Source organism: Gracilinanus agilis, chromosome 5, assembly GCF_016433145.1.
Source record: "Gracilinanus agilis isolate LMUSP501 chromosome 5, AgileGrace, whole genome shotgun sequence".
Lineage (NCBI taxonomy): Eukaryota > Metazoa > Chordata > Mammalia > Didelphimorphia > Didelphidae > Gracilinanus > Gracilinanus agilis.
The window spans coordinates 159435258-159579436 of record NC_058134.1 but is presented as its reverse complement, the minus strand read 5'-3'; the positions used below and the strand labels follow the sequence as shown (position 1 = coordinate 159579436).

At 34.7% G+C, this 144179-nt stretch overlaps 1 protein-coding gene across 1 annotated transcript; it reads right to left on the bottom strand.

The window, feature by feature from the left end:
• Positions 1–34763: 34763 nt before the first annotated feature.
• Positions 34764–117426, bottom strand: GNAI1 (G protein subunit alpha i1). The gene is made up of 8 exons (XM_044679561.1): positions 117006–117426; positions 72480–72522; positions 72250–72391; positions 65146–65303; positions 55115–55243; positions 40812–40941; positions 39700–39853; positions 34764–36850 (listed from the first exon to the last, which is right to left on the bottom strand). The coding sequence occupies exons 1-8, from the start codon at positions 117121–117123 to the stop codon at positions 36660–36662; spliced, it is 1065 nt and encodes a 354-aa protein (XP_044535496.1). The 5' UTR covers positions 117124–117426; the 3' UTR covers positions 34764–36659.
• Between the last annotated feature and the right edge of the window lie 26753 nt (positions 117427–144179).

The following is a 144179-nucleotide window of genomic DNA, read 5'->3' as shown; positions in this document are numbered from 1 at the left end:
AAATAAAACAAGGATGTGAATAGAATTTTAGAAAAATTTAAAGTGACAGACTTTTGGTAATTATAGAATGGAAAAAGAAGGGCAAACACACATTTCTAAGCTATGAATGAAACTTCACCTTGATCATGCCTTAAGTCATTAAGAACCTCATAAATATAGAAAAACATGAATATGATACATATCCTTTAATGACAATGTAAAGTACATTAAAACAAAATGATATTATAGAGGTGCTGAAAAAAATTAAAAGTCAATTGGAAACTAAATAACAATTTTAAAAACCAGTAAGTCAAAGAATAAATCTTAGAAATGATAGACAATTTCATTAAAGACAATGAAGACAATTCAAACAAATCAGTCCTTCAGGGAAATTTATATCTCTAAATACTTTTGTGAACAACAAGAAGCAACAAATAAATTAATCGAGAATTCAAAAAGAAACATTTAGAAAACAAACAAAATTTTAAAATTCTACTCATTTACAAAATAGAAATTTTGAAAGCGAAAAGAAATGATCAATTTTTTTTTTAAAAAACCATATTGGGCCCAGCTGTGTGACACTGGGCAAGTCACTTATTCCCCATTGCCCACCTTACCACTCTTCCACCTAGGAGCCAAAACACAGAAGTTAAGGGTTTAAAAAAACTTATTGGGTTGATAAAAAAAAAAACTAAGAGCTCATTTTAAAAAGGAAAAACAACAAAATGAGTAAACCATTAGATAATTTGACTAACAAGAAAGAGCAGATAAAAATTTGAGCACACAAAGTTATAGGAATTCAAAACAAAAAAATAAAGACTATTATTAGAAATTATTTTCCCCAGTCATATGCCAATAAGACCAACAACTTCAAAAAAAGCAAGTAAATGTTAACAAAAGTGAAAGTAAGCAAATTAAGCAACAAGAAATAAAGAATTTAAACAACTTAATTTCAGAGGCAGAAATTGAACATATATTTTAAGTTAGTTACTCATGATCACACATAAAATAAATGTGTGAGGATGGATTTGAACCCAGGTCTTCCTAACTTCCCTTCTAATTCTCTATTCTCTGTGCCACCTACTTCAACATAAGCTGAAAAAACAATTTATACTATAATTTCAGTTTTTAAAAAAATGAACTATTTGTTGTATAGTTCTTTCAATTATATCAAACTCTTTGTGTGCCCATTTTGGGGTTTTCTTGGCAAAGATACTAGAGTGGTTTGCCATTTTCTTTTCCAGCTCATTTTCCAAATGAGGAAACTAAGACAAATAGAGTTCTTACTTGCCAAGAGTGATAACACTAAGTAGCTGAGGTCAGATTTGAACTCTTGTCAATGAGTCTTCCTGACTCCAGGCCTAGCACTATATCACCTAGCTTGCAAAATAAATATTACTAAGTATTTATTTACTAATGAAAAATTAAGCAAGTAGAACAAGAAGTTAAATTTATTCAATAACAAGAATACTGTGAGGCCAAACAACATTGTAAGTTATAAGAGCTTTGATAAATATATTGACCATCCATGATCACAGGGGACTGATGATAAAAACTATCATTATTCACCTCCTAAGAGAAGAGTTATAGATTTAGGGTACAAAATGGGAAATAGTTTTTATATGTGGTGAATTAGAAAATTTGTTTTGTATAAGTATACTTATTTGTTAGAAAGAATTTGTTTTCTCTCTCCCTCCCTAACCCCCACTAATGGAGTAGAGAGGTGGAGATAGCAGAATACATTTCCATTCATTTTTATAAAAATACTAAGAAATTGAGAGTAATGAGGTGCTATGGATGTGGAAATGTTCTTGCACTTTCAGAGTTATTATTTTTACTCAACTTTTACTTTTTTAGGAGACATTTCTTATGGAGTGTGAGAAGGGGTAATTGGTTCATATTAGTAATGTAAAAACAAAACACATCAAAAAAATTTTCAAAAAATATAATCATTGAAAATGTTAATTCAAATAGTTTTAAGAGCCAGACACAAGCACAACCTTCAACTTCTCTCTAAACATTCTTTCCTCATAGGTAATGAATTAACGACAAGGAAAAGGCAATGCCATCAATAATGGTCATGGTTCAACAAAGCCAAACCATTGGCCTTCAGGGCTCAGTCTGAGATCCATCTGTTGAGGCAGACTTTTGCCAAGAGAATCAGCTTTTTTTTTTATTTCAAGATGACAACTATTTTGTTTTCAACCAATATTTTATTCATTTGTAGTCAAAAGATGGTAGGATAGATGCATTTTTTGGTTTAGAAGAATTTTAATAAAAAATAAATGTCTATAACAAAAAATTATTGAATAGTTTTCTTCATTTTGCTATTAACAGGAAATTTCTTAGTATGAACAAAAAATAGTAATTAATTTAAAATGTGTCACTTGTCATAAATTCTTCAATATGAAAATTAGTTTATGCCTATCCTACTTACACTGATGGGGGGGGGCGGAATAGAAATAATAGCATACTGCTAATGTACCAAGCAGGAAAGTAAATTTTAAATAAGCTTTTTGAGATTGTGAGTTTCTGGTTTTCAATTTTCCAAAGAATTGAAATAGCACATTTTAAAGCTATTATCCTTAAATTCTGTAAATTGTTTTAGGTTTTTATTAATCAAACAAAAATCCATATGTACTAACAAATCTTGAAATGTGTGAATATTTTGCACTTCTTCCTATGTTATCTATATAATAATGGTTAGTTTTTTCTTGACAATTTCTAGACTAAAGAATCAGAAAGCAATGGGTGCCAAGGTATCTCAATCAATGAAAGAGGTTTCAGATTCATATATTTCTTATTCTTTAGCCTAGAAATATATATTTTATGAAATAGGAATTTAATATAGGATGATTAGCTAAAAAATACATCTACTTCTATAGCTGTCAAAGGTGTTACAGTAAAGGAAAAATGAGCTGTCAGTCCCAATTATTATTTCATTTTACTAGATTTTTATAATACTTAGTAGAATTCCTAGATGATGAGACAGATATATCTCTGGTGAACATTCAGGGGAAATTGTTTCTTCCCCTAAAACACGAACAATTCCAACCAGACAAATCTTACCATGTTATCTCATAATTTGATATGCATGATTTTGGTGGGGTGAAACATTTCTTCCCTCCTTCCTATAGCTAAGTAGAACAAATTCAAATTATTGATCAAATGATCTATCAATTTTTCATTAGGAGGATGTAAATAATTCTGGGTTCTCAAAGCTATGTCATTGACAAGTAAGCTCTTGAAAACTGCTCCATAATAGACAACCTTCCAAAACAATCCCCACCTAAAACAATGCATTATTTTCTGAAGATCAGACTAATTATTCAAGAAGAGCCTTATTACCAGCAAGAAGGCCATAAGGAAATGGATGAATTATTTCACCACAATAACCCATGAAACAAAAAAGTATATAAAATGTCCCCTAGTCCTGTTCCGTTCCCTTTCACTACTACAATGATGTAAAATGGAATCAGGCATACTAATGTCACAGTATTGAGACCTTCTATAAGTAGTAACCTAACTATTGGTAATCCAAATAAAAGATCCTTTTCCATTGTACAGTAAATTGACCTGTTAATGAAAGAAGCCTAAATGAAACCAGATGATATAAGGAAGTTGTGACTAAAAGAGCTAGAGGAATCTATTTTATTATATAGCCAAAAACAAAACAAAACAAAACAAAACAAAACAAAAATCATTGCATTGCCAACCTTATGATCTTGCATTGCAGTGCTCATGATAAAAATAAACAAAATGCAAAAACAAAAATAATTACTGCTGATGCAGCAGCATTTTGTTGCAAGCAATGAAGAGGCATAAAAATGCTATCAAGAATTCCATATCATACCAGTTCAAGAGAACCAGCTATTAAATTTTTAGTGTGAGCATTTATTTGTACCTCAAAAGCTAGCAAAGTTACAAGTCATGGATTAATTTATTGGGTTATCATCATCATCATCATCATATAATCAATCACAAGATGCTGATAAAGAAAATTTTAATAGTGTAAATTAAATTTAAATATGTGTTGTACATTTTCAGAAAGGTACTTATTAAAAATTTACCATTATATCATTGGATAAGACCATTTTAATGAAATCAAAATATGTTTTCATACTTGGTGATTTCAATGCAACAGTAGATAGAATGGACACTAGTGAAAAACAGGCTAAAAAATATGCCTCAGGATACTTCTTTTTAGTTAAAGGGCTTATAGTCTATATAGAAGATCCATGTCTATGTTGCATGAATATTGTCTTCAAGAAAGGTTGAAAGTATCATTCATAGAAAGCACCAAATGATGTTTAAAAACATCTATTAAGTCTTATTATTTAGGAAATCTTGGTTACCATTTCAGAAATCATTTTTGAACCAAGTGCATATAAATAGACAAAACATCAATTTCTTTAAACCAAAATAAAAGTCAATACCAAGATTAGGAGAAGGAATAAAAAGCAAATGATATTGGATGCAGTTAAAATAGCTCCAATTAAGTTTCAATCTGATTCATTTAAACAGAATTTAGGAAAGGAAATGGAAAATGAATAACGGAGTTGACATATCTTATCACCTTTTTCTAAAGAAGTTATGTAAAAACAAAAACTAGATTGATGAGGCCACAAGAACCTAGAAATTCCCTCAGTTAGTAACTGTTAGCCAGACAACAGTGGTTTATAACATAAACTTAGTGACAAAATCTTACAGAAAAGAATGATATGATATCAAGGTTATCCAATTTTGAAAAGCAGAGGAAAAAAGTTTACCAAAAGCTTGGTTTGAGACCCAATAAAGCTGCATCATCCCAAGAACATTTAAAGATGAAGACAGGAGGAAGAGGGCAATGAATCTGGACCACTTGTATAGGCATCCCATGTGGGTCTGAGGAGTATTAAATATGGAGATGATCAATTTTCCCTATCCATCTCAATTCCTATACTTCTTAGTAAAGTCTTCTTTAAATGAATGATAGTGCAATAACTTGGGATGATAAAATTATATCTTGTTTTAGTCCCCCTGCAGCCCAACCACACTTCTAGTTGGAGTATAATACAAATTTTATCATATATTAACCAAAAATCACATCTTGGTGATATGAATTGCATTAGGAAAAAACAATTTAATATTTTCCTTAAAATTACCCCATAATATATAAATCTCAGAGAAGTTTCAGGCATCTGCAATAAGATCAGCAGAACATCAAAGGTTTCTCATGACTCTGAGATGATGTGGATCTGTTAACTTTTATGTTTTATCACCAACTTTGAGATAATTTGGATATAATGAACACATTAAAGAGTTAGTCTTTTCCCCTCAAAACTATGAAAATGAGATCTCAAACTCTTGTCCCCTAAGCACTCCTCCATCTCCATCTGGGCCCATGCTGTTGTGGGCTCCCAACTCTAATCCATGGTTGTGTAAGTGATTCTTTCTGCCTCTCCCCTTCCCTAGGCTCTTCCCCATATTGCTTCTCTACCTTCATGACTCCATCACCTGTACCCATTCCACTTGCCTTCATGCCCCTTTGCTCTACTACTTGCCTCTGCAGTTTCTGTGCCATTTTCCTTAACGTCCTTTGTGCCTTATAAAAATGTAATTGCACTCTCACTCTCTGCTGCCATGTCTTTCCCAAAAGAATTGGGAGTGCCTGCTTCATTTCCTAATTTCCTAAATTATCATTTTACCCAGCTTCTAAACTAGAGAGAAGAAAAAGGGAAAATTATGGATAAGACATATGTCCAAAGGAGACTTATTAGAAGACATTCTTTATAGATAACTGGAGCTTGAAGTAAGGTGTTATATATAGTGCTCAATATCTATATCCATACTGCAACAGTAATAGGACGACTTCCTCAAAAATTACTGCTCAGATTTTCCCTTTCATTGAGAGAAAATTCTATGCCTAGCGTGTGTTAGAGTTGCTCTCCCCTTTTCAGGGATTCTAGGATATTGATTGTTGAGGAACAGTTTTATCTCTTACCTTCTAATTTTCCTAAATAATAAAATGTATTTGATGAGTTTTTTTTGTAACATTCCTCAGTTAACAAAGAGTTTAGCTAATAAAGGGATGCAGAGGTCTTGTCTTTGATCTTAGATGCTACAGGGCTATTTGGACCTAAATGGACATATCTATTAAAAAATGACCAAGGAAAAGAGAAGTCTTGCTTAGCTAGCCTCAGAGTCAAAAACAAAAGGAAACAAGTAGCAATTTAAAAAGCAGAAGTATTCAAAATGAGCCAATTAATGCATACACAAGTCCAGGAAATTCTGCCTTTACATTATTTGTCCATTTCCAGGAAGATGACCTTTGATTATCTGATCAAATAAGGATCAAATTCCCTCTCACAGATGATTTTAGTTTTTTCTTTGGGATTTTATATTTGATTACTAAGATGATATGGGAAATAACTAATATATTTCTAATACACAAAGGCCCTAAAATGAGAGAAGCTTTAATATAACTATATATGCATATAATGTGGATACATACTATATATGCATATATACATATTTTATTTATGCATTGCATAGCAAGTAATATTAATTAATTTGGATTTCTCAAAGGAAGATGAAACCTGTGATTGCAAAGTTCTAAGAAATAAATATAACTTCATACATGTCATAAAAAAGATCATAGAAACCATAAACTGGACATGTCAGATGAATTATAAACATTTAAGAGCAAATAACAGGCAGGTAAAAAATGGACAATATGTCATAATTTCTACCAAGAGTTAACAAGTTATTTCATCCATCAATAGCACAGGAGACATCCTATTTGCACTCTAAAATCATTGTTTGCAGTGGTCATGGAGTACCGCAATGTCAAAGAGATATAAAATTGAAGGTCAACCAAAGAACAAAGGAGACATATGTAATGGTCATGAATAAGCTGTAACATATTACCAATAAAGCAGTGTGCAGGACTAGAGGCACAAAATATAGCATCAGAGAGCTATATGACTGGAAAATGAGTTAGTAGTCACATAGTGAAAGCAAGAGATAGGACTGCTGGAACACCCCCATGCATGGAGCATTGGTATTCAAATAATGTAAAACACCTAGAGAAAGGGGCTTTTTTGGCTGGATTCTCATGTAAGCTTTATGCAATGATTTAGATATAGGTTATTTAGGATGAGGAGGCATGGTTAGTTTTCAGTCTTCATCAATGGAGTGAATTCCCAACTTGATGAAATGGTATATCCATCTGTTTTGCACATAGAAGATACTTTAAAAGATTGTAAGAAAGCAGCTAGGTGGCTCAGTAGATAGAGAGCCAGGCCTGAGGTTTCAGGTCCTGAGTTCAAATGTGACCTCAGATACTTCCTAGCTGTATGACCCTGGGTAATTCACTTAACCCCTATTGCCTAGTCCTCACCTCTCTTCTGCCTTGGAAGCAATGCACAGTATTGATTCTAAGATGGAAAGGAAGCATTTTTTTAAAAATAGACCGTAAAATGGAAATATACTACCTATCTCAAAGGATAATTTTAAGGGAGGTACTTTGTAAAGGTTATTGTTATGTAAATGTGAGTTATAAGTAAAATGTAAAACTTTGTGATGAAGAAAAGGAATTCTATAGCACAGAGAAAAGGGAGGTCAGAAAAGGATGGAAGGGGTAGAGGAAAGTTCTAAATCAGGAATTCTTTTTATTTTTTATTTTTAAATTTAAAATATTTTTCCATGGTTATGTGATTCATGTTCTTTCCTTTCCCTCCCCACTCCCAAGGCTGATAAGCAGTTCCAATGGGTTATACATGTATCAGTGTTCAAAACCTATTTCCATGTTATTCATACTTGCAGTAGAGTGATCTTGTAATGCCAAAACCCCAATCACATCCCCACTGAACCATGTGATCAATCATATGTTTTTCTTCTGCATTTCTACTCCCACAGTTCTTTCTCTGGATGTGGATAGCATTCTTTCTAATAAGTTCCTCTGGGTTGTTCTGGATCATTGTATTGCTGCTAGGAGAAAAGTCTATTATATTCTATTGTACCACAGTGTATCAGTCTCTGTGTACAATGTTCTCCTAGTTCTACTCCTTTCACTCTGTATCAGTTCCTGGAGGTCTTTCCAGTTCACATGGAATTCCTCCAGTTCATTATTTCTTTCAGCACAATAGTATTCCATCACCAATAGATACCACAATTTGTTCAGCCATTCACCAATTGAGGGACACCTGCTCATGTTCCAATTATTTGCCACCACAAAGAGCACTGCTATAAATATTTGTGTAAAAGTCTTTTTCCTTATTATCTCTTTGGGGTACAAACCCAGCAGTGGTATGGCTGGCTCAAAGGGCAGGTAGTCTTTTAAAGCCCCTTGGGCATAATTCCAAATTGCCCAGTTCAGAATGGGTAGACCAATTCACAACTCCACCAGCAGTGTATTAGTGTCCCAATTTTGTCATATCCCCTCCAACATTTATCACTTTCCTTTGCTGCAACATTGGCCAGTCTGCTAGGTATAAGGTGGTATCTCAGAGTTGTTTTTGTTTGCATTTCTCTAATCAGGAGATATTTAGAACACTTTTTCATGTGATTATTGATAGTTTTGATTTCTTCATGTGAAAACTGCCTATTCATGTCCCTTGACCATTTGTTGATTGGGAAACAGCTTGATTTTTTTAAATTTGTAAGTCAGGAATGCTTAACTGTGTGCAAAATTATTTTTAGTTTGACAGTTGCATTTAAATATAATTGGAGTTTTTTAATCCTAAATATTATAATATATTGATTTGAAATTATTATTCTGAGAATAGACTTCATAGACTTCACCAGGTTGCCAAAGGAGTTCATGACACACACAAAAATGTTAAGAATCCCTATTCTAAATCTATAATCATGTAACCATAAGTGAGACCAGAGGGACACGAATTTAGGATAATTACTAAGATAAGAATAATCATATTCAGAGGAAGAGCACCAAAGAGAGGAGAATAAATATAGCATATTAATAGGAAAAAAAGTGGACTAATCTTCTTAAAGGATATTTGTTATAGAATATTGGTAAATTTCTAGCAGCTAGGTGGTACAGTGTCTATAATTACAGGTTTAGAGCCAGGAAAACTCATCTTTCTAAGTGCAAATCTGGCCTCAGACACCTAGTACCTGTGTGACCCAGGAAAAGTCACTTAATGTTGTTTGCCTCAGTTTCCTCATCTCTAAAATGAGCTAAAATACCAATACTGATATTACTAATACTAGTATTACTAATATTAATAATAAAATACTAATACTAATACTCCAGTATTTGTGCCAAGAAATTATGAACACGAGACAAAACTCAAAACAACTGAACAACAGCAATTTTGGTAAGTATAGGAAAATGTATAGATTCTTTGGTACCACACTATGAATTTAGCTAGTGAAATGGGTTTAGTCTAAAGAAAAAAAGTTTTATAGAGGAAAGAACACTGAAATTTGGAGTTGAGGGCTTTAGGGAAAATCCTGGTTCTGCAAATTATCTTAAGCAGATCACTTTGTTGGGCCTCAGTTTCTTCTATGAAATGAGAATATTGGACTAGATGACCTATAAGATTTATCCCACTTTTAAATCCATATGCTCAGGAATAAGGCATTGCCAAAACAATGTTTAAAGAAAAATAATTTGGCATTGGTATGCACAACAGAATAAGTAGAAGAAAGCCTGGATTTAGGGAAGCCAGTTACAAGTCTGTTGAAGTATTTTAAGTGTCGGGTGATTAATATCCAGAATAGAATTGTTATAAGCATTTCAAAGGGAAAATCAACAGGATTTGGAGACTAACTGAATGGTTGCCTTATGGCTTTATAAAAATACACATTTGGAAAATCAATTCCACTCAACACATGCATAAGGACAGGTCATTTCTAAAATAACTTACTGACAAATGACTAAAATTAGAATTCCTTCTTCCTATATTCACCACCATGAAAACTGACTCAGGCTTTCTGCACCTCAGGAAAGGTCTAAATAAGTAGGTCATTTTTGTTCTCTACTAATGCAACTGAGAATTCCAGAGTCAAAGATTTTTCCCTTTCTAGAGTATGCTTTTCACTAAAAAGGAAATAACCAAAGAGGACCTAAAACCTAAAATTTTATGTTGTTTTATTCATTGATCACTTCCACTAAAATCAGAGAATTTCTTCAAGACTGCTTAGATGTTTGAAAAATCAGTCACTTCCTTCACCACAGGTTGTGTTCCCTCTCTACCTTACTAAGTAGAATTAGTGAGTCCTACAGGTAAAAATATTAATCACCTGGTTTTCAACCATGCAAAAATGATTCCCTTTTGAACATAGCTGGGTTGAGACAACAAAAATATATTCCATTATATGGGTACAAGTTTTGGAATCAGAGTATCTACATTTACATACAAGCTACATGACCTTGTCTAAATCCCTAAGTTACTTGAGGTCTTAAGTTTCCTCAGTTTTAAAATAAATCCATTTATCTCGAAAGGTCTCTTCCATGTCTAAATCTATTACTCTAAGTTGGTAGGTCTTTGAAAGTCATCAAAAACCTAAGAAAACATCCCCAAAATAAGTAAAGGTAAAATAATGCTAATTCAGACGCTGCTACTAATCAGCAATGTCATAAAAAAGTTAATTTCTTAAGTTAATATTATTTTATTATATTATATATTGTAACTATGTTATAATTATAAGTTAATTAAAATTTAACCTCTGAATCTCAGATTCATAGTCTAAAATGAGGAGAGTAGACTAAATTTTCACCATCCCCTGTCCAATTCTAAAATCTGATCATTTTATGAGCTCAATTGGTTATTTTCCCCTTCATATTAGCATTTCTTCATGTAATTTGTTGTTAAAAGATCATTTACATAAGAATCTCCTCACTGGTTTAGATAGCTTATTCAGTGCTCCACTCCTCGGTGAGCAGGGGAATTGGGAAGAGTTCAAAAGCAAAGAGAGATCCGGATCTTTTGGCGTTTAGCTTGGAGAAGGAAATCATGTCATTTCAGATTTTCATCATGTTTCTGAATAGAATCTAGAATCATGCTGTAGGTTGTGCTAGATATGAACAACAGAGATAGAGTTCTTCACAAACAGACTTGATCATATATAAACATCATAATAACTAACAACTAGTTTTATTTTTCTTTGTAAATAGTGAATTTGTAACAATAAGGATCATTATTTAACAGCTTAAGAAATAGCAGCAGGAACAGTTAGAGAAGAAATCCAAGGCATAATCATAGGCAAAGAAGAAACAAAGCTATCCCTATTTGTTGATGACATGATGGTTGACTTAGAAAACCATTGAAAATCATCGAAGATATTAAGTCCAACTCTCTACTTTGCTACTTAGCTACCTCTGAGTCAGCTCTTTTCTCTAGAATTCATGTTCCACATTGGAAAAATTGGAGGGGGTTTGATTAGATGACCTCTAAAGTAAGATAAGGGGGTGCATAGAATGCTGGGCTCAGAATCAGGGAGGCTTGAGTTCAAATCTAGACTCAGAAAATTCCTAGTTGTATGACCTTGGGCAAGTCACTTAAGCTCTGCCTACAGATCAGTGATCCCCTGGAGAAGGAAATTGCAAATCAGTCCATTATTTTTGCCAAGAAAACCCCATGGAACTCTGTTCATGAAGAGTTGGGCATGATTGCATGGCTGAACAAGTTATCTTCCACATTTATCATTCTGTATTTCAGTGCTCAAAGAAATAAATTTCAGATACATTTCATTTCCTAAAGGTGCTGGATAATTGAGGCATTACTATCTGTATAATACTGAATTATTTTTACAATCACGTCATACTATATTGATCTTTATTAATGTGAAGTTATATGAGTAGACATTATTCGAATCTGAATCTTGAAGTAAAGTTCAATAAGTCTAAAATATGTTTTAGGCACTTCTATTTTTCTCTATTTCTACCTGTCATGAAAAATCAGTCGAATCTTAAATTCAGGTGTAGCTGTTACTTAATGCTAGGGAATCACAGAGTGCCTTCATGAAGTTTTCTGCATAGTGAGTGCTTAAGTGTTATATTTTCCTGTTAGTGCACAGGAAATAACTTGATATATCACTTTGCTGGAATAATTATTAAAATTTGATGTGAAACAATAAAATATTTATCATTCCAAACTGCTGAAATTGCCTTGGGTTTGGATTTCATAATATCATCATGGCACTTTTCCCCTTACTCTTTTTCATCTCCTGCACTGCTCTCTATAATAATGTTATTGCTCTCATTTCCAGTTTGGCTGGAATTTATAACATTGCAGATATTTTGTTTGCCTCTAAGCATTAACTCCAAATCGCATTTCAAGTATGTAAAAATGTATAATGAAATAATCATCACTTTCAATCTAAAAAAGTGCTATGAATTTTTTTTCCCTGAAGGTGGTTTTCACATTGTCATTTTTGTAATAATTATATTAACTCAACTGCAAAAAATACACTTGCCCTTAGACTTAAATGGTCATCCAGGCCAGATAAACAATGCATTTTAAGATCTTCTAGAGCAAGTATTTCTCCTTAAATAATGGGGGGAAGGAATATTTAGTATCACATTAAACCAATACAAGTTTTCTTCGAATTTACATCACTGGTCCTGAAGGCAGCTATAAACATTTAGAATTTTAAAATGCACGACTATTGTATTTTCTCCCTTACTTTTCTCAAGCCAACCAGATGAGGGAAATGTCTTGGGATTTTATGATATCATGTCTTATCTAGAGTTATCACAGTATAAAGGAAGCAGCAGCAAGTTTGAAATGGAGGACTGGAAGGTTGGAGTTCTGACTTTATACTATTGTGTACATGACTGCCCAGACAACTGCAACTTTTCTTGGGAACATCGTTTCTCCCCACAGAAGAGGCATTCATATTTTATAGCAAGAGCCCTTTACCACTGTCATGACCTTGAAAAAGTCACTTACATTCTTTACATTTCAGGATTCTCATCTGCAAAATGAGAATGATAAAGACACAGCTATTCTCTCCCAGGTAATTATAAAACTCAGTACAGTGCTGGCACATAGTTGGTACTCTATAAATGCTTATTCTCTTTTCTTCACCTACTCTTCAGAGCCTTTCTTTATAAGGAAAGTTTCCTATAAATTGTGAAGAAACATAAATCGAATATTTATAAAATATACACATGTAATGATGTATATATTACATGTAATGAAATATATATTTATATATCATATATATAATGAATTTATTTTATACATATGTAGAATGGATATGCCATGGAGCTATAGATAGATAGATTTGGATATGGACATGGAAATTGAAAGAGGAAGGATGAGGTAGCGGATAGAGAGCTATTCTCAGACTCCAGAAGACCTGGGTTCGAGTCCATGACACATTTTTTATTGGATGATGGACAAATCACTTAAACTCTTAATATACCAGGTAGTCTGCTAGGGTTATATGTTAGAAGAGAGTTGCTGATAAAATTTAACTTCCTTAAGGATGGCAACTTTTATTTTTGTGCACAGTGCCTGGAAAATAGAAATTATTTAATAAATGTTTATTGACTGACTGGTTGAAGCATATTAGAAGAAATGCATATCCTCAGATCTCATCAGAAAAAAAAATTTCACCATTTACTATTCTGCCCATATTTCTATGGGGAAGTTCCAGAAAAAATGGACTCCACTGCAAACATCAAGGTTGCCAAACCCAAATCAAAGTGGGAATTGATTTGGGGAAAAAGTGGTTACTGGCAAGGACATTTGCATTTTAAGGTGGCTTCCTGATTAGAAGCCTGACCACAGTTTCTATAATGAGGAGGCAACTCTGTCCTTGACAAGGCATAAAGGGCTGAGTTGATGAGAAAAAGGATTTAACATAAGGCCATTTAGATATAGGGCCAGAATTCCATTAGAAAATTTAGAACATTCATGGATCCTTGGGTCAATTCTTTTTCCAAGATAGTAACTGGACATGTTAAGAAATCACTGAGCTACAGTAGTTGGAGCTGACAGGCATAAGGTGAAGGGTTTGCTGACTTACTGAAGTGGTTAGTAAAAACCCCAAACCTCCTACTGTAAATGAAAGCCCTGGGCCCAAAACAGGGGGTTTTAGGCTGGAGACCATGAACATTTTTAAAATCTTTTATTAACTATACACACATATATGTGTGGATATATATATGGTGTTATCCTCTTTTATTTATTTGTTTGTTTTTATTTAGAATATTTTCCTGAGTTACATGATTCATGATTTATCCCCCTCTTTTCCTCCCCCCTCCCAGAGCTGACAAGCAATTCCACTGGGAACATTTATCATTGTTCAAAACCTATTTCTGTGTTATTCATATTTGCGATAAAGTGATCTTTTAACATCAAAATTCTAATCATGTCCGCATTTCTGGTCCCACAGTTCTTTCTCTCGGTGTGGATAATGTTCTTTCCCATAAGTTCCTCTGGATTGTCCTGAGTCATTGCATTGCTGGTAGTAGAAAAGTCTATCATATTTGATTGTGCCATAATATATCTGTATTTGTGTACAGTGTTCTCCTGGTTATGCTCCTTTTGCTCAGCATCAATTCCTGGATGTTGTTCCAGTTCACATGGAATTCCTCCAGCCCATTATTCCTTTCAGCAGAATAGTATTACATCACCAACAGATACCACAATTTGTTCAGTCATTCCTCAATTAATGGACATCCCCTCACTTGCCAAATTTTTTGCCACCACAAAGAACATGGCTATAAATATTTTTTATGAGTCTTTTCCCTTATTATTTCTTTGGGATACAAACCCAGCAGTGGCATGGCTGGATCAAAGAGCAAGCATTCTTTTAAAGCTAAACCAATTCACAATTCCACCAACAATGTATTAGTCTTCCAATTTTGCCACATCCCCTTCAACATTTATCACTTTCCTTTGCTGCCATATTGGCCAGTCTGCTAGGTGTAAGATAGTACCTCAGGGTTGTGTTTATTTGTATTTCTCTAATCAGGAGGTATTTAGAACACTTTTTCATGTGCTATTGATAGTTTTGATTTCTTCATGTGAAAACTGCCTCTTCATATCCCTGTCTATTGCGGAATGGCTTGATTTTTTGTAAATTTGACTTAGTTCCTCATATATTTGAGAAATGAAACATTTGTCGGAGAGTTTTGTTATACAAATTTTTTCCCAGTTTGTTGCTTTCCTTCTAATTTTGGTTGCATTGGTTTTGTTTGCACAAAACCTTTTTAATTTGATATAATCGAAGTCATTCATTTTACATTTCAAAATGTTCTCTGTCTTTTGCTTAGTCTTAAATTCCTTCCTTTCCCATTGATCTGATAGGTATACTATTCTATGTTCACCTAACTTATTTATGATTTCACTTTTTATACTTAAGTCATTTACCCATTTTGAACTCATCTCAGGATAGGGTGTAAGATGTTGATCTAAATCTAATTTTTCCCATACTGTTTTCTAATTTTCCCAGCAGTTTTTGTCAATTAGTGAGTTCTTGTCCCAATATTAAATATATTTTAATGTAATTGATATATTTAATTTTCTGCATGTAATTAATTTAACATGGAAATAGATACATAGAATTCACCAAGTTGCCAAAGCAGCCCATGACAAGAAAAAAGTAAACAACCCTTGGTCTAAAAAAAAATCAGGATGATTCCATAAGAAATTAGCCAAAATAAATATATCCTAGGTTTTAGTCTGTTTGATCATGGGAATCTAATTCCAAGGAGACTATCCATGTAGAAGAGTAATAACCCCTCATGGACCACTTCCCCAAGAAGTACTTTATCTCAAAGTATGGGCTTCCCAGAGGACAATTATTACTCTCACTTCTCATATAATTTAGATAGGTCACACAAGGAAATTTATTGGGCAGGTAAGTTTGACTTCCCAACGAGTGTGGCTGCCTAAATATTGTAATAAATATTAATGTAATATTATTAGGGTCATAAATATTTGGGTGAGTTTCCAATTATAATAAATGCATTTTGCCAAGCCTGCTCCTCTAATGCACTCCTAGGGGCTGACCCAGATAAAGGTATACTATGTATTAAGGTGACTCACTTTAGTTCTAAGCAGAAGTTGTTTAGGACTGGAGGATGAAATATCTCTGGTTATCACATGGCAAAGAATCTGGGTTAACTTGCAAATGGAGTCCTGAAAATTATCCTGTTCTGGAGCCTTCATGAAGATCTCCTTTGGTAGAGCTGTCCACTTGGCAGGCTTGATATGTTGTTAGCTTGGGCTGGACCAATCTGTTGTTGGGTTAGGCTGCTCAGCTTCTGTCCTATACTCTTCTAGACTTTGCTAAACTTACATTATCATACCTATGTGTCACTTCCTGACTCCTACTAACTCTTACCAACTCCACCACTGACTCTAACTCTTGGCAAATGTGGTGCCTTAGATACATTCTCAGCATCTTCCAGACTCCTGTGATTATCTCTCAGTAGTAGGGAGAGGAGAGAGAAAGAAATTCCTCCCAAAAGATCAACCAGAAATTCTGAACTCTCCCCTCAGGACTAGGAAACTGTTGAAATTCTACAAGTATTTATATCTCACAGAGTCATAGTTTTTCTGTTTTGGTTAGCCAATTAAATTTCATTTCTCTTGGACCCAGCAGATTCATACCATTTTTGTTCTCTTTGCCAACTTGCAGAGGGAAGTAAAGGCTCAGAGTTGTTTTAATTTGTATTTATCTTACCACTGGTGATTTGAAATATGTTCTCTAATGGCTATGTACAGTTCTTTTTAAAACTGTTTGCTCATACTTGTTAACCATTTATATATCGAAGATTGGCTCTTAGTCCTACACATTTATGTCAGTAAATGGCTTTTACAGGGAATGTGGGCCAAGAGGTACCCTGGATACATCTAGGCACTTAAAGGACATAATTACTTACTCCTTGGATAATTGAGGGGCACAAAACTTCTTGGCTCCTGCACTTTTTGTGGTGGCAAAAAACTGGAAAATGAGGGCATGCTCTTCAATTGGGGAATGGCTGAACAAACTGGGTATATGTTGGTGATGGAATGCCATTGTGCTCAAAGGAATAATAAATTGGAGGAATTCCATGTAAACTGGAAACACCTCCAGGAATTGATGCAGAGCGAAAGGAGCAGAGCCAGAAGAACATTATACACAGAGACTGATATACTATGGTAAAATCAAATGTAATGGACTTCTGTACTAGCAGCAATGCAATGACCCAGGACAATTCTGAGGGATTTATGGTAAAGATGCTACCCACATTCAGAGGAAGAACTGCAGGAGAGGAAACACAGAAGAAAAACAACTGCTTAAACACATGGGTTGATGCAGATATGATTGGGAATGTAGACTCAAAAAGGACCACACCAATGCAACTATCAATAATATGTAAATAACACATGTTAAAACCAGTGAAAATGTGCATTGGATATGAGGGGGGTAAAGAGGGGTGAAGGGGAAAGTAAAAACATGAATCATGTAAACATGGAAAATTTTTCTAAAAATTAAAATATTTAAATCAAAAAATAATAATAAAGTGATTGTCTCAAAAACAAAAAAACCAACTTCCTGGTTCATTCTTCCTGAAACTTCCTGGCTCCTTCTTGCCAAGTAGTTGACCAGTGACGAGAAGGCAAAGCATTTTAAGATATAATGTGCCAAGTGCTGATTGGTCCAGCATCAAGGATATGAATGCTATATCTGTTTAAAAAAAAAAAAGAAAACTTCCTGATGATCCTATTGGCTACAACAAAGGATTTTCTTAGCCTCTCTCAAGCTGGAATAAGGGTAATACTCCTTCCCCCCGACTCCTAAGATGGGGAGCATGGACTCGGACAGATAACATAGGACTAAGTCTTTGATTATTCATTCTACTTTATAATTTCTTTTTTGAGTAGATGAATGACCACCATTCTCAGTTTCTGTGATAGATGATCTTCTAAACCTAAGAGATTCAGCTGGTTGGAATAATGTAAGGAAGAGTTGATTTTAACATATTTTCAGTAGTTGATTATTCAAATTGCTGAGCACAAAGTTCAGAGGAGGTTCAAGGATGGAATGAAGATTGAAGAAATAACAGCCCAAATGTATAAATCCTATTTAGCTATCCTACACAATGCATTATATTCTAATGGGTTTGAATATCATTCTCCTAGAGCAGATGACAAAAGTTATATTACTGAACCCTATTTTAAATTTATACAAAGGCTCACTTTGGACTGTCATATTTAAATTTTCATTTATATTTAAGAATAAATCCAGTTTCAGGACTGATTGATATTAGATATTAAATATCTTTTTAATCTCACTTTTTTGGGAAGACTCTACACATTAGCCATACGACATTATCCTTGTAATCCATCATGGGGTATTTAATCAATCACTGAGTATGATAACAAGTAGCCTAACATCTCTCAATATAGGCAAACTTCCATTTACTTAACCCATTCCTAACACACTCGGGCATAAAAAATGATTAGACACAGTATGACCAGACCCTATGGTGGCACAGTACTGGTACCTAAAAGACAGAAATATTTATCTTCATTAGCAAATATTTTTGTCATATTCGATGTAAATATTTTCCCCACTGGACAGCTTGCTTTATTATTCTACATTGATTTTATTCAAGTATAATCTTGGGAATTTTATGAATGTCTAATTGTCTGTTGGTCTTTTATTATCTCCTTCTGGCTGCTGTTTTGTTAATTCTGATCCTGGTTAAGGTAAAAAAAAAAAAGTGCTTTTTTTAAATTATTTTTTTAATGAAGTGACCTTTTTTTTTTTAGGTCAAGTGTCCATTTGGAGCTCATTTTAGTAAATGAGGTTAGATGTTAGTCTAAATTTAATTTCTCCCAAATTGCTTTCTAATTTCCCAAGCATTTATGATCAAATAGTTTTCCCTCTTGATTTATCGTCTCAAGTTAACAAACATGGAGCTTCTGTTTTAAATGGTTCTTGGTTCTTATCTAATCTGATCTGTTTTTCTACTTTTAAACAATCCTTTCAGTGATTACTTTTTTATAATACATTTGGTTTGTCTTAGCTAGATCTTTATAATAATCCCTTGATGAATTGATAGCCAAAATCTGTAAATTAATTTAAACAGTATTGTCATTTTATTATATTAGTATTTTCATACCATAAGCTCCAATAGCTCTCTAATTATTGTGATCTTCATTTATTTTTAAAAGCTAATTTCTTGTAGAGTTGAATATGTCCAGGAAAATTAACTTGGTGATATTTCTAATTACTTTCTAAGGAATATAACTTCCTATTCCTCATAGGCTACACGTGAGGCTCACTGGAAAAGAGCCATTCAAAATAAAACTTTAATACTTTTGGGGTTTAATCATGTCAGTCATGTCTAAGTCTTCATAAGTCAATTTAAGGTTTTTTTGGCAAAGATATTGGAGAAGTTTGCCATTTCTTTCTCCAACACATTTTACAAATGAGGAAACTAAGGCAAACAGGGTTAAATGATTTGCCCGAGGTCACACAACAAATAAGTGTCTGAGGCTGGATTTTAACTCAGGTGTTTCTGACTCCAGGCCCTGTGCTTATTCCACTGTACCATCTAATTGTTTTAATCTTTACATTGATTTTATAAACATCTTTCCTTTTATCATGTGCATTAAATATATGTTGAAAAAGCTTAACAAATTGAAATTTGTTAATGAACAAATTATGATTTTAAAACACCCTAAATCCCATCTATTAAGCCATCTATCCAGCATATTATTCATTTGTTCATCAAAACAATCTAAGATCTTGAGTTATCTGGAATCTACTCCCTTTTAAGTCCTGCAGAAAAAAAATCAAATTCCTATCCTCCTCCATAGTTTCAGAGAGCTGCTCTAAGTTGGGAACTTTTCTTAATACAATATTGTGCTCAGTTTAGTCCTGTGGGAGGTGTGGAGGAAGACAGGAATTTGGCCAGTGAAATTGAAACACATAAAAACAAATCTTGTGATATGACTTAAGAACACTGGAGAAAAAAAATAGGTTTGTAAACCAGGGCTCAGAAATGTTCCAGTAACATCCTGATGAGTCCATACCTACTATCTGAATATGATCAAAAGATACAGATCTTGTTCATGTCAAAATTGAATTGAGGAATTAGAATTTGGAAATATGTTACACTTTTCTGTTGATATGCTAGAACTGAAAATGAATTATTTTCCCCCAGAAGTAGCCTTGGAATGAATATCATAAATAATACAGGGGAGTAAAGGTTTTGGAGCATCTCACAGATACGTCATGAAAGAATTGTTTTGGGGAAAACACACTTTTTCCAAATATAGTTGAGATGTTTTAGGTGACAAGATTTGAACCAAAATGAATCTGAATGATTGTAAGATTGAGTTATATTACAATGGAATTTCAACCACAGTAATAAAAGTATCTTCTGAGACAAAATAGAAACAGTGAGGTCTAGGGAATATTGGACTATCTACCTTTGGTGTCAGGAAGACCTAAGCTCTAGTCCTATCTCTGGTACATACTATATTTTATATTCATGAAACTCCACTGAACTTTTCAGGGCTCCATGCAACTACTTATAAGGTATAGATGAGTCATAATCTTCTTCACCACTATAAGTAATTTACATGACTGGAGTCCCTATTCTGATGAATTTTTTAAAATTTAGACATGATTTTCCCCTTTCTGCCCCTCTCCACTAACCCAAAATGACTAATGTACTTTCTAGATTAGAAGAAAAGTTCATATTTATTTGAGGTAAATTAGCTTCTTCTGAAGAATAGACTTCTGGATAAAGTGGTCATTAGTTTGGAAGAGGCAATTATTTTCCAATGAGAAGAAATTAAGTGAGAAATCATCTCTGATTATTATATTTTCTGGTTTGACATCAAATATTTTAAAATAGTTGGGTATCAAAATATAATATTCTAAGTACTGTTTAAAATAGATTCAAAATAGATCCAGCAAGATGCTCTACTATTTTTACATAAATGTTAGCAACAAAGAAAAAAATTAGAACGTGATTAAGATGAAGGAGGGACAGCAAGAAAGTAAGACATTTGGAAAATTCAACAAAACTGATCCTTTTTTATTGAAATGTTTTATTGAAAATTTTTAGAGTCTGAATAATCTTTTCAAAACTAAAAACTAGTCTTCCAAAGTTTTAGGAAAACTTGACAATGGCTTATAGGAAAAGAAAATAAAGACCTAAGTGAATATTAGTATTGAGGAGCCAATGTGTCAAGGGCATTCATAGAAAGTTATTTTGAAGATTAGATTGGGCTTACATGAAATGTAATGTCAGTCTTTAAACTGGAAAAGGAGACATTTTCTTCCTGAGAAGCAAAGATTTGTAATACAGAAGACTGACTCAGAGAATATAACCTTAGTAAAATAGAGAATGAATCAGAAAAAAATAAAAACTTTTCTTAAATGGAATTACTTGTAAGAACCCTTCATACACATTGCTCTTATAAGGTCTTTAACAGTAATTTAAGTATATTTCAAGATAGTAACATCCTTATTTCTATTAAAGGTATTATTATTTTCAGTCACAAGGATTCACAACCTAGAATCCAACCTCTACTGTTCATTCTATGGTTCTTTCCAGCTTTAAATCTAAGTTTTTCTTGGTTTTACTTCCTCAATATCTATAGCATCTTCACCATTTTTGTACTCACATCACAAGAATCAAGAGCAGTCTCTTAAAGTTTTTCTCCTTGGATCTAGTCTCTTTATTTTCCCAAACTATCCTCTGTTTAGCTATTAAATTTATATTACTAAAATTTAGTCTGACCATAAGTAGGCCTGGTTCTAATCAGGATTATCTCCACATAATGATGAGGTACCAAAGTAGGACTACATCAGAAGATTATCTTATTAAACTTAAAGAATAGCACTTTATTATAATTATATATATATATATACATATAAATGTGTACACAGCTCAAACTTTTATATTAGTATACAAAAATTATTAAGTAGTTGAATGAGAAAGAAACACTTGATTTCATATACTAATATAAAAGGAAACCTTCATGGTGTTAGAATTCTTAGAATAATAAATTTAGAAATAGAAAGGATTTAAGAGGATTTCTAGTCTAATCTTCTAATTTTATTAATTATTGTTTTATAATTAGCAATCACTGATTTTCCCTCCCTTCAACCTCCTACACTCTCTCCCATCCCTTGTATCACAAATGCATACTCAATCAAAACAAATTCCAACAGCTGTCAAAAAATGTGTCTCATTCTGTATATTTAGTCCTTTACCTCTCTGTCAAGAAATGGGTAGCATTCTTTATTCTTGTTCATTTATTAGCAGAGTACATAGAATTTTTCATTCTTTCACAATTGTTCATTTTTACATTGCATTTATGATATAAATTCTTCTTGTTGTTCTGCTTACTACCCTTTGCATCAGTTTGCATCAGATTTCTCTAAAACTAGCCCTTTTAACATTTCTTGTAGAATAATGATATTTCATTATGCTCATTATTTATAAGTCTCCAATTAATGGGAATACCCATAATCTTTATTTTTGCCATAACCAAAGAAGCTACTATAAATATTTTTATTCATATATGGCACCTTTTTTTCTTTCTTTGATCTCTTTGGGATGTAGACCTTTTAACAATATTGTTGGATCAAAAGGTATACCCAATCTAGTTACTTTTTGGAAGTAGTTCCAGATTGCTATCCAGAATGACTACAAACCCTTTGTTTTACAGATGGGGAACAAAGGCCCAAGAAGGTCAACTGAAGAATGTTATACAGGTAGTAAGCAGTACAGGAAGGGTTTGATGAAGTCTGGAACTCTCACTGTATCATAACATCAGGTGGTACAAGACACAATTTATTTGATGGTGAGATATAAAGATAATAATACATCATATATGTAGAAAACTTTATAATTTACAAAGAATTTATTTTCCTGTTCAGCATCTTATCTCATTTTCATCAAGACTCATTAGATGGGTCTTGATAATATAAGATCTATATTACTATCTCCAGTTTACAGACAAGAAAACTAAGACTCAGAAAATTTAAACAATACACTTCAAGTTATATGACTCCAAAAAGGCAGAATTGATACAATACTGCAGTGAATGACTGTACATATCTTATCTATGAAATACCAAGTTCATCTGTATAATTCTAGAATTTAATCACTGTACAACTTTTAAAGCCAAACTCTGGTTGGCTTCTATAAGGAATTATAAACAAAGTAAAAAGTTACTTTTCGAGGGACAAATACCTATGAACCAGACTGAGCGATTTTGTTCTGTAACATGCCCTCCTGGAATTAATTAAATATGGCTTTATTAATAGTCAACTAATCAAATAAAACATAGATTTGGAAAATGTTTACCAACTTAAAAATAATATAGCTAAGTTTTAAACTATGGATAGTTCAGTATAGCTGTCTTAAAATAAAAAGAGCAAAATAAAATAGTTCAAACAAGTTTTTTCTCCCTAAAACTATAAAGATATAATCTATAAAAGTATCACTTTATTGAAATGGCATGAATAGAACATAACTAGATAAACTTAAGAACAGGAATTTTTTGTCTTTGTATTTTAGTGCTTGGCATAGTTCCTGACACATAGTTGGTACTCAATAAATGACTTTTGTTGGATGGGGAGGTATCCTGATATTTACATATATGTTGCATGTAGCATAATTGGTTCAGATATCATTGGTCTGAGAATCATGGAAGAGATGGCTGTATATCATTATGAATTCATTTGTTTAATATTAATAAAATAATGAAATATCCAAGGCACCCTGGGGGCATAAAGATGAACAAAACCCAGGCTTTGTTCTTAAGGTGTTTTATACACAGGATGTACAATAGGCATGATGTTGGATTTGATGGCCTCTAAGGTGAAGCTTTTCTTTCCAGTTCTAAATTTAAGATCCTATCATATCTAAGATTTATTATGCACTGTAAGGTTTACAAAGCATTTTACATATCACATTCGTTAGGCACAGCAGATCTGTGAGTAGGTGCTCTCGTATCCATTTTATAGATAAGGAGACCAAGGGAAAAAAAGTCTGTGACTCGTCTAGTCTGTCACTAGGGTCACATAGCTAGTCCATGCCTACAGCAGAATTAGAACTCAAGTCTTAGGCTTTATCAACTGATCCACCTAAAATCTAAATAACATTTTATAAAGAAAATTAATAAAGAAGAAAACCCATTCAGCAGGAGAAAACACAGAAAGCTCCATAGAAAAGTTGATGGCTTAGCTGAAGGAAGAGTTTTCCAGATGGTGATGAGGAGGTCAGAGTGTCCCAATGGGGTGGATGTCCTACCTTAATTTATAGAGATAGAAATCAGCAGAATTAAAAATTATAATAATTTTATAGATTACTTTGAGGTTTGCAAAGCATTTTTATGAATATTTTTCATTGTTCTTCAGCTGCTTCAATCATGCCCAACTCTTTGTACCCGATTATAGGATTTACTTGGCAAAGATACTGGAGTTGTTTGCCATTTTCTTCTTCACCTCATTTTATAGAAAAGGAAATGGAAGCAAACAGGTATTAGCAACTTACCCGGCATCACAGCTAGTGTCTGAGGCTGGATTTGAACTCATGAAGATGAGTTTTCCTGACTTGTCCCAATGATCTATCTACTGCATCACCTAGCTGCCTCTGAAAAATACCTTTTTTTTCCCCCTTCAATACCTCTAGGATAGAGGTGCAATTATTACCCCTATTTTTCAGATAGGGAAATTGAAGCAGAGAAAGATGACATGGGTCAATCAGCCATTACATGTCTGAGTCTGATTACATGTTAAGTTCTTCCTTACTTTAAGCCCAAAGAGCAAGTGACTTTACTAATGGCAAATGAGATTAGATGGATGGGATTTGGGGTAGAAGACTAGTTTATCTGGAGAATGCCATTGTCGTTGTTCAGTTATTTCAGTTGGGTCTCACTCTTCATGACCCTATTTGGGGTTTTCTTGGCAAGGATATTGTAGTGGTTTGCCATTTCCTTCTCCTGCTCATTTTACAGATGAAAAAATTGAGGCAAACAGAGTTAAATGACTTGTCCAGGGTCCCAGAATTAGAGTCAGAGGCCAGATTTGAATTCAGGAAGACTCCAGGCCTGACTCTCTATCTACTGCTCAACCTTGCTACTCTCTGATTATAATAGCCATGTACTATCTTGCCTCCTCGGAAGGTGAGTCTGTCGTGATGGACTCTTCTTTGTCTTCACTGAAGATGACTGTGATCCTGCCTCCACAAATGACTACATTTCTAAATTTGAAACCTTATAAGCCATAAAGGAGATTTTGGTGAATAATGTCAATGACCCTAGAAATCCACATTCCATACGTCACTCCGAATAATTATTTCCAGAGGTCTTGAACCAAGAAGTCCACAGTTCTTTAAGATCTGAGTAAGGAAATCAAATTATTCATCTTTGCAATGTTTTTATTCTTAAACTTTGCCTATGTGGCTATTTCAAAGGTTATAAAATCATCTTCTCAGTAACTTAAAATGTTTGACTATACGGTATGTTAAATATATTGATAATTAGAGTCAGCATTTTTCAAGTGTCTGCATCACTATGAACAAAATATATTTTTCACCCCTCTACCTGGTTGTTGTAAGTCTGAGATAAACATCAGAATTTTGAAGTTGTTTTTGCTGGATCTTTCCCTATGTTTTTATAAAAAAAAATATTGCCCACAGAGTTCTTTCTCTTCTAAGAATCTCTTTGGTTTTCATCTTGTAATTAAAAAAAAAATCAAAGAATATAAGCTCAAAAAAATGAGGTCAGTTATTATGGTTGTTATTAATCATATTACTTTTGTCTATAGGCAAATTGACAAAATTAGGAAATAAAAATTCACATTGGAAATCCTGCCCTTGTTGAGATTTGCAGAGGAGTAGAAAGAGGCAGCAATGGGTAACATGTGCTAGGTATTTTCCTTATAGTAAATGCAAATGAATTGCTAAGGAGATGTCTCCATTTGTGTATGTGTTGCATGGATCCTTACTAAATGCTAATCAAAGAATGGCTTGATTTTTGGTAACAGAACAGAGAAAAAAAGAATTCAAAATACTCATTAAGAATCTCCATTAGGTTTTAAAGATAAAACGTTTTTAACATTCATTAAAAAAATGAGTTCCAAATGAGTTTTACTCCTTGAGAAGGCAAGCAATTTTATATAGATTACATATATACAAAAAAAGAAAAATAAATTTAAAAAATCTGCTTTGATCTTCATTCAGACACCCTAACTTCTTTCTCAGGGGGTGGATAGCATTTTTCATCATAAATCCTTCAGAATTTCCATCATTCACAGTTGATCATACAATATTATTGTTACTGTGTACAATATTCTCCTGGTTGTTTCCTTCAAATAAATTTTTCTATTTTTTTTCTGAAAGCATCCTACTCATCACTTCTTATAGCATACTAGTATGCCATCACAATCATGTATTACAATCTATTTAGCTATTCTCCAACCGATAGGCATCCACTCAAATTTCAATCCTTTGCCACCACAACATGCTATAAACAAAGATTTTTGTTCATAAAGTTTCTTTTCCTTCTAGTTTGGTTTTGTTTTTATCTCTTTGGGATACAAACATAGTAGTGTATTACTGCATCAAAGGGTATGTAGCATTTTGTAGCCCTTTGGCATCAATAAGTACTTAGAACAAATGTTGATTAATTTTAGTGTAATTTTTCTCAAAAAATTAATGATGGTATGTTATAACTTCTTCACATTCAACTTTCAATACCAAAAATGTCATTGTTAAAATATATGTATTTTTTAAATTTCATCAATTTACCAAGACCCTCTCTTAATTCTTTCATATTCAAATTATTGCTATGAAAAAACCTAACAATTGACTCATAGAAAAGGTTGCCTCCATGGGCAGAAATAGATACTAGAATTAAGAGGGAAAGTATAATTCATTGGAGACTAAATAAGTTAATTAATTAATACCTTCATATTTATTTCCCTTCTTACTTTATGTTAAAGAAACACACTTTTAAAATCAATCTGCCCCTCCCTAATACCCCATTTTGGTGAATAAAACGAAGGCACAAAACTATAGTTGTAGTCTTCTAAAACAAATTCCCACATTCGTCACATCAAAAAACCTATTTCTTTCTGTATTTCATGTTCATTATATCCATCAAGTGTTGAGTTCTCCTAAAAGACCATAGATTAAGATTTTTAGTATCAGTTTTAAAGATATATATTGCTATTGACCTGGACCAAGAAAACATCTTCTGGAAAAAGTTCTGTAAGGACCATGATGATTCCAGATGGACTAAAAAGATGACAGCAATAGAAAATATCCCCATTAGATCCTAAGTGAGCCTTTGGACATACTGAACTGAAGTGTGAGGGTTGGGTCTTCCATCCCCTTCTGTCCTCATCATGTCCTGATATTTTATTTTGATGGTAAAACCCTTGCCAAGAAAAGGGGGAGAATGGCCCTTGTTGATGCATCACTCATTTTTAATATCATAAAAAACGCCCAAATAGCGTTAGACCCTCTATGAAATGTATAACACCTTTGGGTCCTTATGTATCTTGGTGACACAATCCTAAAGTATATAGATATATGGAATGATTCAGTGGGGACGTGAAATCTAACACTAGCCTCTACCTTTTCTTTGGTACATCAAGATTAACTTTGGATTTTAAAAAGGGAGAGTAGTTTTGATATTAAGCATGAAACACCCCACTTTCTGATTGAATTAAGTTGCAACTTTTCCAACCCTCTGATTGAATTAAGTGGATAAAGGAAAGGTAGTGGACCCTTGGAAGCTATTCTAAAGGTCTTGTGACTCCTGGCATCCAGAAAGCCATTGCCTCTTGCCCCACCCGACTTCCTAGTGTCTGGAAGAAGGAGCTCTTGCCCTGGGTGAGGTTGGAATCCTCCAATTGGAGAGTCTGGGGAAAGGGATGTCACTAGGAACATAAATTTTGAGTTGGGAAAGGAAGGGCTTTTTCTGGGGAATCCAAAGAGGGTATGTGTGGGTCTACCTTCCAGCTCTCAGTTTGGCTCTTGGAGGGGGCTTGTTAAGGGAATGGTCAGTTCTATGCTCCTAGAGGACTTTTCTTTCTCTGGACCACATTTTATTATTTAATAAACACTTATCAATTAAGATATAGTCTCTAGAAAATGTTTATCTTAACACAGGTAAGCAGGGCTCATCTACGTTCTTTTTCATTCATTATTTATTATTATATAGGTCAGTTATAAAATTTTTCAAAACTATTTTTCTCTATAACATTACCATTGGATAAACTGATCTAATTTTGCTCACTTTGCCCTGCATCTATTCATAAAGAACTTTCCAGTTTCTTCTGATACCATTTTATCATTTCTTATGGAGCAAATATTCCATTACATTCGTATACTACACCCATTTCCCAAATGGCTTCCAAATTTTGGTTACCTAAAACATTTTCTTAAAAAAGGAAAAGAAAAAAGCAAACCCTGCAATATTTTGTATATATAGATCTGTTTCCTTCTTTGATTTCTAGGGGTTTAGATAAAGATGGATCTGTACAGTGTGATAACTTTCTGGAAATAATTCCAAATTGCTTTCCAGAATTGGTGTACTATTTTCAAGCTCCAGCAACATTGTATTAGTATACAAATTTTCTTAGTCCTTCCAACATTTGTCATTTTCTGCTTTTGTCCTCTTTGCCAGACTAGTATGTGTGAAGTTGAATGTTAAAGTAGCTTTAACTTGTATTTATTTGTGACAGAATTTTTTATCTGACTGTTGATAACTCAAATTTCTTCCTTTGAAAAATGCCTACTCATATCTTTTGACCATTTTTCTATTGGAGAATGGTTGTCATAAATTTGAATGAACCTGCCATTTCTCCTTTTATATGTTGTTTCCTTAGCTATAAATTTACTCAATTTGAATTTGTTCATATTACATTTTAAACAGCTTAATATAGCATAATTCATGTAGGCTATCTCTCCAAAAATAATAAATTCGTCAATAAGAGGGAGCAGTTCTTTAGCTCAAATTGAGTCTGGTTTCCTAGCAACAACAATAACAGATAACATGTAAATAATGTCCAGCACTTTGCTAAGCACTTTACAAGTATTTCATTTGATCCTTACTAGATCCCTGAAAGGTGGATGCTTTTATCCCCATTTTATAGTTGAGGAAATTGAGGTAGAGGTTAAATCAGTGTTTCCCAAACTTTTTTGGCCTACTGCCCCCTTTCCGGAAAAAATATTACTTAGCCACCTGGAAATTAATTTTTAAAAATTTTAATAGCAATTAATAGGAAAGATAAATGCACCTGCGGCCACTCCCCTGGATTGCTGCAGCACCCACCAGGGGGCAATAGTGCCCACTTTGGGAATCACTGGGTTAAATAATTCATCCAGGGTCAGATGGCTAATTGGCATCTGAGGTCACATTTGAACTTAGGTCTTCCTAACTCCAGGACCAATGTTCTAGTCACAATGACATGTAGCTAGCAAATCACTACATCACTTCCAGTATTTCATCATAAGCCTTACCATTTGCCAGAATTTTAATGCTTTCTGAGTCATCAAAAATATTTGTCATCACAGTATACAGTTTGTTTTCACTTCATTCTGAGTACTCTGCATCATAAATATTTTCAATGTGCCGTTATCTTCCATAATAATCTTAGATATTTAAAAGGAGAAGAGTATCCCCATGATATAGAGGACAAGTCTTGAAGAAAGGAAGACCTATGGCACCTGTTAGATCTGTTTTCAAGAATTCACTTGAGCTTTAGCAACACTTTACTCTCTAAAGTAAGGATAAGTTGCTGATTTGAATGGAAAATCTTTGCACTGACAAAACTGCAATTCTGGATATCACTCAACTATACCACCACCTCCACAAAAAAAAAAAAAAAAAAAAAAAAAAACCAAAAAACAACACAACAACCTAAAGTTAACAATCTTAAGAATCTGGTAAAATAATAATTTTAGAACATCTGGATTACACAACCAGAATTCCTCCTCCCTGAATATTTTATTTTCCAGAATTTTTCCTCCTTTTGGGTATAGTTACAAACTAATTTTATTCATTTTTCATATACTTGAGTCACTTGCATATACATATCATTAAATCAGTCAAAATCTGAATGATCAATAATTTAGATGATGTGCTGGTCAACCTTTGGTTTATCTGACAATATTTATTTATCATTATTTATTTAGTTAGTTTTTAAATTTCTTACCTTCTGTCTTGGAGTCAGTACTGTGTATTGGCTCCTTGGTGGAAGAGTGGTAAGGGTAGGCAATGGGGGTCAAGTGACTTACCCAGGGTTACACAGCTGGGAAGTGTCTGAGGCCAGTCTTGAACCTAGGACCTCCCGTCTCTAGGCCTGGCTCTCAATCCACTGAGCTACCCAGCTGCCCCCATCTGACAATATTTAGAGAAGCAGGGATGTTGAAAAAAAGTATGCCATGGGCAAGAACATTTACTGGCTTAAATTATTATAAATTTGGAACTAAAAGGAATCTTGGAGGAAATCAACTCCAACTACCTCATTTGAGGGAACTGAAGTGTCAGCGGCAGCCACATAGGGAGTGTCAGAGACAGAATTTGAAACCATATTTTTAACATTACATGAAAAATCCTGTCTACTGTACCATGCTGCCTCTTTAAAGAAAAAAACCTCAAGATGGGAAAAATTCAATGCCTCCTACTAAGGCAACTAAAGAGATAATGAGCATATACAATTTGACTATAATATAGAGGCATCAAATATGAGGACACAAAGATAGAACAAGTAGGTTTTCATAAATTTTAGAACAGAAACTATCTTTAGTCATAAAGAGGTATAAAGATAATAAGATAATGTTTTTTGCATTTTAAATAACAAAGATAATATGATTATAATACCTCTCCAAGAACAAATTATCTTGGAAAGAGGTAGATAATTTTGTGCAATGACCTATTGAGTATTAAAATCAACCAAGGCATACAAAATATGCTCACCTTCTCTAGTATCAAGAAAGATTTCCTGAAAGAATGTGAACAGAAGAATCAATAAATCTCCACGTACCAATTTAGATATGATAATATACTAATTTTATAGCATACCACAACACCACAATCCTTCCTTAGTGGAGAATGAGAAAGTAGTTAACCATACATTCTAGAAACAAAAAATGAGTCAAAAATCCTTGAACCAGATCTTGACTTATAGTAGACAGACCATCCACTGAGTCTGTCTTTAGGATTTATAAAATACTTTTGTCACATTAAATCTAATGTGATAGAGTTTAAGTATTATAATTCCTCTTTGACATATATGGAACCTGAAATTCTAAGAGACTAAGTGACTTGCCAACATAACTTGTTATTAACAAATAATTATTGAATAAATTCTTTGTGCTGAGCTTTAGGGAATAGTGACAAAAACTAGTCTCTTCACTCAAGTAGCTTACATTAAAAAGAGAAAAACAAAGAACAAAAGATTATAAAATATAAGTATATTCCAGGAGGGTGATTCTGTGTGTGTGTGTGTGTGTGTGTGTGGTGAGTTGGAGGGAAGTGAAGCCCACTAGCAGTTGGGAAGATCACAAGGTCATAGATTTTAGAGTTGTAGGCTAAGTTCAACTCTCTCATTTAATGATTCAGGTGTGAGATAGTTAACAAATACCAGAGATATGTTTTGATTTCAGGGCCAGTGTTCTAACAACCACACTTCCTTTTTGGAAGGCTAAGGTACTTGAAGATGTTATGTGAACTAACTTTGAAGGAAACTAGGGATTTTTTTAAAAATCCTTTTTTCCCTATTATGCATATACATAAACATGAATTTCTCTCCTTATAAAAAAAGAACAGGAAGAAGATTATATAAGCACTGTAAAACTTTTATATGTAGCTTTTCCATGTATACATTAAAGTTGAGGTATTTCCAACATTGATTGCCCTTTCTGAACTTCCTTTCACTATTCTGTACATTTTTTGTGTTATCTTTATGCCTAAAAGTAGTATTTGTATGTATGTGCAATGAGGCTAGAAATTTGAGTTTGGGCCAGATTGTGAAGAGCTTTAAAAACCAAACAGAATAATTCATACTTTATTCTAGTGGCCACTGAAGTTTAATGGGGAGATACTTGAGACAGAGAGATCAATTTGGAAGCCAAAGCAAGAATAAAAGTATTAACTAAGATTGGAGCTGTTGAGAAAAATGATATATAGGTCTATATTTATAGCTCCACTTTATTTCATTATTATTTCTATGCTGAGGATTCTGGTAAAGTCATACACTAAGAGTGTAGCTACTGAGAAAGAGAATACACACATACCCACACATGTATAATGGGGTCTCTGAAGAGAATGAGAATCCTTAATATGTGATTCTTTTTAAATAAGACCCAATTTATCACAATTAATCAGTATTTAGCCACAATAAATGATTAATCAGGGACAATGTTTAGTGATTAAAAGAATTACAGTAAGATTCCTAGAAATCCTGTAATTATATGTTATAAGGGAAAAGTCCGTGTTATAAATCTAGCTCTTTCCTCCTTCCAACCAGAACTCAATAAGTAATTAAGACACCTTCTCAATAAGTTAGCATCCAACCACTGATAAGGAAACAGAAATACCATCTCTTGTCCAAGAGCAGAAGGTTTGCCTATATTTGGCACACAAGAGATATTCTGGGAAGATACCAAGGGCAGAATGACGACTTGGAGAAATCTCTCATCAACAACTATCCTTGGATTGGTGGTTGACTTTTGGAGTGGGATCTTGAATTATGTAATATTATGGTATAAAAAGGAGAGAAAACTTAAGTGTCTTAGATTGTAAAGAAAATCTAATCATCCAGTTTTATTTAGAGACATTTTTCCCCAATAAACCTGTTATTGGATTGGGGCTTTGTCTTTTTGTTTTATGTTAGATTGGCTGAAAAATATTTGATTCATTCCCAACAGCATATATAGAGAATAGGGGACCTGAAAGGGAGAGGAAGAGAGAGAACAGTCAGTTAAGGGAAAGATCCGGATGATATACTAGTAAATTAGATTGAAGAGTGGTTAGGTAGGAAAAACAAACAAGAGTGCCATAAAGGTTCAGAGAGAAAAGATCATCTAAGAAGAGAGAGGTTAGTTGATCAACAGTATAAAATGTAGTAAATAGTTCAATAAAGTTGAGCACAGAAAAAAAAAAAGATTTAGCCAAAAAAAAAAACAGATTAGTAATTTTGGAGATTATAGTTTCAATGAAGTGTTGAGAACAAAAGACAGATTGTAAAGGATTGAAGATTGATTGTTGAGGAGAGGATTAGTAGAGGTTGAGTGTAGACAATTTTTTTTTCTCTAGGAAGTTTGCCTAGAAAGGTTATATATAGGGAAAAAGCTTAAAGGCATGGGAGATCTAATAAAGGTTTTGTTTTGTTTCTTAGGATGGGGAGGCAGGCATAGTTGAAGGAAGTAGGGAAAGAACCACTAAATGGAAAAGTTAAAGATTTGAAAGAGGAAAGTAAGGAAATGGTCAAGGTTGCAATCTTGCTGGAAAAAGATGGGAGGGGAAGGAAAAATGGGATTAAGTGCATATGTAGAGAGAATGGTCATGGCAGAAAGAGTCACTGTATTTTCAGGTAATGAAAGAGAAAAGAAGAAAATGGGAGATGATGTGAAAAAACTTTCTGAGATAAAGAGAAAGAAGGAGCTCATGTTTAATGTACTTAATATTCTTTGTAAAGAATGAGGCATGGTCCTCATCTAAGCAAAGAAGAAACACCTATCTCTCTGTCCCAAGAATTAATTTTTTTAAACTATACCTTTTTGATGGTTTTAAATTGTTTTACTGTTTGCTGGAAGGAGTTAAGTATTACACCTAACAGGCATTTCAATATATATTGGGACTCAAGTTTTATTCATTTCATAGCTATTCAGGAAGTAGTTATTACTTTATCAATTTTTTATGTCTAATCCTATATCTTGAGAAAACAGCTCATATTCAAAAAGATTTTTTAAAGATTATGAACAAAGACACTAGCTCATATGAAAACAGTTTAAGGTAACAAAGAAAGTAAATTCAATTGTCTACAACAACTCTACTAATGAAATGTTAGAGGTGCTCTTCACTCTTAGAATAATAGTATCCTAATCAAATGATTTTACAGTATAATTGAGGTATGCATCTCAAGAAATGGTAAATTTATTATGCTTGATAAAACTAATGCTAAGTGGAAAGCAATACAGCAGATGAAAGTTTGTATTTATTTTAGCCTTACATGAAATCCATTTAAAAGAAGCTACTGTTTAAAATTTTTAAAAATTGCCAAAATGTGAGGCCACACATTTTGCTTTATTCTTCCTGGAAAAGAATATTCACAACTTAACATCTTTGTCTGCTTCCTAACTTTATAACTCACCAATACAAATATCAGCTAATTTCCAAAGTAGAGAAGAGCATTTAGGAAATTCATAGGTTATTTCTTCAGCAAATGACATTGATATGAAGGTTTAATATGAAGTTTATAAAAGTTATATTTTGTTCCATAATGAGACTCTTCCATGTAAAAGAGCTGGCTGAACTAAATTAATTTCATTTGGGGAAATTAAGACTTTTGTAAGACATAATATTTCTTAGGGAAATGTAAGCTATAATAAATTTCTGGTACTCTGCATGAAAAAAAAAACAGGAAGCAAACTATAGGTGTAAGTGATGAACAAATTGTGAGAGGGCTGAACCAATTTTATAGTAAATCAAAGGAAAAAATTAGGAAAAATAGCGTTTACTATTTTTACTTTTACTATGACTAATTACTATTATTAAAAACACCTGCTGGACTGCAGTATATTAAGAATTCTAAATAATACATGGAATCAACAAACTGGATTGTAAAATTTTAAAAATCTTAAATTTATTAGGCTTTATTAGTAACATATAGAATTACACAGAATAAAGTTCAGGTCCTCATTAATGATGGCTTACCAATGTGTATTCCTTTTTTTTCCTCCAATCATAATTTTTATGAGGAAAATTTATACAATTTCATTTTATTCTTATCTTCATACTGTGGATGTAGCAGTTCTTCCATCAATAAATTGAATGAAAAACATATTTTTCAGAAAAGGCACATAAAGAATTCAGACCAACAAAGTTAGAAAATTTGGATAACTTCCAATTTCTTGTAAAAGCTCTTATTTGAGACTGACATTAATGCAAAGTCAAATGTAAGTACTTTAAAGAACACAGACACACAAACTGATGGATGCTAACTGGCAGGGTAAAATCAAATATGAGCTAAACACCATGAAATCTGCTTATAAGCAAAAGACTAAAACGACATTTTTTTTTCCTGGGATGAGCATTAACCTCTTTGTAGTTTTACTGAAAATGGCTTAAAGAGGTACACACAGGGAGACAAGCCCAAGTAATAGGAAAGTAATAGTTTTATCAAAGTGCAACATGTCAGTGATATGTAACACTTATGAGTATAGACTATTATTTACTTCTAATAAGCTTTAGTAGTTAATTCTTTGAAAACTTAATTACTCATTTTAAAAAGAAATGGAACATTTTAATAAATGAAATAAAATAGACCTAAGACACTTGAAGGCAATATGAATACCATAGAAGAAGAGAGGGCAATTTCAGCATAGCAGGATAATAAAATTTGAATCTAGTCATATAGCTAAACTTAAAGCTTGTGCTGAATCAGTAGTAGACTATTCAAACTATCATGTATGCTAGGTACAAAGAGTTTCCCAAAGGAAATACACAAATGAATGTCTCTAAATTTATTACGCTCACATTTTAGCCCACAAAAATGCTCTCAACATCCATCTCAACTTACTTATAAATAAAAGCTTATTCATTTAAAACGTATAAAAATTAATCTTGGCACCACCATTAAGGTAATGCACATATACCAATCACATAGTAAATTTTAAAGTGAAAACTTAAGTTAGATGACTAAAAATTAGATATAGCTCTAAATGTGAGGCTGTCTACAACATATCAAAAATTGGAAATACTTCTTAGTTTTGCAACTGAAACTTAATAGAGAATAAGGGAGCATGCACCTTTAAAAAAGAAAAATAAACTAAAATGTACAAGATTTGTTTAAATAATCAATCCAAAGGCAAGTATATTTATCCTCTTTTAAGAGCATTTCAATAAACAACAAATTTAGAGGACAAACCAAGTTATTAAAATATTTTGTTCAATGTTTGTACAAATAACATTCCTACAATTACAAGTATACATACAATCAAGGTAGTTTTTCAATGTTTCTTAATATTACTGTACTTTAAAATTTACAAGACAAACATAAATAAAGCTGTTTAAAACTGGCAAATACAGTACTGGTCTATCATTCAGCACAAGTCACTTTATATTTTTCACCTTGAAAACCATCAGGCTAGAATTTTTGTGAAGCCATTCCTCAAACCTAAAGATCAATAATTAAACTTATAAATATAGGTATGCACAGAATAATTTCCATATTTGCAAATATGCAAACATCATACACTGGAGCCTCGCTATAACTTTTCTCTGGGATCCATGCTTGAGGATTGCGTTACAGGCTTTAACAGTGGTACAGTAAGGTCCTTCTGACATTTCCAAGGGTGGGGGTTTGGGGAACAATCTTCAATCGAGATCTCGGATGGACCTGCCTTTGTGAATTTCATGCTACAGCTGGTCATTCTATAGTGAGGCTCCTGTGTATACAGATTCAAATTTAATTACATTTGGCTTAAGAAACTTGATTTACCATTCAACTTAAAAATCTTAGAAGAGGCCACAATCCTTTAGATTATTTTTTATGATGACATCTGTTACGGCATCAAACACAAACTGCACATTCTTCGTATCTGTGGCACATGTGAAGTGGGTATATATTTCCTTTGTGTCTTTTCTTTTGTTGAGGTCTTCAAACTGACATTGAATATAGGCTGCTGCTTCTTCGTATGTGTTTGAACCTGAAATAGGAAAAAAAGAATAAACCATAAAATTAAATAAATTTTAAGTTTGTAAAAAAGTGTACTGTGTACTGCTAAATAAAACTAAAACCCAGGATAAAAATTGTCAGGGTAGAGAAATTGAGCAAAGAATCTGAGATCAGAGTGGTGTCTGTGAGAGTAGAGAGGAAGGCATATATTCTAGACATGTTCTGAAGGTAGAAACGACAGTGTTTCGCAATGGATCGGATATCTGTGGTATATGAGGGGTTAAGGATGACCGTGACTATAAGCATGATTGGCAGAAGAGTGGAAGCTCTCAGAAGCAACAGAAATTGGGAAGAAAAAAGAGGGGGGAATGATGAGTTCCAGTTTTAACAGATTAAGTTTGAGATACCTATAAAAATGTCAAAATTGAGATGTCTAAAAGATAGCTGGTGATATGAGACTGTAGCTCAGGCAAGAAACTAGAGAAAAGTAATTGTCTGCATGGAGTTTGTCACTGAACTCATGGGAGCTGATGAGATCACCAAGTAAGTTGGTATTGAGGGAAAACAGAAGAGGAGTCTAAAACAAAATTATAGTACTAGTAAGAATGCAAAAGTTTTCTATGAAAAGGACAATACCAGTGTGGTCTATATTCCTAATAAGTGACATTAAATATGCTTTATTAATTAAAAACATAAAATGGGAAATTCTTTACACAATTTAACTTGCCTGCCTTCTAGACCTCTCTTTTACTATGCCCCAACGTGTTATATGTTTCAACTACTCAGTATCTGTTGTATGTATCTAATACTTTCTCTGTACCTTACTTACTGCCTATTCAAATTTTATGTAACTTTTGCCTTTTAAAGGCTTAAAATAGCAACTTTTCCATGAAGCTACCCCTAATTCCCAGGGGAATTCACATTTCAAAATGACTTTTTTCCCCCTCTGACTTTAAGTGAGTTCTTTGCTTTTTTAAATACTCTCCTGATATAGAAGGAACAGTAAAGATCTAGAATGAAGAACATGCTACTGGCTGGCTATTGTATATCCCCAAGCCAGCCTCTCAATCAGTGTTCTGAGTTGACATTTATAAGAGGTGATATATCTGCATTGGTAGAGGAAATTTCTTTTCTCTGGGGTGACCTACAGGGATGAAATCATAGTTCTAGTCCTCAAAAACCCCAAAAGTATGCAAAATAATGGATAAAATAATGAAGATGGCCAACTTCCTCCAATGCAAATCCCCAAGTATCATGCAATAAGTCAGCCCTGGTTGAGAGACTAACTAGCTTGGGGCTACACAACCTGGCATCAGAATGTACAGTGGGACATCATGTTATCCAAACAATATGTTCAAAGAATTTTGTGTAAGGTAAAAATCATACATAATAGCAAACCCCGTTATTTAATGAGTATTTCTTATTCAAACATCCCTAGGCACTTTAAGACTTTTCCTAGGCTTATCAAACCTACCAGCATCACTACTCTTGTGCTTTGGGGTCATTATTAATGAATAAAAAGCATTAATAAAACAAAGAGAAGTACTGCTCTGAAAGGAACATGACTTGTTACAAGTGAGAACTTAGAATTTGGGACAAGGACTCATGTGGGAGCTAATGTTTGGTGTAACACAATGTAATGACTCTCACTAATGCTTCTCAGAGTGAGAATGAGCATAACTGGGTGAAATGCTGTGAGATTTTATACCTCTTACAAAAATGTTGGATTTAGTGTGTAATTAAAATTTTCTATTTTATTTATTTCTGTCTTTATGTTTTTCAGTTGCCAGTTATATATGCTTGAATTCATGTGTGTTGTGTGTTGAGTCTGTGTAAAACAAGGTCCTACTATACACCTGAATCCAGGTTTTCCCCATTTACAAGCTATCTTATGAGTTTTAATCCATAAGGCAACATGAACTTTCTTCCAATACAAAATAGTTGTCTGTAATTAGAGTAAAAGTAGAGTTCTTACAACAACAATATCAGATTGAGGAAATTTTATGTTGGATTATATTATTTATTAACACTATTTCCATGAATCCATTTATTCCTTCAAACTCCAGTCTCTGAGGGTCAGGCAATTTCTCAAGATTTTAACTGAGTGGGTGATAAATCAATCACTACTCAGTTCCAAGACATTTAACTGGGCAGAAACTCTTGCCTTTTGTTAAGGTAGGATAAAATCTCTCTACTTTATTCATGAAAAAAATAATCTAGCCTTCCCAAAGGCTTTGAAAGCTCATGCCCTTTTGTCCTTGTTAGGCATCTCATCTAGATTTCTGGTGACATGGTCCACAATAGCGAGAACAGTTATTGGAAACGTGATTGAGAGAATTTATCTTTTTCTAGCCAAAATTGCTAGAGGAAGCTGGGTTTCATAAGCTAGCTGAAAATCCATTTCTTAAAGTAGCAGAGAAGGGCACTGGTCAGCCACATTTCTTTAGCTTAGTGAAGTTGTAGGGATTCACCCACCTGGAGAGTATTCTTTCCCTTCCCTAATAATGAAGTACTGGGGGATTTGGGGGTGGGGTGGGGGTGGGACTGAGATCTCTAAGATAACCTCTTCATTAAAATATTCACTAATCAGAACTTCCAGAGGATATCCAAATGATGTACTATCAGACCAATTAGAAAGAAGCTACAACTTGGTAAGACTGGTCTTTCCACATAAAGCCATGCATGATTCACCTGTCCTATATTAATAAATTGCATGCCTCTATTAATAATTGATGTTTTACTCAGATAAACTGCCTCCTTTTATTTACTGTTTAAAATTCTAGGTAATATATTATTTAAAAAGTATAAATATCAACAGAAGATATCAGTTATATATAAAGACTAATTGATTTGACAGAAATTCCAAAGAAAGCAAAATACCTGCATATTCAGGGTAGCAGATAGTGAGAGGACTCCTTTTAATTTTTTCTTCAAAAAGATCCTTCTTGTTTAGAAAAAGAATAATAGATGTATCTGTAAACCATTTGTTGTTGCAGATGCTGTCAAACAACTTCATACTTTCATGCATCCGATTCTAATATTAAAAAAATAATAATTGTCATTGTATCAAGAGCAACAATAACTCCATGAATGTAGTTCTCTAGTGAAGTAGTGCTTAGTTAATTCTTGCAAAGATAAATTATGTCCTACTCTAAACTACCTTCTTCTTATTAGTAACCTGACATGAAAATGAATTGAAAATGCTTAAGCTATGTTTTACATGAAATATAACATATTTAAGAAAATTAGGGTTTCATAAGTTAAATATATAATAAAACATTTTTAACATCTATAGTCTATATATAAGGTAGCTCTGTAGTGCCCCATGTAGCACTGAAAAAAATTCACTGCCCCTCTGTTCTTTACTTCTTCCTGAAATTCATAATTTTTCCACCCAAAAAAGCCTATGTAGCCACTTCAGAGGGAATGTGCATTTTCCCCATCTTATTTAAATATAAACAATGAAAATGTATAGATAACATGTAACAATATATTGCCATCATAGACTGATTGCTATAATACTATAAGTAACAGGTTGAGAAATACAATTTTTACTTTATGAGAGGCTCATCTTAATTCACTGTCATCTTCTGTACCACAAGTCTGGTTATATATGGCTGATAGATATGAATGCAACTCTATTCTTATGCCCCACCCCCTTCAAGTTAGGGAGTGGGAGGTGGGGAAGAAGAAACTACACTTTCTTTTGCTGGTAGGAACTATGGATCTATCTGGCATGCAGGAACTCATCACTCATGTTAGATCACTGGAAAGGTTTAACTTGTTAAAATTATGAGATCTAACCATCCTTCCTTCTCCAGAAGATCTTTTAAAAGACTTTTGAAGATCATCCCAAAAGACCTCTTAATATTGACCTTTCAGTAGTTGATCAGAACAAAACAAAACAAAATAAAAATTTGGGAACAATACTGGGTAAAACCACAATACTATTTGCTTTGATAGTCAGCTCTTCAAAAAATGATTATACTTGCCATTTCTTCATCTTCAGCCAGAACTAGGTCATAGTCACTAAGTGCTACACAAAATATGATAGCAGTTACTCCTTCGAAGCAATGGATCCATTTCTTCCTTTCAGATCTTTGTCCTCCCACATCAAACATTCTATATGAGGAAAAAATTTGTTGATATGGTTTCAAAATATTCGTCACTTTGGAATACTAAGCTGTCAACAAAATAGCCACGAGGCATCCTGATAAGGACATGAAGGGAAAAATATGGGGAAACATTTTGATTTTTTCAAAACATTGAAATTATAACATGAAGGAGAGGAAGGATTGAGGAGTACAAAAATACATAACTCCTTTCAAAAAAATCTTCTTAAAAAATTAAACATACTCAGTTAAAAATTAGTGAATTCCTGCTAATGGCACAGTACTGTCATAAAATAAACAAGGCAGACAATCCGTGTTCAAGAAGAGCTCATAAACTAACTTGGCAGACAAATCTCAAAAAAAAAATCAAAATATTTAGAAAAGAACATGAAAATATAGAGATGAAGTCAGTATAAACTATTCACAATTCCAAAAGCTTTGGAGGGGGTGCGAAATATTGTATTTAAAAAACAGAATGACAAAGACCTGACAAAGTTTACACCGTCAATTAGGAGACGCAGGTGGTAGACAATCAGAAAAAGGTCAGGCCTCTTTTGGTAGTATTTCAAATGATATCACTCACACCTTTTTGAAAAGATTATATCTCAGTGTTCTTTTATTTTGCTTTTTTAAAATCAAAAGGGATTTACATAAGTTTTTTTTATGTGACAATTGATAGTTTTGATTTTTTTCCTCTGAAAATTGCCTCATTATATCTTTTGATCAATTGATTACTGGCTGGCATTCCCATTAACTTTTGTGGACATTTTTTAAAAAGAAAACCTTTGGAGGTCAAATGATTTTGCTAGCAACAAATGGAGAAGCCAGGATGCCATGTCAAAGTAATAATATTATTCCATTATTTATATAAAACAGAAAAAGATGAGATGAAACATAAAACAGATGACAACAACAACAACATTACCAAAAATAAATGGTAACTCTAAAAAAGATAGTATCTATACAGTACTTTGAGGTGTGCAGAATGCTTTACAAATATTATCTTATCTCATTTTTATCCTCACAACAACCCTGGGATGTAGGTGCTGTTTTTACCCCCATTAGGAGGAAACTGGAGTAGAGATTAAGTTAATTGTTGAAGGTCATATCTAAGTATGTATCTAAAGATGAATTTGAGCTAGGGTCTTTCTTACTTCAGGCCCACTGTTCTATCCACTTTTCTACCTGGTTGCCTCTGATTAGATCAGACAGGCAAAAAACCAAATGTATATTCACCATTTGCTCAATTCCCAAAGAAAAAAAAGCAATAAACATTTTTTGGAATCCAAACAATTTCAAAAAAGATTTACTTTAGTAATTGAATAACAGTGGCTTAAAATAGAATACCAATAGGCATTAAAACATCTAGCAATAAAAGATTTACATTGTTGACAAGTTAAAATTTGAATCTACCAATTAGCATATGTATAGTATTTAAATGTACAATGTAAAATAATTCTATACTTTATTAAGAGTCTCACGTTGGTAATCAGTTGGTAATTAGATGTAATGAGAACTGTACCATGGAAATACCTTATGTTTTTTACTAGAGATGAAAGGGGGAAAAAAAAATCTCAAACACCAATGACGTCAGTGATGTTTCTTTAGTCCATAAGTTAAGGGACACAATGATTGAAAATAGTATATTAACCTTGGCCAGAAGGTGGTAAACAATTACATTAGTGAGAACTGTTTTAGTGAATTACATAGAGTAAAAGCCAGCTGGCTGAAGAACAAAGAAAACTCAAATAAGGAAGAAAGACTGATTGTTATTTCTGTATTGGCTCAGTGTGAAGGCATAAAGGTTTAAGATTCATCACAGATATCTAAAATCACATAATAGAGTATGTTTTTTTGTGATGTACTATACTTAAACACTGAAACACTTCATTTGAAAAAGAATTAGAAGTATAAAGCTATCTTTTTTTTTCATCTTTTTTTTTTAATTTTAAATAAGATGACACTTAAAGACCTATTCTGTCTAGGTCATTCATTTTGAGATTTCTTTTTCTAGGAGTAGTGATGGACTATGTTGAATTATACTTGCTTTCTCATACCCTTTGTGAATAAAGGAATAAATATGATACATTTAGGAAAAACTTCCAAGTTTCTTATATCCACAACTAAGCATTACTTTTCAAATCTAGTGATTTAAGACATTTGAGGTAATGTTATAACCTGACACTATCACATCAGAGAATAACTACAGTTGTTAATATGTGAAATTTTTATTAATACAAGGAATGAATAGTCATTTTGATTCTGAGGACAGCTCTTCTGAAATCTTGATATGTAATTAGGTAAATCATTATTTCCATATTCATAATAAGTAAATTTAATTTTAAAATGTTCAAAATTTAAAAATTTCCAATTTAATGATAACCAAGAACTTTCCTAAGTTCTCTTCATAATACCTAGAAAAAAAACGAAGAGACAACTAACAAATAACTATGAATAAACAAAAAAACTATGAATAAACACCAGGGACACAAAGAAATCCAACAACAGGTTCTTTGTCTTTGAGGTGAAGACAACATGCAAATAATTACATATAGACAAAATATATGCGATGTAAAAGGAAGAGAATATCAGATTAAAGTCATTAGCAGTGCATGGGAAAATGAAGATAAAGAGTTATGGGGAGAAATAAGTAAAAAAGCATAGAGATGTCTTTTGGGAAATGTAGTATTGTGTATGAGAAAGAGCAAACAGGTTGGGGTAATTGGATTCAAAAGTAAACTCCGTGAGGATAGGACTGTTTTTTAAATTTCTTTTTATAATCAGCCCAATGTCTGGCACATAATAGAAGCTTAATAAATACTTGATGACTGACTGAAGGGGAATAAATTTTAGAAATCAGATAAGGAAGATATCAAATTGTTTAGGGCTTTAACTGATAAGCAGAACATTTTATAGTTGAACCTGGGGGTAATGAACCACTGGGGTTTGAACTAGGGACCAATATATTTGGAGCTATACTCTTAAGACAGTGATAGTGAACCTTTTAGAGATGGAGGGCTGGGCCCCCCCTACCCTACTCCCAACTTACCACACAGGGGAGGGAGAAAGCACTCCCATTGGGCTGCTGGGTGGAGGGGCAAGTGAAGTGAAGAATGTCCTCAGTGAGTGAAGAGAGGGGAAGGGGAGTGGCCCGAGCACTCTGCTCTCCTCCAGCTCTGCCTCCTATGATCCTGTGAGCTACTCACTTTACCACTGTGTCCCACCCTCTCCTATTGGGCTGGTGGGCAGAGAGATGTGAGAAAATGTCATCAGATACTGTGGAGAGAGGGAAGGGAGCAGATCTACGCAACTTCTTTTGCCTTTCTAGTAAGGAACTGGGGGGAGAGAAGGGTAGCTATGTACCCACAGAGAGCACTCTGTATGCCATCTTCACTGCTCTAAGAAAACCATTTTGGCAGCTGAGTGCAGGATGGATTGATATGGAGAAACTTGAGAAAGAGTGACCAATCAGAAGGTTAATCCAGTAGTATGGACATGAGGTAATGGAAGCCTGTACCAAAGTGGAAGCTATGAATGGAAAAAAGGGGACCTATATAAGAGCTATTCTAATGATAGAAATAAGACTTGACAACAAATTTACTATGTGGGGTATAGATGAGAGAATGATATTGACGCTGAGAGAAAAATGGTTCTACCGACAATGATGGGAAAGATAAGAAGAGTTTTGGGGGGATAGGCAATGAGTTAGAGAATGGAGGATAATGTAGCCCATGCAGGAGTAAGGATTTGCAAAAGAACCAAGGGGCAGAGAAACTAAAGGTTAGGGTGAGAATGAAGAACACAGTTTTAGTACAGCATAGAGAAAGATGACCTATGTGTTCCTTTGCTACTTTTAGTATCAACTTCCCATTAATCATTTTTGTTCTGTCATCTCCAATGTAAAGGTTATTCTCTTAGATAAAGAAAACAGAATTGAAATAGGAATTGAGTAGCTCTGCTTTCTCTCCATTATCAGTTATCATTGTGTTCACCACAAGGCAAAAAAGAATCCTTCTTTGTTTCTTTTTTGTTGTCCTTAGATTCTTTCAGTCTCAGTTTCTATTCTTTCCAAGCTTTTTTTTCTAATGCTATTTTGATGGAATGAATCCATGCTTGGAATTTAGTCTTACTTCTAAGGCTTTGCACATTTCTTTAAAAAATCTGAGTTGCCTAGTGAGTTACCTCTTCATCCACATCTAACTCTCCAAATAAATTCCATTTTTCCTCTCTAATGGAAAAATGATTCCTATTTTATCCTTCAGAATTTTGTTCTTTGATATCTCTCATCCCCTCCTTGTATGACTGACACAGAAACATTTTAGTCTGTTATGTTAATATTCTTCCCCAAAATCTATGATGTATGTTAGCCTATGTCCAATTTTCTTTTCCCCAGTCATTAATTTCAGAATGGAATTGAATTTGCCAATCCATTTCATGCCTTTCCATTTTTTCACATCCTAGCAATCATTACTTCTCTATTAGTTTATATTAAAGAATAGAATTGATAGTTTGTATCCTGAACTTCTCTATATAATTCTTAAAAAACAAATATTTTGACTTTTTAAGTCAATGTAGAATTTATTGAGTACCAAGGAAGGCAGGATCACAGGTTTGTAATAGAAAGAATTTAACAATATAATACCAAATTTCACTCCCCATGTTCCCTGCCAGATTTTATAGACTAGGAACCTATGTCTCAGAAAAACCTAAGGTGACATAAGTATGAGAGCTTAAATTTCACTATGTCCTACTCACCTGTTTGCAATTCTAGTTTTCCACTATACTTGAACTTGCTAAAACACTATTGTACGAATAACCCGAGTTCCATCAATCATATGTTCAGGAGAAAGTAGGCAATAAACTATCTTACGCACATTTTTGCATGTTTCCACAAGAGTAACATTTTTTAGGAAATGAAGTTCATCCTCAAGGAGGATTTTAATATATTATCTGATAATTTTATTCCATTACTTGTTAATTTTAATTTTACTATATTACTTTAATAAACCATTAGTCATGCCTACTTTTTGATCTAAAAAAGGAGAGGGATACAATTTTAGATCAATAAGAAAGCATGACTAATCTTTGTATGACACACACATACACAGATATTTAGATAGAAATGATTTCCTAACTCTACCAACATAGTTCCATCTAACACATAAAATGTTCTACAAACATATACACTTACATTTATACATGAGACTACTAAAATTTAAATTTAATTTTTCCTTTCCAAAATAAAAAATAAACACATTTCTTCAATCAATGAATATGTCTGATAATTACTTTGTGTCTGGAAAATTATAGAACACTATGGTAAAGATAATGTTACAAAATAAACAATGAAAGGGATATCTGATTTTAAGGAATGAAGGTGGACATAAAATTCACAACAAATTCCTATACAGTGTAAGAGAAATTATGGAGATTTGATTATCTTTTATATGAAATGAGAGCTCAGTCATAAAAATAGAATATAAGACATATGGACAGCAAAGGTCAAAATCAGGAAAAAATGGTGGAAAATATTACTAATTACTAATACTACCCATGTGACATTGGTAAAGTTATAAACATTTTTGGGCCCCAACTTACTCCTCAACTATCTCACAAAGAGATTGAACTGGAAGATCTCTTAGATTCCTTTCATCTCTTAATCTATTATGATATGAACACTATGCAATTAAAATCATATTTTATACCTTTGGAAGTATGGGATTAATGACTAAAAATCAGAAATTATTGGCATTGATAATAGATATTTTATAATCTCTTGTATTTGAATGTATTAGTTGGTTTCAACTTGCCTGTTTGCTTTTCTTATTGTCCTGTGCTGATATTTGTATTTATCCATTGAAATCAAAATAAAGTTTGTATTAAAAAATAACTGTCTGGGGGGCAGCTGGGTAGCTCAGTGGATTGAGAGCCATGCCTAGAGACGGGAGGTCCTAGGTTCAAATCCGGCCTCAGACACTTCCCAGCTGTGTGACCCTGGGCAAGTCACTTCACCCCCATTGCCTACCCTTACCACTCTTCCACCTATAAGTCAATACACAGAAGTTAAGGGTTTAAAATAAAAAAAAAAAAATCTAAAAAAAAAAAATAACTGTCTGGGAGCAATTAGGTGGCTTAGTGGATAGAGAGCCAGGCCTGGAGACAAGAGGTCCTAAGTCGGCCTCAGACACTTCCTAGATTTGTGACCTTTGGTAAGTCACAACCCCAGTTCCCTACCTCTTACCATTCTTCTGCCTTGGAATCAATACTCAGTATTGATTTTACCACAGAAGAGAATGGTTTAAAAAAAAGAAAGAAAGAAAGAGAGAAAGAGAATGCCATCAAAATCAGTTACTACTAGACACAGATAAGGGTTTTGTGCAACTTAAAATATACTCAGCCTTTTCAGTAGGGACATCCAAAATATACTTTCATTTTTATTCTTCTGGGATCCACATAATACTTGTGGACAACTGAAACCAATACTTTGGCAAGAATAGTAATCTAACATTACCCGTTTAAAAATAAAACTTAAACTAATTTAAGAATTCCTAAATAACCTAAGATTATCCTTAAGCCATTAAGTTACTCTAAACACATGATATAAAATTCTACCTCATCTGTAATATATATTTTGGGTATAAGTCATCATGAGAAACATCTTTACAAAGCAGGTTAGTACTTGCCTAGTAAGAAATGACAAAACTGTAGAAACCCAGCCTGGGAATAAAAATGATGACTCAGTCATGATGAATTTCTAAGACTTATGCAAGTCAAAATTTAAAGCAAATATTAAACAGATCTATTGGACTATGTTATATTCAATAATCTGGGAAGAGATGGATGCCACCTTGACTGACAGGGATGGCAGTTGAGAGACCTGGAATGTTCCCAGGTGCCGTGAGCCAGGGGCAAACATTAGTTGGCCCCAATGTATGAACAGCCCTGACAGCCACTTTGGAGGGGGTCTCTGGACTGAGAAGTCTCTGGACAGAGAGACTGAGAACTGGAGATCACAGATCTCTGCCAACCTCTGTGGTTCAATCTGGGCAGTGGGTTGCTGGAAGGGTGGTTTGAAGGGTTGCCGTGGGGTTTAAGAAGAAGAGGGTAGGAATAAGCCTGAATCTATTTCCTGATAGACTGTGAGAGCTAGTGAATCAACACCAATAGTGAGAGAGCTAAGAGAATAAAGACCATCAATACATCTGCAGCAATAGCCTCCCTATTCTCTGGCTTGGCTGTGGCCAAATCTGGCCAGAGATAAAGGGTGAGGATGAAATCTCAAGCCTCCACCTGATCAATAGCCTCTAGACCTGATTGTTAATTAGTCTATAGATAATAGATCGATAGAGTTTCCAATCCAGAATCCTTGACCTTGTTATCCTTTCCCTGCTTATAGATAAAAGTGTGTTCAACAAGTACATTCCTGAGTGGTCTTTCTATCATGGCCCTTGAGAAGGGAGTCAAACGCAGATCCTGAAGTTATCCAAGGCTCATCAATAGTCCAATACCAATTTATCCAACCCCAAGTTGGGCCTGGAAAGGTTAACCATCTATCTAACCTCCTTGCTTGGGCAGCTGTTATAGGAATTTTAACAGGTCATCAACCAAACCTATTAGAGAGAAGGGAGAGCTTGCAGCAGCAGCCAAGGTGAGAGGAGTAGGTGTTCTTCCCAACGACTGCAGCTGAGGAGATCATAGACAGATACACATCATCACCATCATTATATCTCTATATCTCCCTTATACTCTATATTCTTATAACAGTTTTGGCGAAGCCAGAGAGCAAAGAATCTAGTTTAACCAAAGGGAAAAGGAAACAAGATGGGGTTAGCGAGGGCTACCTTCATTATTACCACCATATCTTTATTTGTCTATTCCTTCACACAGGGCATAATAAGGCTCTGGTTTCAGATTATTCCTGAGTATTTATAAAAATCCTAACCATACATGATGCTTATAAGTACTTGGCATTCACAATGGCAGATTTCCTTTCCTAGTTACCAGCAATTGTGGTAATTTTTGTGACAACCATTCAAGGAATTTGGACATTGAAGAAAACAATCCACTTAATCTTTGGCAAAGGGAAACAGAACAACGAGGTCATGTTTAGTGTCATGAAAGAACAACTCAGGCTGATGGTGGAAATTAACAGCAAGATTAAACAAGGACAAGTACTAGACGAACATACTATTTTACAACTAGAAATTATTGAGAATACATACAAACCTAAGGCCAAAGAGAATCCCAAGTCTAAGATGGCGGATTTCACCCATACAGATTTTGAAACTAATGAGGCTACCCAGACTGAGGGAGGAGCAGTTGCCCTACCACTGTATCATTATGCCCAATAATAGACCAAACCCAGTTTAGACCAAATGGTGAACTTGTAAGCATGAAGACGTATAAACCTTTTACAGCACGGGATTTAGAGGTGCTAAAAAGGAGGTTCCCCAAGTATTTCCTGTCCCCCCCACAAATTGGCTAAGGAGTTAAAGAGGCAGAATCAAACACCCAACAGGAAGTGTACATGGGGGGGGGGGGGCAGCCATTTTACTGGAAGTAATACCTTGAAATTACCATATATCTCCTAATAGAGAAGCATTAGATTCTGAGATTATTACTGTACAGCCACAAGTAGAAGAGAATCAAATATTTTCTTTGCACAATAACACCACTAATGAGCCATTGATTACTATAGAAATAAACGGTGAATCAATGAAGGGTATTATCAATAGAGGAGCAGATATCTCAACCTTAAAACATCTCCCTAGAGATTAATGAGATGCTTGGAACAGTGTTAGTAAAGGGAACATCTGGGATACCCCCAAATGCACCAAAATTCAAGCCCAAAATGGTAAATAGAATTTGACCACCAATTCTTATTTTTACCATTGTGTCCCAATAATTTAATAAGGAGGGACATCATATGCAAATTAGCAGCTATCATCTATTGTGAGCCAGATGGTGAGATCTATTTGCATCTCCCTAAAAGGTCACTGAAACATCATCCCAACCATCAGTTATTAATTTCTTAAAATTAATCAGCAATTTTTTAACATATTCTTATAGGTGTGAGAAAAGTAGCTGGGGGTATTTATCCTTGTTTGTTATTAAAGGAAGATAAAAACAAAAGATCACAAAGTTTCTTAGTGGCACACAGTGAGTGTGCTGAAAATTGTATTTATGAAAATTTGCATAAATGCTCTTTTTTCTTGCTTTCCTGAGCTTATTATTACATAATGATAGTTGTTCTTGCAAAGAAAACAATCCGTCCATGTCTTTATAGCCAGTGCCATTTTCATCTGTACTCTATTTCCTAACATTTTTATTTACTCTCCATTTTAGGGAACAATGACTTTTAGAAGGCTAGGAAATAGTCTCCAGCCTTATAACAATTCTAATACTTTGGGGTCCCTGCCATGGGATTCTATAATGCAAATCACTTAGCAGTTGTAATGCAGGATTGCTGCAAGAATCTCTTGCATTTGCAAAATCACCTGAAGCAATCCTGGCAGTTAGGAAAATGGAATGTTGACCCAGCCATCCCCTGGTCTCACAGCCAAACCCTTGGAGCTGGCACTATAAATATCCTGGAGAACCAACTGTGGGGTTCTGACTTTCCTTGACCTGACCCAGACATCCAGCTATCCCCTTGGACTCCCCTTGGGCCCCGGGAGGAAGGGAGGTGGAACATGGGAAATTAGTTTACTTATGCAGGCAGGGACACCCCTAAACCAAGCCATTACCCTCATTTGTTAAAATGCTAGATCACCCTACATCGGGGCAGTTGAATTTATCCCTCGCTGAGGGGCTGGTTCCCTAAGACTGACCCTACCTTCTGAGACCCTCTGCCAGCACTGGCCTTACCCTTAGCAACAGTTTCCCGGACCTTAACCCTCTTCCCTCAGCTTACCCTTGCATTTCATAAACCCCTTGGCCTTATTCAGAGAGCTTCAGTGTTTCATTTATATCACCAATTAGGGCCAGGGACTGAGAAGAAGAAAGATAATTATCACTAGTTTCCTGAGAGGCTAGACCAGGCATCCATCTTGCTCAGGAAGTGAACTAAGTTCACTTCCTGTTGGTTTCCATTTCTCACCTGCAGGGAGAGGCTCTTCACTCCTCACCTCAGGGGAGCTTAGAGACACCAGGGAGACTGACTGAAACATCTCATCCCAGGCTCACACAACCCTGGCTGATCCAAATCAATCTATACTGAAGTTAGTCTCCCTGCCCAGTAGACTCAGCTGTTACCACCCATGCCCTCTAATATATGCCTCATTAGCCCCTTGTTATTTCTTGATTACACAGTGATTGTTAAAAAAATAAAAATAAAAATTCAGCAACAATCCCATCGAAGATGCCAGACATTTGCTATTATCAGCAAATCAGTGTTAAAAGTCCTATGAACCTTCAATGGAATCATTATTATATCTATGTAGCTATTCTTCCAGTGGTGTTGATTTCAGAACCCTATCTATGCATGTTTAATCTGTTTAAAACTCTTGACTCTTATTCTAAGTCCTCCACAAAAGTAAGCCCAAAGTGCTAGACACCTTCTTCCACTAAAGCTCTACTCCTAAAACACATGACAAACCATAAAATCCAGACCTGGCAGTCACAAATCCCCAGTAGTAAAAGATAGGGTCCCATTAAAAAGCTTACTAATAATGCTTTGCAACTCATTTTAAGTTTTGCTGAAGAAATGGAAAGCTGGAAGTGCTTGGGTCTAAATAAGATTAAAAGAAGACACAACAAGAAATGATGTTAGACAGCCTGACAGGAAAGAAGATAAGAGAAAACAAACCAAAAAAATTATAGAACTGTATTGCAAAATATGACAAACATATGATCTTAGTGATAATTGAGTCATCAAGAAAAGATAAAATTAAGCTTAGTGCAAAAATCCAATTTCATAATAGTTATAAAATGTGTTTGATAAAGAGACACATAAAATAATTTAAGACTAAACAAAAAAATTGTGACTCTTGTTCAAGAAAACTTTAGCTGTTAGATAGCTGTTATGTATAATATCTCACTCCCCAATGATGTCAGAAACTATTTTTTGATACTCAAGAAAATCAAACCATTGGAAAAGGTTCCCAAGTAGATGTGCCTGTCACCTATGATGTTGAGCACTACTTCAATTAAGGACAGAGCACAGACTTTTCCAAAATTATTGATGACTATTAGGTTTTCTCCTGGCTAATCCCACAAGAAAATTCCTTCAGTGGTTGTGTAAAATTCCATGCTATTATCAATTGATTTTTACATCTTGACTTTGCAGAACTGAGTTTCAATCTCTTTATACATATATTAGTCTCCTCTAGAAGGATGATGTTTTCACATCTTAAAAAAAAGTGTGGGGGGGGGAGCTAGGTAGCTCAGTGGATTGAGAGTCAGGCCTAGAGACAGGAGGTCCTAGGTTCAAATCTGACCTCAAGACACTTCCCAGCTGTGTGACCCTGGGCAAGTCACTCGATCCCCATTGCCCTCCCTTACCACTCTTCCACCAAGGAGCCAAAACACAGAAGTTAAGGGTTTAAAAAAAATGTGGGGATAGGTGAGGAAGGAGAAAACAACTAAAAACTATACAATTTATATTTAAAGTTCAAATGCTGATAAATAACTTTGATATAAGCTTAGAGTTGTTTAAATTTATTGCTGCAGGGGGCAGCTGGGTAGCTCAGTGGATTGAGAGTCAGGCCTAGAGACGGGAGGTCCTAGGTTCAAATCTGGCCTCAGCCACTTCCCAGTTGTGTGACCCTGGGCAAGTCACTTGACCCCTATTGCCCACCCTTACCACTCTTCCACCAAGGAACCAATACACAGAAGTTAAGGGTTTAAAAAAAAAATTAGGGGGCAGCTGGGTAGCTCAGTGGATTGAAAGCCAGGCCTAGAGATGGGAGGTCCTGGGTTCAAATCTGGCCTCAACACTTCCCAGCTTTGTGACCCTGGGCAAGTCACTTGACCCCCATTGCCTACCCTTACCACTCTTCTGCCTTGGAGCCAATACACAGTATTGACTAAAAGACGGAAGGTAAGGGTTTAAAAAAAAATTATTGCTGCAAACCTTCTATAAGAAATGACAAAAACACTAAATAGTATATAGAAAGCTTTAACTGGATATTCCTTATAGAAAACAATAAAGTATCCAGATGATATTATACAATGCCCTAAAAATTAGAATAAAAAGTTTTAGACTGTCAATTGACTTTAATCCTTGAGTTGTTTCAGTAATATAAATGTTATCATCTTTGACCACATATTCCCCACCCCACCTGCAAAATACTTCTGCATATTTCCTCTTCTCTCTATTCACATAGCTACCACCCTATTCCAGACTCCTATCATCTCTTGCTTGCACTGTTCCAATTAATACTTCTTGTATTATATATAATTCTTCTAATTAAGACTTCATGCTTCATATCTCTAAACTCCATTTAGCTGCCAAAGTGGCTTTCCTAAAATGTAGATCTGGCTGTATCAATACTTTCCTGGCTCAATATACCGAGTTCCCTATTACCTCTAGAATCAAATATAAACTCCTCTATTTGGTATTAAAATATCTTGTCAATATAGCCCCTTAGTATTCTAGGCCTTAAACTATTAATAACAAGCACTTATTAATTTGTACATGACAACTCATTTTCTGCCTCCATACTCCATGTATTGGCTACCCTCACAATTTGGAGTGTTCTGTCTCATATCATTTGATTTTATGGTTTCTGGTTTCCTTCGAAACTTAGTTAAAGCACCAACTCCTGCAGCAGATTAAAATGTGAGCTCCTTGAGGGCAGGGACTGTTTCTGTTTTTTCTTTGTAACCCTAGAACTTAGCAAAGCACCTGACATAAAGCAAATCTGTTGCCAAGTTGCCATTCCAGTAATGTTTTTGGGTCCATGCCATGAGACTGTTGTATGACAGAATCCACTTCATGATGAAAATAATATAATTATATCCCACTTAATGAATGGTCAGGCTTCTGGTAACTCCCTTAGTGCTTACATATACAATAGAGGTTTAAGAAATGATACTTATTTCAACAAAATATGAAAAAATAACTAATAAGTGAACACCCTATAATTGGTTTGGGAACAATATAAAATAGAACAGTCATGTTACTATAGATTTTTCCCTAGAACATTATGATCATATGGATATAATTTCCCCTTTCATTTCAAATGTAAACCTTAATTTTCCATGAAGTCATGCCTTTAAAATGATAAAAGAAACAGTATAATGGGAATGGTGGTAATGAAGAAGAGAATCTAAGATGACAAAGATTTAAACTGAGAAAATGAGGGAGTCAAAAAGGGGAAAAGTAAAGAATGAAGGCTTTTGCAAAGGAGATCCAGGAAACAGTCAGAAATGAAAAGATGAAAAAAATACACCATCAAATTTTATAAATGAAGTAAGCACCCTTGTATATAAAATAACATATCAAGTTTTTATGAATTTAATGGATTTTCTGTCTTCTATTTCTATTTCTATTGATAAAAATTAGAAATATAGTAGTTTATGTTTTAACATGGTACTTCATTTAGCTTCTGTAGTTCAATTACCCCATTCATAAAAAAGAACATTTAAAATCAAAGAACAATATAAACAGTAGTTCAAAACAGTGTAACACTAAACAAGACTGAGAAATCATAAGGATAAAGCCAACTGACAGACATATAAGCAAAGAAGGAGAAAAGGGTTCCACAGAAATCTTTCATATTTTCAATTATTTTGAATTATTCAATTATTTGAAATTTAAGTTATTTTACATCATTTCACAAGTTGTATATTTTGTAAATGTATACAATCTCACTGAAATTTTAGTTCATATATATATTACATAACAAATAATAGCACTAGTTTTTCAGCTAAAAGAGATCAACTGGCATCCATGACCTTCATAGACAAAAAAGGTTTTTTATATTCAAATTTCTCCCAAAAAATTTAATGCAGGTACGTGGAGCATACAATTCTTTTTTTGATAAAATTTTAACATCACTTCCAGGATGTTTACTTCTTATATGTTTTTTCAACGAAAACTTACCTTTTCCATTTTTGAGAAAACAATTTATCATTCCCCAACATTTGGGTCTGCAAATATTTGTACATTTAAGCCTGTTTCTGAAGCAATGGGTTTTATACTTAAAATGTATACATTATTCATTTTTTTAGTCACTCACTTAAAATGAAGATCCTTGAAAGTAAAATGTGTTTCAACTATTCCTGTTGTTTTCACTCTAGTTCTGAGAACATCCTGCTGTGTTGGGATATAATTTGGATGTGCTATTCTGTCCAAGTCATTCAAGTAGCTGAGGGGAAAAAAAATATGGTAAGTTAATCAACCTATAAAGAATCACTAGGGAAAAGAAAAGAGTAAAACATTTTCTAAGCACATGTTGTAAGATGTTCAGCAAACAAACCAAATTTAGGCCTAAATATTTATAAAACTTTTACTGACAAAAAGAATTAAATCTTTTCTCCCCCTAAATATAGAAGAGTAATTGTTTTTTTTCCTTTCTCAATTGGAAGAAAAAGCAAAATCCAGAACATTATGTAAGTCAAATATAAAAGATGTTGAATTTTGCTTTTATTTCTTGAATAAGGGTTCAAAGGCAGAACATCTAATAATGTAGTATTCCCCTACTCAGACAGCAGATTCTTAGTTTATTGCCCAGACTGTCCATACCAGGATGGAAAAGCTTTATGGATAGACTGGGCAATGGACTGAATGTCTGCTACCTAAGGACGAGGCCAGGTATAGAGTAGATCATCACAATTCCTTCAATCAATTCATTTACAAATTCCCTGGTACAACTCCCAAAAAGGCACAAAAGCACTGCATTCTGTAATAGAGGAATGTGTGTCCATGTATATAAAATTATGAACCCCTGAATTTTTGAGCAATGAACCTAACTTTACTGGTTTGGTTTTTAAAAAGAATTGGTCCAGATTTTTGTATCTATATATCACATCATTATGGACTAAGCTGAATTGGGGGAACTTTTGGCCAAAGATTATAGACGTTCTTCATTAATCTTTGCCCAGACTTTGACTACCACATTCAGGTTTTGTTTTTTCCCATCTGATAACTTTTTTATAACTTTTTTTCCCATTTTGTAACTTCTGAGTCAATCAACTTTCTACCACATATACCAAAGTCATTCATTTGAGTCAACTAGCTCTTTCTCTGTATGGTCTAGAATTCCCTTCACCAACAACATGGTTTCCAGGACCATGTTTTATTCCAAAAGCAGTGAATATTTATCATATATCTCAAGATATAGCCTAAGATAATATTTATTTGAGAAATATGATTACTGACACTAATCATATTTCTCAAATAAATATTATACCTGGTAGAAACTAAAAAAATATATAGTGAAGAGCTGTTTTGTCATTTTATGCCTTGGGTGATTCTTCCTCTTCACTTACTCATGCTATTACACCTACCAAAATGAACTTCCTCCTCATCTATTCTTCAAAATCTGTTCAATTCCTATGTCTTTCATAACTTTTTTTTGCTAATCCTCCTGATTTAAAATGGTCTCCAATCTCAGCTCACCTAGTAATTGTTATCTCGACTTAATAGTGGAAAGAATAAAGGATATAAAGTCAGAAAATGTGACTTGTTTCTGTTGGTTAGAACCTTCTATATATCTAACTTGATTTTCAGTTCCAGTTCTATTTTGATAGAGCACATCATTTACTGAGTCCAAATGTGGAGGCTGGGAAATCTGTTATGGGGCACATTATTTGATTTACTATAAGGTTAATCTATAAATGCTCTCAGATTTTCTGCCTTAGTTGGGTCTCATCTGCAGACTTATTTTTTGCTCTGTTTTTCACTGTTTTATAAGGTAAAGCTGCTAGTAATTTCTCCCTGTACTCCTCAAAGCTATGTAAGTCAATTTGTACTTGAAAGGTGGCGCTGACCTTGTGTGCCTTGATCTTGTGTGTTTAAGAGATAAGTGTTTACTGACTTATAAGTTATTCTGGCTATTTTGAACTTCTCTCTGTGGTGAATGACAATTAAACTTTTGGAATGATAATAACCATTATCAGTATCTTTTAATTTTATCCATTTCATATTTTTCTAAGTTAGCTACTTGTTTTAACTAGGACAAACACTAGTAGTGTTATTTTTAATTGCATGAAAGTGTTATTTTGTTGTCCTTATGATTTTTCATATTTTTAAATTTTTCATAACAGAATAAAAAATGGAAAACTTAAATATTAAACCAGTATCCTTAAAAAGAAACAAAAATAATCAAGGCTCTTATTATGTTGGGCTGATCCTTTATGACATGTTCAAGAAGAAAGATAAGAATTGAATGAGCTATTAGGGTATGCCTGCAAGGTATAACTTTATCATGACAAGGCATGATCTGTATAGGTAGAGGAAGATAAACATGGATCAATATATCATATGCTGTGTTATGTACATATGTGTATATATGTACACCTGTCTGTGTCTATATATACAAAAATGCATATATAAATTATTTGGTAGTTATTAAAGTTTTATATTCTGTGCTCTTAGTTTTCATTAACTCTAGCTACTGAGGGTGCAATGTACTTAAAATCTTCTGTATTAAAATGGCAACTCCATTCAAAATCTGATTGTTTACTTATATGTGGACATCAACTGATTTTTTTTCCTTTTAGTCTAGTAGAGTTAAATAAAAATGCCTTCCTTCCAATTTTAAACTAATGGTCTAACTTTAAAAATAAGAGTTTTAATTAATAAAAGAAAATTTCTAGTCTATAAAAACAAATAAACAAGTGAGAATGTGAGATTGTTCCTTACTTGCTGGCAGTTTACGGATTACAACATAATGTTAATGAAGTAAATAGCATAGTTAGGCTGTTGCTATGCTCTGAAAGGAAAATGATTTTGAATTACAATTATCACCTTTAAAACATTAATGGGAAGTAGCCTGTTATTTTTCCTGACGAGGAATTTCAAGGTGAGGTTCAGTTGTCCAAGAAATTACCAGAGTATTTTCATTTTAATACTATTCTCAACAAATAGGATACATTTCTTTCCTTGGGTCCAAAGTTCTGGAGAGATTCAGTATTATATATTTTTCCTTGCCAGGTGTCTAACTGTTGCAACAGTATCACCAGTGGGTGTACTGGTATAGTCTCTTAATGATTTTCATGATAACCTTTTGGCAACTTGCCCAGGCGGCGTCTGTCTCTTTTCTGTCACTTAGCTTTAACCAGACCTCACTCTCCTGCCAGAAAGGCATTTGAAATGCTAAATAATGGATTTTCTTCAAGTTTAAATGATATTCATTTGGTAGTTACTCCCAGGCTTTAAGGTTCAAACTTACTTGATCTCAGGTTATTAAATAGTTAATGACCTATAAATACCACAGTTCACTATTCTAACATAGCTGGAGCTACTTTACTTTCCTGGTTTCATCTATGTCTAGTGTTTAGAAGCTTGCCTAAAACTGTTATTTTATATGTTTAGAACCCACATAGCTTTTGGATTCAGTAAAAAAAAAATCTATAAAACCAACTGATCTTAGGTAATTTTTCAATTTTCTTGTCTTAGTTTTCTAAAATCAAGCACTAATTCACTATTGGGGGGGGGGGAGGTGACTTCTAACACTAAAATTGTCACATTCTGAAATTTTATAATTCATTTTCAAATAAGGTCAACAGAATTTTTAGACTTGTGTACTTTAGTGGATCAATGAAAAATGATTCATAAGCATTCACTATATCCTCATTAAATATCTAACAAAAATACACTTGTCTTTGGAGGTAATTTACCCTTTAGACATCCACTTACATGGACCAACTTAATTTAATTCATACTGAATATGGTATTATTATGTTCCCGAACTGGCAAATGGCGGCTGGGGATACAAAATATTTTCTAATTTCTAGGAACTTAAGTTAGAAATCACTGGGGGGAAATGCATAAAATACATATATTACCAAAATATATGTATTATATGCAATAAGTGCTAAAGAAGGCCCGAGTACAACATGAGGATATGAGGCTGATTAGTCAAGGAGTCGAGGAAGGATAGTTATAGGCTGTGAGAATAAAACTGATTCCTGAAACAAAGGTAAGAATATCTGGATATGCAAAATGGATGGGGAGAGCATTCTAGACTAAAGGAATTGTTCTCTTTCTTAGAAGAATTGCTAGCAATCCTTGTAAACCCAGCTATAAGGGTAATACTCATCAGAAGCAAAAAGTATAGAAGCATTTCCAACACATCACAGAAGCAAGAGGTAGAAAGAGAAACACCATTTAAAATCACCCTAGATACTATAAAATACTTAGGAATCTATCTACCAAAACAAACAGCAATTATACGAAAACAACTACAAAACACTTTCCAAACAATTAAAACTAGATCTAAACAATTGAAAAAACATTGATTAGGACAAGCTAACATAATAAAAATGACCATTCTACCCAAATTAATTTACTTATTTAGCACCATACCTATCAAACTACCAAAAAACTTTTTTACTGAATTAGGAAAAACTATAACAAAGTTCATCTGGAATAACAAAAGATCAAGAATATCAAGGGAAATAATGAAAAAAAAATGTGAAGGAAGGGGGCCTAGCAGTACCAGATATTAAGCTATACTATAAAGTAGCAGTCATCAAAACAATATGGTACTGGCTAAGAGACAGAGAGGAGGATCAGTGGAATAGACTTGGGGTAAATGATATCAACAAGACAGTGTATGATAAACCCAAAGAGCCCAACTTTGGGGACAAAAATCCACTATTTGACAAAAACTGCTGGGAAATTTGGAAAATAATATGGGAGAGATTAGGTCTAGATCAACATCTCACACCCTACACCAAGATAAATTCAGAATGGGTGAATGACTTGAATATAAAGATGGAAACTATAAATAAGTAAAGTGAACACAGAATAGTATACTTGTCAGATCTCTGGGAAAGGAAAGATTTTTAAACCAAGCAAAAGTTAGAAAAAATTACAAAAAGTAAAATAAATGATTTTGATTATATAAAACTAAAAAGCTTTTGTACAAACCAAAACAATGTAGCCAAGATCAGAAGGGAAACAACACATTGGGAAAAAAATCTTTATAACAAAAAACTCTGACAGGGGTCTAATTACTCAAATATAAAAGGAGTTAAATCAGTTGTATAAAAAAAATCAAGCCATTCCCCAATTGATAAATGGGCAAGAGACATGAATAGGCAATTTTCAGATAAAGAAATCAAAAGTATCAATAAGCACATGAGAAAGTGTTCTAAATCACTAATAATTAGAGAAATGCAAATCAAAACAACTCTGAGGTATCACCTCACACCTAGCAGATTGACTAAAATGATAGCAGGGGAGAGTAATGAATGCTGGAGGGGATGTGGCAAAACTGGGACATTAATGCACTACTGGTGGAGTTGTGAACTGATCCAACCATTCTGGATGGCAATTTGGAACTATGCTCAAAGGGCTATAAAAGAATGCCTGCCCTGTGATCCAGCCATACCATTCTTGGGTTTGTACCCCAAAGAGATCATAGATAAACAGACTTGCATGAAAATATTTATAGCCGTACTTTTTGTGGTGGCAAAAAAAACTGGAAAATGAGGGTATGTCCTTCAATTGGGGAATGGCTGAACAAATTGTGGTATATGCTGGTGATGGATTACTATTGTGCTCAAAGGAATAATAAACTGGAGGAATTCCATGTGAACTGGAAAGACCTCCAGGAATTGATGCAGAGTGAAAGGAGCAGAGCCAGAAGAACACTGTACACAGAGACTGATATACTATGGTAAAAATCGAATGTAATGGACTTCTGTACTAGCAGCAATGCAATGATCCAGGTCAATTCTGAGAGATTTATGGTAAAGAACGCTACCCACATTCAGAGGAAGAACTGCAGGAGAGGAAACACAGAAGAAAAGCAACTGCTTGAACACATGGGTTGAGACGGACATGATTGGGATGCAGACTTGAAACTACCACATCAATGCAACTATCAACAATTTGGAAATAGTTCTTGATCAATGACACATGTCAAAACCAGTAGAAATGCATATCGGCCATGGGAGGGGGGGAGTGAAGGGGAAAGGAAGAGCATAAATCATGTAACCATGTTAACTTTTCTAAAAAATAAATATTAAAAAATGTTAAAAAAAAAAGTATAGAAGCTTTGCTTAACTTGAAAAGATTTAGTTGTCAAACACAGTTCAAGAATACATTCTGGCAATACTGTATCTTTTGAAAGATGAGCCTTCCTGATATCTCCCTTCTCTACACAGTGACGGTGCTTGAAAAGCAGTAGCATGTATAGCTCTCTGAGTGAGAGTGAAATGAGAAGGGGAGAACCGGCCATGTCTGAGGAGTCAAACACCCCCAGGCAGTGCTGGATGCTTTTAAGAGACTCATGAGATGCTGGGCACTATGCTAACAAGGAAAATCCTTTTTGACACACTTAAAACAAGCCTGTATGTTATTCAGCAGCATTCCCTAGTGTTCAAAGTGCCATAAAATTCTATCTGCTCCAAAAAGTCCACTCCCTTCTTTATAATGTACAGACACTGTATATATATATATATAAACAAACCCTAGGTTTTTAGAGCATGAAAGTGATCTAGCCCCATCAATCCCCCAAACTAACAAACAAAGCAAAAACAAAGACTTTACATTTATAAATTCTGGCTTTTAAGGTTTACCAAAGTGCTTTTTTGTAAGATAGCATAAGTCTGATTTCCTTCATTTTATAGATTAAACTGAAACACAAAGTCATTAAGTTAGTTTATAGCTAGTAAGTTTCAGAACCAGAATCTGAACTTGATTTGTCATTTCCCCTCAGTGAAAAATATGAGAATAATAAAAGAAGTATTTTGGGACTATTAATATGATAATGGCACATGTGAAACATGCACAGACTGAGAGCTATTAAGAGATTGTAGAAATTTCCAATTTTATAAATCAGAGTTCTTGCCTGTAATATAAATATACAGCATAAATGCCTTATACCCAGCAGGTGCTCAATAATTCTTTAATTTGATGGGAGTATGAATAGTAATGAATCATTCAAATACTTTCTGGCAAGAACCAATAACTAATAATATATTAGATGATATGGTAAAGCAGAGAGAGCTGTCCTTGGAGTTTGGTTTGGAGGGAGGTTCAGGTCATGCCTTTGATATGTTGCATATCTGACCCTGAATAAATTATTTAAACCTTTCAATGCTTCAGGAAAGTATTTCAGACTAAACTTTAGAGAGTTGGTTATCTCTCTCTCTCGGTGGAGGGGTTTTCTTGACTCAGAGCTCCTTATACCAATGAAATCACAGGAATGGCCAAAAAAACCCTCTTAATAATAGAGAGGAACACAAATACATGCATACTTATAGAAATGACAGAAATACACAGTGTGTGTGTTTGTATATATATATATATGAAATAAGGGATGCAAAAAATATTGTTAAAGTACCTAAAGGAACCCTATTGGAAGCATTTAAAATAATAACTCCCTAATTATATCTCTTTGGCAAGTTTTTATATTTTGACATAAGAAAACATAGTTCAAAAACAATAAGCATATAAAGTATAAAGCTGTCTCCCTACAATTTTATTCAACTAGTGAGCTCTTCCAATACTTCTGGATTCAAAAACTTTAACTTTTCATTAATAGCTCTATTATGTGTTAGTTAAAATCACTTGGGGTTATATTTGGAAATATTGAGCCTCAAGATATGTAATGTTTGACAAACTTCCTGTGGACATGTGGGGGACTTTGAGACTACATTTTCCATGATCCAATGGGTTTCCGGTTTTCTGACGGGATGACGTTAGAGAACGGGAACCAACATATAGGGCAGCTTAAATTCGGAGGTCGGACTTGAGAGGAGCTCCTTTTTGGCTATGTAGACAAGATGGGCACTGGCAGTATTTTTTGAATAGCTTTTACCAGGCAAGTAGTCTTACGTATGTTCTTTTTATCAACATGGCCATGGCAATTAAAATATTAATTTCTCTTATATCAGCCTTTATAATTTTTAATCGTTACAATTATATCAAAGTAGGATGATTGTATTCCATGGTATAAGGGGGAGGAAAGAGTGAATCTAAAGACTTTCAAAGAACTGTTCAAAATCATAAGGAGTATCTAAAAGATGAGGTGAAACTAACTATTGCATAGTGATTAATGTCTCTCAAAATATCTGGTAAACTTCATGCACCACTGAATATGAATGGTTATAAAATGGACTTTCCCAGACTTTGACTGTCCTAATAAATAAAAAATAAATTTCACTGTCTATAGAGTATTCATTTAAAATCTTTGTCTGAAATTTACTGAAAATATTATCAAGAGCCAAAGGGGCTGTGTAACCCTAGGCAAGTCCCTTAACCACTCTTCTGCCTTGGAAACATTACACAGTATTGATGCTAAGATGGAAGGCAAGAGTTTTAAATAAATAAATAAAGCCACTGGGGGGAAGGGGAAAGGAATGAAGCTTATTTCTAGAGACTTAGTGAATTCCCTGGTTATTCACTATTAATAATGTAATAATGACAGGTAGAAAAGCATGGGAAAAGGACCATGCATGATTAAAATTTACAAAGGACTCGATATATGAAAGGCACAGTATTAAACTATAGACATATAAATATTAAAGACAATAATTACTAATGTTCAAAAAAGATATCTTGTGGAATGGAACAGTCAAGGAAGCCTTCGCCATCCACATCCCCCAAGAGGCAGAGAATCTATCACTGGCTATTTCTCATTTGGGCGTGTGTGTGTGTGTGTGTGTGTGTGTGTGTGTGTGTGTGTTTCTTGCACCCTTCTACACCATTCACTAATTTCTTCATTATTTTTTACTCAACATTCTATTTTACATTTGACTGTTCTATTATTTTATAATTCGTGGTCATTCAAACTCTGAAAAGCAAATGATGCCAACAAGAAACCATCTTATAAAATTCAGCAAGCACAAAATATATTTTCTGTTTTATTTTTTTAAACCTCACCTTCTATCTTAGAACCAATACATCATATTGGTTCTAAGACAGAAAAGTGGTAAGGGCTAGGCAATGGAGGTTAAATGACTTGCCCAGATCACACAGCTAGGAAGTATCTGAGGTCCAATTTGAACCCAGGACCTCCCGTCTCTAGATCTGGCTCTCAATCCACCGAGCCACCCAGCTGCCCCCACAAAATACCTGGTTTTTAAAGAAATACTGAAGAACAAAGAAGTATTAAATTAACATGAGAAATTATCTTTAGAATAGGTTTTTTTGGTAACAATATATAACTTCTGCAGTAAAATCTAAAAGGCAGATAGGGTTTTATAATTGTTTGCATAACTATGGGTAAGTTGGAGGGGCTATTCATTAAAAGACCATCTAAAGACTGCTGTAATTAAAAGCCTTCTAGAAGTATTGCAGGCCTCACTTCTACTGTCATTCACAATGTTTACTGCAATATGTGATGTATTCATGACCGTTTTAAAGTAAATTATTATTTACTACAGTGTGAGGAAACTTAGGGCACTCGAACTCCCACATGAGACCTTGACACCATCAAAAGGAATCCCTCCTCCAGGACTATATGTTAGACCATGGTTTCTCAATATTAAACTAGAAAAGGGTTTTATAATTTGTTTTATAGCATGAAGACCTTGGGCAGTTAAGTCAAACCAACAAACATTTTCAGAATGCTATTTATTTGTTTTTTAATTTTGTTTTTTAGTGCATAAATGAAAGAATTGCTAACTTTCAGTCTGGGTTTATTAAAAGATGCAATTTTTTCCCCAAGCAAACTAAGGGAACTTCTGAAATCTATTCCTAGCATCCTTGGTTAAGAACCTCTAAACAAAAACAATAATCCAGCTATAATTCAGTTATACTCTAATTTCTCTGGCCCTTGCCAGATGAACACATGTGAATGTTGGTACTAGAGAACATAATTATTTTCCTGGAAACGTATTTTTAAAATATTCCCCTGGTATATATTTTTTCACTAAAAACACATGTATTAATTTATTCAGGCACTTCTTCATACAAAGGAAGTAACTAACAATGGCACATTGGAAATGACACAAAATAAAACATGAAAGACATTGAAATAATTTGAGTTGTGTAACTGCATCTGACAATTTAGCAATAAAATTCTGAAATACAAGTAGAAATGCCTATAATTATTAAGGATATTTTAGTACTGAAATTAAAAGTACTTACTATGCTGCAGAATCATTAAGCTGGTACTCCCGGGACCTATTGAAGCAGGCTTGCACACCACTATCTTTCCACAATCTTTTGATAACACCTGCAAGTTCTGCAGTCATAAAACCTTCTTCAGCAGCTCCAGCAAGTACAAAAAGTTGCCGGGCATCATCCTGAACAATCATAAAACAAAAGAAAAAGGAGGAAAAAACTATTATAAAACAAAAAATAAATGCTTCACTCTGTTCTAAAAATAAAAGCAAAACAAAGTGACAAACATACTCCTTCTTCTAGGTATTTGTCCTAGGTATTTTTTAGGTAATCTTCACTAGGTAGTTAAGATAGTTAAGACTAGGAAAACTGTTACAAATAATGATTGAAAGAATCAGAGAATGTCACTGCTGAATGATGTCACTTCTGAAAAGTAGTTTAGAAATGATCTTCCAACACATGCATTTTAGTGATAGAGAAAGTGAGGTCCAGAGAAAAATGATTTGTCCAAGAGCAGAGAAAGAACTAGAACCCTAGGCTAGAGCTCTTTCTACATCATGCTACATTCTTTGAAAAACACAAAAGATACCAAGATGAGTATGATATGCTCTTTGTCCTTGAACTTATTAAAGACAATGAGTCAATACGCTGGTAATTGCTGTACCTCTTTCAGGTTACAATGAGCTCTTCCCCCTATAAAACTTGGTGAGTTAAGTATTGTATTATAATCTTCGTTAAAATAGATGAGGAAACTAAAGCTTAAGAGTCTACGAGACTGGTCCACAGTAGTAACACAGCTAACGCCATATATTCTGACTCCAAAGATAGCATTCTTTCCACTCTGATATTTAGTCTTAAAGTTTTTGTTTTGTCTGAGATGCACCGTAATAGTCACTTTGGGGATCTAGTCTTTTAAGGAACTGCCAACCTTTTGGAGTAAGAGTAATGAAAATTTAAGTTAGAACTTGAAGTATAAATAGCACTTAAATACATTAGGACCTAGGTAAAGAAGGGATAAACATTCTAGGCAGAGGAAATGATATGAAAAACAGAGAATAAACAAATAAATATTGAATATGTTGTAAGGGTGATAAAGAGAACAAAAAGACTAGATAAGTTCATCCTTTCGTTTCAACCAGAATGTTCATTTTTGGGATCAGTGGGAAGTAAGGCTGAGTGAGTAGGTTGAGGCCATATTACCGAACATCCTAAAAGACAAATACATTTAGATTTGGAGAATAATTTATTTATCCTTTTTGGACTTAAAATCCTCAGATATTTTGCACTAATGAATGCAAAATGAAGAGTAAACTGAAAATAAGAATGTAGTTATTTTAAAGCATTAAACAATATATATAAATATGTGTATATATATATATTTATTATTTATATATAAATGTATAAAACCAAAGTACATGGATATTTTTATTAATTTTATATGTGTATGGAATTAATTTCAGTTTTCTGTTTGAATTTTTAAACTCATTTTCTTCATTTTCCTTTTTTACTTCACTATGCATAAAAGGGTGTGTGTGTGTGTGTGTGTGTGTGTGTGTGTGTGTGTGTATAAATACCTATCTTATACCAATAAGGCTTCATTGTTAAATGTTTGTGGGATTAATTTCCTCCTGTGCTTTAACTTCTGTAAAACACATAAAGAATATTTTATTAAAATGTTCTAATCTTGATCAAAATAATGCTATCTGATTAAATATATCAAAAGCGCAGAGGAATATAACCAGGAATGGTGAACACTTTTTGAGACCATGTCATGTGAATACTGGATGTCTGGCAAAGAGAAAACTTAAGGTGAATGGGATAGTTATCTTTAAGTATATGAATGATTATCATATGAAAGTGGAAATGTTCTGTTTGTCTTCGCTAAGCATAACCAACAACAAAGTGCAAAAGTTGCAAAGAGATCAACAAGTGTAATTTTAATGTTAGGGAAAACAAACAAATTTCCCAACACTAAAACAAACCCCAAAGTAGGACAAGTTGTCCCACAAAATGAGTAGACATTCTTCTCTACTCCCTAAACAGTTCTAAGTAGAAGTTATTTATTCGGTATGGTATAGTGGCAATTCCTTTCAGATAAAAGGTTGGACTAAATGGTCTTTGATGTCCCTTCCAACTCAGAAATCGTAATTTTATACTGAATGTTTAATTTTTCCTTTCAAAATAGTATTATACTTTAGGGCAAAGGATATCTACATATATGGTGCATTTTTTCTCTCTAAGTGTAATACAAATTTTGTTGCAGAAAACTAACTGTGGATTGATTTTCTCCCCTCCAAAATCAAGTTGAATTTCAGATGTTATATTAGAAGACAAGAAAGGAACAACATGAGTATCTTAACACACAACAGACATAATAGAGCATCATTTTGATGCTATTATAAAAAGCAGTCATTTGTTCAGTTTATCTCCTCCAAATATAAATTTTATGCAAATTACATTTTAATTTCCAGAACACTGGACATTATATTATACATTTTCAATATAATATTTGATTAGATTTCTTAAAATAGCTATTATTTCCTACAATATACAGTTTAAAAGTGCAAAAAAATTTTTTTTAAGTATCTTCCAAACATTTTAGGTCATTTTACCTACCTTTGTACTTCAAATTCATGTAATTTTATAGCCAAAAAGGTATTAACTGCGCTTTCTCTCCAAAAGAGAAAGTTTTCAAAAGTTGCTATGGCAAAAAAATTCACCACCATATGGCCACTGGGACAATAAACCTTCAGAACTTAACTGGACAATTTTGGGACAAGACCTACCTGATGTTCTTCCCGCTGGCTAGCATCTGCCAGAATTTGTTGCCTACTCTGACCACCTTTCAGAAGAGTCAACAACATGACACAAAGAGACATAAGCAGCCTACAATACAAACTAAATTATAACATATATTTTTAAAAATCAGTATTAGATTTTTGGCCATTTATTGACTCAGGTTAAAAACAACATTGCTTAAAGTGGAAAGAGATCTGATTAAAACATTCTATTCCTATCTTAAAGTATTATGATATGAATCTGACTAAAAACTAGGCAGTCTATATGATTTTTTAGAATGGGTATTTAGTGGTATTTTTTAACTTTTTAATTTTTACATGTATTATGATCAAAAAAGGAATTAAATTCTTTGGTCATCTTCAAAGAGTTTTTTTGTGAGTTAAGCTAAAAGGTTAATAGTTGCAATCCTCATAAGTATTCATTTCAGACTATATTCTATATTTTTAAGCATAAATGGAAAAATATCATTATTTACCAAAAATGTGATAAATTATAAAGAGGGGGTTTTGATAGAGTTGGGTATTGGAGCCTATTAGCTAAAGGAAAACAGAGCCTTTTTCTTGCCAATTCATAAAGCTCACCATTTTCCAGCCGTGAACAAAATGTGAAAAATAATCACGTCTTCCAGATGGAATCACAATATATAAGCATATGTTTCCCTTTTTTAGGAAATTTTACGAAGAATGCATGCAATCAAGCTACCACATGGGACATATCCTTAATAAACCCAAAGAAAACATGTCCCTAATAGCCTACATTCCTGAAATTATTTGCAAAATTAAAAAGAAATTGTTTTCTACTATCCAAAATAATCCTTTATTTAACCTAGATTCCACCCAATTAATAGAAATCATTTGTATTCATTTAAAAGGCTCAGATTTAAGATATAAGCTTATACTTTTGTAGAAAAGAACTTTAATTATAATAGCTAATGATTCTTTTTTTTAATAGCTAGGGACCTAATATTTGTGGACTACAAACACATGTAACTTTAAGGTAAGATCTCAGAAAAAGAAGAGGAACTCTAAAAAGTACATTTATTGATGACATTTGTACTGTTTCTTTGACTTTTTCAAAGCAAACAAACCCCACCCCAACCCCTGTCAAATAATGTAGTTATCCAATTATCAATAAATTATACTCCTAGATATACTCATTTGAAAGAAACTAGCAGTAGATAAAAATGATTATGCATTTTTAGATCTAATATTTAAGACAGTTATGAGTTTTTAAATAATCACTGGTATTAAAAATAAGTAGTAGGGAGCAGGAGGAGAGTTTACAAACAAGGTAACAGGACCTCATGTTCAATAAGTTTATAATGTAACGAGGAATTACATAAAGCTTGCAAAAAACATAAAGAATATTTATAAAATTGGGAAAAACAAAAAGCATTGGGAGAATATGCTTAACTAAACTAATTTTGCCAGGAACCAGTGAGAAATTAGATTGGTACCGTCTTAGCATGGTTTAGTAGAAAAGAAAGCTAACTTCAAAGTTAGGAAGGTCAGAGTTCAAATGGAGCCTGGGACACAAAATGGCTATGTGATCCTAGACAATCTACTTATTCTCTCAGTGCCTAAGGCAATGCTTTAAGACAGGTATCAAATACCTGTCTTGCTAGCCTGTCTGCAACAGTGTGGAATATAGCCAGAACTAGATTTTAAAAGTCATAGGAAAATAACAAAGTAAATAAAAATGCTATACAACATAAATAATATTAATGAATTTTTCTAAGTTAATATGCAAAGACAAGGACCCTTATGGATCATTTAGTGGCTGGTCCTGTTTCTATTTGAGTCTGAGACTATTCCTCTAAGAATATTTTAGAGTAGCTGTTCATTGACACTGGTAGAACCTAACCTCTACACCAGTGAAATTAGAGTTTTAGTCTAAAAAACTCGGGAAGTACAGGGGATAAAGGGCTGGGCTTGAAATAAGGAAAACCCAAGTTTAAATCCAGTCTCAAAAACTTACTAGTTATGTGACCCTGGACAAGTCATTTAACTTAGGATTGCTTTAGTTTCCTCATCTGTAAAATGGGGACAATAATAACACCTCCATCCTGGATGAAGAGGAAACTATAATGAGGATCAAAGGAGATAATAATTGTAAAGCACAAAGCATAGTACCTGGCACTGAATAAGGTTATTATAAATATTAGTTATTATTAAAACATAATTAATACACATTTTATAGGTTACAAAGGCAAAAAGGTTTCAATCTGAAAAGATAGATAACAAGTTAAGTTCTTATACTAGGGAGTAACAGGGAAAAAAAAAAGATTTGAGGAAGAATGCTTTAAAATCCAGTAGAAAGATGTGAGAAAAGAGACTCTTACAGTGGAAAAGATTAGAGAAAAAGAGGAGAGGAATAAAGGTATTAAAGTCCACATAAATAAAAGAGACAGTAAGTAGACCCTGGTGATAGTAAATACAAAAATACTGTTGATTCTTTTTATTTACTTCTAAAAAATTTGACCTATAGGGCAAAATTCTGCCTCTAATGAAGTATTACACATTAATTTCATAAGTTCATAAAAGATTCCTTGAAAGGTAAAAAAGAGAAATCTGTTTCATTATTTTAATTGTTAATGTCATACATGAGGCATAAAACAGGAGATAAGTAGTATCACATATTAGAAAGGACCCTGTAGTTGTTAAGTCACAGTCTCTGGTTCTAATCCAGCCTAGTCTCTAAGGACCTAAGCTTAAATATGATTTGGGGTAAATCATTTAATATTTCTGGGTCTAAGATTTCTCTTCTATAATAAGAGAGGAATGGATGAGAAGGACTCGATGTTTCTTTGGACTCTAAACCAATAAACCTATGATCTTCCACAAACCTACCATATTTCTATCGTCATTTGATTACTGTGCCCATCACATTCTGATTGCTCCACCCAAACAAATCTTGAGCTTTCCTACCTCTGTTTTTTTTAATGCATAAGGTAATCCAAAAGGAATGAGGGTAAAAAAGATAATCAGAGTCACAAATCTTAAACTGGGAGAAACCTTCAGAGTCTTACACAGGTAGGGTCAGAGGTGAGTTCATTATCACTAAAAAAGTTATTAAATCTGCTATTTGGGAACTGGATTTTAGTACTACACTACTAGATTTTAAGTCCTCATCTGAAGATGAGTGGTACTTAAAAGTGAATCCATTCAACATGGAGAACAATTTTTCATGGCATATACTGAAAGAATTATTTAGAAATTCAGCTTCAGCAAATACACACACACACACACACGCAGATGTTTAGTTTCCCCAAATTTAGCAAAATTTAAGATATAATTGTACAAATATAATAAATTGTAAATGTAAATCTTAATTTTTGAGGATGATTTTTCTTAAAAAGTATAATATTTATCACTGCATGTGTGAATTGTATAGGGAACTCAAAAGTTTTTGCTACTGTGAAATCATTTTGGGGGCAAAGCAATTTTCCCAAGGGCTTTTCTTAATTCAAAACATTTTCTTTTTTTGTAGTTCCTATCTAGACTCAGGTTAAAAAATGAGTGGGAATAGTTGTTACTGTTAAGCAGATAAAAGCATTTGAATGAGGATTCATTTCATAGTGAGTTCACTACTGAATATTTTGGGGTTGAAATGACTTTTTCTTCCTTAAACAAGTTCTTAGCACACTACCACAGCATACTGCATAGAGAGTTAACTTTTGGATCACAAGAATAAGGGTTCAAGGTGTGACAAAAAGTTTGACAATCAGTATTTATTAAGTACCTACTATGACATGTTGGTTATGTGATACTAGAGGCTTAATACCCATGTGACTTTAAGACATAAATTAAGGGACAGTAACTGATCTAGACTGGTAAAATGAGTTTCTTCATTTAAGTCTCTACCTCATTTAAATCACAAGTCTAGACCAAAACAATAAACACAACTTGGTTACCTGTAAGAACTGAGATAATGCATACTCTGGCTAACAAAGACCCTCGGAACATTTTCTTGCTTGCAATCATCATCTGATAACTTTATTACAATGTAATATAGAATAAAAAAATCTTTCAATTAAAGTGATCAATGCGGCAAGCCTAGTGTGGTAGGAGCACAAATACAATGAATCAAAAAACCTTTTACTCATGAGATACTCACTTATTGTTAGTATATTTATATGCTATAAATAACTTATATGCAGAATAAATACAAAGGTAGTTTAAAAGAGAGGTCATTAGCATTTGGGGGAAATCATGAAAGGTTTCCTGTAGATTAAGACTACAAGGTTATGCTTTTGAAGGGAAAAAACAAACAAAAATTTCCATAATTTAGTCGGACTGAATAAAATACACATGCACAAATGATACTTACCGCCCTAGCAGAGTCTCCAAAGTCTATCTTTAATCTCCCCATTGCTCTAATAATAGCAATAATTGACTGAATGGTGTTGCTATAAACAACTGCTTTATATTGTTTACATTCTTCTTCTGAATAACCAGCTTCATGGATAATTCTGAGAAGGAAAAATAAAGAATGTATTTCCCTTACCAGAAAGATATATTCTAACTAGAAATCACATCATGATTTTTATTTTCACTTACTTCATTTGTTTTACAATTGTGCTTTTTCCTGATTCTCCAGCTCCTAAAAAATAAAAAAGACACAGTTAGAAAGGTCTTTTGAGCAACATCATCTAAAACATACTTATATTCTTTTCTTTGATTTCAGAAAGTTGTTTTTTTACCTTTGAGAAAGCTCTCATATTCTAAATTATGTCAAAATAAGAAAAAAGGTGGAAAGTCTTTTTTATATTAATTCCAAGTTCTCATCACATTATTTGTAACTGAGAGACAGCATAGTGGATAGAAAGAAGACCAACCACAGAACCAAGACATATTACCCAAGGCAAGTCACTTGAATGAATTCTGAGCCCTGTAGGCAACTCTCTTAAGACTATAAATTGCAAAGATGCTGACCTCTATTTCATAGTAAGTTTCTACATCTGAGTTTCCTAAACCAGTAAAATCATATCTTATTAAAACTATATTTTCTAAGAAATCTCAATCTTCTATAATTTATAGAGGGATTTATGGAAGAGAAGGAAATGGAAAACTGAAAAAATGAAGATTCTATTCCAACTTAAAACTTCCAACCAATTATAACTATCTAAAAATTGTCAGCTAAAGAAATGAGAGGCAATATTTCCTTGCTATTTTAGGATGTTAAACTTATTCTCTGCAAAACATTATTTCGCTATTCTATATCCCAACACTGACAGTAGTTTAAAAAATAAAAACATACTCTAAAATTAATCTCTGGTTTTAGGATTCCAAAAATTTAATTTTCTCTCTGCTAGAAAGGATATTCTTGGATGCTGCCAATTGCCCCTCCCCTTTATTTTATTATACTTGTCTTACACTGGCATAACTTTTTTTTTAACAAGAAATGTCATTGCTGAGGATTTAATAGAATATAGGAGGCTACTATACAACACTTAGACCTGGAAACAGATTTGAATAGAGGGGGAAGGGAAGAGAAGGACATTTGTTAAATATTACTTTCATCTTAGGCATCATTTTTTGAGTCTATTTTTATTTTAGAAATTATAACTTGGAATGTGGTGGGGGTGCCTTCTTTCAGGGAGAACAAAAGTTCTTGAAAATATAGAAAGGAAAGAGAATGTGCTGATGATTGGCTGACTGCTTTCTACAGTGGTGTTTGGCAAGTTCATTAGGAGAAAAAAGATAAAGAAAGAAACAACAGAAGTAGCAAGCATTATCAATCCAGAGGCTAGAAGGCTGCCCTTGATCACTAACTGTCCTCCATGAATATATGTAAGTGCTGGTTTAAAAAACAAAACTGGATGTTCATCACTAACAGACTTGATTGTTCAAGGCTTAATTATCTAATTTGTAGACCACCTAGGCTTTGCACACACGGGCTTCCTTTTTTGGCCATTCTGTTAAAAAGATGAAGAGAATGTAAACTCAGAAAAAGGTTAACAATATCATCCCTTGACAAATAAAATTAGGAAGAAAAGTTGTAACTATGTGATAAAATTGGATATAGAATTAACTGAATATTTATTTATTCATGGTACCCCAGACCTATATCTTTGTGAATAATTTGCAGCTAAAGTGAATGCTTGAGGGAAAAATGTCATTCAAGTACCCTCAATGTCCACTCTCCATGAAGTAGAAAAAACAGAACTGGATGCACAACAATGACATTCTTCATTTTAGTCTGAGCTTTCTAGGGCATGTGCCAATGAACACAGTTCCAAGATAAACACCTCATTACTTATTAATCAACAATAGTGTACTTGGCACTGTGAAAATCACAATCTCGGGCTTTACAGCTTAGAAGTAAAGATAACCATTTTTCAGAATTTTAGGAGTAAATAACTCTAGTAACCCACGATGATCAGCTGTTATCAAGAGGCAAACATAGTAATGTTTCTTCCTGAGTTTCCCTGGCTAGTCCTTTGTCACACCATTAAGATATACTAACAGCAAGTATAAGTAAGTGATCCACTGTGAAAATCAACCCAGAAATCTGTAATCAATTCAAAATCTCTCACACTCACAATTGTGGGGGATGTCACCATTGCAGATGGAAAATCTAGTCTCTAAATTTTGGAAGCCATGTACACCATCAAGTTGGTAAAGGATGACTTTAGGTTCAATGTCCAAAATTATGCTAGAAGGCCTTTCACAGAAAGAATCAATCATTCTTTAGTGTAGAAATTTTCTTTAAAACTTAATTTTCTGTGGCGATATATCACACTGACTACTTAATCTATCAAACAGAAAAAGTGCATATATGTATATTCTATGATCCAACAGTATTACAGTCTGTTTTTCAGTAAAATGTGGTCCTTTTTTTTTGCACTTGCCTCTCTCCTAGTTTAGTTAAATATTATATTACTTGATGAAGTAAATATATTTTTGTATGGAAAAGATAACCAGAAGCATTTATACTTTGAGCTCCTTTCAAAAGATCTTTCTTTTAACGAATCTTACTTGTTTTTATCTCATAATACAATCAGCAAATAATCCAAATACTATCAGGAAAAGTTCTAAAACTGCACATTCTGGTTCATTACAGAGTGAAATAGAAAAATCACAGGCTAAACCCACTGAAGTTCCATCTTTTGGTAATGTAGGCAAAAGATGGGAAAAATTCAAGAAGTCATGAAGTAAATGATTTTCTAAGAAACTTTTAGCCCAACTTGTCTTCAAGGACAGATTCACATGCCTGACCTTCCTTCTGGTTTCCTGAGACTACTGTCAAAATTGTAAAAATACTCTTTTCTCTCTCGCTTATCTATTTTAGAAGAGAAAATTCAAGTGTAAGTTAAGAATTATCACACGAAGTTGATTAAAATATAATGAAGTTGAGCTACAATATTGTATTTAGAACTTTTGTTGCAGTTCAGTTATGTCCAGTTCTTCATGACCCCATTTGGGGTTTTCTTGGCAAAGATACTGGATTGGTTTGCCATTTCTTTCACCTGCTTATTTTACACACTAAAGAAACAGAGACAAACAGGGCTAAGTGATTTGCATAGGGTCGCACCGCCTGAGGCCAGATTTGATCTTGGGAAGATGAATCTTTCTGCCTCCAGGCACGGTATCCCAGCCACTGAGTAGGACCAAAAGTACCATAAAGAGTTTAAGATTCAGAATCCTACAGTGATGAGGTATACCAGACACTTCCTATCCTCCACCACAAGCATTTACGACACACCTTTAGACATTCAAACAGCTAGTTGTACTCTGCCTCTCTCTCTCCTTGTGCTCAATTCTGAACAGAAATCTGGAGCTGTTTCAATTGAGAGCACCACCATTGGGTCGGGCAGCTGCCCCCAGAGACACCATTTCTTCTCTACCACTATCTCCTCCTTGCCCCTCAAGTGGGCATCTCTGATCTTGATTATATGCCTTTTCCCTCTTTGTTTCATTGTGAATAATCAATTGCAACTCAAGACTCTCTCATGCTCATATATATATTTAAAATTTAAAAAGTCTTGATTTTAATCACAATTGCCACAGTAAGATCTCCTTCCTGTTTATCCTTCTAAAAACATCTTGTTTTATTTGTGAGGGAAAGAAAAAGATTCTAATCATGAATGATTATTTTTAAAATAGTGCTAGTAAGTGAAACATTACTTTCTAAAATGAGGAAAATAATTTTTAAGGATAATTAGGCATGGAAGAAAAATCAGTGCTTACCAATAATGGAGATCCATTTAAAAATCTCCTCAAAAGGCCTCATCTATCATTTTAATTTTTATGACTACTTATTCCTCAAATTAGAAACATTCAAGAGGTTTTTGTTTTTTTAAATATTCTCCCTCCCTTGTTTTAACAACTTGGACAGAGGAAAAAAAATATAGTTGTCTATTACATTTAATTGAAAATGTTATTGCATTTCAGGTATGTTACTGATAAGCACTACTGGGGGGGAAGTATTAATTGGAAGATGGAATTACATTTGTGAACATATTTCCTCACAGCAACAATATTAATATAATATATAATTCAGGACTTCCTGAATTATATCACAGCAACTATAGAAACCATGATGCCAATGTATCTTGAAAATCATGAAGCACATAAATGTACAGAGGTATGGAAATTAAAGCATTAACTTTTTTCTTTTAATGGGGGAGGAAGAAGGATAAGAGTCTGTCTCCCTTTCTCACTCACCCAGTTTAGAAGTTTAGTGGGCACAGGTTAGTTCCCGAACTGATGAGCCCCACAACTTTAGCCTACTCTGTGTTTCTGAATGTGGGATGATTTGCCCCTTCTTAGAAAGCCAGTCTTACCACATGGGGGCTCAACTTAATACACAGACAACTAATGGCTTTTAACCCTACTTAAGCCCAGAACTCCTCAACTCTAGCAATGTAATGGCCTTACCACTCTTAGAAGCAAGCATCACAGTTGGTACCAACACAATAATTTCACTGCTGATTTCACAGAGATAAAAGGATTAATGAAGCTATATCATGAAAGCTAAATGCTGTCATTTTTTTAAGAGAAGAAAATAAGAATAGAAGATGAAGATTAAAAAAAAAACCCTTGGAAAACCAGTGATAAGCAAACCAAATAAGGAGGCATAATAAAATTAATCATAGAAATATTTTGTTATATAGCATATGGTTATGTCAAAATTATCAGAATTTTTCATTTTAATTTTTCTATAATTGCTAATGAATAGCTTAAAATATTAATAAATAAATTATTTAAAACAGGGAAGGGGACAGCTAGGTGGCTCAGTGGATAGAACCTGGATGCAAGTCCTTGGTTCGAATCTGACCTCAGACACTTCCTAGCTATGTGACCCTATGCAAGTCATTTAACCCCCATTACCTACCCCTTACCATTCTTAGCCTTAGAGCCAATACACAGTTTTGATACCAAGATGGAAGGTAAGGGTTTTTATTTAGAAGACAAAATAAAATTATAGGGGGAGGGGCAATGGGAAAGTCCCTTCAAGTTCAAAATCTATGATCTGAATAATTCTGTGAGGATAGTACCCAAGCTTCTTTATACAGTTATAAGGAATGATAATAATATTCCTATATCAGTATCTACCAATGTTCTAGAAGTGTGGTAATATGAAAATAAAGGTACATAAAGTTGTTACATACTACTTTTATGATTATCTTGGGAATTAATGGTGTGAGAGATTTGAAATTCCCATTTTAAAAATCTGGGCAAAAGACCTGATAATTGTTACAATGACTGCCCAGTGAAGTTTGAAGTGTTCTGAGAGAATATTGAGGTATCAAATGTCAGGTAGTCCAGAAAGAGTGAAAGCAACTCTACCAGCGAGTTAGCAGAAACTAAGGAGGTTGGAGAATACAAAAGGGGAAAAAAAAACATGTTGAATTATACTTTACTTTGAAAAGGTTTATCAGTAGGAGAAACACAACTATCAACATCTAATGGTTTTCTTATCACCTATTATGGAAGCACTATGGACAACAGATTAATTATGAAGCCCTGTTTGTTACAAGAAAATTTATCAAATGGAAAGCCATGGCACCACTATAAACTTCCCTGGTCAGAATTTTTCCCCCCTAAATACATGAACATTCAAAGCACTCTCACCCTAATCCTGAATTAAGCATATGTATTGCTAGTTAAACCATAACTAATGTTATAGACACATCATTAGATTTGAGCTGTACATTCTCCAGGGAATGTTAGGGAGCCTAATAATTGGGGTAAACAGTATAGCTGTGCTTGTTAATATGAATATGAATAGAGATGTCATATTCAACATATAATATACATATATTAAACAAATAATACATTTTCATATATGACATTATAATACTTATATTTAATATATTAATTTTAAGCATATTGTTAGACATACATTATGGTTTGATGTGCAGCCTGTGTCAGGAGTATAAGCCCCAATAGTAATACACCTCCCTATTATAATTTGCCTCCTTCTCCCCCAAGAAATCACAATCAAACTTCTGACACATCACAGCAGTGAAACTGGAAATTTCCTGTCATTCTGGCAAGGTTTATACCAAAGATAATTCAAGTATGCTATTAGTAATGCAATATTAAAAAAAAAAAAAGACAAGATGGCTTGTTAGACAACTAGTATGAAAATTATGCCAAAGCAGCACTATCCCCAGGAACTACATAGAGGAAATAAGAAAAAACACCGATGGATGGTGACAGAACATATCAAGGACCTAACAAGCATATGGAGCTCTTAACAAATATGTTCTTATACTCTAAATATATGCCCTCCAAAAAAAAGACAAGATTATCATGGGAAAATACCAAAAAATTACATGAGTACAGAAATATTTAATTAAGTACATATAGTGTTTATGACACAACCTAATAAGCGTTGCTTATTAGGTTAAAACATGAGTCCTATAAAGTGTTCCCTTTTCAATAGCTACAACTAATGGAATCTCTTTTTAAATAAATTTTATTTCATTAGATATTTTCTAATTATATGTAAATTTTTTTTAACATTTTGTTAAAGTTTTTTTGTTACTTCTCTAAATTCCTATTGCTCCTTTCTCCTTCAGACGGCAAGCAATTTAATATTGATAATATATGTGAAACCATGCAAAAATATTTCCAAATTAGCCATGTTACAAAAGAAAACAAATAAAAAGCATGCTTCAATCTGCACTGAGAATTCATTACTTCTCTCTTGAGGCAGATTGCATTTTTCATCATGGGTCCTTTGGAATTGTCTTGGATCAAGACAACGATCTTGTTTTGTATAGCTAAGTTTTTCACAGTTGATCATCTTCACAATATTACTGTTACTGGGTATAACGTTCTCCTAATTTTGCTCATTTCATTTTGCATGAATTAATATAAATCTTTCAGGTTTTTCACGAAAACATCCTACTCATCATTGCCTCTAGCACAACAATAACATTCCATTAGTTTCCTATATCACAGCTTGTTCAGCTATTCCCCAACTGATTTCCAATTAGTTGCTACCTCAAAAAGTTGCTAAAAATATTTTGCATCAATAGGTCCTTTTCCTTTTCCTTTGATTTCTTTGGGTTACAGACCTAATAGTGGTGGTGGTAAGTCAAGAGGTATACATAGCTTGATAGCCCTTTGAATGTCATTCCAAATTATTCTCTAGAATGGGTAGACTAGTTCCTAAACTCCATTAGTACGACATTAGCATCCCGATTTTTTGACATTCCCTTCAGCATTTGTCATTTTCCTTTTCTATCATGTGAGACAATCTGAGAGGTGTAAAGTGGTACCTCACATTTTTTAATTAGCATTTTTTAATAAGTTGTGACTTAAGAGCATTTTTTCCATGGGACTTCTCATAGCTTTGATTTCTTCTTCTGAAAGCAGTCTATTATATCCTTTGACTACTTGTAAAATGGGGAATGGTTCTTATTTTTATAAATTTGGCTTAGTTCCCTATAAACTTGAGAATTAAAGCCTTTATTAGAGAAACTAACTATAATTTCCCCCTCATGTTGCTGTTTTCCTTTTAATCTTAGCTGCATTAGTTTTGGTTGTACAAAAACCTTTCCATTTCTTAGAATCAAGTCTTCCTGGAATTTAATCAATGTTCTGTCATAAATTTTTATCCACAGAACTAAAAGGCATATTTTTCCATACTCTGTTAATTTGCTTACATCACCCTGTGGATTTAAATCAAATATCCATTTTGACCTTCTATTAGTATATGATGTGAAATATTGTTTGTGCCTAGTATCTCCCAAGCTGCTCTGCAGTTTCCCCAACAAATTTTGTTGTATTTTAATAGTGAGTATTTTAATAATTTCTTTTTTCATGTTTACCTTCATGTTTGTGATTCTCTTGAGTCTTGTATTTGAAAGTCAAATTTTCTATTCAGCTTTCATCTTTTCATCAGGATGCTTCAAAGTCCTCTATTTTCTTAACTATCCATTTTTCCCCTGAAGGATTATATTCAGTTCTTGCTGGGTTGCTTATTCCTGATTATAATTCAGACTATAATATGTTAAGCTCTCTGCTCCTTTAATGTCATACTTGCTAAATATTGTGTGATCTTGATTATGAATACACATTATTGGAAGGGTTTCTTTCCAGCTGCTTGGTATGTTTTCTCTTTGATCTGGGACAAATAGAAACTATATATAATATTCCTAAGAATTTTCATTTTGGGATCTTCGTAAGATGGCAATTGGTGGATTCTTTTAATTTGTATTTTGCCCTCTAGTTGTAGGACATTGGGCCAGATTTTCCTTGATAATTTCCTGAAATGTGATGTCTATGTTTTATTTGGTCATGGCTTTCAATTTAGTCCAATAATTCTTAAATTACCTTTTCTTGATCTATTTTCTAGGTAACTTGTTTTTCCTAAGAGATATTCCAAATTTTCTCCTATCTTTTCATCCTTTTGACTTTGTTTTATTGTTCCTTGATGTCTTGTACAGTCAGTAGCCTCTAGTCATCCAATTCTAATTTTTAACAAATTATTTTCTTCAATGAAATTTTATACCTCTTCTTCCATCTGGCCCATTCTGTTTTTTAAGATGTTATTTTCTTGAGAAATTTTTGTACCTCTTTTACCAAGCTGTTAATATCCTTTTTCTAATTTTTTTTTTTGCTCATGTTTTTACCTAATCTTTCCTCTAACATTCTTATTTGATTTTGAAAATAATTCTTAGCTTTTCCAGGAATTTTTGTCAATCTTTTATCTAATTCACAGTTTTTCTTTGAGGCTTTGCATGTATCTGCTTTGGTTTTATTGTCGTCTTCTGGATTTGTGTCTTGATTTTCCCTGTCACCAGAGTAGATTTTTATAAACAGGTTCTTTTTTTGTTGTTTGCTTATTTTTCCACCCTATTCATATTTTTGAACTTTATATTAATGTTGGGCTTTGTTCTTTAGTGAGTGTGTGTATGCATATGTGTGTGTGTGTGTGTGTGCATGCACACATCCCTAAACACACATGCTGATATATGGAGAGTGGTATACTGTCTCAATCTTCAGGTTTTTTCACATTGCCCTATTCAAAGCTAATTCTGGGAGTTTGGAAGTTTTTGGTATTTCCAAGGTGGTATGATCTTAAGGAGAGATGTGATTATTGTTCTCCTGGGTCTTATCCGGGAAGGGTCCCTTGGAACTATAACTGATATTGCTCTTTGGGTCCCTGCTCCATTGGGAGTGGAAATAATACTGTTCCTCAGGGTCCCTAATACCTTGTGACCAAAATCAGTACCCTTCAATAGGATCCTGAAGTAGGTATAGGCAATGGCGTTGTCAACCTCCATCTGGTCCTGTGTCCCATACAAGATCAGATAAACCCTTTGATCTCTTTCTAACTAGTTTACAGGTCCCCTTACCATTTTCTGGCTAGAGAGCTCCCAATGCTACTTCTGGTTCAATTACTACTACCTAGTCTCACTGTTGGTGCTTTATACATGTGGCCCTCATCCATGTCAGAAATCTCTCTTTCTGACCTCCTAAGCTGTCTTAAGTCTGGAAGAATGTATCACTGTCACTCTTTGTTGGTTCTTAAAGTCCTGACTTCAATTTGAGAGGTTAATGTCGTATGTAGGGAAATGTTGGGAGAACTCAGCTGAGTGTTTTCTCTATTCTACTATTTAAGCTCTTCCCTGGAACTCTGGACCTCATGGAATCTTGATAGCTTTTTGAAAGGAAAGGATATAATGTCAAAGGGTTCCTAGATATAGGATGAGGCTTGGAAGAAGAAAATGAGTTAATAGAATCAAAAAATAGAAGAATCATGACGTGGAAAGGACCTTTAATAGTCATTTATTATGTAACTGTTACTTCAAAGTGGACTAATCAATCTAAATCATCCCTGACCTGTTAAAATTTCCCTATTTTAAAGGCTTTGTGGAGAGAGGGGGGAGGCAGGGATGTTAGAACTTCCTTTAGAAAGCAATTCCAGAGTTTAATAACCTTTACAGTCAGGAAATTCCTATTTATACTCAACCTAAATTCTTCAGGGTACAGCTTAAGTTCATTTCCTCTTGTTTGGTCTTTGTGGGCTGTGAAGAACAGCTGGTCATCATAATAAGTATGTAAAGATTCACAGGACAGTCAATCCTCTGCTCTGTTTGCTAGGAGTATCTCAGATTGTTTGTAATTCTAAAAATAAAATATATTTATACATTTGCTTTAGAAAGCAACCTAATGAAATATCCCCAGGCCTCTTAATCTTAAGAAAAAGGTCCAGTACTAAAAAATATTTTAAAACTCTATCCACTATTAAATAAAGTTCATAATTTATCATCTTTCATCTTATTACTCTTCAAAATATTGTTGCTTCTTAAATATAAGTGTTTGTATTGAAGAACCTTTGAGAAATGATGGTCATAGAAAGCAATTAAGTTTCTCTTTTAAGAAGTTAACCTCAGGCAAATTTAAAAGAAAAGTTATACAGTTGCCATATCCATGATTTATGCAAAGGACTTCACACATTTTCTCATAGTATCCTTGTGGACAAGATGGAGAAACAAAGTTATGATGAGATTCTAGTCAAATGATTTGGATGAACAATATTCACAAAGAATGCTAAGTACTGAAAGAGAAACATGCTAACCAAAGGTATTTGTCACTATATGTTGTTTACAGATAATATTATACTTATGAAAACCAGCTCAAGAACATGAGAGAGCTTAGGTAAAATGGTACCAATTTAAGAGATGAACCCAACTATCTATACAAGAAAAAAGAAGGTTAAAAATGGCTGCAGAGAGCCAGATCTGGAGATAGGAAATCATGGCTAAGAATCTAGCCTCAGACATTTCCTCTCTGTGAACTTGGGCAAGTCACTTAACTCCAATTATCCAGTCCATACTATTTTTCTGACTTTGAACTGATATTTAGTATTGATTCTGAGGCAAAAAGTAAAGATTAAAAAAATTAAAAAGTAAAAAAAGTAAAGATAAAAAAAGAAAGAAAAAGAATGAGTATTATCCAATCCATGATAATTAGATGAATGACTCAAGAGTTGATTCAGCAGCACAAATTTTAGGCTGACACTGTAGATGGACAATGAACTAGTAACAGAACTAAATAGGAGAAAAGGTTGAATTACATTTTAGAAACTGTTTCAGGTTGGCTCTAGCTTCTCAACAGTAAAGGCCCATATTTTTTTTTCACCAATAGTCTTTCTATGACATGTTTTACAAATCAAGGAATGCCAACCTCAGAAGAAATAAACTGACCCAAGGGCCAATAGAGAAACACAATATGGGTGAAAATATCTTGCTTCAATGCATGTACCATTCAGATTAATGAAATATTGTCAAAGTGTAATGAGAGAGAACATATCTGAAGTATTATAAGGCAGTTATATTATAATAGGTTTCAAATACTCAGATTATTTCTCAACACAACTATAATGGAACATTCTGAAACCACAGCAGGAATTTGCTTCTGTATGATATCTTCCTCAAGAAAGTAAAAGAATTCAGAAAACTGCAGTACTTCTCAGTAACTCACAAGCTGTAATCTTGTATTATTTTCTGATGCAGTAGAAGTCATAAACAAGAAGACCGGTCCTCATCACTCCTACTCTACTTCTACCCACAATTACACACCCTAACACTTTTTCAGTAGGCTTGTCCAACTTGTTTTTAAAGCCCCAGAGATTTCAGGTTGAATAACATCCTGAAGCTGTAGATATGGCCACTATTTTTTGTAGTATTTATGTATTCCTTAATCATTTATCATATGTAAAAATTTTGCTACTATTTCTTATTAGGTTCTAATTTTTTATGTGATACTAATGAAGTGTTTCAGCACTGTACCCCTAACCCTACTTTCCCCACAAGTATTGTGGTTTCAATTGCAAGATTGTGCATATTGAATTGCCTTTTTTTCTTTTTTGGCAAAGCATATATCCTGCCACAGTAAAACTGCCATTAATTTCAATTTTGGAAAAAATTTTAAAGTCATTTACAATAAAGAGTGCACTGACCAATTGGAATACATCCAGGAAAGGGAAATGGCTTCCGAAATCACTCATACTATCCCATTCTCCTACAGCATTACTGTGATTGTTTTTAATGGACCTAGCTGAAGTGTGTACATTTTTCAACTACTTTTTCCCCCTCCAGGATGGAATATTATATCTCTTTAAATTAAATATGGATTTTGACAAAGAGGCATTGTAATGTTCCAAGGTTCAATATAAATGCTATAATAGAAACTTTTTCTGGAAAAACAGATAATTGAATTTGGTTAATAAGCTATCAAAAATAATATCAATTTACCTTCAGCAAACAAATACTTATTATCTACCATGGACAAAGAACTGTCAACAATTACTACAAAGGTGAAAGAAGTGAAAGAATCATAGGTCTTACCTTAATAAATCTTACTATGGGACTTCCAGATAACTACTGTAGGAGGCAAAATCTGAATGTGAAAGAGAACACTAAAAAATAAAGTCGATCCAGAAAGCAACTAGTACATTCAAAAGACCTAAAACTATACCATGTGTGGATTGACTTAAGCATATAGGCTTAACTTTAAAAAAAGACAACATGTGGGTCAGGAAGAAGAAGAGAATGGAATGAAACCATCAAGTATCTGAAGAGCAGTCATGTGAAGGGAGGCTGAGACCTGTTTTTCTTGGACTTAGAAGCTAAGAATAATGATTAAGATCAATGGATAGAATTTGTAACAGGCTCAAAAACTGACTTAAAATTAGGAAGAACTTCCTTAAAATTAAGAGTTGTTCAAAAGTAGAAAAAGTTTCTCAAAACTTAATGAATCCTCATCATTCACAGGCAGTTTTTAGGAAGAAGATATCAGATCTGCTAGAAAGATGTCATTCAGATAACAAGCAGAGAGAAGCTATTTTTGATGTGTATTCCTAGTCTGACAATGAACACTTCTAAATACAAACACAGTGTGTAATGGGAGTACATAGGAAATAGAATATTTCTAGAAAGTAGAGATAAAGAAAAGCTTCATGATGAGTAGAATATGACGGATGGAGCTGGAGGAAATAAGTTTCAGGTCAAGAAGATATATTAGGACAATCATGAAGGGAGAAAAATCACAATGTGAGAAAATAGTGAGAATGAAGCCACTTCTACCATTCACATAAACATTTAATAAAGTTTCACAGGACAGAAAGCCAAAGGCAAAAAAAAAAAGTTTTCCAATGAAAAGAGGACCAAGAAAAAAGTCTAATATTTTTTTGAGCTATTTTCTTCAGTTCAAAATACCTTATCCAGTGCTGGATACTCTGTTCTGTTCAATCATTTTTCAGACATGTCTAAATCTTTGTGTCCCTATTTCATTTTTTATTTTGGCAAAAGTACTGGAGTAGTTGGCCATTTCCTTTTCTGGCTCATTCTTACAGATAAAAAAAACTGACACAAATAGGGTTAAATGACTTACTCCGAGTCACACAACATAGTAAGTATATGAGGCCACATTTGAACTCAGGTCTATAGGCTCAAGCTTCTGGCCACCTGGCCACCTAACTGTTTTGTAGTCATTTAGTAGAAAACAAGTCAACAACATATTAAGTGTCTTCAATATGAAAAATGCTATGCTAAGCACCAGGAATAAAAATACAAGCAAAACAAAACAACAAAAAAGTAATAGGTTCTAACAAATAGAATTAAAATCGATTTTTGTAAAGATTTAAAAAAATCTGAAGAAAGTAGAAAATAGTTCTTAAATATCTTGACATCTTGCTTGGGTGAATGACAGGACAAATTAGCCCACTAAATTCACACTATCTCCTGGTTATTCCCATCTCCTCAACCATGTTTTTCCTTTACATTTCATTGAGCCATCTTCCCTGGCCATCTTATCATCCATCTGCTTCCTGCCAGTTTTCATACTTTCTATAATTTTATATCTCTTCCTCTGAGAACAGTAACTGAATAAACAAATTCCACTGTTTCTGGAATATACATACCAATTGATGGCCCTACAGATAACTCACCATTTCTGCAACTCTAGAACAAAACTTTCTTTCCTACTTCCCATTACCCTATTAGAATGTTAGCTACTCAAAGGCAGAAATTGGTAACGCTTTTTCTATTTGCATCTCCTAACACTTAGTATAGGGTCTGGAACACTTCTTAACTGTTTATTCACAGATTCACTTCATTTTATCCAGGTTCCTCGCCCAATAGTATAACTTGGTGCTCTCCTTTGAACCTTCTTTTTTTTTCTATGATTCATCAGCTTCCATGGATTCATCTATCACTGGGTTTTAAGTCTCCATATCCAGTCCTGAGCTCAAGCCTTACAACTCCAACTGCCTACTAGACATCTCTAACTGGTTGTTACAAAGACATTTCAAACTCATGTTAAAAAACACAACTCGGGGCAGCTGGGTAGCTCAGTGGAGTGAGAGTCAGGCCTAGAGACAGGAGGTCCTAGGTTCAAACCCGGTCTCAGCCACTTCCCAGCTGTGGGACCCTGGGCAAGTCACTTGACCCCCCCATTGCCCACCCTTACCAATCTTCCACCTATGAGACAATACACCGAAGTACAAGGGTTAAAAAAAAAAAAACACAACTCAAAGATCACACACGTACATGTGTGCCTGGTTGGGGGTACAAGGACTGCCCCTCTTCCAAAATTCCCTATTTTCTGTTCATCATACTATTTTTTTCCAGGCACACTTAATTTGGCTCTCACAAAAACCCTCCCCACCCTAATATTCAATCAGTTGTCACATCTTATCAATTTCATCTCAATTATCTGTTGTATTCATTTTCTTCTCTTCATTTATACCACAACCACACTTAATTCAAGTCATCACCTCTCAGCTGGACTAATGTAAAAATGTAGTAATAACTCTTCTCTCTCCAAAACTGAAAAAACTGACATTCCTAAATCATAGGTCTTACCCACATCACTAACCAGGGCTCAAGAAACTTCAATGGTACTCTGAATATACGGCAAACTCTTTTGTCTAGCAATTAAAGTACTTCATAATTTGGCTCCAGTCTATCTATCCAGTATAATTATTTATTATTTCTCCAGCTAAAGCAGGAGGCTTATTAGCAGCACCCTATATACATTATATCATTTCTTTCATCGGTGCTTTTATAGATTGTACACTTTGTCTCAATTGCTTTCCCTCAATCTGCACATCTAAGAACTTTTAATTCATTTCAAGGCTAAGCTGTACTACCTCCTTTCGGACAACATTGTTTATTTCCCAGATATTAATGCCTTCCCACTATGAGATAACTCTATAGCAACTTATTTGTGTTCTTACTGTATTTTTTCTCCTAATAAATTATAAGATCTTCTAAGCAAGGTCAGTCTTTCTTGTAATTATAAATACAAGCTCTAAAAATGTGCAGGGCATTAATAATCCAGGTTTTTAAGAAATTTTGAACTAGTGAAATATATGTTTATTTCTCATACTTCAGAAAAGCTTGCCCAATTACTAATACTGGCGGCTATAATGTTATAGTAAAAAGAGTTCTAAACCAAGAACAACCTAGGGCCATGTTGGCAAACCTACGGCACCCCATGCTGAATGGGGGCTGCTCCCCTTCCCCTCTCTACCTGAGGACATTTCTCTCATCATCTGCCCCTCTGCCCAGCAGCCCAATGAGAGAGCTTCTTCCTTCCCCTTTCTGGGGTAAGGTGGGAGGCTCATAAGCAGTGTGACAGTTGCAGTTAGGTCTCTAAAAGGTTTGTCATCACTGATCTAGGTCATTATACAGTTAGTGACAGACTGCTGTCTGACATTAATTATATAAACTTATGAAAGTGCCCTATCTTTTTTCTCTTTTCTCAATTAACAAATTAATACTATAATCTGTCTAAAATCTATCCAGTGTTGCTTTAAAATTCAGATTAAAAAAACTAGGATGAAATAGTTTCAATAGTATGTAAGCTCTATACAAAAGTCAAGGTGACATAATTATTTTTATTTTAGCTACAAAAGCAGGGAATTCCATCAATGAAAATAATAAATAAATTAAAATTACATTCATGATATTAGGTTTTGGAATATGATATCCTAATATTATACATCTGGCATTATGGAAATTACTTCAAATAAAATAACAAAACAACTCTCAAAGACCTAATTCAGCAGGTGTCACTGAGAAGCTAGATACTCTTTTCAACTTTGATCTCATCTCAATTTGTCTGATAAATTTGCCCTCTGGATTTTTTTAGTTTCTAAAATTTATAATAAAAATGGATTTTTGAAAAAACTTATTTGAAATGACGCTAAATGAGCAGAACCAGAGAATGTTGTATAGAGCAACAGCAATAATGTACAATGAAAAACTGTAAATGAATTAACTATTATCTGCAATACAAGGATCCAGGACAACCCCAAGAGCCTCATGATGATAAAAAGCTACCTACTACCATAGAAAAGAACTGATGGAGTTGGAAGGCAGATTGAAGCATACCATTCTTTACTTTATTACCTCCATGAATTTTTCTCAAGTGTAAGTGATATGCATCTTCCTTTGCAACATGATAAACATGGAAATATGTACTGAATGATAATTCACAACATATAATAGTTCTTGACATCCTGGGGAGGGGGAAGGGAGAAAACATGGATTGTAAAATATCAGAAAACTATTATAAAAATTATATTTATATGAAAATAAAAATAAAGTAAAAAATAGACTTCTTGTGGTGGAACAGAAGCAATGGTTATATGTTTGGATTTCAAAACAAATTCCATACTTAAACAATGATGGCATATAAAAAAATGAAAACAAGCAAGATATTAAAGCATAAAAGGATATGTAAACAAATCAAATCAATTAGAATACTGTGCCTAAATCCTATCAATAAACATACAAAATCATCAAATTGTACAACTTGAAGGAAGCCTCCTTATAAGTCTTCTCATTATCACATCATTTTACAAATGAGAAAATTAACATAGAAGATTAGTGATATATGGAATTGGGGCCATAAATTGGACTTGTTGATTAAAGTTCATTAAATCATTCTATATAATTTCTTCATATTGAAAACAAAGAAAGATAACCTATTTGTGGATAGTACAAATGGAAAAGTGTTATAGTAACCCAGAGTTATTCGGAATCTCCAAGTATTGAGAAAGATGAGTAGTCTACATGATCTCTAGTTTCATTAGGAGACAAACAAGAAATTTAAAATATTCCGAAACATAAAAACAATAATGATTATGCATGAAGATTCTGGTGAGAGTTAGGTAGCTAACAAGTTAGGACTATAATTGTATGCCCTACTTTATATCAACTAAATACATTTAAGAAAACAATAATTTGAAATGATTCTGAATTTTATTGAAAATTATTCCTAAAACTCTGAATGATATTACAAAAAAGAGATTTTTAAAAATAAAAAACAAAAGGAAACATGAGCCCTTTGAGACTTAGTCCAACAAATGGTTGTGTATTTTTATCACTGAAAAAAAGATGTATTTTCCTCCTGATCTGCAAATTAACTTACTAACAGTCTGAATAGAGACACACTTACTAGAAATTTTAACATCTAAGAACATAAACCCTTCTGTCATTGTTCATAGTATGCCATTTGCCACTTAAAATTCTAAAACCTCAATTATTATCACTGATCTTTAATATTAATAATAGACATTAGCCCACTCATTGACTTTGACACGGATGACTAAGAGTATAAAGTTTTGAAAACTAGACTATATTAAAATAGCTTTCAGAAGGAAAGCAGATATGGCTCTTTTGCTTTACTACCACAAAAAACTTGTGTCAGAATAAATAAGAAGAAGAGCCTGTTTGGGAATCTAGAAATTCCTAAAAGCTATGCTGAATATTTAAGATCTTCTTGTGACTATTAATAAAAAAAAAAGTAAAGATATTACATTCTAATTTTTAACTGATGACTTGATAAACTCCTCTGCAATCCTTAATGTGCTTTATGAATGTCAGATATTGCTAATGAGTAAATTTTTCATATTAAAAAAATGGATTAAAATTCATTTCTAACATGTATTCTTGCACTACTCTACGTGCCACATTCCTGCATAAAAGAGAGAACATAACACATTCATTGTCTTCAATATTGTAAGGGAAGGTATCAAACAGCCAGCAATAAATGATTCTTTTAGTAGAGCCATTCAAGGCAAAGGATTTAGTTTTTATAAATCCCTCTTTACGCTTCTTATCTTCATCAATCTAATATTTTACTTTGGTTAGTAATGCTGACATAATTTTTTAATTCCCTAAGAATATTGCAAATATCACAAATGTCAAAAGACTAAACTAACTCAATGGATATAACACCAAACTCTTTTAAATGGAGTTAATAGTTTTATATCAGAATAAACTATATTTTGTAGTAAGAAAAAATTCATCACAAGTTTTTATTTTTTGAGAGGTTTAAATTAAGTGTACAATTCTCTAGAAGGCTAGTGTTGTGCAGCTGAATGAAACTATCATACATCGAGTTCTTCACCTCTAGGGAATCTGTCTTCATTCAACCTGGGATCTGAACTGACTACTCTATCATCATCAACACCAACACTTCTAGCATCTCTAGAGGATATGTGACTTTGTTTTATGCCATACTTGATACAATACTTTTTAATGATTATTTTATTTTTTACACATAGATATGGTTTCTAATAATCATCTTCTGATATTTTGCAATTAATGTTCTCTCTTTCCCTCCCACCCCTTTTCCCTTCCCTGAGAGGGAAGGTAATTTAATACAAATTATACTTGTACTATCATGTAATACATATCTCCATGTTAATCACGTTGTGAAAGGAGATACATATTGCTTATACAAGAAAAAAACTCATGAAGGAAATAACGTGAAAAACAGTATACTTCAATCTGCGTTAAGACCTCTAAGATGGTGGATAGCCTTTTTTGTCATGAGTCCCATGGAATTGTCTTGTATCTTTGTATTGCTGATAATAGTTGTCATTCAGCTGATAGTAATTCTAATTATTGCTGTTACTATGTATGAAGTTCTCCTGGTTCTTACTTTACTTTGTATTAAAGTCTTTCCAGATTTTTTTTTTTTGTGATTGTCTTCATCATTTCTTAGGGCACAATAGTATTCCATTACAATCATATATATCACACCTTATTCAGACATTCCCCGATTGATGGAAATCCCTTCAATTTCCAATTCTTTGCCACTATAAAAAGAACTGCTATAGATAATTTTGGACAAGTAGGTCCTTTCTCCATATCTTCAATCTCTTTGGGATACAGATCTAGTAGCCGTATTGCTGGGTCAAAGGGTATGCATAATTTGATAGCCCTTTGGGCTTGGTTCCAAATTACTCTCCAGCTTACAGCTCCACCAAAAATATCTAGTGTCCCAGTTTTCCCACATCCCTTCATATATTTACTATTTTCCTTTTCTGTCTTATTACCCAGTCTAAAAGGTGTAAGATGATACCTCAGAGTTGTTTCAATTTGCATTTCTCTAATCAAAAGTGATCTGGAGCATTTTTTCATAGAACTAGATAGTTTTAATTTCTTCATCTGAGAATTACCTGTTAATATCCTTTGGCCATTTATATAGTATACTGTACTAGATACAGTATCATCAATCAGAAGGTTAAACAAGGTTCTTTCTGTCATATTTTTAAGGAATTTTAACTATTTTTAAACTAAGCATGGGAGACAGATACGTTATTAGAGGGAAAGCCCCTAAAGTGGTACTTATAAAATTGAATGCTTTTCATAATCAACAAAAAATAAATGAAGGGTAAGCTTAAGCTTAAATTTTCTTCTTTGGGGGGCAGCTGGGTAGCTCAGTGGAGTGAGAGTCAGGCCTAGAGACAGGAGGTCCTAGGTTCAAACCCGGCCTCAGCCACTTCCCAGCTGTTTGACCCTGGGCAAGTCACTTGACCCCCATTGCCCACCTTTGCCACTCTTCCACCTATGAGACAATACACCGAAGTACAAGGGTTTAAAAAAAATTTTTTTCTTCTTTAATTTCTTTATATAACAGTAAAGATATGAGGTTCAATAAAATACTATTTTTGAAATTCTATTTGTTCCCTACTAACATCCTCATCAAGGATGCACCTGATACTTATATAGATTATTCTCTTAAAATGCGAATAGTAGTACTCTAAGTCAGTAATTGCTTATAATGGTTTTCTCTATGGTCTTTTCCCAAAATGAATATAGTTTAAGTTTTTTTCCATGATTCTGGTATCTACCTATCTTTTAGATATTTTATCTATCTATGCCTCATTGTCCTCATGCCTTCCTGAATGGATCTTACCTGTGTGGCTTTCACATCTTTGTTCTTTATAATCAATTTCTACCACCTCTAGAAGCTTATTTGGGATTGTAACATTAGTGGTCAAACATGGTGACTCCACTTTTCTTTTCTTTTTTTTTTTTAATTTTAAACCCTTAACTTTTTTGTGTATTGACTTATAGGTGGAAGATTGGTAAGGGTAGGCAATGGGGGTCAAGTGACTTGCCCAGGGTCACACAGCTGGGAAGTGACTGAGGCCAGATTTGAACCTAGGACCTCCTGTCTCTAGGCCTGGCTCTCAATCCACTGAGCTACCCAGCTGCCCCCTCCACTTTTCTTAAAACACACACACACACACACACACACACACACACACACACACACACAAAATCCTCTTTTTTCTATCTTATAACCAATACTAAGTATTAATTCTAAGGAAGAAGAGTGGTAAGAGTGACAATAGGAGGTTAGTGATTTGTACAGGGTTGCCATGCTAGGACGTATTTTAACCCAGATTTGAAACCAGTATTTCCTTTCTCCAGGCCTGGCTTTCTATCCACTGAGCCACCTAGCTCTTCCCAACTCTACACTTCTTAATCAGGAAAAAGATTTATTCTAAAATTCACTGCAGATCTTTTACATCTTTTGTCCTTTTGTTGCCTTTCTATAAATGTCCTTGAAAGGTCTTTGCTTACATCAGCCTTCTACCAACTCTCTGGAAAATTATTATAATGTTTATTTCTCTTTCCTGTTTATTACAAGATATTGCTATCATCTTGCACCACTACCTTTACTACATAAGATTTTTGGAAGTCAGTTTTTATTATATAAACATGCATGGCCCTTGGATGCTCACTCTTATTGCTTGGCAAATAAATCAAGGGTATGACTTCTGATCAAGTTGGCTGCCTGAACTGAGACAGCTTGCTGTGCTGTCCCACATCTACTTCAGCAACAAGACTTAAATTTCTACTAGAATGAATATGAATTCAGAAACATAATGCATAACTAAACTAAATGACTTTTCCTTATCTAGATCTAGACAAAATCAGCCAGCATCCTACATGCAATAACAAAGATGGCCACAAAGCCTGCACTGGAGTAATCATAAAAGTATATTAAGCCATTCCTTCTGTAATTATATTTAAGGTCTTTATATCCAACATCTCTGTCAAAGTTTCAGTTAAAATTTTCTTGTTTCTATTCTCTAGCTCTCATTTTTTAAAAAGGACCTGTGATTCCCCTGTTATGGGTGAGGGGGACAGAACAAAGGCAACTTATGGTTTGTAATTTTAGGTCTTATAGAGTCATCTAGGACACTGAGATGTTGAGCTTCTTATCTAATCACAAATAAAATATTTGTCAGAGACAGAACTTGAACCCAAGTTTTCCTGACTCCAAGGCCAGACAGCTATTTTAATCCCCTATAATAAACTACTATGAATGTTTTCAATTTGGTGAATGCCAGTATTTCAAAGGACCTCAGCAATGTGTGGTATGTCAGGAGCTCTAGTCTTGCCTCTGACACCAAGTCATTAATCTAATCATTGCTCCTTACAAACTCATTAAGACTTAAATTGGTTTGTTCTACTGTTTACTAACTTTGTACTTTTGGAAAAGTCACTTCACTTATCTGGTCCTCAATTTTCATTTCTATAAAATGAGAAACATAGACTTAATAACCTGTAAGATTTCTTCCAGTTCTAAATCTATAATATAATTAATTACACTAAAAAAGCACTACACTACCATTCAATATATATATATATATATATCTTTTTCATGAATCAACTGATATTATCAAATTATGAGTTGATATGTATCCTCCCCTAGCAAAAGTCTGGAAATGATATGAGCCTGAGCCTCTGTGAAATTGAAAGTAAGGATTCAATGGTTACTTCCTAAAACATCATGTTTTAAAATATGAACCTCCATCTCCACATCATGTTTCCCAGGAACATTTATTAAGCACCTGCGTTCATGGCTCTGTACTCTGACCAGGCAGTCTGAAACAAGCTGTTTAGGATCATATTAGGATGTGCTCTTGGAAAGGCAATGCACTTAGCACTGTGAAAACAGAGATTTTGTCCCTGGTTCTCAGTTGCCTAGTTACTATTAGGTTCTTGTAAATATTTAATATGCCGGCTTTTCCGGTTTTATTTACCAGAGAGGATAAAATATAGACAGTGTCCAACATACAAATGTACTGCATTCCAAAAGTACATCTGTTAAGTCTTTGTATGTGGAGTTCTGAACACATTTACTTACAGAATTTTTTAAAATGATGTTTCGCATACCAGCCCTGAAAAGTCTATTGCAACCATGATATACTTGAAGTAAGATATTGTGCTAATAGTATACTGAACTATAATCCTGTTCAGTAATCAAACACAAAACTGACATTTTTAACAATGAACAATGCTTGTACAAAAAAAATACATTCACAACTCTAAGAATACACTAGGAACATTTTCCTTCTTCCCACTTCCCAATTCTAAAGTGCTCAGATACCCTCTGGGATAGGGGGAGTAGAATTGGCCTATTCTAACTGGCTTACCTCAAAATGGAGTTGGGAGCATGAAAGGTGTCTGCTTCAGGGTTTAGACTAGAAAGAGGAAGGGTCAAGGTTTCTCGGTGTTTCCTACTCAAGTTCAAGAGGCTTGTTGATGACATGATAAATATATTAGTAGCAGATTAGTCGACACAGAATTACCAGAACATGATTCAGGAGGAAAGGAAGAAATTTAAATTGTAGGCCAATTAACGAGTGTCTGGGATCTTTAAAGAGCTTTGGACAAGGTGCTCTAACTCAGGGGTCACACATGCTTTCTACCTTTTATTTATGGAAAACAGAACTGGCCTCTTAGGTCTAGATGGGCCACCAGAAAGGACTGGTGTTAGAGATAACAATGAGCAAGGCTGGGGGAAGGGAGAAGGAGAAAGAAGAGAGGGGAAAAGACTAAGATAAGGTTGAAGGTATCATGTGACTGCCAGGTTTCAAAAAATACCTGCCTCTGATCCACAAAGACAAAGCCTACACTATTCATGCACAGCTTATGTCTCCTGAGGTGGACGACTTTTACCCTGGTTGCATTCCTGAGCCCCAACCTATGGCCAGATGGCAAAAGCCAACATAAAATATATATTGTTGGTTAGAAGGCCAAGAAACATGAAAAGGTCTTCACTACTGTGGTTGCCATGGTACACCATCCTCTTGTAATATCTACCCCTCCTCAAAGAAAGATGCTGGCACTCAGCAGCTTACCTGTCTCCTCTCCCCTGTCAAATCAACAAACATTTATTACTATGTGCTAAGCACAGTACTAAACTATGAAGAAGCAAAAAGTCAAACAGTCTCATTTCCTCAATGAATTTAGGGTGGGTGGGTGGCAAGGCACATACATATACAAATAAACAAATATTATATATCAAATGAATATGAAATAGTATGAGAAGTGAGCTTCCAAGTAGCTGTGGAATCAAGAAAGAATTTAAGATGAAGGTAGCAATTAAACTGAGTCTTCAAGGGTATCAGTAATTATAAAGGCAGAGATAAGGAGGAATGTATTCATGGCATTAGGGACAGTCAGTGGAAAGACACAAAGATGGGAGAGATGAGGTCCATGAGAGCAAATGGACCATTAGAGCTGGATCCTAAATGTATGCAAAAGGAAATAAAACAGAAGGCAGGTTAAGAAGGCTTTTAACTACCAAAAAGACTTTATATTTGATCCTAGTAGCATCAAGGAGCCACTGGAGTTGAAAGGGATACATGATCAGATCTAGGCTATATCTATTTTAGATATTTTTATCAATAAACTCATTTTAGGAAGCTATGTGGAATAAGAAATGGAGCAGAGAAAGGCATGAGACAGGGGGATCAAAAAGATGCTATTGCAATAATCTAGGGGAGAGGTAATGAGAACTTGAACTAAGGAGATGGCTGCATGAGTCAGGAGAGACATATTATAGCTAGAGAAAGAGCGACATGTTACAGTTAGAGAAACCACAAGATTTGGCAACTGACCAGATATAGGAGGAGAGGGAAAAGTCTAGGCTAATTCCAGGAGTATGTAGCTCCTTGAGGAAATTATGTTTGTCTTTTTCTTACTAGTACCTGGTAAGAATAGTAAAATTCAATTTATGAAAGGGATTGTCTTCTGTGACATTTTGAAATAAACTGAGTTATTATTAGATTGTTTATTATTTTTTCTCATGATGAAAAAACAGTGATTACTTTTGATAATTCCTCACTCCTTCGGCTAGAAGAAGGAAAGAGACCTAGTTAGGAAAGTAATTAAATAGGTTCAGGAATCAAGAAAACAAATGGGCTCCACATATGTAGCCCAGAGTAGATCTAAGACAAAACTTGAGCAACAGGTGTGGGAATTTAACACAAACTTTACTCCTTTTTTGGCACTCCAAGAAAACCTTTGGACTTGAAAGGGGAAAAATTTAGTATTACAAATGAAGCTAAAAAGGGGGCTTCTTCCCACCTTGCTGAATGAAGGGCGAGACAAGCTTTTCGTTTCTCTGTAAACAAGCCTTTTAAGATAGTGTAGCAACTAAATAAGCAAGGCAGTCAGGCAGACAAAAGTAGCCATGGGAACCTTGCTGCCATTCTAAACATCTCAAAAACCAGACATCTGGAAGACCCATCTTCCATCATCCAGAATGGAGTCAAGAGTGGCCCAAACAAAAAGGCTTGGGAAAAGGACTTCAAGCAAAGCACAATTTTGGGTATAGGGAGAAAGAAAGTAAGCTCTCTTTCCTTGGAATTCCTGTCTATGTGGCTGTGCTGTCAGACTCGAGCTCTATGGGGAGGGAAGGAAGGCAGTAAAAACTGATAAGGGTGTTGGCCACACATGAATGGTGCCTTCTCTTTCTCTGGCCCACTTTTTATTATTTAATAATTAAAAATTAAGAGAATCTCCAGAGAATTTTAATCAAAACATAGGTAATAGACACTAGATTGGTTCCAAGGGCATAAGGAAGATGACTATCAACAGGTGCTCTAACTCAAGACCAGAACCCTTATAAATGGTACCAGGGGATCAGGATTTTCAGCTGGTGTCAACACCTGAAAATACTTTTTGATCTAAGAATCACTTCCCAAGCTGATCTCTTTCTTTATCTGGGACCCAAGGACTGATCTCATCACCCTTCTATTTTCCCCATGGATTCTCTTTTATATGACCCCAAGCAAAATAGGATATAGTTTGGCACACAGATATTTATGATTATTTGCAAAGCTTTTACTTTGAAAACATTTTAGGAAATTCATACTATTTTCCCATCATTAAACAGCAAAGGGAAAACCACCAAGGAATAAAAAAGGGTTTTTAAAGCTTTAATACTTTCTAATTTTTTGCTTAGTTCTTTTTGGAAAATAAAGTCATACATCAATCAACACATAGATAACTATATGGTGTGTCTTTGCACACAAGAGACTGAAGTAAGATTCACCTAAGTTACAGAGGGAAGTCATTCCCAGGCCATCTTAATCATTTTGTTTGAGGCATTAATGTAGATTATAAGGTAAAGAGGTTAAGACCACTGGGTAGAGGGGCTGGGAAGGTGGCCTGCAGGCTAAATGGACTACATCTGAGGAACAGAGTCCAATAATAACATTTGTAAAGCATATACTATGTATCATGCATTATGCTAAATACTGGGGTACGAAGTAAAAACAAAAACATGGTCCCTGGTCTCAATACCCTCACATGGCAATGCAAATAATTATATGCAAGACATTGTTGTTCATATTTTTTCAGAAGAGGGCCAATGATATCATGGGGTGATGTCTTGACTTTCCAGTGAAGTGAATTTAAGTGAGGCACAGTTGCACAAAATCATTAGCTTCACTCTCTCTTCCAAAGTCCAGTGGCAAGAAAAAGTCAGGAGTGGTGATGGACTGGGATATGGAGGATGACATTGTGTCTTTTATGTCTGACTGAGTGAGCTCTAAGCACTTTACAACACTGCTTCATCTACCTTCATGGCCTTTGGAAGAATCCTTCTCATCCCCCTGCTCTACAAGGGGAAGTCTTCTCATGCTTGGGAAGACATGCCCATAATTCACTGAAGGGTTTGATTACTCTCAACCTAGTTTAAGGCCTTCTGCCCATAAGTTTTAACTAGGGTGTGGGCTGCTGAGCATGCTAGAGCTTCTTGGAGCCACAGGTGAGTTAGGTGACAGGTAGACACAAGTTGATGAGCTTTGCAAGCCCTCATTCCAGAGGTGGTGTTCTCCTTGCACACTCCATACAGACATATACAGTGTGAATGGAAGGTAATCTCAGAGGGAAGGCACAAGTACCATACAGAGGGTTAAGAAAGTCCTAGAACAGGTGGTATTTGACCTGTCTTGAAGGATGGCCAAGAATGGAAAGGAGAAATTGAAGGAGAGGAAAAACACTCTAGGAAGTACAGAAGACAGCAAGTGCAAAGTCACAAGAGCTGGGCAATGAAGAGTCACGTAGGGAAGAACAGTAGGCAGGTACAGGTAAATGGCAGAGAAAGTGGAGGGAAATAGTGTTAGAAAGTAGGAAGTATCTAACTTGTGATTGAGAAGTGGGGTAAAGAAAAAGCAATGAAATGAAAGTACAATTACAGGGTTGTCTCTCCCTTCCAGTCCTTCTATGTCTATACTATTACTCTTGTCATCTAAGATTCTGTTCTACACAGAAGCTGTAACTGGGAGGAAGAAAAGAGGGTAATGATCTCAGGAGAGAGAAAGAGGAGAATGAAATGAAGGAACAACATTTATTAAGCACCTACTTTGTAGGTACCAAGTGCCATGCAAATATTATCTCTGCTGATCATAATATCTCTGTGAGCTAAGTGCTATTAAATCCCAAAGCAACTAAAGGTAGGTGGGGTGTCTATGTGTAAGGAATGAAGAGTTCCTGTGGCCACAGGCTGTCTCTCTTTTTCTCCCTCCCTCCTTCCTGTCTCCTATTTTCCTTTCTTCCTCCCTCCTCCTAGAACATACATCACTGACTGCCTCTATTAAGGACAAATACAGGATTAGAAAGTACGCATTATAATACTTTGTTAAAGGTCAGCAAAACATATAAACAACTTCCTTTTCTACAATAAAACATTTATTTTTGTAATTATGATAGATACCTACTAAAACAAGATGCTTCTTGTTCTTCTAATCAACACCTAGTGATAAAGTGTTCTACTTTTATTCATGTGAAAAAGTCAACCGCCTAAAAAATTAGCAAGACATATTTCAATGACTGCAAACTTTTAAATTACACTCATACATGGGGATTTTCTTTCCTTTTTAGAAGTTTTTTGTCTAGTGGTTTAAAAAAATTTTTTTTTCTACCCATCTGAAAAAAAAATTCTCCCTATTTAATTAAGTGACCTAAACTAATACACATACACAAAAGAGCTAACACATTTGTAATAAAGTAAAATAAATATGGAATAAAATATAGAATAGTTCAATTATATATATATATATATATATATATATATACTGTCTAGCTAGAAACAAATTTAGATAATAATGCATGCTAAATGTCTTTCCTAAATAATTGTATTCAGGACTTGAAATTTATGCTTAAAGAAATGTAACCTATATTTTGTTGTTTTTTTTTTTATCTTCACCTACAAAAATGCAAACCAAAGTATTTTACTTTGTACTTCATGTTTTGAACCTTTCTGGATAACTGCCCAGCATGTAACTGTGGCTCAAAAACCTTCAGTTAAACATCTATAGAAACTATGAAAAGATTTCATTTTTGAAAAAAAAATACTGTTTTCAAGGAATGTTTTTTAACTTTCACTATGCTGGTTTTATTTTTTGCATAGATCATAACCTAATTACTAGATATGGGGATTATTATATATATTTATATGCATATATAACAATTTTGACAGTAAAAATTATTACTTATTTCTGCAAAGATTAGATTATATTTGAATCTATATGAATTTTATTTGTCTTTAAAAGATATTTATTTTCACCTATATTTAATGGATTTTTTCTTATAATGTCTTCCTGTTTTTGTTTGTTTATATAAAATTAATTTTTGCATTTATTTTATATCCTTGTAGTTATCAGAAGTTGTTAATTGTTTCAAATGATTTTCTTACTGATGTTCTGGGTTTTATTAGTACACTATCAATTCATCTGCATATAAGAATAATTTTACCTTTCCTTTGCAAATACTTATGGTTTTTATTTTTTATCATTCCCATTACTAGTATTTCTAGTATTATGTTAAATAATACTGAAGAGAGGATGCATCCTTCCTTCAACAGGGAAAAAACTTCTGAAATTACAAATTGTACTACCTCCTGCTATTAGATAAATGCTTTTAATTACATTTTTAAAAGAGTACTTTAAAACTGGATGAGGCAGAAAAGTTACTTCAAATATCTCTGCTCAGATTCTTAATTCCTCACATGCCTCTGCTGTAATACAAATATATAAGACTGATAGTCATTCTGCAAATATGATAAAAAATATGCACAAGCTGTTCTCCAAGAAAAAATAATTTAAAACCTATTAAAGCCATGAGAGTTCCAATTATAACTACAATAATAGGTTTACAAACATAAAATCTCATTTGATCCCTATAAGCCTCTGATAGCTGCTCATAATCTTATTTTACAGATGAGAAAACTGAGGCTGAGAGATTAAGCAAATAGATTAAAAATTTGTGAAATAAATGTAATAGTATTTGCAGTAATGAATGAGTAATTCAAAGAAAGATGGGAAGACCTGTATGAACAGATGCAAACTGACAATCAAAATTGAGAAAATACACAGAGCAAACAAATAATGTAAATGAAAAGATTACAAAAGTAAATCAAATTGAATAACTGGAAAAGCTAAGAAATACTGGAGAACACATAAAACATCCCTCCTCTTCCTTCTCACATCAGCAAGGCAAGGAGCAACTAAGGAAGACTGCTAATATATTTTGCTGTTACTCCATATTGGACATTTTAATGTAATAGTTTCAACTGGAGGGGAAAAGGTAGTATCATAAATGAGTGTGATTAAAAAGAAAAACAGCATCAATAAATATTTTCCTATAAAGTCATGCCTCTGTTTTAGTTGGAGAGAGCAGGAAAAGAGAAGGGAAGGGAGTATTATATCTCATAAGACAAAATCAGCCTGGGACAGAAATAGATTAAAAAGAACCTATTCTCTAGGATGGCTTTAATAACTTGTAATATTTTATCTGGCAGGAAAAGCAGCTTAGAAAATCCTTATGATGTTCTTATGGGTGATATTCTACTAGATTCCCCCCATTTATTTTTCCAGAAGAACTAGCACATGTTTCACATTAATCAAGTAAGTATCTCTGAGAAATGAGTCCATATAATAAAAATAATAAGTGTAAGAAAAGAGGTCAAATTGTTGACAAGCTGTCTGACAAATTAGGTGAATACTGAAGGTGACAGTTTCTCATAAAACATGTCTCTTTTGAAATTAAAGTCGCTTACAAGATAGGGAGAATAACAGTAAGCACAGTTAGTAATATAGCAACATTACTACAATCTGAGAATAAATAAGATGTAATTCCTTGGCTTAAAAGTATAGCAGGAATGATTAAAGAACCTCTGCACAACTAAGTCCTCCTAGATCAGGCTGATGAAATTATAGAATATAAGGGTGATCCCTTTTCAGACTGAGTACATCTTGTACAATAATAGGATATTGATCACTGGATGAAGGTAAATGATGATTTGCTAAGAGATCAGTCATGCTGTTTATGATCTAAATAAAAAGCAAGCTGGTTTGCTTTGAAGAGAGACAGCTATTGGAAGCTGTCTCCCCTAACCTTGCTACTTCTCCTATTAAGAGAGTAAACACACACAGGGAAGGAAATCTGACACCCTCTAACAGGAGTCTACCAGCTGACTAAAGTGGAGTCCATTAACATAGCCTAGACTCTAGAGCTTGGAGTTGAGTTCTGATCAAGAATTAGACCGTCAAGGGGGATAGAGAGGGAAGGTCCTAGGTTCAAATCTGGCTTCAGACACTTCCCAGATGTGTGACCCTGGGTAAGTCACTTAACCCCCATTGCCTACCCTTACCACTCTTCTGCCTTGGAGCCAATACACAGTATTGACTCCAAAACAGAAGGTAAGGGTCTAAAAAAAAAAAAAAAAAGAATTAGACTCTCAAAACCATGACTACTACTGTAGTTAGGATATGTATAGGCTCTAGCTCTTTCTGAAACTGTCGAGATGTCAGATGAACAAAATATTGAAGGTACTGTAGCCATCATAAAGTAGTAGCCATCATAAAAGTAGCATCCATAAAGGACTTGGAAACCAAAACTGACGATCCTGCAGCAGCCAATGCATGAATTGTCTCTCAGAATGGCCCATGTTTCCTATGTGTGTGCCTGTCCACTTAAGAAATCTAAGTTCATTTTCCATAGCCAATCTCTTTTAGTGAGAAAGTACACTCCAGAGGATTTTTGTTGCCTACTCATCTTCTTACAATGCCAGTTCTCCACATATGCATTTGCTTTCAGCTAATTGTGTCCTCTAACTGACTAGTCAGGGGTATAAAAACATCCATAGCAACTGATGAGCTTTTAGTTTTAGGAGCAGGAATTTATAAAGTATTTGGAATCTGGAAGAGTCATCCCCAGAGGGACCCAATCTTTAAGTTCGAGTTGAGGGGGAGGAAGAATGGTAACCCAGAGAGACATTAAAAATTATGATTTCACCTACACCTGAAAGTTTCCTAGCTTTTTTAATGCCTCAGCTCAGAATTCCCATCAACTTTCATGATACTTGGTAGACTTCTCTAGCTGTGAATGGTTATTTATATAAAATAGAAACTGATCAGGATCTTGATATTATCTATGGAATATTTCTTTCACATAAACAAAAAGCTCAATATCATTATCTCCAATTATTCTTTAGTGCCTTTATGGAAGGCACAAAAGAGTTTACCACACTTTTTGAATTAATATTTGCCAAAAGCTACATTAAAAGTCCCAGGTGTTTTTAAAACCATGATCATAATAACTCTACATATTCAAGATGTAACACCATTACTGCCAAATGAGAATGGATATAATTAATGAACTTAAAAATATACATTTTAAACCCTTAACTTCTGTGTATTGACTTATAGGTGGAAGAGTGGTAAGGGTAGGCAATGGGGGTCAAGTGACTTGCCCAGGGTCACACAGCTGGGAAGTGTCTGAGGCCAGATTTGAACCTAGGACCTCCCGTCTCTAGGCCTGACTCTCAATCCACTGAGCTACCCAGCTGCCCCCACACTATACTTTTTAATCTTAGATACCTTCAACATTTCATTTAGGGGTTATTGAAACAATGTATATAATATTGAAAACATCTTCCAAACTCAAAAGGTGATATGAGAGAAGATAAATGGATAACCTTAGAATCAGGAAGAACTCAGTTCAAATCTTGCCTCCAACACAATGGAACTCTGGCCATGGGCAAATCACTTGGCCTCTGCCTCAGCTCTCTTATACTATAAAACAAACCCAAATCAAATAAGCAAAATTAAAGGACAAAATAAAATGGTGGTAGTAAAATTAGGTAGTTGCCTAGGGTACAACATATACAGCAAAGCTCAGATTTTTGAATGTTTTGCTACCCAGATGGTATCAAAGGAAGAAGCTAATTTTGTTCTAAAACTCAATTACAGCTATTGATTTTCATTTGTGTGATTCCTCTCAGGTTTTATGTCTTTGAGGTTGTATACCAGAACACAAAGAGCAACAAGAGACAAAAGCCTTAAGGAAAGGCTTTTAATGAAAGAATATAGAACTAACCTAGCAAAGAGGAATGTGGATGAGAAATGTAAATGATTAGACCATGCTGTTTTATGGAGGACCAAGCACAACCTTAGTGGGAAAAATCACATAAATCCAAGTTACTCAAATTTAGTAAAAAATAACCTCAATTCTATCATAAGACCAAATATTTAGAACAGGAAGGGATCTCAGATGTCATCTAATCCAAACCTCCATTTTTCCAGATGATCAAACTGAAGATCTGAAAGGTTAAGTGATTTGCCAAAAAAAAAAAAGTCACACTTATTGTAGGAGTCCAAGCATATATTAATCTTAATTTTAGGGGTGCTCAAAATGGTGACTCTTAGAATATTTCTAATTATTGGTTTCTGTAATCTTGAGTTAAATTAAACCTTAACCTTGTCAGATTCCTAGCCCTTCCCTGAGGTTACACTCCCCGAGACTGGTTAGTTATCTCAGTCTCCTCTTAACATATGAACTCCAGATCTACCAGTTCGCTATTCCTATTGTCTTAGGATCCAACAGTTTATATCTTGTTACCTCAGAATGTTAATGTACCAGACCACTTGTATAATTATTATTTTCCCTTCCCCCTATACTGTTGTAACCCCAATAAAAACACCAGCATGCCAGCTAAGGGTTAGGCTCTTCACCAACAGAGCTTCATTCCTGTTAAGCTCTTAACTACCAGAGTTCTTGAACACAGAAGCTCTAACCCACCAGAGCTAACTAGCTGTCTGACTACTTCATGCTGGAACTTTCTTTTTCTTTGTGTCTTTATTCTTGAATTATGCTCTCCTTCCCTTAGACGTTAACTCATAACCCATTATTCTCTCAGTCCCTGGTTCCTCCTTTTTGAGTGTTCTACCCACTAGGAACTTTTGTGAAGTCAGTGGGCGGCTTCACTTATATAAGTATCTGAGATGGGATTTGAACCCAAGTCCTGCAATTCAGTAGCCAGTGCTCTTTCCAATATACAACACTGCCTATTTGTCTTACTTTAGAAGTTTAGGATGTTAATTCTGGATTTAAAAACAGGAATCTGAATCATCAAAATAGGACTTAAGTCAGGGTTTAGAATTACTTGAAAGTAATCAAAGTCTTCCAAAGAAAACATTTTCATGTGGAATTCATTGTTTCATAATTTATACTAATAACTTACCTCCCTGGGGAAAAAGGAGGGGGAAAAGGTCTTAAAGAAACATCTGTGGCAATGTTACTCAAGTAAGGCAAGAGTTTCTGAATTCACCTAGTTGAACCTCTTCATCTTACAAATAAGTAAACCGAAGTTCGAAAAGTATGCAACTTGCCCAGTTACATTTAGTTTGCACCAGTGCCAAAACTAGAATCCAGAGATCCTAACTGCTGCTAAGTTACTTCTTAATATTTAATCTAAGTATCAAGGAAATTCATCCACATATATGGATCATTACCATATTTGTGCTGAAGGAACAAGTACTGTTTATTTCTACAGATTTATCACACCTGGTCTTTAAAACCCATAATAAGACACTGTTGCAACCTACACATTTACTATTAACTATCAATTGTGTACAGGAACAAAGGGGAGTCATCACAGATAACCCTTCCTAGAGACCATCTTCTCTGGGGGAAGAAAAACAAATAATAAAATTGAGGAGTTGATCTTGGAAACGAGACATCATTTGTTCAATCAGTTCTAGAATTCCAGGGTCTTCTCTACAGATACAAAAGATAATCACTTAGGTGAAAGAGTTTGATATCTCAACCAAAAATGGCAACCTTCCTAAGTTAGCAATTTGAATCTATCAAAAGCTTAGGGAAAAGAGGTCAGCATACAAAGCTTAAGTGGCCAAATCGTTAAATAGTTGGTTCAGGCTTTGTGATATGAAAGGCTACAGTAGTGTTTCTTGTGCTACGGGACCATTTGTAGGCATGCCAGGAAATGTAAAGAACTCATACTGCAATCACACGCACATGTGCAAGTCTCCCAACTGCGCTGTAATGCTGCCAACTTAAACATTCATTGTGTCATGTACTTCTCAAAGCAAAGAATAAAACTGTCATGAGCCAAAAAATTTTGAACCACTGGTCTATAGGAAATTGGCAGGTTTCTGAGAGCAGCAATTTTTAAACTATCAAAAAGGTTAATTTGTTGCCCATTCATGCCACTACTTATTTCATTTACTATTCATATACTCTCTAGTATTATTCCGTAAGGGAGTTGGGTAAAGTTTGAAAAGGGAACTTCTCTGATCACTGTAATGAACTAGTAGAGATAAGGATTTTGGTTAAAACTTCTGAATATTGAGGCAGCTGGGTAGCTCAGTGGATTGAGTGTCAGGCCTAGAGACGGGAGGTCCTAGGTTCAAATCCAGCCTCAGACACTTCCCAGCCGTGTGACCCTGGACAAGTCACTTGACCCCCATTGCCCACCCTTACCACTCTTCCACCTAGGAGCCAATATACAGAAGTTAAGGGTTTAAAAAAAGCAACTTCTAAATATTTTAACTTTCTAAAGAATATGGCCAATGAGTATATGTTAAAAGGACAAATAATGATTAACTTTTCAGTGTTTCCAGGGCTGCTATGAGAAACAATGTTAGGACAGTGATGGCAAACCTATGATACTATGTCAGCACTGACATGCGTAGCCATTTTCGAGGACACGCAACCACATACAGAGAAGTACGGGGACGCATGCCGAGAATGAAACATTTGCTGTAGGGTAGTGTAGACACTCTGTGCACTATAGATAACAATTCTACCTATATTAATTTACCTATTTTGGTTTATTAAATACAGTTATATGTTACAATTATACACATTTGTTATTTAAACTATAAATATCAAAAATTTATGTTTTTTTTCTCAAAGTGACACACCACCTGAGTTATGCTTGGTTTTTTGGCGAATTTTGACTCACCAAGCTCAAAAGGTTGCCCATCACTGATATAGGATAAAGTCAGAGGAAGTAGTTTAAATCCTCAGTTTGTCATCTCTAAAATAAGGGTGTTAAGAGTTGAAGTCCTCTAAAGTCTATTCCAACTCAATCTCAAGGGAAAGAGTTTCAGTAATTAAGGACTCTTAAGAAAAGCAAAAATTCATAATCTATAAACATGTGAGATGTTTGGTAGATCACTTAACCTTTCAAGAGTTTCAGTTTGGTTATCTGGAAAAAATTAAGGGTTGGATTAGATGGCATCTGAGGTAATGGTAAGATTAGGGTTATTTTTTGCCAGATTTGAGTAACTTGGATTTAAAAATAGGTAGCTATGTGACACCTCCCTCCCCATCAAGGTTGAACTTGGCCCTCCATAAAACAGTATTGACAGCCAATTAGCACTACCCAAATTTGACTTTACCTAAAGAACTCTAAAGGAAATCTGCATTTCCCCCAAAAAGTCTGTTAACTTTACAGTACAGTACAGTGATCTCTCTCACTTCTGCCCCTCTTCAGCTTCCTCTAACATGCCCCTCCAAAAAACTTTAAGAGCAAAAGGTGTTGGTAAAGGCATGGAGCCATCCTGGCATCTTCCTTCAGGCTGGGAAATCTTTGCTATACTCTGCCCATCTGCCAGCATGTCCAGTCTCCATGTCTGTCTTTCCTCTTTCTGTGCTGGATACTGTGTGTCTCTCCCCACCTGTCCTCTCCTGTCTGGATCTATGACAGGTTCCAGGAGTCTTCCCCCTGCACCCCCCCCCCTTTCTTTCACTTGGTTGTAGCCAGATCTCCATGTGCTGGCCCCACCCCTTGAGCTCCTCCTTGGGCTCTAGCTTCTCTGTCCCTGGCCCCAACATGTCCCTAAACCTTATACTAGTCTCCTTCCTCTACAGGCTTTGAAGGATGTGAGGACCAGCTGTGCTAAAAGTGAAGGGGTTGGATTTGTGAACTGTTTTAGAGGCAGAATCAACAAACTTGGCAATTGGATATGTGAGATCAAGGAGAATGAAGATTCAAGATGGATTAAAAGAATGGTAGGGTTCTCCAAGGAAATAATAAAGTTCACAAAGACATGAGGAGTAGGGAACTATAATGAGGCTTGTTCTAGACATGTTGAATATGATAAACTTATGGGATGTTGAGTTCGAAGTGTCCAATAGGCAAGTGGAAATTAAGGACTAGATCACGAGGAGCTGATGGAAATGGTAAGTTAAATATTATAGAAAAAAAGGGGGGGGGTGGAGAAGATCCAAGATCAAAGGATCCTTGAAGCACATCAACAGTTAGGGGATATTTTATAGAAGATGATCCAGCAAAGAAGCCTGGGAACAGAGATGAATAGGGGAAGAACTACAAAGGCAATGCCACAAAATTAAAAACTTAGTCAAGAAATAATATCCAGGGGAGGAAATATTGACACTAATGAATGCTTACGAAAAGTCAAGAAGGATAAAGATGAAGAAAAATCCATCAGATTTAGCAAGAAAGTGATCATTAGTATCTTTGGAGATCCGTTTCAATTGAATGAGTCCAGAATGAATGGATATAAATGGATTTTTTTTTTTGCTCTTTTTTTCAGCTTCAAGCAAAGTACTCTACAATGTTCTTTAAGGAGAAATAAATAGTAAGGTAAACCTATCTCTAGGCATATTAGAAATAAAGGCCCTGAACAGAGGCATCACACCCTCCTGACATTTAAATCTACTAAGTCTCAAACTCCTTAATTATTTTCAAATATCTTCACAAGTTGAGGTTAGGAAATGGGGCAAACTAACAAAACCCTACAATTATGATATAAAAGACTTACTGATATAGAAATCCAGCTTAATTTACCACTTCAAGGAACTGCAATTGGGGAGTAAAGCTTTTCTAAATAAAAAGATTGCTGAGCCAAACAAATCTATTGATCTTATTAATAAATGTGACATCTATGACCAGGTTTGGGGTAAAGGGATAACAACTAGGTAAATATATGTGTCTGTATACATATACATGACAGATATAAGATGTATGTGTGTGTATGTATGCTAGTGAGACATATTCTTCTAATTTTAGATTGGCTGTAGTCAGAGTTTTACAAGGTAAATGACATTATAAAATATACCAAAAGAGACTATGGAAATCATCTAATCGAACTTCACTTTACATACAAATAAAGTAAAGCCCAATGAGGTGAAATGATTTGCCCAAGAATACCAAATTATTAGTATGAAATCAATTTCAAATTATTAAAAAAAAACAGCCCAATAATCTAATTAAATTAAAATAGAAACTCATCAGAAAAACAAATAGATTAAATATTTATTTAACCAATGACCATAACAGGAGGAGAATCATATACTATATATATTGTAGGAGGTATAATCAGTCTTTGAAATTCTCTTCATATTCAACACTTGTAGATCTTTTTTTGGCTTACACTCCTGAACTTTTTGTAAAATGCATCCACAAAAATGAACAGTAATTCTTACTTTCAAGATTTGTAAGTGAGAAGTGAAATAACTGTAAATGGAGATTGAAGGAATTAAGTACTTTAAAAAATATTCATATAATTTGTGATTTCAATTCAAGTAACTACATGCCAATATAGGAAGCACATAACAAGGAGAAGCTATATTACTCATTTTCAAATATTAGTTTCTTTCTTTAAAAAAAGGAAATTAATTTTAATTTCTGAATTCTAAGTTCTTTTTAGTAAATGAGGTTATAAAATATGAGTATGCCATTTTGAACTCTGGGCCTCAGGTTCATCTGTAAAGTTAAAGGATGTGAAATAGGTCATCTGTAAGGTTCATTTGAGGAAAGATATTTATATGTACAAATCAAAAGAGATAAAAGACATACAAACAATTCAAGTATTGCTTTACCAGTATTACCTAATTTTGGTCTGGATCGCTAAGGAAGACATGGGTTAAATTCAAAGGAAGCCAAAGAGACTAAAATTGCCAAACTCCAAACAGCAAATTGATGGTGGTAGTGTCAAGCTATATACTTAGTAACAAATTGACTGTTATTTTGATCTTTCTACCATACTTATATAAAACCCAGAAGAAAGCTATAACCTTCTTTTCTCCTTTTTGTGAAGATAGAGTTTAATAAAGATTAGACTACTGAAAAACTGAATTGAGGCAATTGACAAAACTGAGAACCATTAAAGTATACAAATGTTCCTTTTTTTAAAAGTTCATATTCTAAAGTTGCTATGATCTAGCATTTTACATATATATATATGCATGTATCCACTCTTAGGTGTACGGAAAGTTGGGACTATTTTTTCTTTTGGTAAAAAGTGGCAATATTTAATTGTGGCCTTCCCCCCCAAAAAAAACATTCAGATATGAATTTTTTTCCCTTAAGAAAATCAACCAAATGAAATGAAAAGAAAATTTTCTTTTTAAAACTGGTTTCTCTACCCTGTTCTAAATTTAATTAAAAGAGGCATTTGTAATATGACCTTACCTAACTTAAATACTGAGAAATCTTTCCAATGCTAAAGCATACCAAATGAAACAAAAAACAAAAAAAAAATTTAAAAGACCCAAATCACAATCAAGAAACTAATAAATGAGCTAATATCTTGGACTATGCCATGGTGGTCCAGTCAATGAATAAATTATCGAAAATCTATTTACTTCCAAATTCTATTTGTAAGACCCAAATTTTAAGAATCACTGTGTCCTCTTCATGGGTGAGTAAAGGGCAAAAGAAAAAAGATTTAAAACTTTCATGCAATCATTGAAATAAGGAGCTAAAAAGGCCTAAATATTTCATACAATCTCCCCATTTTTATGGAAATAGGGTAAATGGGAATGTTTCCTTAAATTTATTTTGAAGGCTTCATTCTCAAAAGATGGGGATTAACACCCTTCCTCCCTTCCTCCCTCCCTCCCCTCTCCCTCCCTCTCTCTCTCTCTCTCTCTCTCTCTCTCTCTCTCTCTCTCTCTCTCTCTCTCACACACACACACACACACACACACACACACACACACACACACACACACACACACACACACACAAATGGGAATCAGGGAAGGTGATCTACCAATTAAGTTCAAAACCAAGACTGAAACCTCAGTCAACCCTCTCTTCTCTGATTACCTACAGTTAGTCAGTTCTTAAAGTCTTGCTCATTCTACCTTAGAAAATGTTCTGTGATTAGTTTTTAGTTTATACCATCACCTAAACTTTTATAGAATTTCTTCTACAATCCAATCCTTCACACACCTTCCAAAGTATCATTTCTAATGTCAAAGTTCTGTCAGGAGAAAACCAGAAGTCAAACTAAAAAGTGACAAAAGATGCAGTTTTCCTTTTATGTCACAAGGATCCAAAAAAATGGGTCTTCAGAGAATGTGCACTTAGCAAAGGTGACTTGTAGGGAAGAATTCACCTGGATGAATATTTCCTTGCAATAAAGCAGAAAGTATATTCACTAATATATCTTGCAAAATCTCAGATGTCTTGACCAAATTGCAATTACTCAAAACCATCAGTATTCCTGAGTGTAAAACACAAATTTCTTAGGCTGTCTTTTTTTCTTCAAATCATTACCTTCCATCTTATAATCAGTACTGTGTATTGGTTCGAAGGAAGAAGAGAAGTAATGGCTGGGCAATGGGGGTAAATGGCTTGCCCAGTATCACACAGCTAGGAAGTATCTGAAGCCAAATTTGAACTCAGAACCTCTCATATCTCTGGACCTGGCTCTCAATCCATTGAGTCACCCAGCTCCCCCAGTAATCTACTTCTCTTGCTTCATTTCATATTGCCACTAGGGTCTAAAAGGCAGTCCTCTTTTTCTTGTCCTCTATTCTCCAAGTATTCAATGAAGGGTTATTCCATAATCATAGAGACCTTTTCTTATCTTGAATTGTGGGAAGCCTCCCACAATTTCCTTAGCTAAAAAGGATCTCTCTTCTCTCATATTTCTTATTATATTGTGCCTAGTCTTCTGCAACCACACTGGAAAGGGAGAAATGGAAAAACTAGTAGAACTAGAATCATCAGATTTGGGTCCAAATTTTGGTTCTGATACTTACTTTTATAATCTTGGGCAATAACAACTTTCTTGGACTTAAATTTCTTAAACTTTTTCAAAGTATTAGTGATATATATGGAATGAATCTGAAAGACCAACTAGTCTAGTTTCTTGTTTTTTGCATGAGGAAACTGAGGCCCAAGGATATTAAGTAACTTGCTCATTACTCTATCAACCTCACTGGGTTGTTAGGAGACTCAAATGAGAGAACCATTCAAACAAAGTAAACCTTGACGCACTATACAAAAATGAGCTATTATAATAAATTAGCACATTAGATATCACAAAGATAGAGTGCTGGACCTCAAGGCTGAGTTCAAATTCAGCCTCAGACACAAATTCCATGATCCTGGGTAACTGTTTAATCTGTCTACCTCAGTTTGCTCACCTGTAAAATGTGGATGATAATATCGTCTACCCCCAGAGATTGCAATACAGTACTTTGTAAACTTTACAGAGTTTGGTGAATACTAGCTATTATTTGTATTATTTTAATTATAATTTTCCTTCTACCATATTGATTTATGTATATGTCATATTCTATCCCTCCCCAATAGACTATAACTCCCTTAAGAAAAGGAGCTAATTTCTTTTCATTTTTGTACCCCAAAGTCTAGAACACAGTGCCTTGCAAATATTATGTACTTAATAAAAGTGTGTTTGATTAGACAGAAAATTATGGTGGCCATATATGTTAATGATAAATAATTTTATTCATTTGGATCTTTGAACTGGAATGATTAAACTACCCACCACATTTTTAAAAGCCAAAATATTATAGAAGGTCAGATTTTGGCAGCCTAAAGTCAAATCAGAGTCTGCTTTCAGACATTCCAGAAAAGGAAATTTATGAAATTACTGAACTATTAGTCAGGAAAATGGCAGAACTCTGGGCTAAAGGGTAACTCTAGCATAATTACTAGAAGGAGTAAAAACAAAGGCGGGAGGCGTTATGCAGAGAGTTGACCATGATTCTGTTGAGAATAGTGGAGTAAAGACAAGCCAAAGCCAGAACAATTTTTTTTAAGTGAATGAAACTCATTTCTACTCCCTCACATCCCCACCAAGAGTACTGAAAAATTATTAGGAAACATTTCTCTCTTTTTTTAAACCTTTACTTTCTGTATTAAAATCAATACAAAATATCACAGCTAGGAAGTAGTGTTTTAGGTCAGATTTAAACCCAGTGCTTTCTGTCTTCAGGCCTGGTTCTCTATTCAATAAACCACCTAACGGGCCCCTTTGTGAAATATTTTTAATATAATTAGTATAAAGTATCTAATTTCTTGATATTTTCTAAACATCAAAGGCTTACTAGTTATTATCTTACCCATAACCTGCTGCAAACATTCACATTTTTTATTATGCTACAAATTAAAGAAAAATATTGATTTTATATTTTAATACAAGGTATATATAACAAGTATTAGCCCTGAGGCAGTGGCCAAAAAAGAGAGGACTCTGGCCTTAGCCATCCCTCCATTTTATAATTTCATTGAATGAGGGGAAAACATGGTAGAATGAATGAATGTTGGATATGAAGGAAGACTTGGTTTCAAATCCTAGGTTTTTCTTAATTATTACAAGCATGCCCTTAGGAAAAAGGGAATTTGGAGGACCTAAATTTTTTTTATTTGTAAAAAAAATGAGTGCTTGGACTTGGTCTCTAAAGTCTCTTCAGGCTTTCAAACTATCAACCTGTCATTAATACAATTGTTTTGAAAAATAGCCTGTATTTCTACAATATTACATGTTTTGAAAGCCTCCTGTTAATTATCTAATATATTCATGTGTTATTAATGCCATTTTCCAAGTGAAAAAGCTGAGTTACAGAGATGTTAAAACCTTTGAAGTGACACAACTAAGAAATGTCAGTCAAGATCAAAAATAATAATCTATATTGGCATAGCACTACCTGAAAAAGAAGTTTAATCCAAACCTGTACCAAATGAAGACTGTGTGAGTACTCTGAAGTTTCAGACATGGAAGTTTAAAAAATTGATTAATACCAAGATGTTCTGATTGCAAGCCCAGTGTTTTTGCTCCCAATTGTTCTGTCTGAATCTTTGTGATCCCATTTGGGATTTTCTTGGCAGGTACTGGAGTGGTTTGCCATTTCCTTCTCCAGTTTGACAGATGAGGACACTGAGACAAAGGGGATTAAATGACTTGCCCAAGGTCGCTAATGTCTGTGGCCAGATTTGAACTTGAGAAGATGAGTCTTTAGGTCTAATATTCCATATATTGTGCTACCTATTGTATATTATAATATTTAATATATATATACATATATATGGTAATCCCTGGTCTTCTTCAAAAGAAATTAAAACGGGGGCAGCTGGGTAGCTCAGTGGATTGAGAGTCAGGCCTAGAGACTGGAGGTCCTAGGTTCAAATCCGACCTCAGACACTTCCCAGCTGTGTGACCCTGGGCAAGTCACTTGACCCCATTGCCCACCCTTACCACTCTTCCACCAAAGAGCCAATATACAGAAGTTAAGGGTTTAAAAAAAAAAAAAAGAAAAGAAATTAAAACCAATGTTTTCTTATTTTTTCTTATTTTTTAATAAAACATTTTTCCCAGTTGACTTTTAGTTTGTTTTAGTAAAACTATATGATGGTGGGATCAGCTATGTGGCTCAGGGGTCAGAAAAAGAAGCCTAGAGAGAAGAGATGCTAGGTTCAAATTTGACCTGAGATACACTTTCCACCTGTATGACCATGGGCAAGTCACTTCACCCCAACTGCCTAGTCCTTACTGCTCTTCTGTCTTGGAACCAATACCAAGGGAGGGAGGGAGGGAGGGAGGAAGGGAGGGAAGGATTAAAATTGTAGGATGGTTATATCAAACTGATAGTTGAGCTGGGCCTATATGAGAATTTCAGAACAACCATCCTGAAACTTGAAAGTCTTTTTGCTTTGGATGTGCTGTATATAGCATCCAACTCCAAAGAGGATCATTTCCACAAGACAATAGATATTAAGTTGCACACTATACATATCTTGACCCTATCAGCAACTTTATAGCTACATAAACTTTTAAAAATAGTATTAACTCAGAAAGAGTAACCATTACAAAGAGAAAGGGTGATTGGATCTTAAAAATTCCAGTTTCTCTACTCAATTCACTACTTTTAATCCTGCCAAGTTTGATGCATTCATACATACTACAGGAAAATTAACCAAATGTCTCCTTTTATTTAATACTCATTAAATCAAGCAAAGTAAATTTAAAGGTTGCCCATGTACATTTTCTTCTTCCATTATTGTTTTAGGAGAAAAAAAGGCATGTCTTTATAACCTAAGAATCTCCAGGCTGAAAATATTAAATTTCATCTCTATTAGTTTGTGCTTAAAAAGGGAAAAGGAGAACCCTTTTATTAAAAAAAAAAAAAAAAAAAAAAAAAAGGAACCTCTACTTAATATAGTCCCGATTCAAGTACCTGGTTCATCTTCTTTTTCTATAAAGGAAAGCAACTTTTCCCTACGCATTTTGCTGACCAAGATGAAAAATGGGAAAAAAAATCGAAATATTTTCCAAGTTCCATACAAACTTACCACTTAAACTGGAAAGGGGGGAGGGAGTAGAGAGGGAGGGAGGTAAAGAGGGAGAGAGATGGGGCAAGGGGAAAGAATCTCTCATTAGGAAAATTATTTTATACTATTTTTCAAAATGACACTTTCGATTTCAAAATAGCCATTTTTTACATAAAACAATAACTGAACACCTTAGTAATGACTGTAGAAGAAAATTACACCTCCTTTGCAACAAGAAATATCAGCCTTCTAATGCAATAATAGCCTGCTCTAGCAAGCTTAAAAACATTACTATTACCACCTTAATTCTTAGGAAATGCTCTTTTTAGTTCAATATGTAAGGCACATTTGTAAAAGCGAGACACAATGCTTTGCAAAGACTTTCACTCATGCATGGAGGCTGATAACACCTCGGAAGAGTTTTGCTTTGTTTTTTAAAGCCCCTTCCCAGGGGAAAACGGCTAAATATACTTTTAAGGAAAGATCTTAAAAATGCACTCAGACTCAGGTAAGCCATGTTTCTGCAATGAAACCGATCCTGTCTTTTTAATAAGGACCGCATCAAAAGACTTTGGAGTAAAGCAGGAAAAAAAAAAAATTTATCTACTCTACAACCAACCTCTGCAAGTTCTCATGAGCACATTAGGAGGGAGGAGGGAAGTGGGGTGGGGAAAACCAAAGGGCTGGCTTTTGCTCTAGCCATACACTACACCATCAAACAGATCTACTCCTTGCCTCTGTGTACATTTGGAGGTCCTTTAAAAGGAAAGGAAAAAAAATAGGGGGAAAAAATGTCCACCACCACCTCTTCTGGAGAAGGAGTCTACATCTTTAAGAAAGCATATCAATAGCTCCCTCCAAGCTGTCTTCGGAAACCCATCCAATCTCCGAGCATGATGGGCAAGGGAAAAGAGGCAATGTAGACTAACTCTTCCCCCACCCTCATCCCACCCCACCCCACCCAACACCAGCTCGCTCCAAGGAAAAGGCTCAACTCAGCAGAATGGGATCCTTTCGTGATTCCCAGCAAAGCCATACCCACAGGGTCCGTCTCCTTCCCCCAAATTGAGATAAACATAATACTACAGTGGTGGTAGACAACACCCTCAACCCATGCCTTCCTCCCAAAGCGTTTTTCCTCCTTACCCAATAGAAGGAGCTTGACCTCCCGGGCGGCTTTCTCGCCATCCTCCCGCAGGTTACGGTCAATCATCTTACTCCGTTCCACCGCCGCCTTGTCCTCCGCACTCAACGTACAGCCCATCTTGCGGAGCGTCGGGAAGGACCGTTCCTCCCTCCACCTCCAACGTCTACCTCTTCTTCCACAATCTCAACTGCAAAGCTCCCCCGCGGTCGCCTCTGGGCTCGCTCGTGGGCTTGAAGACAGGAGAGGTTCCAAGGCGTCTTTTTCTGGGCGCTCTCCCCACTGTCCACCCCACTGGCGAAACTAGGAGTCTACGAAGCGAGTGCCAACAGCATCCAGTGGAGGATTGTCAGGCCCTGAGCTCCCCTCCTTGGAGGGGCACCTCAGCTCTCCCAGACAGGAGGATGGAAAGCTGGGGATACTGTTGCAGCTGCCAAAACTGATACAGATAGTATTTACCGCCCCCAGCGCGCAGACGCCGCCGCCGCCGATACTGCTCGGGCTGCTGTAGCTGCACCTCCCCGGGAGTGCAATGCGCCCGCGTACTCTCGCCCCAGCCTGGTCCTGACCGCGGCCCCTCCTCTTGCCCTTCCCTCCACTCCCCACAGCGCGCACCCGCACACGTGCACTCGGACAACACCTCCCTCTGCAGGACGCGCGCGCGCCCCCGCATTTCCTTTCCCACCCACTTCACTCTTTTCCCCCTCCCCTTTTCCGAGGCCAGTGCGCAAAAGCCTGCGCCCCCTCCTCGTTCCCCCAATTTGCACCAGGCTTCTCGGCCTCTGGGGGAAAAGGGTCAAGTTCTGGGAAATAAGCAAATCCACACACTTAGGCTGTCATCCCTTCTTCCCCGCCTTCCTTCCACCACGGTGAGAAATGGGTTTATTTCCTCTTGGGTTTTTTTGCACTTCCCAAATGCAGACCTGCCAGTTCAGATTCAGTGGGGTGGAGGAAGCTGCCAAACTTAGAAGCCAAAGAAACCCAGTCCTTGGTGTCTGAGCATGCCCAGCTCCGCTGCTAAAGCCGCAGGGGAGTTCTCAAAGTGTAGATCCCAAGTCTGTGGCGTTTGGGGCCTGTAGGCAGGAAAGGGAGAGGAGAGAAACCAGCAAAAGCAATTGCTGGGAAGACACTCCCCATTGCATTCCCCTCTCTTGGTAAGGAAATCTGAAGGAAAAAAAGGTGGAAGGAAACTACTATGTGTGACAATCAACCATTGATCTGCCTAGTTTTGTCCAAAACAAAACAATAGACAGCAAGATATTTAAACAAAGTGCCTGGACAAACACAGTTACTATAATTCAGCCCCATTAGAAACTGTGGTGTATGAGTGATACTAAAGTCCCAAGCTTGTTTTGTGATCTTGTTTCCTGCCCCTTCCCTTCCCATCCCATTCCCCCGTACTTGGAATGGTCTCTCCCAGCACCTCAAACTCTATGTCTGCCAAATAGCCTTCCTCTTTCTTCAAGGCTAAACTCATTCAAATCTTTTCTGAAAAGACTCCTTTTCTCTTTGAATTTCTAGCCCTACTTAACTTTCTTTGGACTCTACCTTAGTTTCATTTAACTTGTATTTAGAGGTACTTATGTACTTGTCTTATTTATACTAAACTTGACTGTAAACTCCTTGAAGGTTAGGGCATACCAGATTTCAGCCCATTGTCCTCCAGTTAATAACAAAATGCCAGCACAGAGTAGATGATTATTAAATACTGAAGCTGTGCATTGATTAGCGTTGACTAATCAACTGGAAGCACCTTTAAGTTCTTTACAAGAGTATATATGAACAGATTAAAAACAAATATTAATAAATGTCTAAAAAAAAAAAAAGAGTATATATGCCTTTCTAATGAAAAGCGCACTGGAGTTTTAAGTCCAAAAAACCAGATTCAAATCCTCCTTCTCTCCCTCTTCAACCTCTCCTAATTAAATATGACCTTGGGAAAGTCACATAAGCAATCTAGTTCTTTGTTCATCTGCGCATGTAGGGTTTGGACTAGACCTTCAAGATCCTTTCTAAACTATAAAAATATGGTCCTCTATCCCTGAAAGTGCTTTGTACATAGTAAGACCTTAATAAGTATTTAATGAATTGCATAAATTGCAATTTACCTTGCTGTTCGGTTAGGTTACAAACTCCTTGAAAAGAACCATATGTACTAAATTATGTTTCATCTCATCAGGAAGGCCTGGTACAGTGCCTTTCACTTAGTAGGTGTCCATTAAGTGTTGTTCATGGACTTCTACAAGAAAATAAATTCAACAAGTACTTATTGTTGAAAATAGAGTGGGAGTAAGAAAATATGCTGTTTGGTGAAAAAAGGAAATTGTTTTTTCATTCTTTGTAAGGTTTTCTTATTGTGGTGATGGCATGGGCATCATACCCCCCAAAACCCAGGTAAACTCTAAACAGGGAAATCCCCTTGCTCCTTTCTGTCCTTGTGACTCCTACCCAAAGAACATCTGATAACTTCTATAAGACCCTGAGATTATTATTGTCTTTGGATCATCCTTTAGATTGAGATGGATATAGAGATGCACCTGCAGGCTACATCTTGATACCATTGGCCTGTAACTCAGGCATCCAACTGTTCCCTAAACTATGAAGGTCTCCAGGCAGACCCCAGTCAGATGACCAAACCCCCCACTGAATGCCTGAGTGTTTACCACTCTAGAATCACATCTACACCATGACACAATCATATCCTGTTGTAAAGAATATAAAAATCCCAGAACTGAGGCATTCTGGGAGCAACCCCTCAGGTTGTTCCACTCATGCTGTCTTGCTGGCCAAAATTCTACATTACTAATAAAGCTCTCTTTTTTACTTTTAAGCTAAGTTTCAGAGTCTTGCATTCTTGCAAAAGGTATCCTTCCTGAACCCAGGGGCTCACCATTATACCCCTCAACATTAGAATTATACTTTTTATTTTCCCCAAGAAAGAGGGTGAGTCTGAATTAATGCTATAATAACAAAGCTAAACAAAAAAGAAAAAAAACTTTCGATCAAATAACCAAAAAAGCTGACTGGCAGAAGTCTCAAACAGCAACATGTGCATACATGTTCAACTATAAGTCAGCCCAATTAAGCTCATGAGATAACATCTCTGGTCATGCTTTAAGTCTTTCCTATAACTGCTTGCAACACTTCCAGGAACAGACTCCAGACTACTCTTCATTAATCAGCCTATACTACCAAAATTGGTATTCACTGTACTCAGTCAGGTTAAATAAGGCAATTCGCAATCACCTACTGGTACATGTTCAACTATAAACTGAGTCCTTCTTCCAAAAACTTCAAGCTACAAGATGTAGGACAAAAGTTACCTCAAAGCAAGTAGAAATTTTAGTCAAACTTTATACAACTCAATAATATCAATAATAATGATAATAGTGAGAGTAGCCTCAAAATACACCGGAAAACTCAACCAATAAACAATGGAACTGGACCATTATCTCAAACTGAAATGATGACATTAATCATTCAGATAGAACATTAGTCCAGAAAAATATAAGAATATAATCCTAAACAGATATTGTCAAACTAAATGTTCCTAATGTCCAAGTTGAATGTCATGAAAAGAATTTAAGTATAGAAATTTAGATGAGGAGATGAGAGTCATGAGAGAAGAGAATGAGATACATACCATCACTGTTGTCCAATTGACTATTGGAGTTATACTCAGAATGCCTACAGTGAACCTATAAAAAACTACATCAAGCTTTTCAGTTATATGAAGCACTTCTAAAATGTATTCATGTAATAGTGCATGGAATACTAAATATGAAGGAATAATGGCAGATAGTAATGTGTCCCAAAACCTTTTCTATCTGTATTCCAATGGAGAAAAAAAAATGAGAAGGAAATGATAGCAAGACAAACAACAGCAAAGCAGTGACTTTGGGTGTCCTGAGACAACAATAGTGGTAGATGTAAAATTTCAGAGGTAGCATGGAAGTGACAAAGCTAACACTAAATAGCAGTCTCTTGGTTCCTAAAACAGTGTACTTTCTCCTTTAGTAACTTAAATACATATTCATCTACTTCTGCATCTACATCTATATCTTTCTTACCTAGAAATATTTCTATATGATTCTAATCGTATTTCAAAGTTACTCAGGCTCAATGTATGTACAACACTGATTTATAAACACTGCAATGAGAGGGCATTTTAAAAATAGTGTCTGTGATACTTCTCTTTGTGAGAAACCCTCTACGTATAGAATTAAAGACATATGAATCAGTCAAATACTTTAAGATCACTATAGCAAGTTCAGGTTAGCAAGGCACTAACTGAAACAAAGTGAAAAGGAATGATCAAAATCAGTTTCATGAAATTGAATTGGGAAGATTTCTAAGAGAAAATAGTCTTGGGTAGATTTTGAAGGTGAAGAGATGGATTAGTGCAGAGCTGAGAGAATAACATTCCAGATGAGAAGGACTATCATCATTCTCTTTCTGGACTCCATTATTCATTAAAGGTTTTTTAACAGTGACTATCTTGATAAAATTTTCTGATGGTTGTCATGTCATGCTGTTGATTTATATTGAACTTAAAGTCTATTAAATCTCCCATATCTTCCTTTACCTGTCCAGACTAGAGATCATTCCTTGAAGGTTTTAAAACTTTTGTTTCTGGAACATTGACTTTGAAACTCTTCTGTCTAAATTACCAGGCCCAAGTTTTGCTCCTTCTTCATGGCCATCATTTTCTCAGTTCTGAAATCATGACCAAATCAACTTTTATCATTGTTCCTGGAAGGATTGTGTCAACCTAATCCCCAAAAGGCCTACTCACAGTCCCTTGTAACCTTCCACAATACAGTGCTTTCTGGCTACCACTTTCCTGTGTGTATTTTCTTTCCTTATTAAAATTATTCTTAAAGGCAGGGACTGTCTCTGCTTTTGTATTTTTATCCCTAGAGCTTGTTACAATGTTTAATACTTAGTAAACTCTTAATAATTGTTTATTCATTCACTCTTGTCTTACTTATCCTGTGCTTGTGCAGTTGATTTTTTTAACCTAAATATAGGTTAAGTTATAAATGCCTCATTATTTTAACCTTTTGCAATTTTTTTAATCCCAATTCAGCTAGTCAAGTTAGATATCCCTCCCAGATATGATTCACTTTATAATTTGACAGTATATCTTTGTCCATTTAGAATCTTTTGCAGTAATCTGTCCCCCCTCTCTTTCTTAAAGTGATAAATATGGGCAGAACTAGGTTTGAGGTCATGCAAATAAGAAAAGAGTCAATTGGAAGACAGAAGATATGCCAGGTATTGTGCTAAGTGATAAGGATAAAAATATGAGCAAGCAAGACAGTCTGCCTTCAAGGAACTTACATTCTAATGGTGGAAGGAAAAGGAGATAATATATAATGGGAATTAGAAAAGAGTTGTGTACATATTGTTAAACTTGGAAAAAAAACCAGAACTATTAAATAGTCAGAAAAACCACTCTTTAAGAAGAGAGGTTCAGTGTTTTCAAGGCCTGCACACAGAGCTACATACTACAAACCCACACAAAGCCCCAGACTCTGGCCACTGACCCCAAGGATTTGCCAAGATTGCACTAGATTGACAATTCCAACACCCCATAGAATTTGGGTAACATATACCCTCTTAGGGGAGCTGGGGACAGAGTATGGGAGAGTATAGTTGATTGGCTTTACAATGGCAACAAAGAAAATGAGATGTCCTAGACAGAATTATCAAGGAGAGGCTGATGCTTTACAATGGACACAAACTGGGAAGATCCAGCCAAAGGCTGAACTACCTTGGTAAAAGACTTTGACCTAAGGGGAGAAACCTTGGGGACATTTATCACTCTAAGGAAGAGAGAGGGGGCAAACTACAGCAAAAGATTCTAACTGGACAAAGATATGCTGTCAAATTATAACACCTGATGGAATTTGCTAGCTCCTCCTAAACTACTTTAAGGTCTATTGTTAATCTGAACTTGTGAAGTTAGGTTTTTCCCTCAGGGGGAAACTCATGTGACAAAGTCAAACTTGAGGTCTTCACCTTCAAGCTAGCTAAACTGGGGGATTATCAGACCTCGTGAGGCTATAAAACTGGGGGTTTCTAGATTCCACATTAACAGTGTATAGAAACATAGTTTGGAAATGGCTGGGAAGTGATATGGAACCCTGGTTCCAGCTAAGATGCAGAGAAAGACCACCTGTCGGAGTGCAGGGACTCAGAGACTGGGTGCAACGTTTTAGTGGAAAGGGCTTGAAGAAGAGATGGTGGGGACTGTGTGAACTTTTCAGCAAAATAGATAGGAAAATGACAGTTATCAAGCATATAGGCAACCTTGGTTTTCCTCTGCAGCAGTTACTTATAATAAATTTGAATAGCAGTGCCCCAATAGGAACAGTCTCAAAGACAGTAATGAATGTCTAGGGCAACAAGAAGCTGAAGGTGGGCCAATAGAAGGAGCTAGGAGCTGGAGGATTCAGGATCACTTCTAGGAAAAGGGAGCTTTTGATACAGTAGAGCAGGAAGCAGTTATGTAGAAGGAGGTAGGATTCTGAGACGGTAGCTGCATTTCTTCAAACTCCTAGGTTTCGGTGCTTGCCTGTAGACAAAGTAAAAGTTTGAATTGCAGCTTCTAAGTTTTGATTTGCCTGCAGACAAAGGCTTTGAGTGACTTGGGTTGGGAAGAAAAGGTTGGTGCCAATTGGAGTTAAGTGTTTAATATATTTGGATTTTGTTCCATTTTCTTTTTGATACCCTTAAAGAGTTAACCATCTTCCTCAACACCCTCTCTCTAGAATCATTTGTGCTTTGTCCTGAGTGCCTGGGCTCTGATAGATGAACTTTCTCATTATCCTGGCTGGAACCAAACCTCCCTATCACTGCCCAGCTAAGTCCAATGAAGGAATAATACTATGCTGATGAGTTTTAACACCAATGAGGATCACCTGGGAGAGGAAGAGGGAAGGAGTTTATTTTTTTCCTCCGGTGTGTTGGGACAGACCCAGAATATAGACAGCTAAATCCAGTCACTTCCTTACCTTAATAACTAATTGAGCCTCTGAGCACAATAGAAATCCTAACCAGAGCACCACCTTGTACAGGATGACTAACATATCATTGGAAGCTAGTACTTGACTGATAGCACTTGGTCTCTTATTACTAAAGAGCTTCTGGCACTTAACCAGCAATGCTGCTTGGTGATTAAAAATTACAATGTTTTAAAAAAATAAATTTAAAAAATTACATTAATTTTTAAAAATTACATTAAGGAATCTTGTTGGTGTTATGATTTTAAAAGTATTTATAGATCACAGTTCTAGCAGTTGTATAGAAAATGGATAAATCGAGAGAAAAATCTAAAGACAAAATGATTGTGAGAGGATGGTTTATCATATCAGTTATGATATATCAAACTCATCATTAAAGAATTTTAGAGCTGGAAGTGGCCTTGGAGATAATCTAATTCAAAGACCTCCCATCTTAGAGATGGCAAAATTAAAATTGAACTTATCATACCTCAATTTTAGACTTTTTTTCTAAATTCAGTCAAACATTTATTAAACACTTACTATGCATCAGGTATTGCCCTGTGAGCTGAGAATAAATCTATAAAGCAGAAAGAAAAACAGCTCCTTTTTTCAAAGAGCTTACTTTCTAATGGAAAGGGAGAAGTAACATTAAAGGAAACTGAAAAACAGAAGTAGAAGAGGGAAGTAGTGGGGAATGAGAGTAGAGAAAGTTGAGAGAATCAGGAATGGGGCCTGCAGAGGAAAGAAGATATTGCTGGCCTGGGAACTTTTCTTAAGGTGGAGGTACTGTGGGAAACCAATCAGAAGGAGAGCCTCAGAAATAGAATATACTTCCAGGGTGATGAGAGTTAGGGGAGGCTAGAGGGCAATATAAAAGCATTTATTGTAAAGTACATACTTTATTTCATTTAAATCTTATAGTAAATTCTCATTCCTGCATCTCATCATGTGTGAAAATCATCATGAGTTCTCAAATTTTATGTCAGCAGAGTAATAATCTCTAAAAGGTTTTGTTAATTTGGAGAAGTTTCATGTATGAACATGATTGCTGTATGTCTCTTGTCTCTGGATCAGACTAAGTCCTGAGAAGCTCATTATCTGATAGGTCACAGGGTGATCAATTATTTGGTCACAGTGTCTCTCAAATACCATCTTGTTGTAGATGGGCTATGTCCTTTGTAGGAGGAGAGAATGATCTCACCAATGAAATCATATGTCCTTGAGGTCCTTACAATAAGGTACATAAAACAGATATTATTATACCCATTTTATGAATTTTATTTATTGTATTTCTATTTATCTATCTTATAAATAGAAAAAATGGAGATATAATAAGGTTAAATGACTTCCACAAGATTTGGGGACTAGACTTCATATATCCTAGCTTTTTGCCTGAGATTCTTTCCATCTCATCACATGAATATCTGGACAACGGAGATCTATATTTCTGAATATCAGAAAAAGATAGGGTATAGCTGGGAGATGTTGGCAGGGTTTTATAATGGATTTCATATAAGATATGAAGGAAAAACAGGAAGCAAACAGTTCCGAGTTATGAGAATATTGGAAATCATTAACTTAAAGGCATATCCATGTAATTATCTGAGTTTTCAGCAATTAAAATTCAGGTATTGGTGAAACATCCAAATGGAGACACCCAGTAGGTAACTAGAAATAGGAAACTGTAAAGAAAATGTAACATAAGTGCCAGAGATATAGAACTGAAAATCATCTGCATACTGATGAGAGTTGAAATTAAACAAGTACATGAGATCACATGAGGAAGGGAGTATCTATAGAGAGAACCATAAGATCTAGGACTCTTGGAAATGTCAGAGGGTAGAAGGAATTATTGGACAGAGGACAAATGTAATCAAATATCAGACATAGCAGGAAGGGCAAAATAATTGAGAATCAAAGAGAACAATGGATTCATAAAGCAAATTCTAGCCTTACTAGTAAGAGAAGTTCAATAGATTTATGAATGAAAGTGTTGAAAAAATGGAAGTAGAATGAATAGGCTACCCATTTAATAATATTAGTCATGAAAGTTAGGAGAAAAATAATAGGATAGCTGTTAAAAGAGTGTGTCCAACATGAACTGGTTGTAGTTATTGCTTTAGTCTTATCCCTGTACTCCCATTAACACAGAAAAGATAAAGTTGACTGTATCTTCCATGACAACCTAGTTTAATAGACTAATTTTAGACATGGTAAAAAAACAGATATATAAAAACTTAACATGTTATATTGGAAATAGGTATCTACATTTTTTATGCATTTCTTAAAGCAATTGTGATCAAATGAATAAAACTAGGCAAATTATATGCAGAGGGAAGGGAAATTGCTAATAAAGGATGAGACAATGAAGAATAAACTGAACCAAACACAATAGTGAACAGGACACTGGTTAAAAGGCTTTCAAGTCCAAGGTGATAAGTTAGGACTTCATATCCTGGTGCCTGTATTCATCTGGCTCATTCCAAAATACATATTATTTAAAATTCATCAGAAAAAATTTACTATAGAGATTCGTAGTAAGTTTATATTAATTTGCCTCATGTTCTCATAATTCTCAATATCTCCTACCCTTCCTATTTAGCATGAACTTGAAGAATTAAAAAAAATTCTTACTTTATTAAATAATTAAACAAGCAAAAAGGGGATTTTTATGCCTAGGATTGAATTTCAAAATTTCTGAACATCAGTACAGATAGTCAGAGCCGATGCAATACAGTTACTCTAGTTACCTGCCTGACCTATTATTTGTAGTCAAGTCTAACTCATTGGTGAAGGGAGCTGTTTTAAAGGTCATATTTATTTGTTAATTTACCCACTATGTTGGCTTGAACATGTGTACATATATACATGTGCATGCATAAATATGTATATATTAACAAATTTCTATGTATTTTTGCTCCCTGATGGCTCAATTCTTTCTTCTTTCATTATAGTTCCCTGGTTAAGCAGTAAAAGCAATGCATGTCTGTTTATCAGCTCAGTAGGAGCTGTAACAGAAGGGCTGAGGGAGGGAAGAGGGTAGAAATCAGGCCAAAATCAACAATATCATTACTATCATTAGTATTATTATTAGCTCTAATAATGCTATCAACATATTTATAACAAACATTTATAAAATACCAACAACTGTGCTAGCAGCTATACAGATTAGAGGTTAACAAGGCATCATTTTTTAAAAAATAATTTAATTTTTCATTTAGGAATGAGGTTTTCAGAGGAATGAGTCAAAGGAAAAAGAGTCTCGTGGACAAAATCACAAGTCAAAACACAGAATATTAGTTTGTGAAATTATCCATTGTCTAAGCAAATGATTAGTAACATGTAAAATGGAATTAATGATTTACCAGGCAGCTGATAGAACCCCATGTCTTAACATTTGTTGTACTATTCTTTTTGAGCAGGAATACCAAGGAGGGACATGTTAGAGACAATTGGCCTTGTCAACTTTGAGGTAGTAGCTACTACCCATCCCCATAAATGTCTGCTTCTCTCACCAGGGTGACACTATAAGATCATAGGTTCTAAGGGAATCTATCTGACAGCTTGAGGAATGCACTGACAGGTAAAGCAGGTGATTGATTCCATTGATCTATAAGAATGAAATTTGGGAGATGCCATCTTTAAGTATATATATGTATTTTCTATGGACACGTGGAAATTATCAAACTACATTTCCCGTGGTCCAACGGGTTTCTGGTTCCGGTTCTTTGGGCGTGGGGATGCCTACGTCTCCACGCAGAGAACAGTTTAAATCTCCTGGGTTAGGGGGGAGTGGCTCTCTTGGCCAGCAGACTCAAGAAGAGACGGGAGGTAATAATGGCCTGGGGCGGCAGTTTTGAATTCTTACAAGTGCATGGTCTAATAACTTTATCTATCAGCATGGCTTTAATTAAAATACTAATTTATATATTTATACCAGCCTTTCTCATTTTTAATCTTTATAGATCCATTTTGCCCTCTTTAAACCCTGTTGAGGTAAATCCCTTTATTATAATTATACCCATAAAAGAGTATATGAAGTGGAGTAGAAAAATACTGTTAAAGGAGCAACAAAACTCAACAATGAGATGGGGATGGCAGTCTGCCCCTTCTTTAATGATTCTATTTCTTCTTTACCCAAATCTGAAAACAGATATTATTCAAAAATTTGTAAGTTTGGCAAGAGAAAATCTCTATTTCATGATATCTTGTAGTAAAGCTCTGGGAGGGTTTTAGAGATATATTTTTCTTTAAGACGTGCCACCATCTTTCTGCTGCAGTATGAAATTTGGTTGAAAAACATTCCAACATCCCTCAGAGGAATCATGTGGTCTAGTGGAAAGAGCACAGGGCTAAGAGTCAGAACTAGGTTTTCCAGCCAACTCTGCCCCTAATTAGCTGTGTGAATTCAAGGAACTAAATTACATTGCTATGGTTTAGTTTCCTCATTGACCAAAAAAGGAGATTAATACCTGCTCTGGAGACTTCACAGGACTGTTGTAGAGATCAAATGGATTGAGATCTGTAAAAGTGCTTTGAAAAGTGTGGGTTTTTTTTTAAGTGTTATAACCAGTGAAAGATGGTATTCCCAGAGGCTAACAGTAAAGGTAAAATAGATTTCAGTTCCTTCTCACAGAATTGCCAATTAAATTATAGAAAAAAAGTGTAAGACCACAGCAATTTTGGTGTGTATATTCTCACTCTGCCTTTCATGAAAGCCAGCAAAATTACCATACTTTTAAAGCTGGGGGAAAAAAAAAAACAGGACTTCCACCTCCAACTATAGCAAACATAACAGTTGTTTTGTTGGGTTTTTTTGGTAGACAGAACAAACTAATCTGCATGAATGAATGAATTCCCATTTTTAATTTTGAATAGAAGCATAATGACCACTGAAAATGTATCCTATGGAGTAAAAAACCCTATATTTTATCTGTGTTTAATAATATTTTAGAGTCTTTTCTATAATTGAATTTTTCTTTACTTGAAACTGAAAGGGAGTTCTGAGATGCATTTTTTAAATAACCATTTTCAGTTCAATATAACCTACAACCTACAAGGCACTGGGCACTGGATATGATGCAAACTGTTTTAAAGGAGCTTATAATCAAATTGGAAGGAAGGTGTAGGGAATGGAAGATGTATAAAAATGACTATTATGTAGACAAAAGTGAAATAAACTCAATGAGAAGGTATAGGCAACCATAATGAGAAATATTGAAAGAAAGCAAACCAGACTTGGGAGTCATCAACCAATGAAGAGGCATTTATTAAACTTGTAGGCTTAATTTATTAGGGCCTACTCTTTGGCTGGCTCAGTGGGAATTTCAAAGACAAAAGTGAAAATGGGCACAGGCCTCAAGAAGCTGACTTTTTGGCTGGGGTGACAACATGTATGTAGAAAAGTATATATACAAAATGAATTGTAAATGGTTTGAGGAGTAGAGGTTCCAGGGTGGGATTGAGGAGAAGATTAGGGGTAGAGAACATCAAGAAATCTTTGAAGGTAACTTAGGATTCTGGAAGATGGAATTGAAAAGGGAGTTAATTATAGAAATGGAGAATATTCAGTATAAAGGGATGGAGGCAAGAAATTGAGTTCCTTGTTTGAGCAACAGCAACCAGACCAACTTATCTGGACATCAGTGTGCAGTAAGGTTGGAAAAATCAGTTGGAGTTAATAGGAAATGGTCTTCCAAAGCAGGGAGCTGCTTTAATAATTGTAGATGGAGATTGAGGAGGAGGAGGAGGGAGAAGTATATTCCAAATATAAAATTTGGAAGAAGCAGAACTAAAACATGACATAGCAAAAAAGTGAGGAGCTAACCTATAACAGCCAAGCCAATCAGCTCATCTCCATCAAGTTGTGAAAAGGTATACAAACGGGTATGTCTAAACTCTTCATAAGCAAGATGTAATAAAAATCCTAAACAAAAGCTCCCCTCCTTGTTACATCACCAATTTAAGCAGGACACTGCCATCATTAATTTCCTGTACCTAGAATATAGATCATATTCTATGTAACAACAACCTGAGCCTCATTTTAATATAGGGAATTTCATTGTGGGAATACAGATTTAGCGTTTGAAGAAATATTAGGGTCCTCATTTTGCAGATGGGATAACCTAGTCATAGAGATAAAATACTTATTTAGAGTCGGATACTAGAAGTATCAGAATCTGGGTCTGATTCCAGATCTCCCTTAGTCTAGGCCCAGAACTCCATCTTTTACACAAAACAATTTCTTTGACCACAATAGTCTAAGATTTTTTTCTGATGGTGAACAATACTGTTTTTCCCCCTTATTTCAGTGATTAAGTGGGCAAAAAGCCTCTCATCTTTTAGAAAAGAAATAAAAATATTTTTTTCTTTTTCAATTGAAGTAGTAAAATGGCAGATTTTCATGAATGGAAAAATAATTTAAAATATTACCCTATTCTCTCTTGTAATGGTCACAGAAACTTAAGAGATGGAACCTCAGAGAGAGAGAACTGGAGCTCCCTTCTATATATGCAGTGATAACATTGCCTGGGACTGGATGAACATTCTTGCATGTCCCATACTTATAGAATGCAGTCAGTTTTTTCTAGTTTCCATTTCCTTCTTAATTTTTTTCTTGTTGTTACTTTTCTCTAAGAGTTTCTTTTACATTCCTATTTTTTCACTTTATCAATTTCTATCATCTCTTGGACTATAGCTTTTTTTTTCCTTACTAGGAATTATAGCTCTTCTCTTCCATCTTCTTAACACCAATTTTCTCAGTCAACAGTTATCTTGTTCTTTTTTTTTCTACCGTAGTATATCTTCTTCACCAAATACTTGTTCTGTGACTCTTTCCTCTCACCCTCTAGATTGAGGCAGCTGAAGAACTTCCCTTAGCTCATTCTCCCACCTGAGGCCCATTGGGGGCCACCTTTTAACACTTAGTGGAACAATCTCTTCAATCATACTGCTTGGTTCTGACAGGATCTCTTTGTCCCTAAAAACCTGATATTGAGCATTGAAAGTCTCTTCAGGTGACTCTGAGCTTAAGCTTCCAGCTCAAATATCCCATTAAGGTAGGGGAAATGCTACTGGCAGCAATAGTCATAATGTCCTATTCTGCATTAGAAAGAGGGGAAAAAAGGGCCCAGATCATCCCCAGCTGTGGTCTTGAGATTAGAGACTTCAGCTCAAATCCCACAGACCTTTTCAACTCTTATTGTGTTTCATCTATGCCACAGCATGCCATGGCATTCAGAAGCAATTGTGATAGATGGCTCCAAATTCTATCCCAGTTACCAAGATTATTCCACGTTCTGCAATATTTCACCACAAATTTCATGTACTCCTGCATGAAGGATGTTTGATATAACCTTCCCCTTCTACTCCAAAAACTTCAAAAGAAACAACTGGAAGTGACATATTTGGTGCTCTAGACTCATCACCATTTGCTTTTACCTTTCCAAAGAAAATTGTTCTTCTGATGATTGTCTCCATTGTAGTTCTGATGATTCTGACACGTACCCCTCAACCTCACCCCACTAGGAGACTCAGAATTATTTTCCATTTGTTACTAATTACACTTAAACCCATATTTTGGGTTTCCTATCTTTTGTCCAAACCCTCTATTTTCCCCATGGAAACTATTGGTGATTCATAATCGACATAATTGAGCTCTGTATTTACATCTGTCAGGACATGGTCATTATGGCTCCAAAAATGCTCCTTTTGCTCTGTGAGGATCAGGAGAGAATCTAGGGCCCACAATTTCCGTGGTCAGTTATACATACAAGTGATTGAGTGATGGCCTGCAAATTCCCTCCCTTTCCCATGGCAGGTACCAGCATGGAATTATCTTTAAATATTCCTAGATTTATGTCCTGTCTTCTTCACATTCAGTCCCTAATATTCTACTCCCACTATATGTATATATTAACTGATCCATATTTCTTATTTCATCAAACCCCCAGATATTGCAGTAATTCCACCCCCCATTGCTTGTGTCAAGAACGTGTCTTGACTTACTGCCTAGAGAGTGATTAGTGTTTGGGAACACTTACCTTCCCCACTGAGATTCTCAACTTTACCAGTTTTGCCAATATTGAACATAGTGCCTTATGTATAGTATATACTCAATAAATACTTTTGAATTTAGATGTGAATAGGAAATGAAGCTGTACTGTAGGGTGGCAGTTAGTTTATTCTTCAGATATGGGTCTCATGGCAAAAGGAAATAGAATCATCCTAATTTAAGTAGGACAGTATCAGAGACATTAGTATTCACAACCACATTCAGAAGCCAAATATTAGATAATGTCCTATAAGAAGTATCAGTTAAGGCCAGTGGCTGGTGAGCAAATGACCTTCTAAAGGGCATAGTCAAGAGACATCTCTAAGTAGCATAGCAACAGTTAGGTAAGCTAGATTAAAACAATGATCAAAAAGGGAAGAAGCAATATTTGGCAGAAGCAATGAATCATCTCCAGAGTGATAGGCACCCAATGGGAGAATTTAGAAATGAAAAGAACCTTAGTAATCATTTAATTTAATTCTTTCATTTGCTTATTTTTTGACCTGTCTTAATACCAAAAAAAATGAGCATTTTTATATATTAAGTAGAACAGAAAAAAGAATCATGTAAGTATTGTGACTATCAATTTCATACATCTTGTTTTTAAAATATAATAAATTCAACAAATAATTTTCACAATTGTCCTATTTGTCTGTGCTTTCTTCTAAATGTTTTTGTATATTTTAAAAGATGATTACAATAACTTTTCATTTCTTTCTCTCTTTTGTATTACTCTCACTCTCTCCAATTCCTTCCCAATCTATCATATTTGGTTAAATCCTGGAGACAGCTTTTTAAATTGGGTATTAGAAAGCTAGCCTTATTTCTCTAATCTATTCTATAGCTTTGTTAGCATGGTGGCTCAACCAGGCAGAATTTGGAATAACACAACCTTAATGGTTAAGCCCAAGTTTCTGGCTTTGTCTATAACAGAGAATCTGTCTGGCAATTGAGAACAATGAGAATTAGATCATTTCTTTGATTAAGCACCATTTGAATGTGTTCTTACATTCAGTACTTTTTAAAGTATACATTGGGAGGTCTGATATTAATGATATGATCAGAATGAAATGCTAGGGAATAAATACTTTTCAGCCAGAACGTGTATAAATTTTGGCTTTCACAGGTCAATTATTAACCTTGCATTAGGTACTGATATGAATAGAAAGCTAACTTTCAGACTCATTGTTTGCAATTTGAGTGTATACATTTTAGACTGTAATAACCTTTTGGTATAAAAGCATCTATCAAAATGATATATTGTAAGATTTCCTAGGTCACTGTTAACTGTTTAAACCTCTTATTCCTTTTTATTCAAAGATTTTACCTAACACAAAGCTCTCATCGAGTGAATGCTAATTGATTTCCAGAATCATTGCCTATAAGCTAAGCTATCCCAGTATAAATTCAGCTTTAGTGAGGAATGGGGAAGAGTCTTTAGGGACATATAACACTCTCTAAAATATGTGAAACCTTCAAAAGACCCAAGACTAATAGAATTGGTAAATCTCCTTGCCCTACCTCTCTCCAAACCAAACACTTCTACTAGTTCTCAATATTTTATGGATTTCAGAGATAGAAAAACATTAGTAAATATAACTACCTTATTATTAGTAAATATAACTATAATTATCTTAAATATAACTCAATATAACTAACCCAGTAAACCCTGGGTACTTAAAGGCTATGTCACTGGGTCAGAGGATAGGCTGGTAGTTGTACTAGTTGTGCCATGCCATTGCAAATAAAATAAATTTCATGAATAATTTTAATATATTTTACTTTTCCAGTAGACAGAGTATAATATTCATAAGCTAAGCTAAACTGGCCTACTAATGCATATAGACTAACTTTAAAACATATTTAACATAGAATTTGAAAATAATAACACAGAACTGATCCTGTTATTGAATGGAAATTGCACATAGATCAGACTCCCAACTTTCCTATTGTTTTGTCAATTCATAAATACATTATGCCACAATTCCGCATGGCTCTGCCATGAGAAAAACATTTTTTTTTAATTTACAGTTTTACCATATTTGAAAGGCATGTGTATGGGCTATAGATTAAGTATGTTTTCTAGAGACAAGTCTAGCTAAGTATAGAGAAATTTATTAATAATAGACCGGTGAGTTGGCATGGCAATGTATGAAACAATGAAAAATTTTAAAATGGCACTTAGTTCTGTGATGTGTCCATTTACCTCTGCAATGATTTTGGCAGAATGGTGGACCATGGGGAAGACAGAGCCAAAAATTCCACAGTTCTAAACTGTTTATTACATTTAACATATTTATTAGTACTCTAAAAGGGAAATCATTGTCCAATAATCATACTACTGGAGGAATTGGATCACCTCAATTTTGACATGGTCTCTATAAATGAAAAACCAAAAGGACAAAAAAAATGCATAAATGGAAAAATGATTCATAGGATCCCTTTGGAGAGGTGAATCCCTAATTGGGGATGTCCTCAATTTGTATGTGTAGGAGTCTCATATTTTTATATAGATTGGAAAGTAAGTATGTAAGCCATTAGTTGAAGAGGTCTCTTAGTCACTTTATTCAGTATTAATACAGTCTGAGATTTCTTCCATGCTTTTTCTGTCCTCTCCTTCTTCAGATGTGTCGAGAAATGGTTCTATAATGCAAATCAGAGGACATATCTTCTGGCATGGATCTCTTTATAGGTTTTTTTTTCTTTACAATTCTCTTCTTTATTTGCTTTTGTGCCATTTTCCCTTCCTATAAGCCCATCCAAACTGTGATATAAGAATTCAAGTATGGTATCTTTACTGTCCTTGATGCAGAAAACCATTTAAGAGAAAAATAAAATCTTTTGTAGTTAATTTCTAATTTTCTTCTATTTGTTGCCCTTTCATTTTTATCTTTAAATAATCTCAGAACAAACTTGTTTAGTTGGATCTTCTGTTTATCTCCTTATAAACTGATTTTATTTGTTGCTTCTCTTGGTTTTTATGGAGTGGATGATCCTGCTTATAATAATAAATCTTACTTGTTTTTAAAACTTTATGGATTGAATTTGCAGATTTATATTTGAAACCAGTATTGCCAATATCTGCTTGGCAAATAAGTCAAGTATTTCATGATCAGAGAGAATTTTTTAATACTATTTTGGTCACTTTGTTTTGGTAGTTGATGATATTAATTTTTGTATAAAATTGTTATAATTGATATTGATGCTATACCAAATTTTCACTGCCAGTTTTCCTGATTTGTGGGTGATTATCATGTCAAAATGAGCATTTTTTTCTGTCTGTTAAATATAATAATTTAGGTTTTTATAATGTTATTTGATGTTCACTTTATTCATTGGGATTTAAATATCTTTAAAAAATGGTTCTAACTAATCTTTCTAACTTATCCATATGTCAAATTGGCCTACTTGGCATTTTCCATACATGACATTCCATGTTCTGCTTCTGAGTATTTTTGTATAAGATATCATGCAGGCCTAAAACATTCTCCATTGATCTCTACCTATTAGAGTCACTGACTCCCTTAAAGACTCAGTTAAGGGTTGCTTATTTTAAAGAGCTTTTCCTGATTGTTTCATTTGTTAGTATTTGTAACCCAAATGATAGTGCAGTTATTTTATATGTTTGTTGTTTTTACTTATTAGTGAAAACGTTGTCTTTATATAGACTCAGCACCCAGAACACTGCTTAGAACAAAGTAAATATTAACAAATGCTTTATTGATATTGTATCTCCCAAGGATAACATAAAATACTTCAGAGCAATGATTATCTCATTTTTATCTCTACTTTAGTAGTATATAGCAGACTCCTGTGCAATCAATCAACAAACATTTATCAAGTACCTCCTACGTTCCAGGGACTGAGACGCAGCGGATATGATGACAAGAATAAAGGTCCCTTGCTCAAGGGGCTTGCATTCTATGAGGCTTGTAATAGAACTTTAGAAAATATTTGTTGAACTGAAATTGAAGCATGGTTTTTGACCATTAAGTTTATAATAGATTTTCTAAATGTAGCCATCCTTCCATTATCTAGAATGTTGTCAGAGAAGGGGAATTCCTTTAAATTCCAACTAACATTCAGTCTTCTACAGAACTAATAAATAGAAACAAGACATAGTTTTATATATCCATATATCTTCTTTTGTCAAATGATGCCTTCTCTAGTGTGGGGATGAAAGGAAGGGAGAGAGTTAACTGGGAATTTTAATGTAACAAACTAATTAATTTTGGTTTTTTTAAAAATAAAGAAATGCAGCAGAGAATATTCCAGCTCATGTACAGGTTTGACTTATGCCCTCAGGGTTTCTGAACCTGAAATCTTGTAAATCTAAGTGGATTTGCTAGTAATGACATGTTTTGTTTTGTTTTTTAATGTGAAAATATAACAAACAAAAGGATGCAGAAGACTAAAAGGATAAGAACATTTTGTTATACTTATTAAATTAAAATGTACCTATTCTTTGCATTTCATAAGTGGAAAATTATTACTAACACAATTTTTGAATGGACCAGTGATTTTCTTGATATGGGGAACTCTTAGTAAGGATATTCTCTCTAACTATTTGGTTGGACTAATGATAGTTTTTAGTATTGGTCCAAGGTGACATAGATTGTATATTTCAGAGGCAGGATTTGAATTCAGGCCATCCCTACTTCAAGACTGATTCTCTTTCTACTATAGCACATACCCTTTAGAAATACTGACCTACATTGAGGGAGTTTCCTTGTTGGAAAGTGTGAAATCACAGTTCTGTTTAAAATTTAAAAATGCCAAAACAAAAACAAAACCTTCTCTTACAAGATCTGGAAGAAATACAGGATTTTTAAATAATCCAGGATGTGGCTCACTTGTCTGGTATTTTATAAAAGGACTCTTTTAAATTCTCCTGTACTACTATAAGATTTAAAAGAATAATTATTATCTATGTAATATGTAAATGTATGAAGAAAGTAAAAGAACAGATCAAGAAGGAAATTTCTTAGATTTCTTTATTCAAAAATATGAATCGTCATCTAAAAGAAAACAATTTCAACTTAGAATTCATGAGTTATGACAGTTAATGAGGTCAATAACGGACACACAGGAGTTTGGCAGTGGAAACTTACAGTGAAAACTCAGTAGAAAGGAAATTCTAGACTCAGTACAAATGCAGGCTCTGTGAGTTGGCTGTTTATGTAATAATCTGCTCTGCCTTTGGCACTTGTGCCTCAGTTAAACTTGAGAAGTGTTTAAGTGTCAGTTATGTACACTGGGCTGCACGTTTTGTATATGTGATCATTTGGCAGGGTAGGAGAGAAAAATAAATGCCAATTAAGAATCGCATGATGTAGAACTGAAGGGACTTTAGAGATGATTTATTCTCACTTCCCATTTTAGAGATGAGGTAACTGAGGCCAGAAATTTGAAATTATATCATTCAAAGGCCATACTATAATCAAGAGCAGATCCAGAATTTAACCAGGTTTCTGAGTAAACACTGAGTTTATGGAAGAACCAACCAACCAAAAAACAAACAAACAAAAAAAAAAGGGTTAGAAGGAGTCTGAAGTTTGAACAGTGGAAAGAAGCTATAAGTAGCATTTAATAGGTTATCCTAGAGACGATATAGGGTGGGTATGTTTGATGCTTTAAAATATTTGCAGGGATCTTAGTAGATTTGTTCCGCATTGTGCCCATCATAAATCAATCAACAAGTTCTTTACTTTGTATCAGATACTATGACAAATGCAAATACTGAAATACTCCCTGCCTTTAAAAAACAAAACAAAATAAAAAGCAAAATATAATTTTGAGAGAGGGGTAGGGGATCAGACAAGGCCTTAAGGAAAAAGTAGCATTTGAGATTAATCTTGAAGGAAATAATGGATTCTAAGAGTGAGAAAATTTTAGACATGAAAGACATCCAGTACATATATGGAAGGATGTTGTGTTTGAGGAACTGCAAATGGGCCAACAGGGCTAAGTTATAATGTGTATGTGGAGGAGCAATATATAAGAACACTATAAAGATAGGAAGGGGCCAGCGAGTTAAAAAAACTTTAATTAAAAAAAAATTTTTTTAATCCCTTAACTTCTGTCTTAGAATCAATACTTTGTATTGGTTCCAAAAGTGCTGGTCAATGGGGGTTAAGTGACTTGCCCAGTGTCAAACAGGTAGGAAGTGTCTGAGGTCAGATTTGAACCCAGGATCTCTCATCTCTAGGCGTGGCTCTCAATTCACTGAGCCACCCAGCTGCCCCCTCAAAGAACTTTTAAAATCAGAGACCTCAAGGTGAAGGAAAGGATAGTGGCAGAAGGTAACTGGGTAATGTGAGATAGGATGATTGTCAAATGTCTACAGATTTTTTTTTCAGTAAAATATGAGCCAAGATGTCAGCTGAGAGGTCAGGAGAGGAGGACAAGAAAGAGAACCTGGAAGTGGCAGTGGGGAACAAGGAGTGTTCCAACTCACTTGCCTTGATTAGGGAGTGCAGGGCCAGGAGTTAGGAAGCAGGGGAAGAATGAATGAATGAAAGCATAGTTATTACTAGAAAAGATAGACAGGGAAGCTGTGTCATCAGGAAGGGAGGCAGGTGTTAGAGCCAGCAGAGGGGAAGAGTGGGAAAGGAAAGGATTAAGAGGAAAACAAGTTTGTTACATGTGAAGCAGGCATTCCAGAGAGCACAATAGTTCACTTTATAATGGAACATCGGGGGATGAGCAGGTTAGATTGTGGGGAATGGGAATAAGGGATTGGGGAGTGGTGGGGGGATGGGATTTTAGTCATTAAAGTTGGAGAGTTCAGAATGGAATAAATATATTATGACTAAATAGGAATTTGTGAGGAATGAATTCAGGTGTGTTATCAACATGTCTAGAGCTTTAGTCTTAGAATGGAGTCCTCTCCAGAAGTTAGGCTACTCCAATGTGGGGACCATTCAAGGAACCAATGGAATGGCATTTCTTTCCTTCCAAGGCAAACAAGGACAGGCTGGATCAAGAATGATTGTAATAGAAAGGAATATCTTCCCTTCAACCACCAACAAGAAGAGATGAAGCAAGAAGACTGGCAAATGATAGGTTGGTATGTCTCTTCTGCAGGCAAGAAGAAGCTCAATGAGATTACAATGCTATAAAATGGTGGCTTTTCTCCCCTTTCCCCAAAGGCAAGAAGAAATCAGGTGATGGTCTAAGGTATGTGGGGAGTCCACATCCTTATCTTTTGGAGCAAAAGAAGCTACTTCTTCTAAATCAAACTCCATCCTATCTGGGAAGAGCTTCATGCTTTTTATATGGCTTCAGAGAATCAATCAGTCAGCAAACACTTCTTAAGCATATAGTAAATATTAGGTTCTGTGATAGGCTGTGGTGATATAAATACAAAAATAACCCCCTACTCTTAAGGAATATTTATTCATCCCATTCTGATGCTTGGTATCAAGCCTGTGAACCTAGGTGTTTGAAATTATTCCTGTCCTTTACTGTTAAAAAGCAAGTTTGGAAATTATGAGTATGCAAAGGGTGAGGGAGTGGTGTGGTGTGATGGTGGAAGAGATAACAAGGTTCTGTTTTGAATACAATTAATTTGAGAACCCAACTGGACATCTAGTTTGAAATGTTCAATTGAGAGCTAGTGAATGCAGAATGAGTAATAATATGTAGAATTTTCAAAGAGGCATGTTTGGGCTTGAAGAAAAAAAACAAACAAATTAAACTTCCTAACAATTGAGCTGCGTAAAGGAGAAGTGGATTGCATCAGGAGAGAGATTTCACTAGAGATTCTTAAGTGGTGGCTGGTTGATAATTTTTCAGTGTTGTTGTACAAGGCCTTCATGTACAGGTGTAAACTGGACTAATTGGATTCTTAAGCTCCCCTCCAGCTGTGAGAAAATTCTGTGAGCAGTGGCTAAAAGTCAGATAGTTGAGGGTACCTTTTTATTTGCATCAGAGTTTTGACAGAAATTTGTAAATTATAGATCATAAATAGCTGAGAAAATGAAAAAAGATGGGGAAAAGCGCCAGGGAAAGGCAGAAAAATCTGCTATAAATAAAGCTTTGCTCAGAAGATCACAGTGGTAAAAAGGCACAACAAGTAGGCAGTTTGTCTCTAGACTGACAGAGAACAAAGAATCTCAGTTAAATCAAATACAGTTAACAAAGGGACTTTTCTGGAGACTTGCTGAGACTACACTATGTTTGTTTTTCTGCCTATCTCAAGTAAAAGTCTATTACAAACAAAATTGTTCTCCCTACTAGAAAGAACTTCGGTGTCATCTCTGTCTCTGTTTCCAGGGAAAGTGAGGTACTCCATAAAAGAATGGAAAAAGTGCTTCACACTTTGAATAGAAAGAGAAATAGACTTGGTGATTTGGAGGATAGTCCTAATCGCTTTGAGGAGGTTTGAGAATAGAACATGAGACAAAGAAGGAAAGTAAAAAGGAACAGTTAATTTTTGGAGTTACATTATAGTGTATGAAGTTCTTCCCAAATAGGAATAGACCTGACTAAGAAGGAAGCAACTTCTTGTACTTCAAATTATTTATTACGTGGAACTATCCTTGTCATCCTGAGAAAAGCCATCCAGAGATTATGACTATATAGGAATTTGTGAGGGATGAATTCAGATGAGTTATCAACATGCCTAGGAGTTCAGCCTTAGGAGAAGAAGAGTAGAATTGTGGTGTTTGACATCTCTTTGCTTAGTGATAACATGTAGCTATCTTTTGAATCCCTTCATGAATACTAGGTAGAGATGTGGCCTTACTCTGGTATGAATCCAGGATGTGATGGAGAATCTACAAAGAATTACCAAATCTAATTATTGCTAGTCATTTATAGCAGTCAAGAGGAACATCAAATCACTTTCACAAAAATCCTTTTCCGATGCCTCCCTGTGGCTTAAAGGTGACCTAAGGTTCTCAAAAGCTACACCAGGTGAAATGAAAGCAAATTCTAGTAAATTGAAAAGGCATCGAGGCCTTGGGATTGAACAGTATGTCTATTAACTAAAGATCTATCTAAGTGGGGCAGCTGGGTAGCTCAGTGGATTGAGAGTCAGGCCTAGAGACAGGAGGTCCTAGATTCAAATCCAGCCTCAGACACTTCCCAGCTGTGTGACCCTGGGCAAGTCACTTGACCCCCATTGCCCACCCTTACCACTCTTCCACCAAGGAGCCAATACATAGAAGTTAAGGGTTTAAAATCAATCTATCTAAGTAAATTTGATGGTCTAGCTAGCTGGATTTGAAAAGGCCCATTACCAATTTGAATGCAGCTTAATTAGTTGTTGGTTTTAAACAAGAAAGATTTGTCATTTAAGTAGAAATAATGAAAACATTAAGAGAAATGACTATTCCATTATAGAGATTGTTAGAGATATAGAAGGTGAAGTTAAGGATAGTTTGACATGAATCTTTGATGTAGGGAAAAATTTTAAAATATATATATATATATATACATATATATATATATATATGTAAAATAGGTTAGGATTCCATGACCTAGATGTTTTTTGGGGGGAGTTGATGCTAGAAACAGGGGAAGCTCAATAAAGAAATTCTGATGTCAGAAGCTTCTTGTGAAGATAAAATCACAAATGATTTTATTGAGGAAGAGAAGGGGGAATTGTTGAAAGAAATAAATGTGGATGCACAGGGAACTCATTGACCACCTTGGATTTTTAAAAGACATGTCTAAAAGATGGAAGTAAAACTTTTATATTAGCCTGTGGGAGGCCAATAAGAAAAACTGAGTCTCAAATAGATAAAAATCTGAGACTCCTCTTTTGACCCCTTTTTATGATCCACACCTTTTCTTATTGAAAAAACATTATATTCTCATTGGAAAGCTTTGAGTCCTTAGCAAATCAGCAGTCAAGAGGTTAACACTCTCCCTTTTGGTCAGAAATGCAGCTGCTAGGCAAGCCAAGGCTGAAACCTTAGTTTAGCAGGGTCATTTCACCCCTGAGAAAAGTATTCTCAGATTTATCTTTCAGATAATCACATAGCTGAAAGTCCAGCCTGGTTCTTATCTACACCTTGAAGCTTCTAAAGCCTTTTGTTTTGTCTGTGTTAAAATACAGCTCTGTGTAGTTGTGAGAAACTTTCCTTGTGCTTGTGGGTGAAAGGGAGTTTCAATTTTCATATATAATAAACTTGTGACTCAATGACACTTTGGAGAAGCAGCTACGAGTTAAGATCATCTCCCATGTCCCATTTCTTTATCAACTAAGTTGTCCTTATCAGATTATCAGGAGATGATAAATAGATTTCAACATTAGCCTTTAATTGTACATGGATTCCTGGTTGCACATGGGTTCCTGGTTTGCCTTGCAAAGTGAAAGAACTTTCAAGAAAAGAAAAACCCAAAAGGTAGACAATGAACATCTGGGGCAATGGGGTGAGGGGAGAACAGACCCAGCAAGAAGAAGTAGCAAGGAGGGAAGAGCAAGCCAAGGGCAAACCCCTCCTCCCCCACATCTCCTGTCTAAGGTTTGGAAACCTATGCTCAAACCAACATCCATATCCTGAAGCCCTGCCTGAGCAAATAGAGGTACAAGCAACCCATGCCCCTTGAAATTAAAAACCTGTGGAGAAATCCAGAGCCTCAGCCCAGGGAATTCTAGTCTGGGCTTGGGACAAGGACTTAATTCACATTTTGGGGTGAATGATAGTACTAAGTACTGATCTTTTTGCCTAAAGCTCAGGGTGGAGCTACAAGACAGGACAATAAAGGGTATGCTTGATTGAATCCATTACACAGTGAGACCAAAATCTTGAGACTAGACCTGAGGCTAGAATTTGGTCAATCTCTGACCTGATCAAGATCAGAGTGAGATCAAAAGCTTCCACCTAAGCCTGAGGCAAGTCTTTAAGCTATCAGCATCTCAAGGGTCAATTGAATCAGCAGGGGGAGGGGACTTTCAGAGCTCTTAGCCCTCAGACTATCACATCATCCCCCAAGCCTACCTATAATTAGATAGAAAAAAGAGCAAACAATAAAAAATCACCTAACTCTAAAAAAATTTTATGAAGATAAAGAGCAAGATACAGACACAGAAGGGGACAAGGAAAGCAAAGGAAACACACCCAAAGTCCGAAAGAAAAATATGGATTGGACTCAGATTCTGGAAGAGCTCAAAAAAGACTTTAAAAACAAATTATTAGAGGTAGAAGAAAAGTGGGGAAAAGAAATGAAAGTGAAGCAAGAAGAAATGGGCCATTGAAAAAGAACCAAAAACTGACAGAGGAAAACCAGGCCTTAAAAATCAGAATTGACCATCTATCTAGAAATTAATGATTTAATGAGAAATCAAAAAACAATAAAGTAGAATCAAAGGAATGAAAAAACAAAAGAAAACAAAATATCTTATTGAAAAAACAACTGACCTAGAAAATTAATCTAGGAGAGACAATTTGAGAACTATTGGACTACCTGAAAGCCATGATCAAGAAAAAAACTTGGACATTATATTATAAGAAATTATAAAAGATAACTGCCCAGAGATCCTCAAACAAAAAAACAAAATTGAAATTGAAAGAATTCACAGATCGTCTCCAGAAAGAAATCCTCAACTGGCAAATTCAAAGAATATAATAGCTTAATTCAAGGACCACCAAGCCAAGAAGAAAATACTGCAAGCAGCCAGAAAGAAACAATTCAAATACCCATGCAACAACAATCAGGATCACACAGGACCTAATAGCTTCTACAATAGAGGATCAAAAGGCATGAAATATGATATTCTGGAAGGTAAAAGATTTGGGTTCACAACCCAGAGTCACCTATTGTTGTGTGCAGATGCAAAGCATGGAATCCCTGCAAAGGTACAGGGATAGCCTCACCCAGAATTCCAGGGGACCCCCCTGGAGAACTTTGGGTGAGGGGCAGTTGAGAAGGGTTTGAGACAGTTATGTTGTGGAGGTGGAAGTGAGCAGACACCTTGTTTACTTCTCCAGACTTGAGGGTTCACCTGAGGTGGCCATTGTAGCATAAGCCAGTGGTTTCTACTCATAGGTTTAGCCTGTTTGTTAATATTATTCTTCATTAATATCAATATATAATTACCCAGTGATTTAGTAATTAGATATATAAATTATCTAACAAGTTCCGATAGGTGCCTTCATCCC

Coding starts and splice junctions, on each gene's coding strand:
- GNAI1 (XM_044679561.1), bottom strand. CDS start 117,123: ATGGGCTGTACGTTGAGTGCGGAGGACAAGGCGGCGGTGGAACGGAGT. Junction 40,942..55,114: donor TTCAAGGATCTTCATTTTAA/GTGAGTGACTAA, acceptor TTCCTCATATAG/AATGTTTGATGTGGGAGGAC. Junction 39,854..40,811: donor TGGCTGAAGATGAAGAAATG/GCAAGTATAATC, acceptor TTTTAATATTAG/AATCGGATGCATGAAAGTAT.